The following is a 144,179-nucleotide window of genomic DNA, read 5'->3' as shown; positions in this document are numbered from 1 at the left end:
CATGCATGTTTTGTCGTTTGGTGTGTGTGTGTGTGCATGATATCAGTGTGTATTTCTAAATGTGACTATGTGAGTGTGTGTGTTCGTAAAGCATTGTGTGGCTTTCTCCAGCTCTCTCTCTCTCTATTCAGTAAGTTGGACACCAAGCCAGACTGGGCGAAGGAAGGAAAGCGATTTGACCCCCGACTGCGCGGTTGGGGAAGAGGGTCTTCAAGCATGTCAGCTCCGCTCAGGCTCCACTTCCCCTCTGTGTCCTTCCTATTTTTTCCCTTGTGCCAGGCCCAAACTTTGAAAACATCTCCCTTAATAGGACCTAGTCAGCGAGAGCTACTCTTCCATCTATCAAACTGTGATCCGAGGTGTCAGCCTGGGCCGGCTTTGACAGAATGTCTCCAAACGAACAGTACAATGGTGTTTCCCTCCCCAGCACTCGGCTACTCTACTGTAGCCCCCAGGCTGCCTGGCCTCTCCATCTCACTACACCACCTCTCCCCTAGTTCGCCTGCTTGATTTCACCTCATAGAACACCTTGCAACAGTGGGTTGACTGACAGCCACAAGCCAGCCTAATTGTCTTCTTTCCCAATTTAGAACACATTGGGATGCTTCAATCTTATTTCCCTTCTTAAGGAGATGAACTTATTCATGAAGATGAAGGAAAAATGAAGTAGTTCATAAATTAGTAGTCATAAATTAATCACATTGCATTATTAGAACATGTAGTGTAATTTTAACAGAAACTATAGTGATAAAAGCAAAGAGTGTAGCCAGCCATCTATGTTTCTAAATTATATGTGGGGTTGTTATAGAATTTAGAAGCTCAGGTTTTTTCGCCTAGAGTGATTTGACCCAAAACAAATGCCTCATATCCCAAACTCCATATTGTGTATGTACAAAAAATAAATACTGGGCTTAAATTCCCTCAACATAACAATCCCAATTCATCCATTCTTCACTCTGCCCAAAATAATACAATTCATAGCTGTCAGGCCCTATGGCATCCCAAATTTGAACAGCATCGATCCAGGATATTGACCATTCACCAGATGCAACTCCCTGTGTTTTAACACAGTGTGCTGAAATTATATTTGCCCTTCCTATTAAACAATAGGCTCCCCAGTGGTACCCATTATGGCATGATAAGATGTGAGAGGTGAAAATTAACATTAGCAAACATTAGACATGCATACATTTCTATTGCTTGCAAAGCCCAAATGGAAATTATTAAAATGTTAATGAAGGTAACTATTCCATGCAATAAAACCTCCTCCTTCTTTTTCGGATCGTCTAATACCTAATACTCCTAAACCTTTACAACACTGAACCTCTAGGCATCTTGTTCACTGTAGACATCCCCTAAAAACTGAAAGAGAAAACTGAGAGACTCAGAAATCTGACTGCTACACGGGCCTAAGTGTTGTTTGGTTTGGTGATCTGATTGTGCCGTTGAGTTTTAACTATTAATACACAGTCCGGGTTGCATTAGAGTACGCTTGAACCGCCAGAATCTCTCTGATGACTTCCACAGCTGAGGCTTTGTCCAATAAATTAAAAATAACACAGCCAGCTATGTGTGAATCAGAGCTTCTTTTGCACCCCAGACCATTTTAGGTAAGGGAAAATAAAGTCCTTTCTCAAGGCCCAGAGTCCAGGAAAGCAATTGGAGAGTAGGCATGTGGTTTCATCCAGAGTTTCACAGCACACCTGAGCTGCAGTGTATTGCTGGTCCTAGTCTCCTCTCCTCTCGTTAACCAAATACAACCCTTTGGCCCTTTAGCTGTAGTTTGTAATCTAAATTGTATGAAACTACTGTAGATTACCATGATCAGCAGGCAAACTGCATTCCAGCTATACATTATAGCCTCTTAAAGCACTACATGATGTTATTTCTTCAGAGTGTTTGTGTGTGTAGTCTGACCTGCCTACTTTCAGGGACACATTTCAGACTCAGGACCAGTTAATTGGAGATGGCTTGTCAAATTGGGGTCAAAAGCCTTAACCCCAATTGGGAAAAAGATGATTTTTGGGTTAGTGGTAAGGTTAGGATTAGATTAAAGTTAGGGCTAGGCAAGTAGTGTTTATATTTAATGTACTGTAAGTCTCCAAGAAATGAATTAAGTCTATGTCATGTCCCCAGAAGTGACCTAAGTAAACGCGTATGTGTGTGTATGTCTTTTCCCACTCGTCTGTGCTGGCGTTAAGATGGCAACACTTGCCCCTCTAACCATCACTGAGTCAACAAATGAGTCCACACTAGGCACTATTGGAGGAGCTCCCAGTGGTTTCCCAAGTTCCTGCCAGAGCCGGTGGAGACACACATACACATACTTAGACACGCACTTGCCCAGACACACACACAAACACACAAGAACCAGCTAGTCCCAAGGACACTCATGCGGTTTCACATCTAGTCAACCACCAAAACAGACCATTTTGGTCTTCCAGTTCACGTTAACATCCATATCCACAAAGAGAGCACTGGCACAATATTAATAACACTTAATCATTTCCTCTGACCTAAATGATTTCTTTATGGGACTGTGGAAACAGCAACCAGAGTCATGAATTGGGTTTTAATCTGGCTGAATGTCAGAACTCTTTAGCAAGCACGCACGCACACACAACCCACACGAACACACACATACATGGACAGTGGCACACACAGCACAGTAGTCACATAATGCAATATGCTTCTGCCGATGCATTTCAGTTTTGACTGTGTTTATCTTCCAGCCTTTTCTCAGACTCTCAAACATGTAATATGTGAACCTTGCTCATACTGTATGTATATAAATAATAAAACTATAACTTAGTGTAAATATTTCTGCATCGCCCCCTTAAGTATTTTAAGTTTTATATTTCAAATTCCATGCCATGGCTGCTTCCTTCAGTGAATTTTCAATTCATATCAGGATAAGCGGTCTGTTCTCAGGAGTACCATTAGAATAAGATAAGTATTTAGCTTCAAGGAAAAAGCCTATGAAATGAAGCCCTCGCTGTAATAGTAGAAGAGGCAACATATCTAAGAGGGAGACACTCATTATTCATTGGAGCGGGTTGTGGCTAAGAACCATATCAGGAGACTAAGGTGTTTTCCTGTGTGATCTCACGGTTTCCCATCAATCAAGTCGCTCACTTCATCCACTGCATGAAATGTCATTCTAGTCCTGTTGAGTTGATTTCTTTATTTTACATGTAAGAAGAAAAAAAAGAGCATCTATATAGCTTGACTGCAATTCGGTTGTATAACCTTGTTTTTAAGGAAGAAATAGCAGTCTGGGAAAGAATTAGGCAAGAGACTGAGTAAGGAAACTAGACAGACGGGTGTGAATGGGAAAAGAGGAAGGGGGGGCCGTATTTTAATGCCTGTTGTCACCACGTAATGTCCTCTCTACGACAAAATGCTGAAACAGAGAAACCGGAGAGGACTTTTATAAAATCCCCCTGCTGCCTCTAACATATCTCTGGGATATTCCAAGAGCAAAACGTATAAATCTGGGTCTTTTCACATCCAAGTCCCTCTCCTGCACACTGAACTCACACACACATACACACATACTGAGAAGCACTAGGTCCCTCAGGACCTATGACTGCAGTTTGAATACATACAGCACACTACCGGTTGCTTGTTGGAGCCAGCCTCAGCCGGGTTATATTGAAACTATAATAACATGCTTTCGGCAAGACAAAGTGTTGGTCCTCTCTAAACTGTCCTGCCATGTTGCTAAGTTAAATTAAGAATCTCATGTCATCTTTATTACAGTGAGACACATGAGTCACTCCTCTGAGTTATTTGCAAGAAGGTAAATCTAGACCATTCCTGTTTATTGTTTAACACAGACGAGGGAGCCAGAGAATCCCGTGGTCGTTTAGCTAGTTGTCTCCTCTATCCGCCAGTTGTATTCCATAGTCATGCCATGATTTGTTTTTAATTTACTTTCTCTTCCCACAGCTTACATTTTCTCTCCATCTCTCATCTTGTTATGTGCTTGTGGGGTGAGCACAGACTGTTTGTGAATGAATGTGTGTCCTCATGGATTTATTTATTTGTTTCAGTGAACCGCAAGCCGGCGAGCTGAGGAGGAACCGTCATTTTGCGTAAACAGTCATGAAACACGAGGGAGGGGAGAAAAGAGAACACAGAGGGAGGGGAGGAAGAAAAAAAACTGGAAGAACAAAAGGAAGACAGAGGTGTAGTATGTTTGAGAAAGACAGCGACTCTCCTGCAGGGCCTGAGGGCACAGCGACGGCAAACGTGGCCCATTTCCCTCCCGGAGCTTGTTGACAGGAATTTAATGCAGCCTCTAACGTCTGAACCGCACAGCGGGAAAAGGAGGAGGAGGGAATGGTGGGATAGGAAATATTCTCCCCACCTTCTTCATGTCAAACACAAGTCTGTGTGCGACTGTGCTGTTGCTGCCACCTGAGGGACACATTAACATCCTCCATGCTCCCCACCCGCTTCATTCCCCTCTTTGAGTCACACTCATACAGTACACTTACAGAGACACGATTACACAAATATAAACAGACTTTCTTTCACAAACTCACTGACTGTCTTTGTTGCCTGCCCCCGGGGTTGATTAGGTCGCAGGACCAGGCCTGTCCCCATATGGAGGCTTTTGGTCCCACGCCCGGTTTGATTTCCCTTCTGCCTCCCTGATTAAATCAAGCTGGACATTTCTGTGGAGGTGGGAGAGAAGGAGGGAGAGTAACAAGAGAGGGAGAGTGTAACTACTGCCAAACTTCAGGCAAGCAGCGACACACTGTTCCAGACAAGTCACACAAGCTTGTCTTCTTCTCTCTCCCATGTCTTTCCCTCCCTCGGCTCCATCCGTTCTTTCATTTTCTCAAAGCATTCCATACTGTTTGAAAAATGGATCAATGTATATACTATATGACTCTGAGAAGCAAGAATGTCATCTGTTGAAGAAGGGAATGGCAAAGTCTTTAAAAAGGACATAAATCTAAATTAGGCCAAAGGACGTGGTGAGAGGACTCAGTAGTTGCTAACACATTCATGGTCACCGAGCTGGGCGACGCAGCAGGGGTGCAGGAATGTGGGACTAAATCTGCCAGCTGGCTACAGACTGCAAAAAGTTCAGTAAACTCTACTCAGGTGTCCAGTCAGACATAGTGCCTTTAGTGGCTTGTCATTATAGGTTGATGTCAAAATATTTTCTTCATTTCAAACAAGAGCCACAGAAACCTATAATGCTACCATATAAGCACTGATGTTAGTAATCATTATCAGCAACGTCAAAAGGGATCCATCTGTCAAAGTTTGTTTCTCTGTACAGTCCATCAGAAAGGTGATTGTCTCTCACACAAGCCCGGTGCAATGTCAGTGAGTGATGAGTCAAAAAGCTGTGTTTTTTAGTAGGGATGTGGATAACAACAAGAAGCTAGGCCGGCCTAGGATTGCGAGTCTCTGGATGATGACATCATGACACAGTGAGTAGGAGGTAAAGAGCAGAACAATAATCATCCATCCCCATCAACCTCTGGCTCTGTTACACATACCCTCATTGATCTTCCTTCCCACTTTCTGACAGCCACACTGGAATAAACAACTAGATAATGCTGTTAATGAAGGCATATCTTAAAGGTGCAGTGTGTAGGAGTTAGTGGCATCTAGTGGTGAGTTTGCAGATTGCAATTTACCAAATGCCCCTCCCCCTCCTCTTTTAAGCATGGCCACAACACCAAAGTCCCTCTCTAGAGCAAGAGTTTGGTTTGTCCATACTGGGCTACTGTATAAACATGGCGGTGCAACATGCCGGCCTCTGTAGAAGAGAACCTGCTAACTATATAGATAAAAGGGGCTCATTCTAGGGTAACAAAAACACAGCGATTATACACTGATGAAAACATAACTTTTGAATATTAATTAATTATAATATACTGCACCTTTAACTCAATAAATATCACATGGTAAGGTACTGTTCTCCAAGATAAACCAATCAGGAAAAGTGCATGCAGACATCCATTATATTAGATATTTGCAAGTGCATGCATAGTTATGTATGCATATAGAGAACTATGGGTCTGTGTGTGCACTTGCATAGTTAAGAACAAAAATTCTAAACAGTCTCCATCGTCTTGTCTTTTTTTACTCTGGATGCATTAAAAAATGTACACACCAACTCCTTCCACCTCCTCACATACAGCCCCATGATGTTTAAATTAAAGAGGGAGGGAGGGAGCGTTGGAGTGGGGAGCAGTGTAAAGGAGAGAAAGAAAAAAAAGTTTCCTGAACATAGTAGAAAATTATTTTCTCTGGACAGTTTTAAGAGTCGACATCCTGTGCTGGAGTTCTCTAATCATCACCAGTGCAATTTACAATCAGAACACACAGCGAGCCAGTTCAGACCAGCTCATCTGTTGATTTTGGCCCCAGCTGAGCTCCGCGTCCTGCTCTGTGTGTGTGTCTGTGTGCGCCTGTCTGTGTGCTGTTGCCATTTGAGACTTGGGTGACTCGGCACAGGGCCCTGACAAGGGTGGGGTGAACCTCTGTGGGGCTGAAGCGACCGCACACATGCACATGTTCCCTCTCTCTTTCATATACACATTTGCACGCTTTTCTTTTTGCACACAGACGCACACCATAAAACGTCCACTGAACAAACATGGAAATGCACTTGAGCACACATGCGTGCATAAGTAAGATTTGGGCATAATTGAGCACTTGATAAACACAGATATGCACGCCACCAGGAGACTATTGCAACACACACAGCCACAGAATTTGGACAGATGTTTTACCACAAGAATTCACACACACACACACAAACAGACTAACACGCACACACACACACACACACATATAGTTCTTTACATAGATGCATGCATACACATTGCTCCCTCCCTATATCTGCACTTTAGTGTGGCCCTTGTTCACAATGCACAGCCCTGTGTGTACATGTGTGCATGTGTGTGTCACACTCAGGATGCTCTCCCACCCACAGTTCCCTTGGCTGGCCTCCACCTAGCCCAAGCCCAGTGCGGTGCTGCTGCCTTGCCGCAGGGCTGAACACAGCTCACTGTGTGTCTGCCCCCTCACAGCCCCAGACTGTCCCGACCAATGTGCTTCTGATTAGGTGGCTTAATTACAGCTGTAAAAACAATGTTGATATAAGCCTCAAAATTGCAGTGTGTCAGATACTATTAGCCAACCTTGGACTCCAGCCATTGTTATCCAACTCCTTCAGCGACCCTCCCCACCTCTCCCCCTTCCTCCCTCCATTTCGCTCCTCCCAAACTTTTCCTCACCCTTATGATTTTTCCTCTCTCCTCCACATTTTCTTTCACTCTTTCATGTCACAAGCTGCTACACAGGCGTACTCTAAGAGGCCAAATGGCCCACAAATAAGCATGTACTGGCATGCAGATTGACGTTGACATAACCAGGAAGGTCAGAGAGAGCTCTCTTGAATACCAACATGTTAGACACACATGACAATAAAAGCAAAAAAGAAAGAATTACTTTAGCTGTTTAGGTGTGAATTACACTTCATTTGTTTAATTGGCTCTTTGGCCTGCGGTGCTTGACCTTTTTTAGCGGTCTGTGGTTGTTCAAAATAAGCTCTCTGGCTCTGAGGCAGAGTAAGAGGATATTCTATTAGCAAACATTGCAAGGCGGTGAAGGCTTCCAGAGAAGGGAGGTCAGACAGTCTGGGATAGGACACAGGGCTGTGTGTTGCGCTCTTTGTGTTTCAGTGACAGTGACTAAGGAGCGGGAGTGCGAGGTGTGCCAGGAGTCTGGTCCAGGGAAAACTCGGCAACACCGTAGAGTGGAGGCAAGGAAGAAAAGCAAAGTAAAAACCTCAAGTATGCAAATCCTGGGTGGTCCCATCTTTGGACTGGTCTAAGAAAAAGTCCCCCCTTTTTTTGTCTGTCTCCATCCTTGAGACAACTTCAACCTCCGCTCTCTGGAGAACCAGGTGTTGTGGATGAACGGCGGACATTCATCAGGCTCACTTACAGCTAATCAGCTGAGTTAAGACAACAGGCGCTGCAGAGACCAATGGGAATGGGTAGAATTTGACAAAAGGGCAGCGCTGTGGACTGAGGGACATGCCAAGGGCATGTTTCCAAACCCCGCAGGCCTCCATGGTGGCCTGCCTTAGCCCTGTGGCTTCCTCAGCAGCTGGCACTTCAAGGTTTCCCAAATGCTTTACTGTCTAAAGCCAGGATCCCAAACTCACATTGGAATGAAGAAAAGACAGACCAAAACGAAAGCAAGCAAGCAAACTACCCTGGACTGTATTGATTCTTGCGGACCGGGCAGGGTGTGTCTCTGCACTTCTCAGCCTTGAAAGGCCGTCTTGTCACTAAAGGTGGAGGCAATACAGTATGCCATTGTTTGAATAATTGATGACTGATTCCTGAGTAATCAGTGTCCTCACAAGACAATGCATTCTGTCTCTCTCCCTGGTGGAGAGAAAGAGCTCGGCCTGTTTTTGTCCCGTTGCCTTTAGAAGCAAAAGGTAAAAGCTTTAATGCACTGAAGCCACTGGAAGTGCTGCCTCTGAAGGACTCCCCCTGGAATCAGCTGGGATGGTGTGTCTCTCCTTATGAGGGGGCCTATCAGAGTGGCCTTCCAGTAAAAAGACTGAGAGGAAAAGAGAGAAAGAGAGAGACAAAGTAGGAGAGGAAGATAGAGTCATTGAGTGAGTGATAGTCGGAGCGGGAAGGCGTGTGCATGCATTTAGATGTGTGAGTGCACGCTTGTGTGTGTGTGAAGTAAAATGTATACTACAGTCAGTGTAAAGTTTGTTTAGGTGCTATGCATAAAAGTATTTGTACTCATGTACAAGAATGTTTTCATAAGTGCCCAAGTGTAAGTGTGAGTGTGTGTGTGTCCTGGAATGTGCAGCCCCTTCCTCTAAACAGGAAAGGAGCACAGTTAATAGCATCACCACCCTTTCCCCTTGTACAGCACGGTGGCCAGACCAGCAGAGGTTTAACTGTGGGCCAATCTGATCCTGTCCTCAACACTTTTCAAAGTAAAATCCCACACAATGTCTGATTTCCTGAGACTTCCCCTAAATTTGCACTCTGCGTAGCACCTGCCGAGAGACAAGAACATATCAATCTGTTTAAATATATAAGCAAGTCAAAAGAAAAATGAAAAATCGGATAGCTGTGGGAAGGACAAGCTGATATTTAAGCAAATGCAAGTAAATAGTGAGTTGGTGCTCATTCTCATGTAGGGTCCTTGTATTACAAAGACACTTCTATCCACTCACTCACACAGACAAGGACATACAGTTCTGTTATCACCTCAAACAACAATGACAAGGGCCACATAACAAGATGTCCTGAAAAGAAATTGAGCATGAAAAAACACACAACGCTGTGACTCCTGGGAACCACACATACTATTACATGCATGGTGCAATCACTGCATTTGTCTTGTATAAGCGTACATCCACTCAAGAAATATTATTGAATTCAAGCTGTTCCAAATCCCAGCATAAGCATGCGTTCGTAAATTCACTGGACTAAGCATTTGTCGTCTATAAGCAGTGATTCACTTGTAGGGAGGTTTATCAAACCCCAAGACCAGAAAATCTGTGCACAACACCAAGTGTCAAAAATGATCTAGTACTGAAAGTTGCAATCAAATGCTGGATAATATACGAATTATTCTTCATGTTTAATTCTCAGCTTCTGTTTTAGAAATTTTGTCAAGACTCATAATTGTATTCAGGCAAAGGTCTTTCAATCAATTTTTAAAGCAAAATGACAGTAATTCGATGGTTCTAGATTCTCAAATGTGTAGGTCAGCAGCTTTTCATTGTTAACTAAATAGACTGTTGGTTAGACATATCAAGGTGTCACCTTGGTCTTCAGAAAATATGTATGGTAATATTTTTCAGTTTTCTGATGTTATAAAACCAAACGATTCATCAAGAAAGTAACTGAAAGATGTATTAATAATGATGTACCAAAACTCAGGTGTCATATCAGCAAGAGTATCAAAAAAATCTCATACACTACCCCAGTCTAGTCACTTATGTTGTGCTCATTCCAAAAGTAATATTTTGATGTGTTTGTGAATAAAGTTGTTATATTATTCCTTTTTTTAATTTGTATCTGCAGTTAGCCTTTAACAAACAAATAGTAATACTGGGTAGTAATGTAAATGTAACTTACAGTAAGAAAGTGCACACACAGTTCCACTTCGTCTGCTGAAATAGTTGTAGAAATGCAGTAAGATCATTTCAATATCAAAGGCACATGTTCGCTTAATTTGCATTAAACAGGGGAGGTTGGAAGCACATTTGGAGCTAAGAGGAGGTCCTTATCCCAATCAATCAAGACATGTTACTTGTGCAAAATCACATAATTAAAAAATGCACAAATATCATAAGATCTCAAAAATATCCAATTATGATTTCTTTTTATCCCATAGCACATGCCTCTCCTGTTTTCATTATGTTGTGACAGTTAAGTGAAACATTATTTAATATTTAGTGATGAAACAGGCAAGAAACTCTCTCCTCTAACTCTTGCTACAGAAATAAAACTGAAGAGACAGTGAGACTCTTAGAGAAATGTGCTGAAAGTGTCAATGTTGCTGCTTGAATATGGCAAAATTGCTTATTTTCAGATTCAGACACATCAAGCAGGGGTTTTTTTCCCGGATGCTTGTGGAAGAGCTTGCATATTCATGGCCCGCCTGTTTTGAGAACCTGTCACTGAGCCTGTTATATAGCTCACCCTGCCTTTCTGTTCAGGATGGCTTCAGAGGCAAAAAACACTCCATCAGGCCTAACACTGTCCAGCTGACACAGTCAGGCAGTAAAACTGACAGCCAATGGAATCTGGCCTAGCAAATGAACCGGACATAATAAAGCACTGACACAGGGGTCACCTTCTGTCACTGCCTATGTATCCACACATTCATACAAACACATAGAAAAGCCATCCTTTTGCTATTAAATACCCATACACTCACACACAGCACAAACCATCCCGTGCATGCTCCCACTTCGCTCCTTTGGCTGGGTTAAATCCAGCAAAACCCCAGCCTTGTATCTGACCTGCCTCCCACCTCAGCTGTAAAAGAGTGAGAGCAAGAAGGAGGAGCTGGTGAGCACCCGTCTGCCCACTTCTCAGACAAGAGCAACTATGGATTTATGACTTAAACTTGGCTAGTTATAAGGTCAATATAATATTGAAATGCATGGGAATAATTCCCCTTCTTTGTGGACAGCTACCTTTATAAGTCTGAAGGATTAATAAAACAACTGGGTGAGTGTTTTTGCTGCTATGAAAGTTCTCATTGACAGTGTATTCCCCCATGGCTCTGAGAAACAGAATAGATGTTCGATGGGAGATTCACCCGCATGGCTAACACTCAGATCGGGGAGCCCTTCATATTGAAACCAGCCACTGACAACACTGTGTGTGCATATGTGTTTGCGTTTCTGTGCATGTACGTATATATTTGCTTTCCACTTCAAGATAGGATTGTGTAAGTAGTGTGCGTTATCAATCCAGCTTCCTCCTCCCACGCTATATGACTGCTGTGTTCCCCCTCCTTCCAAACCATCCTTCTGCTGCATAGCCTCTGTACACGGAGCTTTCGGCACAGTCCCCGTGGAATCTCCCGTGTCAGTACATTACCTTATAAGTGGAGGCATTGACTGTGGGGACTCTTTGATACACATTCACATACAGTACAAACACAATTGATCTTCAGCAGAGCATTGAGATGGGGGGGTGATGCTGAAGAAAGATCTACACACGTATAACGGATCACAGGCCTTCTTGTGGAATAAGAACTGTGTGTACAAGAAGGAACAAAACGCTCTTTTGATAAGGATGTGACATAGAGCAATCTTTCCCTGGAGCCAGCCACTGAGCACCGAACACTATCAGCAATCTGGGAAAGGCTCAGAGCGCCACTGTAAAAATGTAATATTATCCTATCTGTGCAGCTTCACATCGGGCATAATGTGACTGGCTGTATTAATTATACATTTCTTTTTCTTTTTGCATGAGCGGATTTTCTCCTTAGGGGATGATAAAATAATGACTCCATCTTATGACAACATTTGCAGCTCAATTAAAAAGTGTTTATGTCAATCTTTGCCTGTGTGGGCGATGTCGGTTCAACATGTACGCGGTAGTAGGAGGATGTTGTCATCTACTCGCCATGAAGTGTCAGAGATCATAGGTTGTCATGACAATAAGCAGGGGTCCAACTTGAGCACTGACTTTTTCTCAAGGCAAAAATAAATATTCCATCCATTCTCTTATTGGTAAAAGGAATTATTTACTCATATTATGTTTTTTTAGAGATAGGAGAAAAACATACAAAAATCAGTGAGCGACTAATCGATTCCTCTTCCATTTATATTTAAAATTGCTGAAGAAAGGGGTGTTAGTTAGGTTCAAATAAATACTTTCTCTTAGATGTGGATGCAAGCTCAGACAGCAGTCAATTATATGTTTGAAATAAAAATAAATGAATTGGAGTGTTTTTGCTTTCAGTGAGAGGAGAGCCCTAATGAGAGTGATCACAGATGCCAAGACCAAACACTTCAAACAAAGGCAGCTTGTTCTTTCATACTTGAACAGAAAAATACTTTAAAGATATTCTCTTTAAAGAAAAACAAAAAGAAAAGAGCAGCAGAAAGCAAGATAGTGAAATTATATTGTCTGTTAAAGAAAGTCTGAACTGAACAATCACAACCTATTTGATATCTTTTTGGGAAATGGCCATAATTACATAATTTGTAAGCGTAAAAGCTGAGGAATTTAGAAAATTACTAACAATAATTTACTGTAATTATGGGTCTCCCCTCGCACTACTTTCTGTGCAGCAGCCGCACACTGCTGCATGTAATGCACACTATATTTTAAATGCTTTAGCTGTCCATATTTAGATGAGTTGTGAATATAAACAAGTGAGTGAGTGAAAAGTCCTTCTTGGTCTATTTAAACCCTCCCCCGCAGGCAACAGTATTTACAAGGAAACGGTTATCATTTAGTCTCTGTTGCGGATCAAAATGTCAAGCTCCACAGAGAATCTCAGCAGTGCTGTTAGGGCCAAAAGTGCAGTTTTAGAGCCCCAGGTTCTGAGAGAAAAAAATGATTTGAAAATGCCCAAATATGTCTAATTGACCTGAAATATAGCCTGTGTGCAGGAACTGTTTGAAATCAATACGAAGAGTGAAAAGAATATCCTTGAAGGAACATTTCTGAGGATCACACCGCATGTCTTTCGAAACAGCATTGTGAAGTATGCAAGAATTATGAAAACAATCAAGAAGTCATGAAAGGTCATGTGAATTAAAATTACAATGGTTGCAGCCAATTAAGAGAGAGTGAGGTACAGATGTTTTTCACCTAGCAGACCAGAATAATAGGAGTGCACTGAGAGCTACTGTAAATTATATGAAAATTCTGTGGACGTGAAAGCCATTTGTGAGTTAATTCACACATAATGTATTCCCTCTGTATTTGTTTATTGTGTGTGTTTAGTGGGGTAAATCAATAGGCTGTATTCCCAGCCTTGATTGGATTCACAATTAGCTCTAGTAAGAAACTCCCTGACAGTGGGTATGTTAGATTCAGTACAGCCTACCAACCTGATTGTCTTTCCCTCACATCAACCGCCGCTCCACGGCGTCTTCCCTCCTGGCCAGGTGCCTTGTGGGTAACAGTGAGGACTGGAAGTTCCTCCCGAGTGGCAGACGGGCCGTGACAGCTCCAAGATGCTCTTTGACCTGAGAGGAAGAGAAAACAACATCAATGGTAATTCCCCTTCAAACACATTAACTGGGATGAACTGGGTCCCACCGAGCCCCTCTGAGTGGACTCGCATTGATCGCAGAAATCCATGAATAAATTTAGCACTAATTGATTTTTTTTTCCTTCTTAGAAAATAAATCTCTAATTCTGAGTAGAGGCAGTGAATGTAGCAGATTGTGCAACCACTTTCCTTTGTAAAAAAAAACTGTAGGAAATACATTTTGAGAACTAACTTAATAAGCTACAAAATATTCAGTGTCCTCTCATATCATCTGATTCAGCAGGCCAGTTGTTTTAATTGCAGCCACAAAGTTTTATCATTTTGTGACAATATGAGTCAATATGACGTCAACCTTGAGTTCAGTTGCTAAACAAACAAAGAAAATTCATTGTGATAAGACTGCTGAAGCAACAAGCTCAGAAATTAGGTCCTCTGAATTTCAGCTACCTTTTAATTGCTTTCAGTGGGGATTGAAGTTATAGTTGGAGAGGAAAGAGGTGTCACATATGTGTGTTACACAAACTCCCTATCCCTTCACCTCTTGCCAGCTGGGAGAGTGATACTGTCAATACCATAAAAAAGCATTTACAAAAGATTTCAAGCATTAAGTGTAAATACTGCACTGGGGCTGCAAAGTGGAAAAGGCTGTTGGAAATATTCTATTATGAAGATGAACTGCAGAAAGAGTTTTATTTAAACTGATAGATGGAAAAAGGTTTGAGATCAATGAGTATTTTTTTCTGATATTAGTAAAGTATATTTAAGGTTTTATTTTTACAGTTTTTCCTTTGAAAATCTTAATCTCCAAAACAAATTTAAAAAACAACCGAGGTCTAAATTAAAATATACTTAATATCTTTCTGTATCTCATGATGCTATATTTACTTAGTAAATCAAAAGACGGGTGTGGTTTTTAACCAAGCACTAACCTTCATTAGATGATATAAAGCTGATTGGAAACACTCTGGAGCATGTCGTTCACAATTTAATCAATGGATCCTAAAATTCAGCCTGATCTTTTAGTCAGGTGCTGCAGTATTTTATTTCATATTTATGTCTTTTTCCTTTGCTTTTTAGATGTATTGCTACAGCAGAAGTTAGTGCTTAATACAATATCATATCTATAATGTGAATGCTTTAATTCTGTACTGTGATAAAAATGCCGAAAATAATAATAATGGCTAAATATACCACTTTGTATATAATAACTGTAGCAAATTTTATTGTATATTTCAAGCTGTCAATTGAAATAGTCAGGCTGCTTATTCTTAGTGATGATTGATGAGTCTTGATTTGGGAAGTTGCAGATTCAGGTATCATACTGCCACCTACTGGTTGAGATTTTTCACAAAGCTGTTCAATCAGTAAGAGTGCACTCAGATGAGTTCCTTATGATTAAAATTATTATGTGATTTCAGGAAGGACAGCATCTACTTCAATGATATCTATGGAGATGAAAAATTACATTTAGTTTTACTTCAAATAATAGATGATATCCTCAGACATCTGCATTAACGAGGAGAGGAAATGTCCCATGTGTGCCCCGACTAAACATCGTGTCCTGGGCCCTTTAAAGCACATGTAGCTGAAGATGTGGTTACGGTCTATCAAGACTGCCTTCACTGACAAACCTCAATTGCTCAGTCGTGCAAAGAAAAAAGCGTTCCTGAAATGTTCCTTTTTATTTGATGGATGAGTTGCACATATAATGGCTGGGCATTACCTCTGCAAATAAACCAGACTTGACATTGCCCTGTGCTGGAACATCTGGGACGCCCCAGAGACAGGATCAAAGGCCTTGCGCGTCCTTGGACTCTATCTGTGCCAAACATGCACGGCAAGCTCAAGAATGGCTATCCAGCGTATTTCAGTCATCATCCTCTGCACTAGCTGAGTTTGTTAGTCATCAGCTATTTCTGTTTAATTTCGTACAGTCATATTCCTCAGTGTTTTTGTCATGGTAACAGCAAAGCTGAGAGCGGTGCAGCTCGACAGTACAGTAAATCAATGTATGAGTTTATTATGCCACAACAAAATTATGTCTTTAGTTAAGTGGAAACACGGATGTTGATGTTGAAAATCAAGCACTAGACTGATTGATCTTTCCAGCACTTTTCCGACTGACACGTCAGACGGAACAGCATATCAGCTCCGCTCTCATCTGTACTATACTATGGGGGCTATGCTACAACACAATCCACATTACTTGGGCTTTGTTTGGAGAAAGCCAGCCAACTGCATAACCTTAATTAGTCAAGCTGTATTCATTCAAGTGATTACAATGCCCCGCACAGTAGTGAAGAGAAGCATCTGTCACTTAAATGATTTCTCAATCTTTCCGTTCAGTGGAATTAATTTATCATGGGCCCGGACTCTAACATGGCTTTTCTTAAAGTACACTGAAGAAAACACACAGTGAATACTGAGTACAGGTCTATAGTAAAACAGTATACGGTGCCTTTTGATGATCACTTTGTCCTAAAAATAAAAAATAATGTTGTGCACTGTATTCTGATGTTAAGTACATTCAAAATGCAAAAAAACGTATAACAATGTTAACTCTACCATGGAAGAAAAGGACAGAGTGAATTTTCCCTGGGATTGCTTTTTCCCCAGGTTCTTGAGTTTCATTATGTTTGCCATTTCTAAATCTCCCCAAGGCTATGCATCTGCTGCTCTCCAGCGTGCACAATCGTGGAAAGAAGCAGGATGTCACTTTTGTGAACTAGCCATGGTGGAGAAGGGAAAATGACGCAATCATCAGAAAAGTGGTTTGGGTGGTGAAGCTGGGGCCTTGTGAGGGGCAGGTTGCAGGGATCGCCTGCACCTCGGCAGATGTGCCTCGGTGTCACTCCACATCCGCAGCCGAATGAATCACCCAACAGATGTTTAACGTCAAGGCCATGCTGTCACGCCAGCCAAACACACACATTACACACATACACACATCCCAGCCATGCAAAGACATGCTTAACCACAGTGCAATTTATTAAAGAGAGTGGCTCCACAAGGGGTCAGCTCAAGGCACTGATGTTCACCTTGATGTAACTTTGACCAAAAAAATGTTTTAAAAAATGGAGATTTCACTCAACCTTTCAAGTTTTCATAGGAAGAAAGAAATCAGTGATACTGTATACACTAAATACACACAAACACTCTGAAGTGTAATCTGGTCAAATTCGCTGAGTCTCACTGAAATGTTTCTACACTACAGTATAAAGTATTTTCAGACACTCTTTTTGATCTCTGGCTTGTACCATCACTCCAACACTGAAAGATAGAAGGCACTTTAAATAACTCCACACCAGCATCAGCACTCTCCTCTCAACTCCTTTTGGTGGGACCTTTCATGGCAGAATAATGATATTATCTCAAAACTTGTTCCCTGCAATAAAGTGTTATGTTTCTATACCACAGATGTAATTTGTATAGAGCTGCAACAATTAGTTGATTAATTGTGGACAGAAAACTAATGTTTGACTATTCAGATATCAAAATATTGTTTTTTTAAAGCAAATATGCCAAAAACAAGCTGGTTTCAGCTTCTAAAATGTGATGATTTAATGCTTTTCTTTTGTTACTTATTAGAGTAAACTGATTTATTATAATTTATTATTAAACTTTTATTTAACCAGGTGAACTCCATTGAGATTACAAGATCCTGGCAAGATAGCAGCAATAAAGTGTTTCACATAACATATAAGCACACATTTAAAACCACATAAAATGAAACATACAGTAGCAGCTCACAGAGTCATATGCCTAAAAATACAGGCAGGAGGAAATGGATCTAGCTTAGGAAGCAATTACAAATTCCAGCTGACTTTGCCTCTAAACCCTTTTTTTTTTTTTAAATGCTCTAATCGGGTTCAGCTCATCTATATGTAATTTTGTCTGCATGTGGTTTCAGGATGCAGAGGCAAAGACCATAAAGGCATGTTTGCTAAGCTCAGTGTGAACCTTACGGACAGACAGTAAGAGGGTGTCATTTGAGCGCCAACAATAATTACTAGTTTTGACTGAGATATACCCACACAGGTGATTAGCTTTGAGTTATAATGCTTGAAGACGTCACCTTTAACTCTAAATAATAATTAGTTGCAGACTTTATTTTTATCACCTCTTTGTGTCAGAGTTTTTTTGTGGGGTGGAGATGATGAAATGCTATGCTATTACCATTAACTACGAACGCTATATAGCAGATGTTCTCAACTATGTCATGCTGTACATGCCATGGTTTAATTTTTTTTCCTTTTTTTGACAAAAGGACAATTATCAACAGAATTACTGAACTTATTTACTTTACAATTATATTTTCTTTCCTGTACCCTATGTCATTTAAGGTGCGCAATCACGCAAAGATTTGATATCTCTCCTCTCCTCCCCTCTCACAGAATCAATCATTTTGTGTGCTGTGGATATTTTTTCAAGTGTGCCTTGGTACCGAGCACATTGAGAATCACTGAGTTAGAAAAGAGCAATTGAAGGTAAGGAGCTTTTAAGAAAGAGTTGCTGGATCTTTGAGAACATTCTTGAGGCCCTTTTCCCCTCTTTTGGAGAAACCCAGGCAGATAAAAGGAAACACTCGGGTGGATTAAAGTGTTCAGAATGTATCAGCATCAAACCACTAGAGTTTTGCCCTCTACATTTTTCAAACACAGTCAATAGATCTAAATATTTTACTGTGCCCTGGCCGATTTATTGTTTGATGTTTAAAAACTTGTGTGGAATGAAAGAAAATTCATTAAAGAAGAAGGCCCCAGAACGAGGCCCTACGATCAGCTTTGAAAGTCTAGTTTAACTGGGATATTGATCATTCTCTTTCTTCTGTGACAAAGGCCACCAGGGACGCTGGAGGTGTCGGTGGATGAAGGCGCGCTGCCAATAACACCAGACGTGTGTGTATACACTGTAGGTGAGGCTGGGAATTAAACTACTGACACAGAAAAATCCAATAACTCAAAAATGACCAAACAAACATAACATTCTGGATTTCTTGCTGGTCAAAAGAAGATTCAGTGCACACTCTGGTTTGAAAGCAGCAAAATGAACTTGAGGGGGTTTGATTTTTGAAATTCATGACATTCATCCAAGACCAAAACATTTGTGGACTTAATTATACAGCTCTGTGTGGCCACTGGAAAGGGTTAGGGTTAGATTTAAAGTCTCTTTTGCACTGAGCATCCCTAAACAACACAGGAACAGGAACTGTTTCCTGTCCTGTCGTAGTGTAGAAGGAGCAGTTTCATTACTGACAATAAAGCATCTCCCAGATTTGTCTTTAGATGACAATCTTACTGCAATCTATCTCTCTGCTTGAGAAGAAACTAATTCACTTCACTTCTAATTCACAAATCAGAACAAGTATCAAAGTAACAAACTGTATGTGAGGGGAAGAATTATCCTTTTAAGTCCACCAATCATTGTAAGTCAGAGGGTAAACTTTAAAGCATTCAAACTGGCATTAGTGCAGATGAAGAAACCCAAGAGGGCTTTAAGATTCTCTGCACTTTATAAACTATACACTAACAAAAAATAAAAAAATACACTGTGATGAAAGTGATGTTGTCTCATCTCGGGGCACCAACAAAAGGCTTCTGCACAAACTGCAGACACAAGCGATTTATTTTTTTTGATAGAGAAGGTAGCTGCAGACACGAGAGAAATCTCATTCTAGAGATATTCAGCACGAAAAAGCAAAACTTAATCTGCATGAGTTATTCAAGCTTAGATTGCCATCAAAGATAACTCCTCAAGTTCTGGCAACTTCCTTGACATCAGGAGACAGACTAACCACAGCATAATTAATTAAATCTTTGGAATATGCCGGGCAAAGAGTTCTTTTCCCTGAGCAGCAAAATATTAGACAAGCAGGACTTGAAAACTGTCAGCAGTACTTTAGAGATGGCCAGACTATTAAGATTGATTACATTAAGGACAAATGTAAGTGGACATCACCAACGCAGCAGTGCCCATTGGAAAGAAAAACTGCAAGTCATGGCACTGGCAGAATCTCCTAGCATTTTTTTAGGATTAAGCTAGCACACTTAAATGTTTAGCGTACAGATGGAAATCAAGTACAGTAAATAACAAGTTCAGTTGTTGCATTCAGCATATATCCTACATCGCTGCATACTGGGGTGCAGCATCCCATAGAATTATAAACAACATTCAAGAGTGATCTTTAATAATGATCACTTATTTGACCCCCTCATAAGACAAATATAGCTGCCTTTGGAAATATTTGCTTAATTTGATAAGGCCACTTGCCCAATATGTGCCCCATACCAAATAATCTGGGCTATAACATTCTCTAATTATTTAAATGTCATGTATGTCAATGTACATTGCAAGATACAATAAAGAATGAAGGGGGCTGTTTTTCACATTCATTCATGCAAAATTATTAAACTTCAAAGGAGACGTGCAGAATGGTCATACACTGTCTAAAATTGTCATAAACTAATTGTTTCATAGTATAGATAAATGTATATTTTATTAATGAATTGCTACCATAGAAACACAATGAACAAATGTATTTATAGTTCTGATAAAATGCTTTATCATTTGCTTCTATACAGTATAATACAACACAACACATGTTTGCTTTTGTGATTAGGCATATGAAAAGCAGGTTTGTTTGCCCCTCCTTCTGCAAAACATTACTGCCTTTAAAAAATTTGAGAGCTCTGAATCAGCTTTTGGCACAGCTGTGACTATGCAACATGGCCAGTCTAAACACTAAATGTACCTCTTCTCTTTCCAAGTATCGGTTAGAAACATCTGATCTCTTTTCCTGCTCCAACCATAGCTTTGATTACAATGTCTTTGTGTTTCAGTGTGGCACTAAAACTTCATATACCAAAGCCTAATGGACTTAAAGGACATATTTCTTATCCAGTTTACTGACCGCTAAGTTCAGCAAGGTTCACCTGAATCTCTTTGTCTCTCTTGTCCACCATCCCTACTTTTTCTTACTGTCTCCCCTGAATATCTGTCCCTTCTTCTGCCAAAGAAATCAAATGGAATTACCAGTCTGCTACAAATGAGCGAGTGAGTAAACACATTGACCAGAGGTGAATCAGATCCTTACATTCGAATGCAGGAGAGCAGCCTGCGCAGGCAGATCTGCTGGGCCATTAACTCCCAGGACCAAACGGCTCACGCACTGGGGAAGCTGGTTTTCCTCTATAACACGTGTAGTAGCTAAATCATGAGACAAGTTTGAAGCATGTCAATATGTCTGTGAGTGAGAACATATTTGTCTCAGCAAAATGAAATATGGCACAGACTCTTAATGACATTATGAAGTACTGTGCTGCTGGCAAATTTGCTGTAGCCTACAGGTAAACAAATTCTGATTTCATTAAACTGAATTATCTGACCACACTTCGGCTACTGAGCATTTTTACCTTAAATAAAGAAATATCTGCAAAAGTTCACCAGAAACTCCAAACTGTGTTTTTTTAGGTAATATCTGTTTTAAACTAAATACTTTTTTTCTTCATTCTTTCTATGACTGATCTGTGAGAGGATGCAACCTGCACCAGACATACTGTAGCATTTGACTGAAACTTGACTTAAATCAATCAAGAAGGCTTGGGTTGCAAAACTAGGCGCTCGTTTCCAAGGCAACACTTACACCAAGTGGTATTAGTTCATCATCAGTAGATTTCAGCACTGCTTGTGTAATGCCACCTTCACAAGTTTCTGATATCAATCGACAACACTGGTATACACCTACACACTCACATGTTCAACTTATATACTCATATATCACAAACTGAGGTTTGCTTTAAGGTCATTGATCAGAGAACCTATCTGTTTGTTTGTTTTTTGCTTTGTGTAACGTTTGAGGATGTGACAATGAATACTATCAATCAATCAAACTCTATTCAGGACACAGTGAAGGTCCATAGTAAAAAAAACAGACTGACATACAATAGATACATAAATATAATACATACAAAGGTCCACAATACAGTGTTTTCTACATAAATTAAGAGAAACAATCCATAGCAAATTGTTTTTTATGTATTGTTGTAACCTGATTTCTTAATAATTTAAATCACATAAAGTGCCAAATACATAGCCTATTTTCAACTATAACTAGTAAATCTGGTTGTTATTGAATATATTTTTATTTCCTCATTGCATCAGTGAAAATGTCTACCAGCACACTGTCCTCCTTTCAAAGTGTGCAACTCTCCTTTGAAAAGACACACAGGACACAGCAGGAGGGGAGGTGTGATGTTCTCTCTTTTTATTGACTGACACGGTTGATGAGGGCCCATCCTGCACTTTGGCAGGAGGGTAGGGAAGCATGCGGAGGTGGCGCCCACCAGGGTGCGAGGAGGGGACGACATGGTCGTCCTTCATAGATATTCCATGCATGGCTTTACCCTCAGCTGCCCTGTCAAGGTCTGTGCATGCCCCTCCGAGGGGGCTGAGACAGGGTCATGGATGACACCCGCCTCTATGCCAGACGTGACAGCACAGCTGGGCTGCTTAATGACAGAGGGGCCCGGCCCAGCTCACACCTGCCCAGGATGGGCAGGGCACGCGACCTCACAGGGAGAAAGAGAAGCCGCTGCCACGTTCGATGGGCAGATGTTCTGGAGAGGAGACAGAAGAGACAGCTGCACTACAGGGACCCCTCCGTTTCTCTCCTCTCTCCAGTAATTGAAAATCATGTAAAAGGTCAATTGTGTGATACTGGCTGTCCCTCTCTGCAAGTTGTTCCTTTCAGCCAGAACATGACAAAAACAACACTGACTGAATGACAGCTTTTGCCTCAATTACTGCCTATTTAGCCATGAATGTCCATGTAATGATGATATCTGTAAACATTCTCAGTGAATAAATCTGCATATACAAAGAGGTGCAGGCCATCTGCTGGAGACCATGGTTAGGGGTCCCTGAGAGAAACCTAATCATTGGGTACATAACACAGACACTGTTATGACATTTGGACTACAAATGAAGGAAGACTGTAAAAGGGCGATGAAAATAACACTAACTCCAAACTCGATCAGCATTTGGTGAATAGCAGCCCCATAGCCTCTGTGCCAATAGTCCACATTGGTACAGAGGGTCAATGTCTGTCCTGAATACCTACACAGAGTGACCCTCTCTACGGGTTTCACTATGATGAGAAGTGGCAAGGTTTTAACCTCCACAGAATTGCTCTCTGTTTGCAGTTGTCTTAAACAGTACCAGCTACAGATCTGTCACACAACATCAGCCTCTCTGGAATTCAGCAAAGATTTCTAAACCTTCATAGGCAGGGCAACGATCAAAATAGACAATGAGGACTCATCAAGTAACACCAAACAGGGAAATGAGATAAACTTTGGCCACTTTTGCGTGAAATTTGGTTGTTGACTTTCAAATACTAGAACCTTGGCAATGTGTTTGAGTAGTTTTTTTTCTTGACCTAGATTAAGGAGAGTTTTATGAGAGCTGGAAAAGATACAGAAGGTTTAGATGCTCAGACTGTGACATACAGCTTTTAGAGAGTGTGTCAGTGTTGGACAAAGAATGGCGTATATAAATGTGACATCTCATCACAAATTTATTTCAGTAATTTAAAAGTTTGAAAAAGTTGTTCCTTTTAATGAGGAACATCCTACGGCTCACCCACAAACATGTGGTTTTGAGGGAACTCTTTAAAACTTAACAAAAACAAGTGCTGTGACTTGAGTACCAGCACAAACAGGAAGGAAACAATATATTCCATAAACTCCCACAAATGAGAATGTTATCAATAACACTTGTGTCTGCAGGAAAACAAAATGAAGCTCTTCAAGATGCATGTTTCTGATTTGACTGACCGTAGCCCTTTGCCAATAACAATGTTACCCGCAATCATGATCCAAACCACACATCCTTGGCATGGCATGCTGTCGTAAATTATGTTTTGATTCTGACCAAATGCAACAGCTTCCTGTCTAGTGCTGTTTTCTCTTATCTTGAACCAAACACAAACTAAAGGATGCTGTTTTTGCTGTGGGAAGGGCATTTAGAAACATTTCAAAAGTGTTGGACACTACAGATGACAAACTTGGAGAACACGTACCATCATCATCAAGGAAACTATGACTGTAACTCGAGAATTTCAAAGAAACCCGCTATCTATGCTCATTAAATTCAATGAAAATCTGTTTTAGACATTGTTGTTGCATCCTGGACTTTACTCCTAATTGTCTCCCATGTCTACAAAACAAATATATAACAGTTATTTATAATCACGCTTAAAACTACAGGGCCTCTCAATTTAAGCTTGAGTGTTTGTGGTGTGTGTATGCCACTTGTATGGAAGTGTAACTATGCAACTGCATGTGTGTAGCACACCAGAATGCACATTTCAAAGGCAAGACAGCTCCTGGGCTTGCTGAACTTTTGCTTGTTATCAGGAGCTGAGAGTGAAATGGAGAGAATTGATCTTTTGTCTACTGGAGGTGCACTCCCTTGGGCTGGGCCGTTCGCTTGCTCACTCGCTTGGCTGCCATGCAGAGGGCTCTCTTTCTCATCCTCCTCCCGCCCCCCACCACCCCTCACCCCCACCCCTTATTCACTCACTCTCTCTCTCTCTCTCTCTCTCTCTCTCTCTCTCTCTCTCTCTCTCTCTCTCTCTCTCTGCATGGCGGCTGCCTCTCCTCCAGCTGACACTTGTCCTGCCGTTACTGGGAGAGATGTGCGCTGAGCTGCTGACACCAGGATTGATCTTCCTCCTTTTCCCCATAAGCTCCATATCAAGCTCCTGGAGACTCTGGAGGAGACAAAGGATGGGCGGAGGGGTGGGGAAAGGGGTTGGGGAGGCGGCCGGGGTGGAGGAGAGAGGAGGGAGAATATTGTCAACTCACATCCCCTCTTCAAACTAACAATGTTTGGTGCAGTGGATGAATAGAGAACACAAAGTTGACAGTTTCATTGGTGGTGGTGGTGGACTGAAGTTCATCCTTATTGCTAAATAGTTGCTCATGGCGACATCACAACACCAACAACTACATTTCGTAATGCTACCATTTTGGGGGGGTTTGTGAGCAAGTCTAAAACAGTTTACTATTTGGTAAAGGTATTTACTCTGTAACTATTATACCTCGAGCCCTGACTAAAGGACTTGTCAGGACTACCATACCGTATTTTTGTGAGAAACCCTCAGCCGTGTTTTCCACTGTGTGGAACTGATTACTGTGCCCACAAGATATTATTTGAGGTCACACTTAACACAAACAAAATCAGTGCAGGTTATGACTTAAGCCAAAAGTAGCATGACCCTCGGTACTGTGCACTTTAATCTTATTTATCCTCCAGGCAAATGTTAATTGCGCTGATGGAACAGATTTATTAGAAATACATACATAAATTCACTGTATGTTGTTGTGACTGTGGTTAGAGCAATGCATGGAGGTCTGATTTATCAGTGGTAAGACAAATAATCCTCTAATGTTTTACTAAACTGTAAATAGTTTACTCTCCAGTGCAACAGATTTAATAGCCATACGTTTGGCAATATCCCTTTACACCACAATCGAGTCACAGCTTATACACAGTCACCAGTCTTCACTGGAGCAAAGCATGGGGGAAATTTAATGGACAACACATTTTTTTAACTCTGTCCTCTTGTTTACATGTGTTGAAAAGTCTCCACTTTGAGATGCTGTAATACTTATGCATATAATTCAAAATATGCCTGCTGATGACACAGGTGATGTACACAGCAGAGAGAGACAAACAACAAAAAAACAAAAAACAAAAAAATAGCTTACAGGACCAAGCTAAAATAAAATACTATTCTACATTGGATGTTGCTAAGTCTACTTTTGAAGAGCTGTTAAATTATAGGCTAATTATATTATTATCTATAATCATCAACATAAATAAACCGTCTTTGTCAGGCATGTTATACTGCATAGTTACAATAACATTAATTCTTATGTTAGTCTAGTTACAATAACTAATTTATTTCAGGATTTCATAAAGCCTTGATAGTGTCAGTTAAGCTGCTAATGCTGTGATCCGTGGCTCACAGTATTACAGTGATATTATATAATACTATTTTCCTTTTCATCATATCAATTAGTGTGTTTTTTATTCTTTTGTGTAAAATGTTGATGTAATGAAGTGGAATATAACATTTTCTAGGGAGAAGCTACTTACAACTGTCTGTATATGTGATATAACAGCTGGCAGTTTTTATTCCCTTTTAAAGCACAGCAGTTTAGGGCTTCAACTAACAACTATTTGTATTATCGATTAATTGATTACTTGTCTGTAAAATATCAGAAAATGGTGAACCATGTCAATCACCGTTTTCCAAAGTCCAAGCTGACATCCTCAAATGTCATGTCTTGTCCTGATCAACAATCCACAACCTAAACATGTTGAGTTTATTATCACAGAAGACAAAAGATACCAGAAAAAAAATTTGGGAAGCTGGAATCAGAACATTTGGACAAATAACATCCAAACTATTGATAATCAAAATAGTTGGTGATTAATTCAATTGTTGACATTGAATAGATAATCAACTTATCATTGCAGCTCTACAACGGTTGCTGATAGAAATGGAGACAAATCTGACATTTCACTATTGAAACTAAACCTGACCTCAGTTGATCTTACTATGTAGAGAAACAACAAAGCATTCAAAAAGCACACATCTCCACCAAGGCTGCAAATAACTAAAAAAAATGTTACTCTAATTTTTAAAAGTTTTCTCTCCCTCTGGATCATACATCAGAATACACACAGTATAATAACAGGAAACCATCAGATGTGCCAAAATATATTCAATGTTAATAAATCCTTTAACAAAACTCCCAGCTCTACACCTGGATCTGAATCTCTGCCAAAATCAAATCACTTGTTCCTTGGCTCATGGCCTAACCTTCCGCCAGAATTCATTGAAACCCTTTTTCCCCAACACCCCGCTCACTTGAAACAAAGCCCCCTTGGCAGATGTAAAAATTATTATCTACGACTGAAAGGTTTAAAATTAATTAGGAGTTGTAATTAAACTGAATATAAAATCTGTACAGTCATAAATAACAAACATAACACACTTTCATCAAACACAACACACTTTTCACACAGCACTGTGTGCAGTCATACAGTAAAAGATGTATTCTCTGTGGCTCTTGAGAACTGTGATTCTAAGTCCAGGCATGTGAGTGGATTTGACTCGGGATCTTTACAGTTATTACTGTGTATTATTGCCATCACAAGGACAGCATACCTCGGAGAAGGGGTGTAGGGTGGGGGGGTGATGGGAGGGGTGGTCTAGCAGCAAACATGATAATTTGCGGGTCAGCCAATTTCAAGAGGCTGGATGGCCCAATACCTTTGGTAAGCATTGCAGAGCTGAGGAAGAAGATGAATCAAGTTTAATAACAAAGGGTTCTAATTGCCCCCCACAACCTCACACTCCCACCCCGGCGCTGAACTCTAATTACGGTGAGAACACACTGCACTGTCACCTAATATTAAGTTGTTGAGGAGCAGGCCAACATAATCGATAAACACTTTAGTTGTGGAAGGGGGGTAAGGCGAGGAACAGAGAGAAAAGAAAGAATGAAAGAAGTAAGATGCCCCTTCCGTTCAGTGGGAACTCTCAGCACCCAAAGCCCTCCTGGCTCATGAGAACGCCGTTGGGACGGTCCAAGAATGATTGCAAAGCAATAATCCTGAGCACCCTCCACCACCACCACCACCCCCATACACACACACACACGCACACGCACACACACACACACACACACACACACACACACACCCCAAACACTCACTCACACGTTCATGTGTGCGCACAACACAATGTAGAGCCCCACCTTCCCCATGGGCTGCCTGAGCACCCGTGTGTCTGAGAGGAAAGGTGAACACGGTCACCCTAATTACAGGGGCCCCAGCACTCTCACATACTAACACACACTCACCAGGCATAACTAAAGACAGGCCAATTAGGGCGAGAGGGAGATAAGGGAAGTTTTATTTGTATACTAATTAATCCCCTGATGAAATTCAAAAGGGAGGTGATGGAGGGGATTGGGGGGAGGGAGCGGACGGGTAATTGTGTGTTTGAGAAAAGGTTGCTTTAGGTGCGGTTATCTGAGAAGCACAGCCTTGAGATAGTTGCCCCCTAATCCCGTGCTGAGCCCCGGCACTGCACTGCAAGGTCTCTCATAATTTGATCTGTTACATACTGTATGAAATGGCAGACTCTGACGGCGAGATCATCAGCAGCATTTATTGTCTATTTGGTCCTCCCTCTGCTAAACATAAAAGAAGTTGTCATGCCAAAGACACTCTTTCTTTTTTTTGCTCTAGTTTGAGCACAAAGACAAAACAAAATGTCAGAATAGTAAGTATGACCTGCCAGATTATTTGTCAAAACAAATTCAGTCTTATGAATATTGTTGCTAGCACATTCAAACTTCTTACCACTAACATATAAATTAAAGTGGCTACAAAGTTAATAGTAGACCATTTTCAGAGCACACAATTTCACATGTCACAGCAGTAAAAACACAGGTGTAACTAATAACATTAATGATTGTTGTTCTATTAAATCTCCCTGTAAAATACTGTAGTGAGCCAGCATGTGCAATACCAAGATCCTGAAACTGTGTCACCTAAAAGGAACGCAGTCATAATTAAGCTAATTAATTACACCTGTGCTTTTCCTTCTACTGACAAAAACTGTATTTTGCTCAGCGTGTATTCTGATCATTAGTTTTAATATAAGCAGCCTACTAACCATTGATTCTGTACATCAACGAGTCTTTAAAGCAGTGAGTAGTTTTTAAAAGCCTGGTAAGGTAAATATATCCTCTAACTCTACAATAAAAACACACCAATTACAGAAATGTAAAAAAAAATATTATTAGGGCTGTTACAGTGAAGGAATTTACCTGGTGGTAATTTAGAGTGGCTCATTAGTGTTTTATGCCATTTTTTTGTGTGTGAAAATCAATTTATATTGAGTCTGATTATGTGTTGGCCGATGCAGCAGCAGTACCCGACAAACACAGAAAACACTTCAAACGGTGATGTGGCAGGAAACAACTTTGTCCTATAGCCACGTCCCCTTAAACCTGGGATTTAAGAATGGAGTTTGGCTGGACCCACCTTTAGATTGTAAGATTGGTTGAAAACTACTTTGCGTTGTAAAGTGTAAATGGCAGCTTGCTCGGCAGTGACCAAGGACAGTTTAAAAAACAGCCTAGAAAATATTAATACAGACATGTTTTTAACTTCCGAGCATCAGCACCAACCACTGGTCAGCTCACCCCAAGCCTGGCTCTGATATGAGAGCTGGGCCCCATGATAGCTGGCACTCAGTTTGTAAGATGCTGCTTGCAGTGAGTGAGATCCTCCGCCAGATAGGATTAGCTGTCGAACATTCAATACACATGCATTGAAAACACTAGCAGGACCAAGCCTCAAAACATGAACATAGTGCACTTGCCAAAGTCAGCATTTTTAATGTTCTTAACATGCAGACAAGAGTTCAGTCAATCTACAGAAAATGAATAGCATTCACATAATTTTAAAGTCCTCTTTTTCTTGTTCCAGCTTCTTAAATTGGATGATTTGTCGCTGTTCTTTGTCTTATGAAATAGTGAACGTAATATTTTGTGGTTTTGGACTGTTAGTTGGACAAAGCAAGACATGTTTTGATGTCACTTTGGGCTTCAGGAAATTCAGATGGGCATTTCTCAAAAATGTTTTTATGAGCAATCTATTAATTCTTCCAGTGTTTCCCATTAATTATATAGAAACACCTGCATGCTGTTTAAAAAAAAAAGCAGCAACATTATGCTGCTTTGCTTGGTTCAGTTTAAAAAAGGCTTAATGAGAGATCTTTATTCCCATCTGTTAAATAAATCAACTCTGATCCTGATCCACATCTAAGTCATCTAGAAGTCGAGTTTTTTATTGATAAGCAGACAGTTAGTTTAGTTATTAGAAGAAACACAATGTAAAAAAAGATATTTACTGAAACAGTATTTTATATGTTCAGAAGTAATTAACTAGTTAAACTTAGATAATCACCTCTGCTTTCTTTGTTTCAGAGCTGAAATATGGGCATTGGTCTTTTTGGATTGTTTGATTGGAACAATAACTGGTAAAATGTATTTTTTGTGCTTTGTGGGTGTGTCATCACCATTCATACCAGTAATTCAACCAGTAGTTAAATTACTAAAGCACACAAAAAATTCTAGATATAACCTCAGACTGCACCAGAATGATGCATTTGACTTAAAAATTGGACTGAGACCTCACCACCATATTCTCTCAAAATTCTGTCGGAAACACTGATTCATCATATATCAGATTTATAAATTGATTTCACAACATTAAATATGTTGTAAATTAAGTACAATGCCCTATTTTGTAACTGTAAAGGATGTACATAGTACCAATAAACCTTTCTTACAGGCTTCTATGGACTCATGGCCTATACATAAAAAATCTATGCTGGTATTTGGGGGAATGGTGCCCAAATAAGTACATGGTTTGTTTAGGTCAAACATAGTGAGAGCCACAGGAAACTACAACAACACCTCAAGGCAACAACACTGGTAGTTTAGATAACAGCTAATAGGCCTATGCATAAGTTATTTTTGTATAGCCAACATTACTTAAGGGCTTTTCACACTAGCCCTGGGCTACACACATTGTTAACCCAGGGTTAACCTAAGCACTGTACTAGCTCTGGGTTAAATGACCATTGAAACACTAGTGACTAATGTTTTCACATGACCACTCAAGTGTTTACTTTAGCCCAGTGGTGTCAAACATAAGGCCCACGGGCCAGAACATGGTGCAATAGGATCCAATCTGGCCAACTGGATAACTTTGCAATTGAAATTTGCAGCATTTTTAAACTATTCATATATTGAACATGCAAAATATTGTCAATCAGCAGCTTCTGTGCAAAATAATCTGAAGAAAAAGAAGAAGAATACTAATAATAAGAATAAAGAAGACATAATATTGTTAAAACAGCTCTAATTTTTCTTAAAACATCTCAGCATGTTCATCTGTTTGTAAATAAATGGTATAGTAAAGTTATAATATATGTATATTATTTGTAGGTTAATATGCAATGGTTTTACTGGTCCGGCCCACTTGAGATCAAAAAGGGCTGTATGTGGCCCTTGACCTAAAATGTGTTTGACACCCCTGCCTTAGCCTGTGGTTTAGTCAATTTTCAGAGAATAACCCCGCAAACTCCGGGCTAACCTAAGCTTAAGTCAGAGTTAGCCCACTTTAAACGTGGTAGTGTGCCGACGGCTCCCTTTGCACGGGTTAAAGGAGTTGCTAAGCAGGGTTTCCCACAGAAAGTGTTAGTTAAGGTGGTGGGGAGCAGTGAGGGGGTAGGTTTTTTTTTTTTTTTTGTCCACTTCGTTTATTACTGAGGTCGTACTAAGAGGTGGTGGTGTACTTGGGTGCATTATATTGAAAGGTGTTCCTAATATTTTGACCTCCTCATGTATGTTGATGAAATGGACAAAATATTAAGAACACCATTCAATATAATGCATCCTAATACACCACAATCACTCAATAATGAACATAAAGCAGAATTTTCACCTTCTTGTTAAAAAATGTAGTATAAGCTTCATAAATGTAGAATTTATAGCAGAGCTGCTGTATTGGATTAAATTAGATTGCACAGGTTAGGCCAGTGAGTCTATCTTATATAGTTAACTTATTCTCTGAACTATATTTTATAGTAATTACAAGTTATATGGTATTATACAGTTAAGTAGTGATATTCAGCTTCAGTAGCATCACGTTTTTGTTGAATCTGCCTCACTCTCTCTCTTCAGGACTGCTGAATGAGAAAGCCTGAAACGTGTTGCTATAGTAACGTCAGTTACCTGTCTGAGGATTAACGTTGTTAATGATGACATCACATGGCGCTGTTTTCATTAGTTTTTCTGAGCAGGTTCTGCCTCAGATGATGTAGATTTATGTTTTAACCAGCGGTCTGTGTTTGTTTCCTTAAACTTAATATCACTGTTAGAGTGTCTGTGTTATGCTAGCGGGAGGTACAGCGAGAGCTACAGGTGTGTTCAGGGTAGAAGTCAGACAGTCGGACATAGCGGTTCCGGCCAGTCGTCCTGCAGTAAACACCGCTGCAGACGTTGGTTGAACATTAATATACATCGCTGTAAATGTGTGCGGGAATATAAATGTTGGATTTGCGGGAATCAATTAAATTGTGCGCAATACCTGCAATCCCGCGCTGAAATTCAGGCCCTGATCATATATATATTTATTTTTGTTTTTTATTTTTTATTTTTTTAAGACGTTAGTTAAGGCGGCAGGCGTGTGTTGCTAAGGCGGCCGCCTTAACTGTAAAGTGCTGTGGGAAACCCTGGCTAAGGTTTTAGGGCCGCTTTTAGCCCTTGGTGAAGTACAGTGTGGAAACCCTTACATTGAAGCAAGCAGGAACCTTCTTAATTAAGTAGAAAGTGGCGCGGTGTGACAATTAGCTCCACACATGTAAACTGACACGGTTTACATGACAATACACAATGAAAGTATGTATGTGATAAATACTGTTGTAACATTTCATGAACAACACACATTAGCTTTTTCTTGCTAGTTGTAACATTAGATACATCACAGACTTATTACTCACCTGTTCAGTAATTAATGCTGTCACTACTGACGTTTTTCCAAAGTCCAACGCTGCCTCCGCTTTTCAAATGCTACACCAATTTTAAGTCCGTGTTTTTGGAGAAACTATCCCGAATTAATGAGTCCATATGAGGTGAAATATTTGTTGTCTCTGGATTAAACCGTCCCGCAATTTGAGTGTATGGCGGCGGTCAAACTGAATGGCAAGGTGTAAAGTATGGAAGACCATTACTGCCAATGTGATTGGCATGTAGCTGACAAACCTTTTCAAAATAATGACTTAGTAACCCAAAATAATTAGATACTATCCCCAAATACTATCTCAAAAGAATGACTTATTTTATGACTTAGCTATTTCATTATTTTGAGATACTATACTTATCTATACTTTGATATAATAAGTCATTATTTTCAGTTAGGCCTACTGCGTCACTATTTTGAGATAGTTAGTCATTATTTTTTAGATAATATCTCATTATTTTGAGAAAATGTGTCATTGACTTACAGTATTTCTTTTTCATCACATTGCTAGAAATGGGCTCTGATAGTAAAGTGCTGTTTTCATCTGTAGGCTATTGGTGAGAGAGAGGGTTGTATGACACACATTATTTTTTGTTTTATTCAGGGAAAACTCGTGAAGGCAACACCACCTTTTATTGCTTAGAGAGAATGGGGACCTAAAGTGATCAATATTAAGAATATAGGCCTATGTCTGATATTATGAAATAAAGTATGATAGTAATAGAAGTAGTTAGTTCATTCTGACCAAAATTATGTGGTGGAGCCCTGACTGTCTTGATTGACAGACAAAGACTATGATGAAAAGAAAAAGAAAATTGAAAACAGACTTGGAGAAAGGACATTTTGAATAAAAAACTGCTAGAATTAAATAAAAGTTAATCTGCCATGAACTAATAGAAAATAACATTTCATGTCAATGTGAGTTTAGGGACCACAAATATGTTACCCCATTTCTTCCACTTGTAAGATAAATATAAATAAATCAACAGCTTAAGAATTTTTTCGATTATTTTTTGTTTAATAATTTTCTCACATCATTTCTCAGAAAGTATATAATAATTATGAGACACCAGCAGGTCACATCTAACTTGTCATGAATAAATCAGTGTTTAGTTTAATTGGAATAATACAAGCCAAATAAATAACTGCAGTATCTCAGTGAACAGGAGTAAATCCCAGAGTGGAGGGTCCATCATTAATGCTCCCACTTCAACCATCTTAAGACATCATCATTGACAGTCAATGTTAAAGCAGTTCTGTAAAGATCAACCTAGCATTCAGCTGCTTCATCAGAAGCAGCATTTCAACCCTTATTAGGGATTAGCTTCACAGAGACCCCCTGTGACGTGCTGTCACAGTAAGCCATGTTCGGTTGGGTATCAAAGTGGGTGCCCCACCGAGCTTTAGCAGAGCTTCCTCTTTATTGTGCTCGTAAAGCAGACCACATGTGGCAAGATCTTCAAAAAATCAAGCAACCTCTGTGATCTGACAGTTAAGACGTAAGACATTATTGTCATAAACAAGCATACAGCGAAATTACATTTGGTAACTGTCAATGACCAGCGGCAACAGAGAACAAGATACAAAATAAGTTGGGTTTTTTTAAAGATAGCAAGTTTTTTTTTCAAACAAGATAAATAATAAAAAAGCTATTGCACAACAAGTTCGATGTATATGTAATAAAGTCCTAAGTCCTCAACAGCTATGGGAGGGTGTTTGGGGGTTGATGCAGGCTACAGCTCTGAGGAAAAAGCTGTTCTTAAGTCTGCTTGTTTGGCCTTTGATGGCTCTGTATCTCAGGCGGGTGTTTTCCTCATTTCTGAGACCAATTATTCGCTGATTCTTCATCATTTTGCAAAGCCCTCTGCTTCAAATTGAATTTGCCAACCAGCAGATGAAAATATTAATGATGAAATAATTCAGGCTCAAATTCTTAGTATGTTCTATATACTGTGTGATGTTGAGTGATAAAGGGAATAAGATATGACCCTTATCAGTGAACAGGAGACACATGCATTTATATAAATGCAGTATTTTTACACTTGTGGTTTATATTTCAGGTAAACACCAAGTGTAAACTAGAAAGCTTTGAGATATTGTCTCAACGCAGATTCAATTTGTATCAGTGACTGTCCTTTAAGACAGACTTTGATGAATGAAATATTCCCACTGTCATATCATACCATCAATTGGAGTATACTTTAAATTTTTAAGACATAATTTAGATGTACACCACAGTAAGAAAAACAGGGATGCAAAAATCAGTTGACTCTCAACAGCCAAATAACTTACAGAAAATTTGGAACAAGTTTCAGAAGACCAATTACGCTGAAAAAACTGAGTAATAAAGATTTAGAAGAGTGATAACATTTAGCTATGACCATTTGTGCATTGATTCACTTGCCAGAGAGAGGCATTGGGGGAAGATTTGAATAATTAATCCAAGTTAAACCCATTAAGAATATCCATGTGGACACTTTTTTGATGTGAAAGACAGTGTATGATCTCAGGGTGCTTTCAGACTATATCTGGCTTCACTTATGGTGCCTGTTTTCCCCTGAAGCGACAAAGATCAACTGGCTCATGTGTTAATTCTGCAGAAGTGTACAGTACAGAGGTCTTTGCTAGAGTTGGCAGGCTAGCTCCCCTATCAGCATTTTATAGCTCTGCATGAAGCCCGAATAAGGTCTCTCAAAAACTAGAGAATGACAAATTATTCAGTACATCTTTCAAAAAAATGTATTTAATAAGAAAAAAACGAGACATATAAGAGCTCCTACTGTCAAATGACTGAGTCATCAGTTCAAAACTTCGATTAATATCTTATTAGTATCAAAAGTTTATCAGCTTGATAAGAGTATCACTTAAAAAAAGCTCATGTGAGAATTGCCACTTCGTACTTTAGTATTAATTCATATGAAATTAATGTTGTTTACTGATTTACTGATACTGTTTCTGCAGACACATCAGTCCAATCTTCATCCATCTGATAGGTTTCCCCTCTTGAATTTCACCAAAAAAAATATTTGGAGGTGATGCAAACCCCGGCAACACCCACAGGGTCAAAAGAGGGGTTGTGAGATTTCACAGAAACATAAATCATCAAAAATCTCTCTGAGTACTCCACAGTGAGTACTAGACAAAGACCGTGAATGTGAGCATTTGAATGAAAGGTAATTCAACACAGAGCTTGTCATGGATAGCAAAGAAAAACAACATCTAGCCATTTCCTCCTACAGCATAAGAGCTGTCAAAGCCTTTTTGTTTTTGCCCAGTGGTCACTTCACTTTTCAAGACAGAGGGCTTGTCTAAGCCCCCCCCACAATGAGGGTGAGAATCAGAGAGTAGGAGGTTTGGTGTGTGAAGCAGGTGAGGCTGAGGCCCACCTTTGGGGCTTGAGTGTTTCTCCTAACCCAGACCACATGCTTTGCTCTCAGGCAGGATCTCTGCTGGCACAAGGTGTTTTCTGGAGTGTACACTTTGGCTGTCCATTTGGGTGAGCTTAAACAAACCCCAAAAAGCATGTAAGCTACAAATAACTGCTAGTCGGGCATGTTGCAAAGTGGTAGAACCACACATATTCGTGGCTGTGCAATGAAACCAACAGGGATTAAACACGACTGAGCCAGGCATTGTGACCTCGCAGTGATTCCTTCAGCAGTTATTAGCCGGGGGCCACTAAGGAAGGCTCTGGAGAGCATCCCACACAAGAGCCAGCGACAGGCCCTGCACAGAAAAACTGCCAGGGAAGCACAATAAAGATAATTAGCCCCACCCGTAGCCCCACCACCACCACCAGCCCTGTATCCCCCAGTTATCTCACCCCCTTCCTGCTCCACTGTGTTTAACTCATCCTCTCCATCTTTAACCATACAGTATCTGTCAGACCAAGCCTCTCATACAGAGAGCATGGTAACATTTACTATAATGATTGCTTTAAACTTAAATAAAATAGTGTGCAGTATTACACATTGAACATAAGCACTTAAGTTCCAGGCCTCACTGCTGAACCCTTAGCGTAGGTTTTTTAAGAAGCACTGGATAAAATCAGGGGGAAAAAAAGGAAAAAAAAGTAGAAGGTAGTCTGGTGTTTAGCAACCCATTACTGGACCCACGACACTCCACCATTATCCCAGCCCTTCAGCCATGTTCCTTCTGTCTGAAAACAAGGTGGTGTAATTTAGAATGCATTTCAGGGCAATTAAAATTTCTCAGGCACAATTACTTATTCCCCCAGTGGGGCTGCCTCAATCAGTCTATGTATGTAATGGGTTTACGGCCTTGACGCGGCAAACATGTCCTGCCTATCTGTCTTATGCTCTTCTCAAGGCTGTGGTTATTAATTGTGGCTAAAGTTGATAAATAAAATCACCAGTGCTCTTAATGCTAATTAGTGTTTGAGATAATATTTATGATTTCATAAGCACATATTTCTCCAAAGGCTCAGGCATTGTGCCCCCTATCCATCGGTCATAGGCTGTCTTGGATGTAATCTATCTTTGGGGAGAGGAGAGGCCGAAAGAGGGGCCAGAGGAAACACAGGCAGTAAATACTAATAATACTTAGTGGGTACTTTGGGAGCAGGAGTATTTCAGGGTATTTATTGAGCTGGGCTACTAAAGCAAAGATACACTTTTGTAGAGAGAAATACATGATAAACGATATATATATATATATATATAATAAAATATGGAAACATGCCACACTGTACTTTAATAGAAATAATTAATGATTAAAAGGGGTAACAGTAGATTTGTTTTAATAGTTTACAAATGACACAGTAAATGTGGCAACAAAAACAAGCTATAAACTCATCTTGTAAAGTTGATATGATATATAACTTCCTAGAAAACAGTTACACATCCAGCAGATACAACATACATTTGGAGTTGTGTTCTGGCAAACTGATCCAATATTTTACCTCCTTTTTTGCTCTTTTTAGCTGCTAAATGGTCTGCTGTATTCACCAGCTATTTGTTAATTTTGTCTGTTGTTTGGTGCTGGGTATGTAGCATATAGAAGGATTATCACATACTTTTTCCAGAAAAACGCTGACACTGACAAGAGTGGTGAAAGTGAGCAAAAACTGTAAATTTGTGGGCAGTAAAATGATAACAGTGAGCTGAATAAGGGGAGCTGTGAACTGAAAAATGAAAAAAAATGCCAGCAGAAGCTAAGGGAAACTGAAAAGTTTGGTGATAAGTCTCTATAATTATCACCCCACCCACCTTACACATAATAATGTGATCCATTGTTACTTTTAAAATACTGATAAAGCAGCTTTAAATATATTGTCAGCTGTTTAGTTCAGTTTCACCATCATTTTCAGACTTTTCCAGAGCAGCTTTGTGTAGTTTGATCCATTGTGGCTCTCCAGTACTTTGTAGCCTGCAGTGTGCTGCTGAGATGATCTTGACAGGAACCTCTCACTTGCCTGGCACACAAGCATTGAGAAGCACTTCAGCTACTTTTTAACATCACAACATGCTGGTGCCAGTGGCTCACTGGTCTGACTATTGATCCAAGTCACCACATCAAGGTGAGCAACAGTAATGCAGAGTCCATTGTGGGACCTCATCCTGAAAGAGCAGAGCTGTCCACAGCTCTAGGCGATGCACGAAAGAGTGACAAGTGCTGAAACCACTTCAAGGGGGCTAACAGTGCCCTCAGCCCTTTCTAGTCCCCGCTTCAAAGCTGAGATCAGCCTCTGGCAGTTCACCCCCTCCTCTTTCTCCCTCCCCTCTCTCCCTCTCTATGGTCCTCTGGGGTAGTTGGTCCTATTCTCCTCTCCCAGGGCCATCAATGTCAAAGCATGAGTGAGTCCAGTCAAAGCTCGTCCCCCCTTCAACACACACACTTGTTTTGTTTTTGTTTTTTTACTTTCTCCCTTTAAGTTTTTCTTTCTCCCTCTGATGCACAGGTCCTATCCCTCTGCATGACTGGCCCTCGCTGACAAGTGGAAATCATAGAGCTCCTACTGGCAAAAGAAGGAGAGTGAAGAGAGACTTCAGAAACGTGTAGCCTACAGCTATCAGTGTCCTGACCTCAAGAATGAAGACACCAAGCATATTTTCCTTGCTATATACTATAAAAACTAGTGAGAACATGTTCACAAAAAAAATGTAAAGGGGGTTAGGAAAAAGGGTTTGCTGCATGGTGATTTTTTTTAACTTTCTAAGATAAATAAGTGATAAAAAAGAGGGAAGAGAGGGAGCTTTACTTCGCCAAAAGGGACCTTGGGTTTTGCCCTGTGGGCATGGCAGCTTTCATTTTCCTCTTTCCTCCGTTCATATTCCCAACCGGTTTCCTGAGTTATGATTGAGTTTCACATATTGGAGTTATATCTGGCAGCCAGACTTGTTTATCTGCTGGGGCTGATAACTGCACTGGCCTGAGTGTGAAGCAGAAAGCGAGGGGAGGGAGATACAGAGAGACAGACCACTCATATATTCTCATCTCCTCCAGTCTTTTCTCATTGATTTAGCATGTCTTCATCAACAGTCTGACCCAGGTACAGCTTTTTTGCTTTATCTCACACTCCAGCTTAGACCTCTGGTATGGATTCGATGGGAGCACCAGCCTAGCGTGTGTCAGTCAAAGCAGCCAAATAAAGACTAAATAAGGGCAAGGACATAATTTATGTGGACATCTGGACACCATGTTAAAAATGTTTTGATATATTTTAATCAAAAAGCTGTATTTCTGATGCCCATTTCTCTGAGATGTAAAAGTTAGATTTTACTGTCTATCTCTAATATCCATGTGTTCTCAATAATAGTTACAGATTCAGTAAAAACACAGATGAGTTGAGTTGAGGAGCTTGCAGAATTTCATTGGGATGAAATCAGAAGGTTTTTAGCACGAGGGCATAACTGAAAAATCGAGATATCAGATGATGGGGGAGGGGGTGGGGGCACACAGTTTGACTCACTAATTATTTCACTAAAACTACAGTGCCACAACAACTTCAGATTCTGTCAAGGACTGGCCGTCTGTTGAGTCCAGATAAAAGGAAAATGAGACAAAGAGACTTAGGGAAGATTGAGAGAGGGGGAGAAAGGAAAAGGAGGACTGAGGGAAAGTGAAAGAGAGAGAGCAAGCAGTGCTTGCTGGACCCTGACTGCGTGCAAGGCCTCAATTATTCATGCGGCAGTGCACATGTCAAGAGCTCACAGACAAGCACAACAACAAGGCCGAGCACAAATCAAACAGTGCATCTGTGGGCAATGCCCACAATGCACCTGGAGGAACACACCTCGGCCCATTTCTCTGTTGTTCTCAGATAAACAGAGAACAAGGCTACCTGAGCACTGCCTGATTCTCCTCAAGAGCCAACAGCTGCTGGAATAGTTTTTGTTTGTGTGTTTTTTCTCGCACTTTATTTACTTGCTTCTGTTTTTTGGCAGAGAAATTGGCGCCTGCGCAGTGGGCTCCATCTTTTATGGATCATTAGCCCACTGTTTCATTCACATTATTTCTCTCAGCTGGCTATCATGCCCTTTGTGTTGTTTAAATCCACTGCCTCTCTTTGCTGGTCCCCAACATGTCTACATTAACTACACCTGAGGTTTGTCTCCTCAAGTGGTGGAGGTTTAACGGATGGCTCCAGACTTCCATTCTCATCTTGTCTAAGTTTATCGACCACTGCTGCCCCGTCTACTCTATTTCTTCTCTCCATATACTCCCAAGCCTTTTCTCAGCAGTCATGCAGACTTTTTTCAATATTATTATTGTATTGTTCAAGGCTCTGAAAAATAATATGGCACCAGAAACTGCTGTTATTCGTCCAAGAATTGTGACACAGTAGTATGCTCAGTGAGTCTTAAACTATTGAAATACAATCTAAAAAAAAGCCTTAAACCGGACTGAATTTTGTTTTCTCATCATTATTTAGTTTGACACTGTATGTAGCCATTTTTGGAAGGGGTGTCATTAAGCCTGAATCGGTCAGTACATTTTAACAAGTCATCCAAATTAAACAACAAAATATGCCACAGGAATGCCTTCCAAAACCATTACAAATCATGTTGAAAAATAAATATTATATTGTCACATCAAAATAAATATTAATGATGTGATAATACCATGGATAGAGCTTGTTTTGGTTTACAAACAACGATCTTGTTAAGTTAGCTTAACATGTTGATCAAATAAATATGATTTATTAGTTGATTCTTCGGTCAGTTATCTTCCAGCCACATGTACCGTTGCACCAATCTGATCCAAGCTTATTACCATTTTAGTGGCACTTTTTTACTGTCTCTGTCTCTGTCTCTGTCTCCAACCAGCCTAATCTTAAGATACTGTACAGTAAACAAGAACATAAATGAGAGATTTTGATTAACTAAGATAATATTTTGGATACTTGAGAGTGGAATAATTTTCTCTTCATATTGTCTGTGTGGGGTCTCAGCAACCCCAAAGCTGTGATCCACTGCCATTTTCACCCAAGGGTCAACCTCTTATTTGATTGGCTCCCCGCTGTTGCTGACAGAGAGCACTGATGGGTCACCTCAGGTCTGCCCCAGTCACACTGGATTGTGGGATAGCTGCCCCCAATCTATGGGTGGACTATGAAGATATACTGCCAGCAGTTTTTAAATGCCATGTTTACCTCTGTGTGCAGAGCTGAGTTATTTTGGACAAAAATATTTAATCTCTCAAGCAAATGGGTTTTTTTTTTCATTAAAACTTGTTTCCATAATTTTGTATAATAATAAAGAATAAAAACTCATGCTTCTGGGAAAACATATTTTTGATAATCTATTGCTCAGATTAATAGCTGTGATCTAAATTAGTTCCTGAAAAAAATCCTGTACTTTTGCAGTTGTATTTGTAAGGCCCCAGTTGCAGCTTTTCTCATCCAAAGTCAACTAGTTCTCAAGACGCTACTCACCATATTTTCCTATATTACTTCAAATGCATTATTGACCCAATCCCTCAGTGTTCACATCCTGGTCTGAATTTCACTGGCCTGACACTGACAGACATGAAATGTGTATGGCACCAATTTAACCATCGCTCTGATGTGTTCAGCTGAGCTGTGAAGTGGCTCTGGGAGACCAAAAAAAATCACTTTCTTGAGACATCATTTTACCGGTCATTGATTCCCATTTCTTCCTTAGTCGGGAATTGTAACCTGCAGGAGTGCAATAATCTAACATGTTTCCTATATGGAGCTGAACTGCTCAACATCAATTTAGAAGTATTTTCAAGGGAGGTGAATTTCACTCCAGCTCCACTCCTTGTTTGCGTGGTCATTCAACATTAACATATGTTTTTGTGTGATACGTGAATGGATTTTGGTTAGGTTTGAACAGCACAAAAGGACACTTGGAAAGAAGACTGCAGCAAGTGACCTTTTTCTTTCATATTACAAGAAAAGATTTACAGGAAATATAGCATGGTGTTCAATAAAACCACAAAGGAACACTGCCACTATGTTGTTTCCAGTGTGGATTGATAGCCTATGTTTGTTTATTGATATAGCAAACATCTGGGACTGACTGAGGAGTTTGTATTAGCTAAGGGCTTTCCTCAAGTAACAATGATGTGTTTGAGAGTCATCTTCACCCACTGTTCACCCAAGAGTAATGCCTTTGCAGGTGAGTGTTTCTATGTACACAACTACAGATATTCACTGTTTATTGAAGTCTCTTTCCATGCACTTGCAGTGTGGATAGGTCATCTCCATCAGAGTAAGGAAAGGAGAAAACAGACGCAAAATAAATACAAGCACTGATACATTTTTGGATTGGATTTCCACACTGCATGTTTTTCTTGCTCAGAGAGCAGGTTGATTCTCCCCTTACACCCTTAACAGCTAACCTTGGTATTCTCCATGTAGGCAAATAAGAAAAGTACATTGTGTGAGTTGAAAATTACATTGTGTTTATGTTTTGACATCTATTGTAAGCTCTGCACACAGGTTTGACATCTGCTCGAATAGCTGCTGGGTTAATAAAGCAAGTCAAGCAAAATGACAAGAAATGTTTGTGGAAATGTAGGAATTTTTGTTAATTTATGAAAAGCACAAGGGAAAAATGTTCCAGCAGATTATAAGAGGGGAAGAAGATGTTTTACACACCAGATTGATGTTGGCCCACATACTGACCGTATGATGTTTTTTGTTAATGTTACTATAAATGTTAGTGTTTCTGTTGGCTTTTGGTAGTTTTTATTTCCACAGTGGCCCTGGCCATATACTGTGTCTTACAGAGAATCGATCCAACGAGATCGAGGTAGCAAGGAATATACATTTTAAATTTGTGGAAAAGAGAGCAATTGTGATGGTTCAGTACATTACATCAGTACATTAATAGCTCTGATGAGTTGAGGTGTCAGAATTGGTAGGCCCTATTTGCAGAATAGAAATTGGATCAATGCACCCCTACTTTTAATATTACACGGCTAAAGAAGTGCCTTCTCAAGTTCCTAGTAACTACAGGCTGGTGTCAAACTAGTGATGTGCTAAATCAGGTGTCACCATTAGAATGATGGAAATGTCTTTGTTGGTAAATCAATAAATTAGTAAAGATTTCTGTAGCATCACAAGTTGTAGCATAACGTCCACATCATTAAACTAAGTTTTATTAAATACATATGTATGCATATTTACATATGCAAACATTATAGCCAATTTAAAATTCCCATCTACTCAAGAGTTTAATTTATTCTTGTTCCTACAGTTGGATGTTTGGACTTCACTGTGCAGAATGATGTATATGAGTTTGACACAAGAACGCTGTTTTCACATTCATCTGCTGAAGGTGGAAAAAGTTTCTCTGTGCTCACCATAATTCTAAAGGAGTTAAAGCGATGTACTATGAACAGGATTAATGACATCACAACTCATATGGAGCCAAACAACGGCCAGCACACAATGTACACAAGTGTGATGTGGAAACTTGAAGCCTCCAGAGCACACACGCTGAGAACTGACTCTTCATTGAAGTAGGAGACACCTTGTGTCCAACTGTTAAACTTTTAAAATTGAAAATAGGCATATTCATAGATTATGGATTTTACAATGAAGCAGAAGGAATAGATGTAATTTTAATGATTTTTAACTAATGATAAATTATTCTTTTAATTAAGGTAACTGAATATTGTTGTGCAAAAACATGTCAAACACCATTTATTATTCCAAGAAGAGGATTTTTATATCTTATATATATCTGGAGGGGATCTTTAAGGTTAAACTTCTGAACAGGTGGTGCAACGGGCATCTTCATAAGATATGATGTAGCTTAATTCCATACAAGGCCAGAGTATATCTTTGCAATGTTAGCATAGATTTTGTTTCCTCATAATCATTATTTTCTGATCACGATAATTTGTTATATTTTTATTGTGATATGATGAAGGCAAGTTTCAGATCATAAAATTATAAGACAGTTTTCTTGATCCAATAAACAAGCTTAGTAGTATAAATCAGAAATAACAATCCTCACCTGCCTTTAATTCATAGTAAAAATAACCATTCATTTTCTACAGTATTTCTTATTGTTTAGTAAGTATAAACACTTAAAACCCACAATGAAACCTAAAAACTATCATTAAAAATTGAATACAGAAGGATGAGCAGCTTACACTAAAATTATGAAAATGTGTGGAGCTGTAATTAGCACAGTCTCGGTGCACTGCCAGGCTATAGTTAATCACACCCTCACTGAGGTGGCATTGGCCGGATGAAGATGAGCACACACACATATACCCACACACCCACCCACACACATGCACACACACACACACTGGCAGCTATTTCCCTCATCTCTGCAAGCAAGCAAAACAGATTCACTCTTCCAAGTAAACACTGTCGGCCACGTCAGTGTGCTGTGTGGACAGTGAAAACCGGCGCAGCGGTGTGCTGCCCTGCGATGGCACCAGTGACTGCTTTATCAGCATCCCATAATTTATGTTGTGTTAATTAGGTCCCTGTGGCTGTGGCTGGCTGGTAGCAGTGGCTGGTCCCATCAAGGGGGGGAATGAATGGAGCGAGAAAGAAAAGGAAGGGGTGGTCCTCACAGGCATCGTCGCCTTAACACCCCTCCGCAATGGCACCAAACTGAGATACAGGCATGTCATAATTAATGTTAGTGAATTATTAATGTGGCTGTCCTCGATATGTTTGCACGCTGTGTGTGTACATGTGCAAACCCTTGTGATTTTGTATGTTTACCTGCAGCCTCTCTCAACTTTTCGAATAAAACATTCATTCTCACGCCACCTTTTCACATTCTTCCAGTGATGAGGACAAATGTCATCATCTGGAACCTGGAGTAAATCTCAGCTGCTGTAAGGCCTCAGCTCACCCATGCTATCTGCTCATTAGCTCAGGCCGAGGTCAGGGGGTCAGATAGGGGAGAGCTGAGGCACCGTGGTGCACAGGGGCCGACACACAGGCAGTCCAGCAGGCCCCGCTGCTGTGTTATTAGCTCGCAGTCTGCTGCCGAGGGCCTGTGCAGGTCGCACACTATGGTCCTCTCTAGCTCCTGCGAGAATACAAGAACACAAACATACACACACGCAAAGCTGTGAACAGTAGAATACAAAAAAGAATACACTCATGGAGAGTACTTCCCAGAAAGGGAGGTGGAAAAACCTGCATGCACTCACACGCACAGAGCCTACATAAAATGGAAAGGCTGAATGGTATTAAGATCCATATTGACAGAGTGGAATCCCATAAGCACTCCGGTTCTCTTCGTATGTCAAATATTCCTCTAGTTGCGGATCATTCAGTTTTATTACCTTGCTTTAAAATTCAATTGCTCTAGAGATTTAGGGTGAAATAAACACACACACACACACACACACACACACACACACACACACACACACACACACACACACACACACACACACACACACACACACACACACACACACACACACACACACATATCCACATTCTCTATAGGTATTATTACTGACAAAGTGAAATACAGATTAAAGGACCAATCCTTAATTTTTGTGACCACATAAATTTGAGTAAAGTCCATCAATATATTTGAGGGGTTAAATATATCCTTTTGTATGTCTTTTAACTGATCATAAGCCTGTTTTATTGCTATTTTTGATTTACAATAATGTAGTTCTTGTTAAGTGTTAGTTTATATATTAAAATACCTGCCAATCAATGTGGGAATGTTATTGGGGGGGTTACCTCCTGTGGAGCTTTGCTTTTGCGTACTTTCGGATCACAGATTAAAATGAGAAACTGTTTGATCTATGTTACATATTTTCATCATGTGTGTAGAGAATCTGATCTATATTGCTCGTCATTGGAAAGAAACACAATCTATTTTCATATATTTCACATTAAAACTTTTAAGACCTGAACAGAAGAGCCATGGCCACAGCTGCCGGGATCTCATGTTCCTTTAACTTATGTAATTTCAGTTGATCTTGCATCGAGTGTTGCAGCACTTGTGATGCATTTCAGAAAATAAAACAGTTTCACACCCCGTCGAATACATAATTTATGCATCTGAAGCAACGAGGGAATAAATATGCCTTTTGAACACACATTATAGAGGCATGGCCTGACAAGTAGCAGTTTTATTTTTCCTTTTTACGTACTGTATAGAATGCAAAACTCCCCCTCAAGACATTTAAATTGCTAATCACCACATAGCTTTAATATCATACAGACAATAAATAATTTAGACAAATGTCCAGTCGGCATAATTCATTAACTTTTGCTCAAATCTCTCTTTATTTGCAATCTGTCCAACCTTGAAACACTTTAATCCAGCAATGTTAAATGAGATAAAATCATAATTATGGCAGCAGTGCCTGTTATTTAAACCAGATCAAGGACAAGAAGGACTTTAGGGATGGAGGGATATAGCATGGATAGCCATGTAGTGGGAGGAGGAGTAGGGGAAGGCTGTAAATGGGCCAAATCCACCTAGACCTTTGGCACTTTGTGGAGGGTGTATTTTAAACACATAGAACACAAATGTCTTTATATACTACAAAGTAACCTTTAAATTAAGACTGGAAAAGTATAAACACGCATTAGACAAAGTAAAAATTTCAAAACAACTGCGTAACATTGTAAGAATCTCACCTATTGATATACAGTATGAGTTTATGACATCCAACAAAATCACAAGTTGCATTCATGCTGTCTGCCTGAGAGGCCTTTTGTATTTCCTGTAAGACAAACAAACGTACAAGTTGTCTGATGTCACTGCAGGAGCCAAATGCAACCCAATGCAACACTATTTACCATTTGTGCATTGCTATTTGGCACTGTCCAAGCATTGGAGCATTTTACGTCACCCTTGCATCAGTGAGCTTTGAATAAAAAAATAATGTTTGTCTTTTCTCTCCTGCATGTATCTTGAGCTTCAAGTGTAAGGAAGGAGTAAGTTGTGTTCGAGTTTTGACCAAAAACAATATGCCATTGAGAATCTATTACTCTACGGTCAGGAGTGAAGGAGTCACTGGTGGAGGGAAACTGTTAGCAAGCTAGTGTGCGTCCATTGGTGTGAAGAGGTGTGTTCCTGTGTGTGTGTGTGTGTGTTGGTGGATGGTGGCCAGAACGGCTGCCGTCTGTGTTTGTGCAGCAGCAGGCCAAGAGGAGCGTGCCTGCGTCATAGCCACAACCTTCAGTGCCCTGCACATGCCCAGCCACCTTAGCCCGGCAGCAGAAGTGCAGGAAAACCACTGCAGGAATAACAAGTCCAAGATGTTGGATAAAATCAAGTCTCTATCCACAAAAGTCAAGAATCAACATGAAGAATGTCAATGTTTGTGCAGAGAGAGAGAGAAAAAAGACATCTTAAAATATACATTTATTCAGAGCCTGTGCGAGATCAAACAGCAAAATTGATCTGCTCTTCCTTCAACCCTTGCTCTGCTCCCTCCCCTCAATTCCCCTCCTCACCATGTATCGACTTTCGGCAAGGGCCATCGCCATGACGACTCTAGCATGGCCTGCTGTCGCCTCCCTTCAGGGCAGAAGCCTCACTATTATGGGATAGGGTTCATTTGATTGCCTTGGGCAAAGATGTGTTAGGGGTAGTTCACAGAGACTCAGTCACATGCACACACACACACACACACACACACACACACACACACACACACACACACACACACACACACACACACACACACACAAACACACACAAAATCATAAACTTCTCAACTGGACGCTCTTGTCTTACAGTAGTGAGCCACTGTTTCCCATGAGCCCCTCTATGGTCTAATCAAGAGTGTGAATTTGAGCCAAACTAATGATACAGTTCTCCAGGATGCTGTTGCACTGATCCAACAGGAAATCAGATGAGTCACTGTGACCCATCAAATGTAATTAAGTATTGTTAAATGGTTGAAAGAACTCTCTGCATGAATGTCCTTGGAAAAAATTACCTATCCCATTAAGGGAAAACAAGAGCTATTTTGTTAATTACCTTGAACAAACAGACTCGAAAAGTATACCGGGTCAGCCCAGGGAATTTGGAGATGATTGGTATGTTTTACTAGAAGCAGGGTGGAAGCTTAGTGTGCCTCGCTTTATTATAACTGTATGTTGGGATGATAATGAACATTGGTGATTATTTGCTGCAGGAGAAATATATATATTTTTTATTTCTATTTATTTAATTTTAATATATCATTATTTTTTTATTTGTCTCGTTTTTGTATATTGATAAAGTTCTGTATTGTTTATGTTCCCTGAAAAATGTAATTAATCTGTTCTGTTCTGCTCTGATGTAATTGGTCTGTTTCTTTGCAGACACTTGTTTACAGTAAAGATGTCAGGTTCACTCCAAAGGCATCTTTATCTTGCAGTAATAATTCAATTCAAGTTTTCAAACATTAATGCCACATCTAAGGATGTAACATGGACAAGGAATAACAATCTAAATAATATGAACAAAAATAATGACAGAAATTAAACTTACACCAGAGGCAATAATTCTCACAAAACACAGCAAGCTAGCTGTTAAAGGATGAGACTGGCAATATATTCTTTACATTTTTATTGGCAAGAAATCCCATAAAAAGACCAAAAAACAAAAAAAATGTTGTCCATCTTTCATTCATTCCTACTGTAGATATATATCTTAAAATTTGACAAACTAACCACAAATATACTTTTTTTTCTTTTAATAATAATTTCCTTAAAACAACTGGATAAAACTGGAAGTTTATATCAAACATTACATTTGTGTGTAACCAGTTACAGTTATGCATTTGGTGCTACTGGGAGTCTGTACATCAAGACAATAAAGGTAGACTCAAAATAAACTATTACAGATAATCATCATAATGAAGGAAAATGTTGCCCAGAGAAACAATGTGGCTCATTGATGTGTTTTAATAGTTTTGACCAACAATGGAGGTCTATGATGTAGACAAATATTCTCTACCAGGCTTTGACTATTCAGGCAATTTAGGGTGATGTGATCGATTAATTTAGTTACAATAAGAACAATATAAAACAATTGTCAGCCTCATCCTTGAAAAGGCTAATTGAGTAATTGGTTGAGAATCTTTCAGTAATAATTTGAATCAATGGTATTTCTAGGTATGAAAGGTTTGACATTATTGGCAGAGTAAATTAAATATGCAACCCTAACCCTATTTCAATATACACACACACACACACACACACACACACACACACACACACACACACACACACACACACACACACACACACACACACACAGTGTTTCTTTTATGTGGATAAACATTAATACAGCATATGCCAAATAAAATCTATTCTATGATGCTGTCATATTAATGTCAGTGAGTAGGTGAGTTATCTGCATATGTGGCGCAGATTTTTAAAACATCTGGTTTTAAGATGAGCTGTGACACATCGTGTAAGAGTAACTGGTGACTTATTCTGTTGTGAAATGGGAAAAAATGAATATAAAAAGAGAAATTGTGTAAAAGAACAAAAGATTCTAAACAAGTTTAAATGTAAGAGCGAGATTTTAGACAGTGAGTCAGTGAGGTATCTGCACATGTTATCAAAAACATCTGGTTTTAAGACAAGCTGTGACATATCGTATAAGAGTAACCAGTGAGTCATTGTGAAATGTTAAAAAACAAAATGTAAAAAGAGAGATTATGTAAAAGAACAAAAGATTATGAACACATTTATCAATCTTAGAACTAGTTGAGTCTAGTTTTGAGAACTTACAAGTCTTGGATGTCCAAAGTACAATTCATGTAGCACCGTAAGTGAAGAAGTGCTGTTTTGGCTGGACGGAAGCTGGGTTTGGTCCAGTGGTGCAGATATGGATGCAACAGCTCCCGTGGAGGCAGAGCTCAAATTGGTCAGAGAGGAGGATCGATACCACCAGGAACAGATAGAGAGAATGATGGGCATCCCAGGCATCTCACTGAAGTAAATTACATTAGAAACTCAGACACTGATTCATGATGAAAAAAGTAGAGAGGAAAAAACCAGCCAGAGGGAGTTTTTTCAGCATAAGTCAGCCCTTAAATTTATAGACAGAAACATCAGGCTATCATTTATATTAAGTCAATTTTGGTGGATCTTTTGGGGATAAAGAATATTTTAAAAAACGTTATTGTAATTTCTTTGTTTGAAATAGAGAGTGATGTAAGAACTGTACTGAAAAAAGACCCTTAATCCTATGATTGGCTACATTACCCGTTCCATTCAACATGATAATGAATACATCTCTGCAGTGTCAATAACATCAAAGATAGGATGGTACATTTTAAAACAACATATTTGAATCAGGTCCTCTCATGTCTGCCAAACTGGTTTGTGTAATATGGGCCAATTCTATTTATTTTTTAAATGTAAAGACTAAAGACGGAGTGTGCTCCAATTTCTTGACCCAAAGCTCCTCCTCTGACCAGAGCTCATCAACATTTCTTTTTAAAGGCTGTCTGCTGGTGATCATGATCTGTGGCTCTCTGTAGTCTGTCATGTTGGGTATCCACCCCCAGCTTCTCATATGATGTGACAGAGTAGATGTAGGTGACCAGTGGGTGGCACCCGCGAGAGCCAGCCCGGAGGTCAGCCGGTGACTGTCCCTACGAGGCAGCCCTGCTGCGGGTCACCTGCTGCCTGCTTTCCCCTCGTTATTTATCTCTCACTGACAGTTCATTCCTCTTCCTGTCAAAGCCCCTCCTCTTCCATCTCCCCATTTTCTCCTCTCCTCTGCTGAGTTTGGCACTGGTCCTCTGATCCTTTCGCCAATACCAGCTACCAGGGCCAAGGCGTGCTGAGTCGACCCCTTTGCATCACCCCCGTCCGGGTCATATGACATCCAGCTTCAGGGGCATCCCTAACGATGGGGGCCGGGCCACGGGCCTGTAAGTGAAAGTCCACAGTGTGGGAGTTGCTCTGGCCGGCTGGCAAGGCTGCTCTCAGCGGTCCACCAGAGGGATAATTACTTCCCCAAGTTGGGCTCGGAACTGGACTTCTTGCCCCCTCGAGTCTCTGAGGACTGGCCGGGACGCAGCATCCCCTTTCATTAGGAGAGCAGCTTATGGAGGGAGAGCCTCGAAAACAGACAAAGTGAAGGCCTTCCTTTGGCCAGTGATAAATTGGTTCGCCTCGCAGACAGGGGGGGTTGGAGAATGACACTCAGAGGACATGAAGGGGATGAGGAAGTCACAAATACAGTGCAGGAGAGGAGGGATTTTGCAGATAAAAATATCTTAAGCTGAAGGTACAGAGAGATGAGACACATGAGTTCCAATTGCAGCCATAGAGTTTTGGCCTCTATTCTGGGCTTTTCAGCTAGGGAGCACACATCAAGGACAGAACCCAAAGTGTGAAAAAGTGGTGGGCATTAAGATCAATGTAGCAAATGCTAATCACAGGAAAATAATTGCTATCATCTTCACTCTGTCATTTAGACACGAATATCCCAAAGCTAGTTACAGGTTTCTGTACCTTCCACTACCTCCCAGTGATCATAGCCAGTATAAAGTGACATGGTAAGGAGAAAATGGAGCGAAGTGAACATGTAATTAGCAAGTGGTTTCATGTAAGTGCTCTTTGATTTATAATTCAGCATAGAGAGAACCCCTGCTACCCAAGGCTAGTGCTCCTCTGAATTAGCCCTGTGACTGGGAGAATCTGCAGCAAGAGGGGGGAAGAACCTGGCTAATTTGTGCTCTGTTTGAGGTGGGTTTAAAAAGGGAAGGAGACGTGAGTTCCATACCTGCACCTAGTAGCCATTAGATCATAGCGTTTGGCATGGAGAGGTGAGATAGACTGTTATATAGGCATCTCTTTTTCTCTCCCTTTCATATAAACTGATTAAATGAAATTATTTTCAGAGCTGTAACTGATCTTGCAACTGAACCTTAGACAGAAAAGTTTGATGTGATGAGAGCTGGTTCTTTGTAATGTGACTAACCTTTAAAATCAGCAGTAGGTGACATATACCATTTTCATATACAGTTTTCAAGTGTATCTTGTGCATAAAGTTATTTTCTATGGGAATTGAGCAACACGATTCCCACTTTAACAGCATCTTTGATAAGGGAAGCTTTTCTGTCAGCAGTGGCCTCGTTTTTCCTCCGCTCAGCTTGGTACATACTGGATTCCCTTTGGTTCCCCATGGGTCCAATGATCCCCTGATCATCCTATATTCTGACGCCCTTATAAAGCTAATGTGCTGATTTTACGTTTTCAACCTGCCATGATCCCCCACAATCCCCTCTGTTCCCTCCGGTTCTGCTTTCACACTCTAGTGAGGATCTGCGGCCGCTTTGATCACAGTCCCCCGTTAAAGGTTTAAAACGTCTCAATTCCTGACGATTGTTGGGGCCTCTGTGGTTTACTTTAAGCATTTCCCCATGCCCCCTGTCCAAATTCAACACTAGTAAATGAGGTACCCTCTCTCCCAGCTTCCCATCCCAGCGCTGCTTTCAAGTTCCCCCATTTGGGTGCCGCAGCTGTAAGCCCTAGATTTTGTCTCCTCCATCTTTGTCAAGCCCATTTGCCAAATACAAAAAAGACCCAATAAGCTAGGTCTTCATTGCTGCTCTCCAAAGTAATCCCCAGATCTCCCACTCTCTCAAAAATCAATGCAAAGGTTGAGATGAGGTGAAACTCCCTTCTTAACTCATCGGGCTGAGAAGTGATAAAGTCTTAGGATCATTTTTTTGGTAATCGTTGTGGCTCCATGATGAAACTAATTGTCCTATTTCATGCAGCCTCACTGCTTTTCTAAATGTCCTCCATCAACACAGAAAAACAGCAGAACCGAAGACTGTGATGGTAGTGTACTGTTTGTAAAGTAATTTTTGTAATTAGAGTGTCTCCCAAACAAAGTTACAGCAATAGACATGAGCACTAATGACCGCCATGTCAAGGTACAACTGCCCATCCCAAGCACGAGCATCCTATTGCAGTCCTCTTTCCCACCACCTGTCGAATATCAGCCCAATATTCACTCACTTTTTAGCTGATGAGAAAAATGTCTGGGTCACTTTGGCTTATAGTTAATCGACTTTCTTCACCAGCTACTCATTCACTCTGGCTGTCTGCCATTTCATGCAGAGCAGGTATCATACAGTTGGCTTGTGTGAGCTTGTTTCTTGGAAACAGGTTCCCACAATTCATGGTCCGATTAAAGTACAATATACAGACTGGAAAATACAGAACCTTTTAAGATGAAAGTGACTAAAAACTTAAAAGAGCTGAAGATTTAGTTGTTTATTTTTTTGTGGGATCAGAAATAATAAACTTTTTATTTTACCTGAGTCACCTGGTTTATTAACATCACATGTAGTACTTAATTGGAGCTTTAAACACTAAAATGTTGTTTTTAATATTTTGATATCACCTTAGACATACCAGTTAGTCAGGTGTGGTTAAGCCAAACCAAAATGCTGCCTCTGCATCTGAGGTCTGGTTGAAAAAGAGGGCTAATGCTGGGACAGCAGTAAATCTGCCAGCCAGCCTTGGCTAATGTCATCCTGATGGAGGCTCCAAACCAGTGGGGTGGGATGTTCCGCTACAACCCTCTGGCCTATGGTCTACCGTCATAATTAATATGTTGTTGTATCAAAGTTGAAGCATTTGCCTCCGAAATGTCCCGCGTTCAGCCCCCTTATTAAAGACCTGACCTCCAAGCAGCTGAAGGTTGCTCTGCAAACTTGGCACACCCCCGAGTGAAAACATCTGCTTTCCTCACAGGCAGGACCGCCACGGACCCCATGTCTCAGCTGGTTCCCACAGCCCAGCGAGAGAGCCCTTCCCCTGTCCTCGCACACTGACCCCCACATTTATAACCCCACCCCCACCGCCGCTGAGACCCTTTAAGCCTTGGGCCCAGACCTGGACTTCTCCATCACTTTCACCTTTCCCCTGTCCACATGTAGTGCTGTGCCAGTGTGGTCACTTTACTGCTGAGAGGACTGCTCCTGTCTTGTTATCCCCACATCACAGCCTGTCGAGAGGAGGGGGGGGTTGGGGGTTGGGAGGCATCTGCGCTGCTCCCACAAAGCGACGACTGTTGGAACGCTGACAGAAGCATCTGTCATCCCCTGCCTTCACACACTCACCTGCTGTCCGAGGGCCTGACTCTTTCTGTCTTCCTCCTTCGCTCCCTCTCACTTTCTCTCCTCCCACCTGCCTCCGTGAGCTTTCTTGGTGACTGTGTGAAGCTCTTGGACGCCTCCTTTAGAAATCCCATACTCTGTACCTTTTCCCACCCTTTGCTTAATGCATTAATGCCTTCAGTGTGAGTCCACAGAAGCAGATTTCTATTACTTTTATGATTATGCTGGTAAATTTGTTGGAAAATATTATTTTATGCAGCCCTTAATTGATTTTAGACATAAACATGTTGCAAAAGGTTCAAATATATATATTTCCTTTGTCATATTATAACACACCAAAATGTACTTTATAAAGATCATCTTTAAACAACACCTGTGCAGAAGAACATGAGCTTCTCCTTTGCCAAGTCTTTGGCAAATGAAGCAGTAATTATTAACAAATACTGCTACAGTGTTAATGAATGTACTGACCTGTCTTGCGACTACTTTATCATTCTCCAGTGGCAGCCCCGTCCATTCCCCCAACATGCTGAAGGGTTGCCAGCAGTAAGGGGAAAGATGCCAGTCCGTGTGTATATGACACACACATAAAACACACACGAACTGAAGGACACCATCGCTCATTCATGTCCGGAAGGTGCCCTTCAAATGATGCCACACAGGAGAGTGCAAACCCACCCCCCACCCCCAAAATCAATGAAATTTTAACTGGAAAAAACCTTTTTAGATTTTCATCAGCATTAATATTTAGACCGAGAAATAGCAAAGGAGGTTACTAAATATGAAGTTTCCCTGTTAAGGAGTTTTTTCTGGGAGTTTTTCCTTACTGGAACACATTTTGGGCTATATAAATAAATATTGACTCGGCTTGACTTAAAGGTTGTTTCTTAACAGCATATTGAAATTGCAAATTAAAATCGCAGGAGGCTACTATATTTGTCTGTGCAGCAGCTCTGACTGTTACCCTTCTGAGGAATCTCATTGCCATGATGGCCAGAGGGAAGCTGAAAAGTAGAGAGGTGATATTGAATGGCACTGGTCATATATAAAGTAGCCTCTCTCTCAGCGTGTGAGCGAGGATGCCGCAAAGAAGAGAGGCAGGTTAACAAATGAGTGAGGAAGGATAGCAGGACTTTGTGGCCCTCAGAGACAGAGTGGGTTGGGATGTTCTGCCAACACCTCGTCTGCCAGGGTGAAGGATACACACTCACTTTCATGTCCACACACACACATACACACACACACACACTGTCATCTCTCTATAGCTCCATCCATGGCCTCCGCTGGCCGTGTGTCTGAGCAGGAACCCCACTAAGCTGGCTGGGGTCCAACACAAAGGTCTCTCACCTCGCAGGCTGGGCAGGGGGCCGGGTAGCTCCTATGAGTTATTCCTGGGCATAGACCTGGGTTCCACCTCTCTCTTCTCCTTTTGTCTCATCCGTTCTCCTCTGGCCCATCCTGGCCTCCTCTTTTCCCTTATCCCCCTCTCTGGGACTCTGTGGCTGAGGAGCCTGTCCTTCAACTATTAGCATCTTTTACACACATACATTAATGTAAGCTTGCTTGTCTAGCTGTGTGGCCACAATTGTTGAGGTCATCTTCATATAAGTCCACTATCTGCAGTGTTTTTTTAGTATATTACACTTCTGAACCTGGTAGCTGACTTATGTAAAGATTTTTTTTGTCTTAAACCTCACTGACCTGCCAATAACTCATGTTGTTTCAAATTCTGGTGGAGATCCTACATTTTCAAAAAACACCAAATCTGTCACATTGCATTTTGGAACAATGTGTCTAAAATGATGCACAGGATATATATATATGAAACTTTTGGAAAGATACTAAAAGGGAAACAAAAGCAAAGAAACTTGGATGTTGATGTTCCCTCACATTTTCCCTACAATGATTTTAGATTCAATAAAGATATTTTAAATGACATGTATAGAATGGTGTTTGATCTTGACTGAAATTGAAAAATACTTTTTCTGCAGGTTAAAACAGTAGTAGGTCATATAGTTTGTGAAGATATGGACCCATAGTTAAGACAATATGGTTGATCAGCTGTGAAAAGAGATATTACATATATATTACACTGTTTGCAGAGTGCTAAATGCTAAACACTGAACTCCCCAAAACAAGTTTGTTATTTGAATGGACAAAGCAAACTCAGGCTTGCTCTTGAGTTTAAAGAGTAAATATAAAACATGACAACAAGGATAAGAACCCATTACTTGTGCAGCTTCAGTTCATTTGTAAGGCCTGATTCTGCCACTAGAGGTCCCTAAATGATAAGCAAACAGATGCACACTTCTCTTTTTCAAAATATGTCTATGATGTTTAAGTGATTAAGAAATCTTACAAGAAAGTAATGTTAACTATTAGTCATACATGCATATATTGTTTAATCAAATTTGATTATAGATCAGATAAAAAATAAAAAAATGAACAAACAATATCAGTTTCTCTGACAAAATGTTAACCCTGTTGTCTTGCAACCACAACCATAAATCCAGCCCTGCATTAGACCAGTGATAAACTGTGTTATAATCAGTGTTGGGGAGTAACTACTTACATGTAACTGTGCTACAAAATTTATTTGTAATCCATTACAGTTACTGAGGGGGAAAAATGTGTACTTAAATTACAGTTACTTAGATTTTGGTGGGCTTAATGGGTACACTTACCCTAACAGTTGAAACCATTTGTTAGAAAATTAGAAAAGTAATCAAAAAGTAATCAAATGTAATAAGTTACATTACTTTGATTAAGTAATTGAAATAGTTATATTACTTATCACATTTTAAATAGGGTAACTAGTAATCCGTAACCTATTATATTTCCAAAGTAACCTTCCCAACCCTAGTTATAATTATAAACTACCTCGCAGTGAGAGGTAGCCTCAGCATCAGTACCAAGTAGGAAGAGAGAGGCTGCTGCAGAGCTCCCACTCTGATCTTATTTTCAGTTACCAAGTTATCTCACAACCCCAACCACCCATATCACTAAACTAACATGTCATTAATCACATTTCTTTAGTAAAGACATGGTGATTCAGGTGTGCTGTTAATAAACTTCTACGGTAACGATATTGTGCATGACAGCTTATTTTTGTTAAAATATAGGGCTAGAGCGCATGCGTGGAAGTTGACGCCCACTTTTTGCGACTCATATGTCTAAATAAACGATCTTTGTAGCAGCAAGATGCTCGGGGAGTTTACTTTCACATATACTTTCCCTTATGAATAAAAACATATTTAGCGCAATAATTAATCGTCAAAAGTTGAAGTTGTAGTTTCTGCTTCACTATAAAATCACAAGTAGGAATTATCCTGGTAATTTTGTGCGACATGGGATGAAATCATTTATCATAGCTCCCCCCGTCCAACCAAATAATGGTACAGCCCACCGACGTCCTGCGCGGGAGCGGAAAACGTGCTTCAGACTGTACGGAAAAGAGGTTGTGTGTTGTCCTGGAAAATATAGCGCTACACCAACGCATTAGTGAAGAAATACCAATATATAGTCTCCATACAGACGTCTTAACACACCCGAGGTCAGTGAAGATGGTTGTTTTATCTGCTTAAGTGTTAAACAGCCGGTTAGTTTGTGTGTTTTTGTTGATGCGGGGTTGCTCAACTCTCGACTTGTTAACTTTTAGCTTTTTACGTTTTGCTGGAGTAAATGATGCGACTGTGTGCAGTGCAGGAGTCTTTTCTTTATATTGAATATGACTGTCACGTTTGAATGAACTGTGGACTCTGGAGGATGTAGGAGGTGGTTAGGGGGAGGGGCACCTGCGCAGATGCACTCCAGAAAGTGCAGTTTATGTGACTAGACGAGCAAATAGTAGTGTTACAGCTATGTGTGTGTGTATGTGTTTTTTTTAAATTGTCTTTATTTTGCAGCTTACTTACACGTTCAGGATGGCTCGAGATTGGAAACCTGGTGATCTGATCTTTGCTAAGATGAAGGGATATCCTCACTGGCCAGCAAGAGTAAGTTAAGTCTGGAGCTCAAAGGACAGGTTCACAATTTTCCAAGTCCATCTTAAAACAAGAATCAGGTGCTCAAATGGACGAAGATGCCTTCATGATGCATTTAAAAGTGATGAAGCACAAAATCCACAGTCGTCCTTCTGTGCAAAAATGTATTAAAAAGTGTTTTTGAAGCTAAAATGAAGCTTCAGCCTCCCAAATGAGTCCAATCAAGTAAATATATATCAATGTTACAGTCTTTTTAGTGCCAGAATTCCTCTTTTTGTTACTTCACTTCCACTGCAGCTCAACTGGGAAATGCAAGGGGGGATTCGATGCCAACAAATATGTAAATGTAGCAGATATCTACTTGATAAGACTGCTGAAGCCTCATGTATGCTCCAGATAAACTTTCAAAAGCATTTTTGCACCACTTTGCCCCCCATCACATACATTGTAAGTGCATTTGAATGAGATCTTTTAACAGCCTGTATGAACAGGAGGAATAATTACAGCGAGGAAAATCTCTTTCAGTGTTCATTTGGTCACTTGACTGTTGTTTCAAGACAAACTTTTAAAAATTGTGAACCTGTCCTTTAATCGTTTTAATTTAAGACAGAGAAAAGCTAAAAATATTTATACAGCAAATATCATTACAAGTGAACTCAATGTGTTTATACTCACCGATCACTTTATCAGGAACACCAATGCAATATTATGTAATCCAATACAACAGCTCCGCTATAAATTCCACTTTTATGAAGCTTATACATTCTCACTTTTTGTTGATATTATCAGGAAGGTGATAATTCTACTTTGTTTATTACTGAGGTTGGAGTGGGTGTGGTGTGCATTGAACTGAAAAGCGTTCCTAATATTTTGCCGCCCTCGTGTATAAATGGGGCGGGAAGAATGAAGTGCTCTCTAACAGTACATACAAATACCCATCCCACGCACAGAGAGCAAATAACCCACATCCACTTGATAGATATAAACCACAGAAACTCATTATAAGCATGAGAAAGTAGAGATGTTTCCTGTTTGCTCTTCAACATGGCCACTCTGTGAAACTAGAGTAAAAAAATTCTCAGTGTCCAGTGTGACATCCTCATGAAGCTTGTTTGGACAGTCCAACGGTCCAAAACCTGGACATACTCAGTTTACAATCATATAAAACAGAAGCCTGGAGCCAAAAAGTCCTTAAACAATCAATTATCAAAAAGTTGCAGACTGATTTTCTATATTGACTAATTCTGTTAGCTTTCAGTTATTAACTTTTATTGTTTTTGGCTGTAACACAAATACCTGCTTTGTCTCATCTCTCTGACAGATCGATGAAGTCCCAGATGGTGCTGTGAAGCCTTCCAACATCAAGTTCCCCATCTTCTTCTTTGGCACCCATGAAACGTTAGTTACCGTCCAGTAACAGTCTTTGATTTCTCCTTTCCATTCGAGCAAAACCAGTGAAAATATTGTAGGACAAATTTAATATTCATGGCTATATGATCATTTAAATCTGTGATACAAAAAACAAAACTGTAATGCCAGGTTTACTTACTTATTCTGTTATTTCCATAAATGATAAAATGAACATACTTTTTGTACTGTGGTCAGTAAAGTCTTTAGATTGTATGCACTGAATACACACATTTAAACTATAACTATAGTATCGAACTGTCATTCATTTGATTAGTTGGAGGTTTTCCTTTTAAATTTACATGTGGCTGAATAAAGTTACCTGTCTGCAGAGTAAACACACACTACATTTTAATGGGTCAGAAAGTATTAAATGGACAAAACATTCTTGACAATCTTCCAACAGTGCATTTCTTGGCCCAAAAGATATCTTTCCTTACCACCCCAACAAAGAGAAGTATGCCAAACCCAACAAGAGGAAAGGTTTCAACGAAGGATTGTGGGAGATTGAGAACAACCCAAAGGTTGAGCTCACTGCACCCAAGGTACATCCTCCTCCTCGCCAAAAACATTTTTTAGTATTTACTCTCAATAACTTGGCCTTAGACTTAGATTCCCTGCACCTCAGATGTTATACCTCCCTGAGTTTTATAGTTTTATATGCAAGTTAACTTGTGGTTACTTTTATTCTCATTTTACCATCCTATAGTTAAGGTGGGCTACCCAGGCTGAGTTTATGAAAACAAAATCTTAGGTTTCATTTTACTATCAAAAATGATTTCACTAGATTTGTTTTTAAAATGAACAATATTCTCCACAGTATTCGGCTGTGATGATAAAAGTTGACAGTGAAGAAATAAGTGGGAAATAATTTCTTTTCTGATTTGGTCAGAGTAAAACCATGTAGCGGTTTATGTAAAAATGGCCGTCCTCAAGCCAAAAGCTCAGGCCTCAACCTGCTCTAAATGCTTTGTTTGCAATCTTCCTCCTCTCCTTCGGCCATTCGTTCGTAGCCTTTGTTTGGTAAGATTGTTCCAAAGGGTGTTCATAATGTCCGCTCTCATTATTAGGATCAGACTCAGGCTCCAACATTTACTGATGTACTTGAGAAATTTTGCTAAAAGAATGAGAGAAAGAAGAAAAATGGACCACTGCAGTTTGTAAATGTAGCCTCTGGAGCCAGCACAAGTCTGCTGCTGGAAGCTCCTTGTGAAGGGGGGGGCCTTAAAGGAGCTAAAACGGTCTGATTCAAACAGAGGCTGAACTGATGGGCTGCAAAAGGGCAGTATAAGATAAACAAGTTTCCTGAACTGTAAATCATGTAAAGATATTCCAGTAGAGTCCCAGAATATAAATATAGATCGGGAAATATGCATGGTATATCCCCTTTGAATGTAAAAGGAAAGTCTGCATACCGTCACTTATGCAGAACTTATTTAATGTGCAAAAAAACCTGCTGGTTTCTGACATGCTTGCTGAAGAAGGACCTAAAACGTAAAATCTGATATTATTTTGTCCATAACTCACGGTGTGTAGACTTTCCAGCAGCATTTTCAGTTTTTAAATTGTTGCACCTGTTCAGTACACTTAAAAATAAATAATTGAGCACATTTCTTAACATATTTACCAGGAAAAACCTTTTCAATACTTGTCCAGCATCACTTTATGCTATTTCCCTCATTATCGTATTATTCCCAAGTTGTTTTGTTTAATCAGTTTATTTATTTGTTCATTTTTGTTTAAAGCCGATTGCCCCAGAATCTTTCACTGAAAAAGATTCAGACACCAGTCCCGAAGGTGAGGAGGATGCAGACGACAAAGAGATTAAATCCAAAGTAAGTTTTCTGCTTTTCAAATCTGTCACTTACAAGTAAATGTGCAGTGGACAGTCTGGGTGCTTCATTGCATCGACATGCTAGTGGTTTGTACCTGTGTTGTCAGCTTCTTTCTTCTTTTGCTGTCTTTCTCTAATCTCTGTCTAATGTTTGTCTGCTGCATAGTGAATTATCAATGCAGGCCATAGTTTACAAGTTAAGTGTGTTTTTTTTGTAATGATAGATGGAAGTAATATTAAAAGACTTGCATGCTGAGAGCAGTACCTCAAACAGAAGGATACTCCCTAACTTTTCTCCCTTTTTAAGACTTGTTTATCCCCACCACACTGCATCCTATGCTGTGTCTTGGGTGCATTCAGGTTCCAGGAAGTGAGGCTGAGCAGGAGACTGAGACTGAGACTGAGAATGAGGAGGAGGAGGAGGAGGAGGAGATGATGATGGAGATGGAGGAAGGGTCTCTGATCTCTGAGCAGGGTCCTCAGAACCAGGATGTACGTACTTTGCATGCTGGGTTATCACAAGCGGTGTAGGTCCTCTAATCCCCCCCTTGTGGGAAAGCATGTGACACTCAGTGGTTTTCGATTGGTGGTTTGTTTCTGTTTGAGTCAGATTTTCTGTTGGCGGCCACAAAGTTATTTTTGGTGATTGATATACTGATTGCAGTGTCTTGGTTTGCTGTGTTAATACCGCTGAGGTGATGATTTACCAAGAGAAAGCGGTCCCTGTGTCGATGATTAAGATGATCAAGTTTTATTGGGACATTAATGTGGTGTGTGATTATAACAAAGACAATTGGAAAGTGTTTTTTTGTCTGTTTTACTGCTTTGAGACCACCTCGACAACTTTCCATTTCCTGCCTCTCTCTTTCCATATACTGCATAATTCTACTGTTTACAATTAGTTGACATTATTTTGTTTTTGCATGGCTTTCTGTGTGCTTTGGAGAAAGGTAAGTTGTGACACAGTTAATGTACAGGTATGTATGCTGTATTTTGTTCAGGATGAGAAGGGCTCCTTTTCTATTTGCATTTCAACTCTCTATCTGTAGTATCTTCACTAACTCAATTGTGTTGCAAATCCCACAAAATATAAGCAGGTTTGAATAATCAGTATAAAAATCATATGTACACTGTTGTCCTGCAGTGCATTATGGAAATTGAGTAGCTATGCACAGCTGAAAAATCTAAGGTTAATTGCAAATGGTGGTGAAACAGCTCCAGAAAGATCTTGGAAAATAAGAAATAACTCTTCCACCTTTAGAAAGATATATGGCTTCTTTTTTGTGAAGTTTAATTGGGAATAGTAGCTCAATTGACAGCTGTTAATATGAAACTATAAAGTATCTGATTTCCTGTATACTAACTGCAAAATCTGTATACTATTAAAATTAATACATATACCACTTACTGTGTACAATCAGAATGTAGTCTGTATAACTGCGACTAACAGTTTTTGTTATTGATTGAACAGCCAATTATTTTCTGTTAATCGATTAATCGTTTCATCTATAAAATGTCAGCAACAAAGTGAAAATCAAAATCAAAAGTTAATATATTTTAAAGTGTCTTTTCATTTGACCAAATGGTTCAAAAACCAAAATGATTACATTTATTTTCATATATAATAAACAAAAGCATTGAGTACACATAAGACAGTAACATCTTGGCCTTTTTGCTGGAAAAAATACTGAAATGATTATTCGATTCTCAAAATAATTGCTGATTAATTTTCTGATAATCAACAAATCAATCAATTGTTTCAGCTCTAGTAATCTGGCTCTGCGACATAGGAACAGTTAATAAAACACTGGCACAGTTAGCATTGCACATGGTGTAATACCACAGTTATACACTAGATGGTGCTACTCATCCAAAAACACAACTTGTTCTTGTGAGGAGGAGGAGGATAAATTAACTATCATCCAAGAAGGACCTAAAAATGCTAAGTTGTCCACCTGTTGAAATTCTTACCCAGTTTTCTTCTTTTTTTTCTCTTGCTGACATATTAAAGAGAACCAGGAAGACTGTTAGATACGATGTTTGTAAACTGTAAAAATTAATGAAACGTTCACATTTTAGGCCTCACTCCAGAAAGAGTCCACAGATGTTACTAAACCCAAGAGAGGAAGAAAGAAAAAGGTTGGTAGTGCCTATTAATGGGGTTACTTTCAGCAAGACGGTAAAATATGCAAGTAGTTGATTGGAAACATGTTTAAGAGCTGTGATTTCATTTCCATTTCTTCAGGGCGATACTGACCAGGAAACTGAGAAAGAAGATGCTCCTGCGAGTCCTGTTAGTCCTTCAGGTAGGCTTTATTCCCTGTGATGTTCATGTAATAGATTAAAAATTGAATCTTAGAAAGTTGAAACTGTGTGTGTGTGTGTGTGCAAACAGGTGGAGAGGCTCCTAAACGAAGAGGCAGGAAACCCAAAAGTGAGAAGTTGCTTTTGCTCCAGCAGCAGGACCACCAGGGCTCAGGAAGTGAAATGTAACCACATGAACACACACACACATCAGTGTTTCAGATGCAGAAAATGTTTTTAAAAGCTTTAATGTGTTTAATGTGAAGATGCCCAGATATGTTCACCAGCTAAATTAAACCTACATCCTACAAAGCATCCAAATAAAAAGACTAAAGTCACTGAAGGTGATATTAATACAGCAATCATAATTATATTCTCACAACACAGTGGTGTACAGTTTAATTTCATTCCCTCTTATTTAGGGACTCTGTTGAGTCGGACAGAAAGAGGAAGAGGGCAGCAGAGGACAAGTCCAAGAGTGGAGAGGAGGAGAAGAGAAAGAAGAAAGAGGACGGCAAAGGAAAGGATGCAGAGGGGAAGGAGCCTGAAGCCAAGAAGAAAAAGCAGACCAAGGATGACAGCTCCTCTGGCTCTGATGATGAAGAGGCAGGTGTCTATACAAATAATTTCACATCATGTTTAATATTCTGTGTCATGTATTCATAATATTTTTCATTTCTTTTAATCTCAGAAAAACAAGGGCAGAAAGAAACAGCAAAACTCAGAAATAGACAAAGAGGTGCGGCGACGGAAGGCAGATGAATTAAGAGAGTAAGTTTTCACACAATGGCCGCAAGTTAGAAAAGCTTAAAGTGATGTCTTCATATTGTTTTTTTGGTCTGAACGACATCCAAAGGCTAGGCATTAACCAGCAAATGTTTCACTTGAGAAATGACAATTAATTGATCATCAAATTAAATAAATAGTCCACTGCATAGCGTCTGTGCCTCCTAAGCTGCAAGGAGGTGTACTCTACCACAAAAAACGTCATGATGATTGCAGAGGTGAACATGCGAAGGAGCACTTTGATGGTTTTGCAGCCCTAACTTTAAGTTTTAAGCTGAGATTCTGGCAACACAGTGCCAGCTGTTGCCAAAATGTTGGCTTGTGGAATAAAGTCAGTGCAGTGTTGCAATTTTGGATGTTTAAATGTATAAGCTCTCTTTATCAGGGGCACCACCTCCGTCTTTAGGAGGAAAGATTTTAATTAACTGGTTAATTAGTTAAGTTTAATAAATCAATACATTTTGATAAATCAGTCAAATTTCTGAATCCGTGGCGCTACGGTTCAATAGATACCCTGTCTCACTTCAAAGAATAGACACACACAATTGAGTGAATTTTATGGATTTTATTAACTACACACTACTAATAGTGGTAGTCCAGTGGTTGTCTGCCTGCAGGCTTTGTCCCTCTCAATTATGATGAGTCGTTGGGCTGACAGACGTTTAACTGCCGAAAAGCTCTCATAGGTTGATGACAAATGGAGGAAAAAGTCCAATTTAACTAGATGACTTTAATAACTTTCTGGAGGGATCTCAGTGCAGGCCACATGTCAAAACCCTCAAAAATGTCAAAAACAGGCTGAATGCAAAATTTAGTTAGGTACTTACTTTAAAGGCCTTTCCTCTGTACGTTTGCTGACGAAAAATACAAGATTACAAAAACTTAGTTAAAAATAGAAATTGGCGCGCAAGCTGAGATAAGGTAAAGAATAACTAAAGATTAAAAGAAAAAGAATAATAACGTGATAAAAGGAAGAGTGTGAGGTGAAAATAGCATGAGCAGAGCAAACCTGAAGCAAAGCAGAGCTGGTCTCAAGGGGTGCAGCTGTTTTTTCTCCCTGGGGAGGGCTTGTGTGTAAGCCAATCAGATTCATCGCAGTTACTTTGTGGATCTAATTTCCAGCTTTCTACCTCAAAACTTTTCATCATCATCATTCATTCATTATTTAATCCTGATTATAAAATGCATTCTATAATACAGTAACACAGAACACAGAATGTATTATTCTGTCATTGATATGTCATCAGCTTGATTCATCAAGCTGACATTCATTAAAACCTGAAAAGAATTAATGTTTTGTTATTCTACTTATTCTATGATAGATAATTGATTATCATCATAATGTAAGCATAACATCAATGTAACACTTTCTCACATCAAGTAAACATTCTCATACCAACATTTGTGTTTATGAAAGAAGAAAGTATACTGACAGTTAATCAAATATCCATTTATCTGTGATCACTGTAATAAATGCAATAATGGAAGTTTTCTTTAGGTAATTGATATTGTTTTTAAAACCATACTATTGACCAAGATGTATTTGTGTAATTTTTTAACTCTAATTTTCTCTTTCACACTCTGTGGTGTTGTTTCATGACACACAGAGGGAGAAAAGGACTGTGCAGTGTCTCCATACTTTATGGCTGGTGTAGTGTCTTTTAATTTATGACAGTGGTCTGTATGACTCCAATCTGATGGTAGAAAAGGGGATGGAAGTCTCTCCGATAAGTTCTGACGTCCGAAGGAGACACGAAAATCTGTCTTATGTTACTTTTATGTAGTTCTTGTCACTTTGGGTTTCTTTGTGGAATGTTAATGGATCTTTGTTGGTCCAAGAGAGAGACCGTGCCAGTCTCTATATCAAACCTGATCCAATTTACTCATCTCAGGGTCAAAGGTGAATCTGACCAGATGATGTTCCGAGCCATACTGATGCTCTGTTGGCTACAGCAGCATAACTGTTAAAATACTACTGCTTCTTACTGAGTTTGCATGCTTGGTCGCTGTGTACAGTTATAAAAATATATACTTTCATTTTTATAAATAAGCTGCATTGAAATTCAACAAACTCAGTAAGAGAGTAATGGATTTCTGACTTGGTGTCTTGCAGACCAAACAAAGATGATGGAAAGAAAAACGAAGAGAGGACAGGAGTCAAGAAAAAGGGTGAGTACTGTGTTGAAGACAGTTAACAGTCTGAGGCAATGTGAAAATCTCCAATTTGCTCTGTTTGAAGTCATTTATATGAAAGATATTGTGAAGATTAGATTTCATTGTAGGGTTGAGTTAAATGGTAAAACAGGAAACAAAAACACAGAAGTATAACCATTGTACAGGACCTAAATAAATCTGTCATTAGTTCGAAAACACGTATGTCCATTCGAATGTTTTCTTTTCTATAGAAATGTCGACTGACTCGAAACTCCAGAGACTGCACAGTGAAATCAAGATTTCACTGAAAATTGACAACCCTGTAAGTTCTACTAATTCAAGTCATGAACACATCACTCTTTCTCTACTGACAGCTTTGTAAATGTTGATCTATCTCTCTTTCTTTCATACACTGAAGTAACAAAGACTTCATCTCAGTTGTCCATAAAATGTGTGAAACTGAAAACATAATCCAGCGAATAACAGTGTCTGGTCGAATCAAACTTTTAGGACTATACTTTCCTCTTAATGATTTTCTTGCAGTGTTTTACGTTAACTATCTTTAATTTGTTTAAAACTGTGATAGTATGATAACCTCAATCACCCTGCATCTCCCAAACTTGATGTGTGGTCCTAACCTCTGCACTCAGTCACAGATCCACTTTCTTTGGATTTATTTGGGGTTCACGCATGACCTTAGCATTATAAACACAATAACACTGTCTCAACACAATTTGGACACAAGCTAGTCATGACTTGAATTTACTAAAATTGGGCCGTGGAGAGGCCTCAGCAGTGTGAGAATGAGACACTTTATCTGTGACTCAGTGTTAGTGACCCATGGACATTAGTGTTTGGGCTGTAGAAAGAAATAAAGAAAGACAGACAACTTTTTGAAAAGGAATTTCAGTTTTGAATCACAGCAAAAAAAGTTATGACATTAAGTGACAAAAACAAACAGAAAAATATCATCCATATTTCAACATTTTCCTTTTAATGTAGACTCACATGATCAAAAGCAGAAACGTGTACAGTATTCCAGTGTTAACGCTTTACTGGTAAATCTGGACTCACTTGTCCTGGAGAATAAACTTGCTTTGTACCTTAAAGATAACCTGTGGAGTTTTGTCCTCTAGTGTCCTCTTCATAAGTGGGTCCCCGTGCACATCATATATATAATACACGGTTTATGTGATACATGTTTCTGCTAATGCTAATTTATGAGGAAGGAAATAGACTTAATACTTTTGGTAGACCTCAACAATACACACAATGAGTTTGGGTCATTAACACAATGTAGAATTAATGTAAACACTATGCAAGTGCTGCAGCTAACAATTATTTTCATTAGTGATTAATCTGTTAATGATTTTTATTGTTTGAAGTAGTTGTTTGAAAATGGTGATGTTCTCAAATGTCTTCTTGTGTCCTGACCAACAGTACACCACCCAAAGATATTCAGTTTACTGTCATAAAAGACCAAAGATCCTGGAATCAGAAAATCTAGATTAAAAAAAAATAAAAAAAATTATTATGATGCATTTCTGTAGCCCTGTTTTTTATTTTTTTTTCATTTACGTTGACATCTAAATGTATTCTTGCTACCCTACCATCTAACCCACACTAGGATGTGAAGAAGTGCTTGGAGGCTTTGGATGAGATCGGCGCCCTTCAGGTCACGACCCAACACCTGCAGAAGCACAGTGAACTCATTGCCACGCTCAAAAAGGTAGACTGACTTAACAATATAAAGAATTTGGTTTCAAATCAAATAATTAAACAAAAACTAGAGTTATTTTATGTTTTGTGAAGGTATTAAGAAGTAATGGATGATTTGTGTTCTAGATTCGCAGATTCAAGGCCAGCCAGGACATCATGGATAAGGCCACCATGTTGTATAACAAGTTTAAGAGCATGTTCTTGGTTGGAGAGGGCGACTCTGTGCTCAGCCAAGTGCTAAACAAGTCTTTAGCTGAACAACGACAGCACGAGGAAGCCAAGAAAGGAGCACTAAAGAGAGTGGAGCAAGCCAAGGAGAACAACTCTGGTACTTAAGTATTTAAGTGTTTTTTAAAGCTGATTTTAATACATTTAAAAATGGAATAGTTACAACATGCACTAAATTATAGATAGGAAATGTGTTGCCTAGTACAACTGACTGGAACACATACAGGGAAGCATTTTATCTACCACAAAGTTCATCACTGTGTTCATTGATAATTTCATTTACGGCAATATGTATACAGTATATGTCTGTTGGAGCCAAACAAACACATTAATGTGCTGCTGCATGCCAAAATAATTGTTTGTCTCTTGTTGCAATGAATGGGCAGTCATGCATTGATTGAATATTGCAATAATACATCTAAGATATCAACTATTTATCTTTATTATTATTAGCAGTACTAGTAGCAGTAGTAGTGATACTGGGAGTGTGAATGATCAGTTGTTGCATAAAAATATTTAAAGTATGTTGAGAATGTGTAAATGTAAGAAATATTAGCAATGGACTGTTGATGTCAAATGTTGTAGCTGCGAGGGAACCATGGTTTGGTCAGTTGAAATTACATCATGAGGCATGTCTGCCGGTAATTGCTAAATCAATTATGATCAGCTGAGTCATTGGTCAAAACCAGCTAAAGAACGGAGACATTAAAGGTCTGTGCTTTCAGTCAGTTTTTCATTGCTCCTCTTCATAAGGACGTCATAGGATCTCTGTGGTTGGCATTCTCAGTAAGAACACTGACTAATGAGAGGTCTTCAGTCACATCCCTGATTTCCTGACTCATTTAACTGATGAACGGACTTCCACCAAAATGACTGCCTCTGTGAAAGGTCTCTTTCTAGAGCAAGGCATGCCAAATGGATGGAAAATCCTATTTATCTCAGTATGGTTTGAAGCTAGGCATGTGTCATCACATGCTCCTGTGAGTTCTCCTCTCTGCTGTGGTTTAGTTTGCATATCAATGTTATGTCTGAGTCTGTGTGTCTCTGTGAATTGCCTGCAGACAAGATGTCGAATGGAGACATTAACCCTGAGGAGAAGCAGCAGGAGGCCGAGAGTGAGAAGCTTCTTGAGGACACCCTGGCAGGAGAAAATCACAGGTAGTTTAACCAACACATACACAGACCAACACTGGTTCATGTTTAGGGTTTGTGTTGGAATAAGCCACTGTTATCATGCCAAACAATATCATTTGTGATTGAGTTTCTGTTACTGTCAGTGTCATGTTTCATAAACACACCCCTGCTTTGTGACACTCAAACTTAGCCCTAAAAAATATATGAAACTAGGTTGTGGAGTTGCAGTTTTTATGTGGGCCCCCTATATGTCACAATGTTTTTCTATACATTGTACAAGCATTATACAGGATAGGATAGGAGGATAAGTCTGATGCTATTCAATACTTAAACGAAACAACAAAAAGACCAAAATCAACAAATCATTAGTCCATCCCAGTAATTGTCTAAAATATATATATATATATATATATATATATATATATATATATATATATATGATACCAGTTTCCCTGTTAGGTTGCTGTACCACCAATTCATCTTAGAGCTGCAACGATTAAGTCAATTAATTGATTAGTTGCCAACTATTGAAATAATCGTCAACTCTTTAGATAATTGATTAATTTATTTTATTTTTTTATTCTTTTAAAGAAAAAAATTCTCTCATTCTAGCTTCTCAAATGTGAAATCGACATCTGTGGTACAAAGGAACAGGATGTAGACTGTAGCTATGGCACTTGTTAGTAGGATCAATTTATTGTTGGGTTTTGTCTTTTAATGATTATTGACAGCAAGAAGAAAACTGAATATCATTATTCTTGTACAGCCCACAAATATAGCTATTAAATATGTGTTACTGTTTATTTTGATTGCAGTCCCCCAAAAGCTCAGGAGGAGTCCACTTGAGTGTCCCACATTCCTGAAGAAAAGAGATTTGCTGCTGTACTCAAATTACCTTTGTCCTAACTAGGCTCAACAACTGGGATCTCCTGTCCTGTTGCTTTTCATGACTGATAATGATCACTGGTTTCCAGTTTACTGACCTGTTCCACCAGTGTTGCTGCTCAGATGTTTCAGTACGTCAAATTGCTCCACTCCCAAACTTAAGACTGACTTGATATTTTATTTTTTTAACTTGTGTAACCTTTACTTTTCAGGCACTTTGTGTTACATGCATTGCCACTTCTGTTGAATTTTGTGTAAAGAGTAAAGTACGTGTAAATCTGCAGCACTGTGAACTTTGATCATGATGAGCATGCATACACACAAAGGGTTAGTACCATTTGGTCCTATTTTTTTTCAATTGGAGTAGATGGTTTTGGTTGTAATCTTCTTTTTTTAATGACATTTACAAAAACAACAGTTCGATCTACTTTTTACTCAGATCTGAAGAACAGAGGATTAGCTGTAGTTAGAAGCATCTTATGTCTAATAGTGGCTGTATTAACGTTCTCTAAAACATGTTTTCTAGATGCATATTCACTTTAGATGCACAGATGGAAAGGTCTGGAGTTTGCCAAACATTTGCCAAGAAAATGCTTTATTCTCAACCATGTTCTAGTGTCTCTTTTAAAGCTGTTTCTCTTTTAAACGTGAGATGTAAATAAGAGTATTTTTGTGCCTATCTGATGACCTGTTTAAGCATCCAATAATAAAGTAGTACGTATATTACGCCATGTTGTCTTTAATCATATATTTACATTGATTGCACACAAAAATAACATATGGTAATCTCTGAATTGAAGGTGTCTGAGGAAAAGCAGAGATTGCTGCTGTATGCAATGTCACCTGAATACAAGAGTCTTAAATTCTCTATTAATACAGAATCACAGGAACCATTAACACATTAAGCTTAACATCCTGTTTTCACCACAGGATTGTTTTCCATGAAAAACCTTTCAGTATCAACAGGGTGTCTGTAGTATTCACCCAATTCATTGTAAGACTTAAGATTTTTAATCAATTTAGTACCCATGTCATGATCATACCAGTCAAACAATGACGGCAAACCAGTTGGGACTACAATTATTTTTTTATTAGCTAATAGGCTTCAGCCATCCAAATTAGTATCTTCCTTAGTAACAGCATGTTTAGAACAAATTTCCCTAATTTCATGCAGCTCAGTGAGGAAACAAAAACAGGGATTTCAGGCTCTCACTCAGGAAGATGCATACCTAACTAATTTGGACGGCTGAAGCCTTACATTGGCTTTACATGAACCTTTGTGTACTGTTTCACACAGAATGAGAATTGTAGATTTTGCCTCAATCACTTGCATTAAAAGCCCATTTAAGAAGGAGGAATGATTCCAGCAAGCGAGGCTGCTTTCAGTGTTCATGTGAGTATTGTTTAAAGACAGACTGGATACATTTGAGAGGAAATCCACGGCCAAGTGATAATGACAGTACTTTTCTCACCACACAAACTACTGGAAACAAAATTCTTTGCATTTGTGTTTCCATGTTAAACTGCATATTAGCTTTCTCATGAAAAAAATTCACAGCCCAGTAAAATTAATCTTCCAGTAAATGTAATTTATTTCAAACAGAAAAGTATAAAAATAAAGCATCCATGTGCAAAAAACTAAATATATATTCTTTCAGAAATATAAAACATTTAACTGATATACAACATTAAACTAGTGATTTTAGCAGTTCGCTAAAGAACAGCTTTAGTTGAAGGCACCTTGGTCCACATAGGGATAGGCAAGGAAGTCTCCCAGCTTGTTGCCTTCAGCGTCATAGTGCAACATTCGGAAACACTTGTCACAAAAGAGGCATGGGACACTTGGAGCGAACTGGTCGTTGACAGTGATCCATCTGGAAAAATCAGGTATGACGTCAGTTATGTGTATTCGGTTCTAAAAGGAAATGCTGTCGTAGCATTTATGTAACATTTTTACAAACCTCCCAATGAAGACGTGGCACACGGCGCACTTCTGAGTGATGATTCTGTGCTTGTGGGTGAGGAGGGGATACAGCTTCTTATCCAGGCAGTCATTCTTATGGGCAAGTCTGCAATGTAGAGAGAGGGAGGGAGGAGGTTATCCAGGCCATTACTTAGAAGCTGGGAATGGTGAGATGACCGATTTGTCACACAATCTCGACATTAAGAACTGCTTTCATGTGTGGTTACCCTGCTTACGCACAACAATGCATCAGTTCATAGTCATCGTTTATGAAAGCTGATTTTGCGATGAAATCAAATCAGCTATAAAGTCTCCGTATGCTCATTTCTCGTGAAAGCGATCGAATCCTGTCTGACAACGAGGTGCTTCATTTCAAAGGCTTAGCAGCAATAACAGAGGGCATCATATTCCAAAGGCAAAGTGTCGACAAAAATCACATATTGTGGTAATCAAACCACCATATATAATTGTAGTACAGCAGTCGAGGTTATTAAGGTAAAAGGGTATGATCTGAAGTCACATTTTCAAGAGCACATGAGCTAAGTTAAAACAAGCACCTAATTCATAATGAGTTACAACAAGCTGAAATGACCCTAGATTGTTATTCAATGTGGTAAATTTATACTTCACTGACCAAACTCAAGTTCATGAACCTGAAAACCATCACAAAAGCTATTGACACACTCGTGGGACGACATAAAATCAATGAATCTCCTGGAATTTGCTGGTTGCAGCTTCTCTAATTTGTTTTATGTTATTGTTAATTTAGGTTTTTGACTGCTAACTGGACAAAACAAGCAATCTGAAGATGTCACCTTGGGCTCTGGAAAATTTCAATGGACCTTTAAAAAATGTTCTTATATTCTGTTGGTCAAACAATCAAACATTAAATTACTAGATTCATATGAAAATTAATAATTTGCTGCAAACTTACTGAAAAGTGCATTTAAGTGGCACAGTATCCAAGTTCAGAGTCTAAGTTTGTCTCGGGTGTACAGTAGGTATGTGTCATTGCAGTAAAAGAGATATTTGAGATCTATTTTTAAGACCACTTCTTTCTTAGCACTGAATTCTGTGTCAAGCGCTTGTGTAGTTCCTGCTCTCACCAATCAGGTAATTGTGACAAACACTTTTTCAAACTGCCATCACATATTCTAGTTATCTCTCTGAGACAGTAACATTCATACTTATTGCATCTTTGAGTAAGAGGTACATTAGATTTTGAGATGAACAGCAGTAACCTGACGTCTGTGATGATGACAAGATGTTCGCAGTCTCCCTGATGACAGTAGAGATACGGGAAGCCCACTTTTACTTTCAGATCCACCAACTGTGTATCCTCCATCTTGGCTTGTGCGTAGGATGGAAAGTTACGGTCCTTTCCCCATTCAATCGTAGTCCTGTAGAAACACCCAGAAAGTACTTATCACATTAAACTGATATGAGCCATAAGTTACAGGTAGCTTCATGTTCAGCTCTTTAAAAAGGCTGAAGCACTGAAGACTGAAATGCACTTTCAATAAAAGAGCATCTGTGCGAATCAGACCCCCGTACATAATTTTTTTCAGGGAATAGATAACTGGAAGAGTGTGACTTTGGTTTGAACTTTAATGACTGATCAAACTAATGTCTGACAAGACTTGCTGTGTTGTTGTGTGGCAACACTTCATTATCAACACTCCAAATCTTTCCAGATTGTTAGATTATTTCCCATTCCCAACATTGCACAATTATTTCCCGTGTGGTTATGCATGCAGGTCAAGCACAGTGTTCTGCCTCAGATATGTCTAAACACTGTATCTGTGTTAATTATGAACATGATTATCTTCGTAAATGTGGGCATAACTCCAGATGAAAGATATCTTAATCTGAAAAGGAGTCACAAGGCGTCAATGAAGACGGATGTTAACAATAGCCCAACAGTGAAGGATTCAAGAATAATATTGTTATGTTTGTTGGTTATTATTTAAATAAGTAATCTTGAAATAAATTCTTGTCCACATATCCCCAAAACCATTGACTTCTACTACTGGCCAAAACATGATACATTTGTGTATTAGCTGTAAACCCACAGAAACTGTTGTATTATAGAGGCCTGAAAGTGATGCTCTCTGTCCACATCTGGCTTTCCCACCAAAATAGTGTCTGATAGTAAGCTTTCAATGTGTAATGCATATAGGGAAAGGAAATAAGGAAAAGCCACACAAAAAAGGAGAAACCTCTCAAAGAGCAACAGAAGAGGGATTTATCTTCCAGGACAAAAGAGGTTTAAGAGCCAAAAATAGTCATGGAAAAGAAGTATAACTAATGATATCTGTCATGTAGACAGGAGGTTAACTTTACCAGTTAATCAGTTAATCGGGGTATAAAACTTACATGCTGATGTCCTGACACTCAGGGAAGCGCATGTCATTGTAGAAAACTCCTTCGAAGAAGAAGAAAGCTGACTTGAAATGATCCTGAAACAAAACGTAAAAAAATATTACCTCCACGTTTTGCAACTTAATCTTCTTTGCAAATATTGACTGAATTGCATCACATAACATACACTCTTAGTGAGAATATAAATTAGATTAAGAAGTGCAGTCACAGTTGATGCACAGACATCATTTGATACACAGCGTGAGGAAATGGTCAAGTCCGGATCTTGCAGAGTGTCACAGGTGTATATGTGCTCACTTTGCTAATGAAGTCTGGAGCCATGTCCGGCGTGTTGCTGAACTCTCCGCAAACTTGCAAGTCGCTGACACAGCAAATGGCGTCCCGCAGGTCTGCCAAGCTGTGGGAGCCCGTCATCATCAAAGTCATGTGGGGTCTGACGTAGTTAAACTGAGCAGGACAAATAGATGGAGACATTCAGTTAAAAATGCCTGTAAAAGACTGAGATTTGGACGGTTTCTGGCACACTGAGAAACCTTGAGAAAGGCGGATGCTCACTCTCTTAATAATAGCTGGGTAGTAGACGTTAATGGTTAGAATGACTTCTCCTTCAGGGATCATATCACCCGGTGCTTCTGATTTCCTACCAGTAGTTAATCGCTCCTGGAAATCACACACAGAAACAGATACATGATGCATTACTGTTCAAATCTATTCTAGCTTTTGGTCTTATTGAGCATTTCAAGAATACTCCAGTGCACCCACCAGTTCTTCCGCGTAGAGGTCGTGTCTGTTCTTGCTGATTTTTAGTGAAGCTTTGTAATCTTGTTTCTTTTTCCTTTGTCTGTTGACAAAATCATAGAGCATTGAATTTTAATTGGTTCACAAGCTGTTAATATGATACATGGTGCTAATGGAAGCAACTGAGGAGTAAACATACACCAGTGTTTTCAATGTCGGGTCTGGAGGTACGACATCTGTATCAACCGTCTGACCCTCAGGATGACAACGCAGTGAATCTAGACTTGAAAAGACAAAAGAAGACAAAGTCATGTGTGCAAATATATAGTATTCACACTATAAATGGAGGATGTTACCACTACCATAACCATCACCATACATCCCAATCAGAAACCCTGGTTAAACGCAGAAGTATGTTTCCTACTGAGAGCGCAGGACGCAGCGTACAGGGCTGGCGACGCATCAGCACTCAGGGCAGCCTGAAGAAGCCTGTCAGCGGGCATAAAGAGGGCCAAATCCACCTACGCTCAAAAAATTCAGGGCCATTTCTCCGCAAATGACCCCCGGAGCATGTGGAAAGGCATTAAATGCATCACAGATTACAACAAAGAGGATGCACAGTGCCCTGGGGACCCATCGCTACCTGACACCCTGAACTCCTTTTATGCCCACTTTGAGGCTTCTAACAGCACTCAACCCCCAAGGTTTGCACTCTCACCCGATGATGAGCCCTCATTCAGCGTGACAACGGTAGAGGTGAGGAGGACTCTACAGAAGGTCAACCCCCAGAAGGCTGCAGGCCCCGATGGTATCCAGGGCAGAGGCTTCAAAGACTGTGCACACCAGCTCTTAGAGGTACTAAAAGACATATTTGACACCTCACTTTCCCAGGCTATTGTCCCAACATGCCTCAAGACCTCTCTTCTGTCAGAAAGGGTTAGTAAAGGATGATACAGGGCAAAGGTGCCAATATTTGCTGTTAATGGTACACTTACAATTAGAGCCCAACCGATATATCAGTCAGCCAATATTATCGGTCGATATTGGCCTGTCACAGATATATCTGTATCGGCCCATATGTTGTCCGATATGTACTGATATATTTTTGTTTTTTAACTTTATGTCTGCAGTATTTTCTGTTAAGTTTACTGTTTCAGTGCACTGTTGTAATGTTTTACAGTAAAGTAATCAGGCCTCCATTACATATCTTAGTCACAAGTGTTAACCACATTTGAGGGATCATTACAAAAAATGTATGTTTATGTATATATATGATTATCAGCCAATACATCGATATCAGAATTTTTTTACTCCCTAATATCTGTATAAGCATCAGCTCCAAAAAAACAGTATCAGACGGGCCCTACATACAATACACATCAATAAAGCACTACAACATCCATATTGGAAAAAGTGCTAATTACTCATAATCTATTTAGATGTAATTTTCCATTCTGTAAATAAATATGAAATATTTTAACAGGAACACAATTGCTGACGTGTTTGGATGTCTACTACAGACCATCTCTCTATGTTTGACCCTATTTTCCCTAAAATGCCTTAGATTCCTTAGATAATTAGAATTCATGCTGAAGTTGTACCTGATAATGTGCTACAGACCAGGGGCGATTCTAGGATCAGACCTTTAGGGGGGCTCAGCTCCTAATAAGAATGTGACATACAACGCCCTGCAAGTGTTGAAAGCCCCTGCTAAACTACTCATTTCAGTGGATGACGTAAATTACAACAAGAAATATTAATACATAGTTGAGTGGTCTACTATAACGTACAATAATAATAACAATAATAATAATAATAGTTCAGAATAAACAATCACAGATTTCTACAGAGAGGACCCTGAGATGGTTAATGAATCCTGAGGGAAATACTATGACAGAACTATAGAGTACATCAAACTTGTTAAAATAAAACAATTCGAACCTGTAGCATAATTGTGTGCCCTGTTGGAATCTGAGCTATCTCTACTTGCTAAATCTTACACTATGTGTGAGCTCAGATCCGTGTGTTCGTTTAATGAAAAAATAGGAGAAGATGATCGGTTTCAACACGCTATTTTATTTAGCAGTAAATGAATAAAGCATACAGAGCTCTGGGTCGAGAGCTTCCTTTCGCTGACAAAGCAACAGAGTGTCGGTCAGTTCACGAAGTCTGACCCCTATCTCTTCCTGACCCAGCCTTATATACAATCCAGAATGGTTATGCAATGTGAGGTGTGGTCTCCTGGTGGGCCGTTGATCTGACTCCCTCCTCCTTAAGCAACGTCCAGTGTAGTGTGATAGTTCCTGTCTCTGAAACTACAGACTCACAAGACATCCTGTATCTCTGAGTACAGAACAATAGCCCCTGAGTACATAATAGTAGCCCCTGAGTACAGAACAGTAGCCCCTGAGTACAGAACAGTAGCCCCTGAGTACAGAACAGTAGCCCTCATAGATAACTACTTCCTAATCATCCTTATTGATAGAAGCCCTGTTCTGTCTTTAAGGGTTACTCCTGCAATGTGATAATCATGTATTACCAAAAGTCAACTGTCTTCCAGCTTGGATGCATTATTATTACACAACAAACTTACTGCTTTCAAACTGTCACACATAGCACCACATTTTTATATGGAACAAACAATAAAGTAATTAATCCCATTATCTGATATTTTAGCAGTGGCCAATTCATAGCATATACAGTATCTACAGCCCCATCTCTAACAGACAGGCAAAATAATTAAAGTTGTATAAAATCATTTTTAGAACAAAACAAATACAATTATTTATTTATTTTAAGGGGTGCTGAGATCAAATTTAGGGTTGCTTAAGCACCCAAAAAAAGGTTCTAAAATCGCCACTGCTCCAGACTACTTTATACTCACTATTGTTCTTCGACTACAGATCATAGTTATATTTCTTATATGTTTAACATTTCATGTTCCTTGGTCGACTTAAATTACTTCATTGCAATTCTGTGATGAACACAGTCGGAGAATTATAGGTAGCTGCACTTCTGAACCCCTTTGTGGGCTAACACATTCACGAGATACAAATAAATGATAGCTTTCTTTACAGACTGTGTTACTAAAAGTTATCTATGAGCTAAACGTCAGTGACACGTTTGTGTGTTTACCTGCAGAGGGATCTCAGCTCAGTCATCGTCTGTGCATCGAGTCCCATCTCTTCAGCAAAGTTAGCATGAAACGTCTCCTCGTCCTCCTGCTGGAAGGAGAAGTCACACGGCTTCAGTCTGTCAAGCCACTCGTTTCTTAACGAGCCGATATGAAATGGTTTAGTGTTTACATCAGTATATTCATAATCTGGGATATTTGTGTTAGCATCTCCTGGTTGTTTAGACGCCATCTTGGTTCCCCGAAGAGCTGCGCAGTGCGTTGAGGATTGTGGGTAATGTAGTTTTTAATGACAGGTAGCAGCAAATTAAGGAGATATTGTAAGTAAACTTCAAAATTAGACATTTTGGATTAATATCGACATATATTTACTGTATACTATATATACATACATACATACTCTGAATAAACAGCTCAGACGATATAATTTTCTTGTTGACAACAACAATATGCACAGAAACAGAAACTCCTGTTATTTTTTAAATTGTTTTATTCAAGCCTTTCTACCTAATTAATTGCGCTTCAGCAAGCAACCACAATAATTAAAATAAATATATAAATATGGTACAAGTTAACATTTATAGCTGTAGGCCTACAAGATACCCAAGAAGTTTATACATTTACAGTTTTTGATAACATTCTGAAAATAAGTGATAATTTTACTTAATATTGACGTCATACTAAGTGGTGGTGGCGTACTGGGGTGCATTATATTGACTGGTGTTCCTAATATTTTGCCCCCCTCATGTATGTTAATGAAGTGTACAAAATAAACAGAGATTTCAACCACGTTGATATCTCAAAGACACTGAGTAACTTCACCCAGTATGTGACCTGTAACACCAGAGGGAATAGGACCTTGGATTTATTATATGCCAACGTTAAGGAGGCATATACCCAGATCACCAAGAGCACCCCCACCTCCTCCTCCCCTCACACACTCCCCATCCTTCCCCTTCTTCATCCACCTCCTGTGGGGACAGACTGATGTGTGCGGATCAGCTGGCATGAGTGTTCACACATCTTTTTGACCTCTCCATGAGGCTGAAAAAGATGCCCATGATCTGGAAGACATCCTGTACAGTTCCTGTGCCCAAGAAGTTACATCTCAGTGATGCAGGTGGACCAGGACATTGTGGCAGTGATAACAGACTACCTCACAGACAGGCCACAATATGTCAGGCTGCAAAGCTGCTTGTCAGACGTGGTTTAAAGCAACATTGGCACATCTCAAGGAACTGTACTGTCACCGTTTTTGTTCACTATATACCACCACTTTAACCACCTGTAGAAGTTCTCAGATGACTCCTCCATTGTTGGCTGCATTACAGACAATGAGGAGGAGGAGTATAGAGACCTAGTGGAGAACTTTGTAGGATGGTGTGACAGGAACCACCTACAGCTCAACATTCAGAAAACCAAGGAGCTGGTGGTGGACTTCCGGCGCAGAAAGTAACCCCAAAACCTGTTTTCATAAATGGGGAGGGGGTGGGGGATAGTGGGCATTTACAAGTTCCTCGGTGTGAAACTGAAAAACAAGCTAGACTGGTCAGACAACACTGAGGCCCTCTACAAGAAACATTATCATGGACAATCCCTCTCATCCCCTCTATGCCCATCAGCTGAGGCAGCTCAGGAGCACATTCAGCCACAGACTCATCCAGCCACGTGCTTCAAAGCGCTTGGGGGGGCTCTTTCATACCATCAGACTGTACAACGCAGCTCCCAGTACCTCCCGGCCACACTAATGTTTTGTATATTTATTGTAAAGAGTATTTTGAGATGGTTTATCATCTTATTTTATTTTATTTTATTTTTACTTGGAAATACTGTTATGTCAATTTTGAATTTCCCCCTAGGGGAATCAATAAAATTACCCTATACCCTATACCATTTAATATAATACACCACCATCACCTCAATAATAAATATAAAGTAGAATTATCACCTTCTTGACAATGTCAGCAAAAACTGAAAATGTATTTAAACTTCATAAATGTAGAATTTAAAGCAGAGCTGTTGTATTGGATTGAATTAGATTGCACAGGTTTAGGCCTACCTAATAAAGAGGCCAGTGAGTGTATATACTGAATAAACAGCTCACATGATACCATTTTTCTTGTTGACAAACTAAAATATACACAGAAACAGAGATTCCTGTATTATTTTTAATTGTTTTATTCATGTATTTTTTAACTAATTATACAAACTGCGCTTCAGCAAGCAACCACAATAATAAAAAAACATTGAAATATGGCATGTGTACATTAGGCTAATAGCTATACAAGAGACCCACACTTTAAGTCGAGTTTATCTGTAGAGCACAGTACCATTCAGAAGTATTTCTCAGTGCTTTACATAGTGTTAAAACAGTACAAATCTGGTTAGGACATAGATACAGGCAAACTTTATACACACACACACACACACACACACACACACACACACACACACACACACACACATAGACAAACGCAAACACACATGTACGCACACGGGCCTAGTTAAAAGCTAATGTGATCCTTATTTTTATACGCTAAAATAATTTGTAATTCTAATTTTATTGTGATTCCAATAAAATTATATCCAAAAAATATGTGTAATAGGGTTGTATTGAAACATGAGCCAGGGACAGTCTACTAACAACCTACTAACTCACAAAATGGTTTGGGCTATTTCACAGTATGGAAGCTGACTGCCATTCATTTAATTAATTGTATATGTTATCAGTCATGAACTGCTCCTTTTGTTTGTGCGGACTATTACGCTTCAGCACCTATTTCTACGAATTTGTTTTCAAAGACAAATTGGCAGAAAAAAACTATCTTGAAAGAGTAGAGTGCTGTTGAGCAGGAGAAATTACAAAACCACCAGGAATAATTAGTTATGCAGGAACATCACATGCATGCGGATAATTAGAAGTGGCAATAATCTTCAAGTAAAGCACTACTTGTGCTGGAGTGGAGTTAAACCATGGACATGGAGCAGCTGTGGCGATCCGGCCTTAGATGATCTAGTCCTTCTCTGCCCCCCTTACTCGTGTATAACCTCCTGCAGGGCTTGTTTGACACCTGTCCACTAGGTGCAATTAGTGTTGTGCTGTGCGCACCTGTCTCATCAGCTGCCTCTGCAGCTTCATCTTAATAAGCCTCCCGGTAACCTCCTGAAGGCCCCTTTCATGCAGCAGCCGGATTTTTACATTTGTCATTGTAAGGATACTTATAATTTCAAACGTGTAGTCTGTGAAATATTCCCTTTGTTTATCTCAGTCTTTACAATCGGGTAGGCCTGTTTCTTCCTCGTCGGTCACGCATTTATCTTGTGAACTGGCTCTGTGGTAAATTTGCTGCCTAATATAGCTGGATTGGACCAAAAATCTCAGACGCATATAATAAAGAAAATAATGAACCAGCAAGATTTTTTAAAAATATTTTATGAAATTGTAATATAAATAATGCGGAGCTGGATGTAATATCTCTCTTAATGGTTGCTCATAAAGTGCAGGGATTGTCAGTTTGAGAGTAGAAAATATCTTCACAAGTGATAGGAGGAGACACACATTTGTGGGCTGTCTCTGACAAATGAAGCACACCCATAGCTCTTCACCTTATATATGAGGGAAGTGAAGAGGGTGGGGTTTTTTTTCAACAGCGGCTAAGGAGACGCATCTATTCTTTTGCGACCTATAGCGCAACTTTTTTCTTATCAGAAAAGATGGAGACGAAAGAGAGTTCTGTGCAACAGGTAATGCTTGTTTTACTGCAACTTCTGTACAGATGTTTAATGTAATGACCACATTTACATTTTATAATATGATTTCATTATTCAAGTGTAAGATAATTGAAAGAAAGTTGTTCAAAGCGTTGCGTTTCTGTCAGTGCAGGATCAGCAGGTTTAACCAGCTCACTGACCCTACCATGTAGCTAAATGATCCAATGTTGCTTTAGAAATTGAGTCTAAATGAATTTCCCCAATTTTTCTTCAGATGGATCCAAACCCTCCCGACAAGGATGCGCTGTAAGTTAAATTAAAATGCAGTTATTTTTGTAATTGGATTTGTTATGTCATGTGTATGTGTGCATGTCTTTCAGTAACTGGAATATAATGCTAATAATAACCAGGCATGATTTTTTTTTCAAACAGAATCCCATAGAGATATCATTATAAATTAACTTCAACTTTATGTATATAATCCTTACAATTTAGACCAACTGTGATGAAATACTCAATGTAATGTACATACATACATACACACTAGAGGTCAGTAAAGATATTTTCGTGTTTCCCTCATCAAAAAATGCATACAAATAGTTTAACCCTCCTTCTGCACACTCAGCTCCCCAATATGTTGCACATCTTATCCAGCTTAACATGAGTCTTGGTAAAAATACTGAAGTTATCTGTGCAAGTAAATTTAAGACTTAGTTTAACCTGGTAATACAGGGCTTTACATAAGAATATGAAGGAAATCCTGAAGTTTTCCAGAGTGACCTATGTCTGAGATGTGTACTCTCAAATACTTTTTGATGCCAGATGTTCATGTGGAAGCCAAACAATAATTTGCCATTGTTTCCTCCAGACTACCTCAATTGGATTTAGAGACTGCATTGAAGGAATGCTCCTCGTCCCTCGAGCTTTTTCTGAACAATAGGTTCGCTGATGCATTGGCTCTTCTAAAACCCTGGTAAATCACTGACTCTCTCAACGATCTCCAGATTTTATGTACACACTGCAGGTTTTTCACTGTTAGTTAGAGGAATATGATTTATTTTTTTAAATATTCTTTTATTACTTTATCACTTGATATCTGAATTAGTTTAAAAAGAAATCCTTGCATTTGTCCCCTTCAGGAAGAGTCAGAGCATGTACCATGCAATGGGATACAGCAGCATTTTGGTGATGCAGGCAGGCATGACTTTTGACCCAAAGGACATGGACGCTGCCATGACATCACTGAGAGAATCCTTACAGACATGCCAGAGGTATGATTAGCAAAGTGTGACGTGTACAGTCTAGTTTCCTTTTTTATATTAACAATTCAACATTGGGACAACATGTTGTACATTTCTGGGTTAGAAAATTGTGGGTATACAGATAAATTCATTGGTTAACATGTTGACTGTTGTTGACTCTATACTGTGTGTTCCTTAACTTAGATTTAGAAAGAAAACTGGAATAATGGAGACTCTATCTAACCTGTTGTATAGACAACCAGCTGGTGGCCTGACAGAAGGTGAGTAATCTCTCACTATGTGCTGATTGTACATTGTGTTGACATACAGAAAACTCAAAGGAATCTGAATAGTTAATTGGATAATGATGTAGTTAATTGGATAATGATGTACTTGCACCTATCAACTTGAAATGACCAGAATTTAGAGATGGGTTATAGCACAAAGAAAAAGTAAAGTTAGCCCTGTACACATACATTTTTATAAATGTGCAGAGATTTTATACCACTTCTCTTTCCTTTTATTACTAATGTCCTATTTGGCTAAGTGGAATGGCATCCTATATGTTTCAATGCAAACTTTAACATCTGTTTTGTGGATGTTGGACTACCCTGGTTACTCCATTACAAACTGTTTTTAATGGGATGAAATTAATGATTATCTTCATCATTTAATCTGCACATTATTTTCTCAATTAATTCTACAATCTATGAATTTGTTTTAAAAATTCTTACAGGCAACACTGGTGTCTTCAATTTATTTGTTTTGTCCAACCAACAGTCCAAAACGTCAACATTCAATTTATTGGCATATGACAAACCAGAAAAAGCTGAAACCAATAAAAGTTTAGTATTATGGCCTCAAAAATGATTGGTTATCACAAATTGCTGATTACTTTTCTGTTGACTAACGTATTGATTAATTGTTGAAACTCAGCTATTCAAGTTCACAATTACATTAAGAGAATATTCAATTAGGTGCTGCCTACAATAAATGTCAATATGTAGGGCAAATACTTGTTTAACAATATGGCTCCTTCATCTATTTCTTGTATAACTAATTATGATTTTTCACCAAATATGTAATTTAATTCGCCTCCACAGAAGAGATGCATGCAGAGCTGTGCTACGCTGAGGTTCTGCTGCAGAAAGCAGCTCTCACATTCTTAGATGAGAGTATAATCGGCTTCATCAAAGGAGGGATGAGAATCCGGAACAGTTATCAGATTTACAAGTAAGAGGCTTACAAGGGACTTCTGTTGGGGAAATAATACATTTATAGGTCAATGAGAATGCACATTTAAGTTTTCTTTTTTTAATGGTATGTTGTTTTTTCCATCAGGGAATGCCAGGCCATGGCAAATGTCACAAATGAGGTGGATATGCTGAGGAGCACAAATATTCATTTCAGGGGCGGTGTCAACATGGGCATTGGATCATTTAATCTGGTGAGAGCTTACACAGTAGGGGAAAAAATTATACCAGATCTAAAAGCTATGTAAGCTATTTCAAATAGAAATGTAAGCCCTGTTTCGTAAAAGGTTGTATAAATATTAACTCATCAACTGGCTACTTTTTAATTTTTAAAAAAATGTTATCAGATGCTGTCTCTGCTTCCATCCAGAGTCCTCAGACTGATGGAGTTTTTGGGTTTCTCAGGAGACCAGGTGAGTGCAATCAGTCTTCATGCAAAAAAAATTTGAGCCCATGTCCAGTTTCAGTAAAACTTATAATGTACTTAACGTGTTTGGTACTGGTGCACAATGTGAAATAATTGGCCAATTACTCCGCAGGAGCTGGGTTTGTCAGAGTTGAGAGAGGGAGCAGCCGGTAACAGCCTGCGATCTATCCTCAGCACTTTGACACTGCTGATGTTTCATCTCTACATTTCTGTGATTCTCGGTAAGAACAATATTGTCAGGAAGCTGCAAATTTTCCCCCAAATTCAAAGATCTGTCTTTTTTTTATTTGCAATAAAATATTTTCTTACCATTTTGGGATTTGTAATGGCCAGAATCTTATTCTTTTCTGACCTATCTCCTGATTTGTCTCCTCAAGGTACTGGGGAAGGAAACATCACTGAGTCTGAAGCCCTGCTTGCCCCTTACATTGAAAAGTTCCCTAATGTAAGCTGAGTGTTTTTTTACTGTATGAATTACTTGAATCAATGATTTAAAAACTTTTTTTTATTGATTCTTAGTGAGGATGTCCCCAGTTTCCCTTTGTGAGATGAATTGCTTTTGAATTAATTTGTTTGCATATTGTCCACAGGGAGCGCTCATTCTTTTCTACACTGCTAGAATTGCTTTGCTCAAAGGAAACTTCACATTTGTAAGTACTGCCGCTGTGTAACTGAAAGCTCAATTTTGTTTGTTTGAAAAGAGAAAAAAAAAAAGCAATCTCAGCTCATTTGGTAGCTTTCAGTAGTGATAAACTGAAAGCTTGTCGGTTTTTCTCCAGGCCCAGGAGAAGTTCCTGGCATGTATTGATGCACAGGAAGAGTGGTGTCAGATTCACCACCTGTGTTACTGGGAGCTGATGTGGGCCTATTCTTTCGAACAAAACTGGAGGGAGGCGTATCGTTATGCTGACCGGCTCTGCAAGGAAAGCAAGTGGTCCCAGGTAACTAACTAGCCATGCCATCAAATTTCTGAGATATATATATATGAAGCTGTTTGGTTTTTTTTCACCTCTTTTGACAAGCTGATTTCTCTTTTCTTGTAGGCAGTCTATGTATTCCAGAAAGCCGCCATCTTGAGCATGCTCTCAGAGGAAGAAGTAAAACAACTGGGAGAAAATGTGGTGGAATTATTCAGGTGTGCTAGGGAGACAACAACAAAAAAATGTATCCGTAAAAACAATAACAAAATGTATCAATCTATTAACTGTGGAACATGTGGTTTGCAGGCAGGTAGACGGTCTCAGACTGAGGATTGCTGGGAAGTCGATTCCAACAGAGAAGTTTGCAGCAAAGAAGGCACAGCGATACTCTTCCTCTAACCCTGTGAAACTAGTTGTCCCTGCTTTGGTGAGGAAAATGATATTACAATGATATTTTCAACGAAACACGTGTGTTTAAAGCCATTTTTAAAGAATAGTATTCATCTTTTTTTTTTTTGTTACAGGAAATGATGTATGTGTGGAACGGCTTCACAATAGTTGGCAAAAGACCCGAGCTGACTGAAAGCATCTTGAGCACCTTAGAGAAAGCAGAGGAGCAGCTAAAAGATGATCCAAGTGAGAGGAACAGAATAACTTTAATTATGTTTAGGGTTTTATTTTTTTTGTTACCAAATGTAACTTACAGTTTGTTGTGTCATGCGTAGATCCATCAGAGTATCACCTGGATGACCAGTGTGTTGTCCAGCTGCTGAAGGGCTTGTGTCTCAGACATTTGGGGCGCCTGGTCCAGGCTGAGCTCTGCTTCAATCAAGTTATTTCCAGGTGAGTCAACATCATACCATGAATCACTTAACACCTCCTAACAGAGTAGGAGTTATAAGCTTTATTTGCTATAGAATTTGTATTTTATTAAATCTGTTACAGTAATAGCTACAGCTATCGCAATTGAAATATCTTCTGTTCTTTTTAAATAGTCAAATGAATGCACTATAAAAAAAAAAAAAATACTGTTGAGCTAGTGTTTTTTACATCATAGCATCAATCTAGGGGCTCTTGTAAGTATTCTCTTTATAGTATTTGGTCCAATAACTTACAAAACCAGTTACTTTATTTCAAATTCAGAAAAACAGTCAGTATGTATGATTACCTGACCACAAAGAACAGTACAGTTTGGTCTTTGTTTGGGCACGTAGTATCTCCCATCGGTCGAGCCATGTAATGATTAATACATGTGAAATACTCAATACTTATATATATGTGGAAAATATTGGCCTTGGTAACTAACTTTGGCTGCCCCTCTGGATTTTTACTTATTCATCAATTTTAAGGTCAGCTATTGCATTTATATTTGGATTGATCTTAATTTGCAAACTAAACCATATTTCCACATTTCTCAAATAATGGCTGTCAATCAACCTGGAGTATGACTTAAAATGTACTATACATGACACACTGAACTTATTTCTTTCAAATACTGCATATTTGTCACATTGCTTCACATTTTTAAATCTATACACAAATGTGTGATAATCTATACAAAAAAAAGTTAACCAAGTTACCAAATTAATTTGTTTTTATGGGAGTGTCTCACCAATTTGTGTATGTATTTGAATTGTATAAACTGACAGGATGAGTGGTTGAGAATATGGGACTTTTACATTACTACGACTACTATATTTTTGGGACCTAAAATAGATTGATTTCTGCTACAGTCATTGTGAATCGTTGAACCCATTAAGGTGACTTTCTTTTCTTCATTTTTTTTTTTTTTAGTGAAAATTATATTAAGTATGATGACTACCTGGTGCCATATACCATGTATGAGCTGGGCCTGTTGCACAAACAGAAAGGCAACATTGAGAAGGCCATTGCCGTTATTGAAGATGCCAAGTAAGTGTTTTGATCCAATTCAGAGTCCTTACAGTTACAGCTGGTTCCACATGATGTGAAATGTTTGCTTCTGGATGATGTGCCTCAAAATCAAACAATAAATGCAAAAGGCCCAGATAAAAATGACTACCCAAAAGCAAAGTTTGGTTCCAATTTTAATGAACATGTACAATGCTGTGTTGTGAGGCAGTTGTACTCAAAAGTCCCGCTTTAACAAAAAAAAAAAAGGGGGTTACGAAAAGAAGAGAAATCTGCGTATTTGCTTTCTTGCCAACTTAATGACAAGATCAGTTCCACTTCTGCCTGCATTAAAGCTCAAAAATATTCTTAACAGCACCTCCCTAAAGATTTTATTTCCTGCAGTTATTGTATAAAAACTATTTCATCACTAGGAGGCTCCCTGAAGGGAAGATGAGATGATGTGCTAAAGTGGAACTGAATGCACCCACACATGCAAGAGGCGACTTTTTGGTTATAGTGCTATCTTGCTACCATATTTGTAAAAAAAAGAGCTAACGATTGACTTTTTTCATTTGTAGGATGAACTTCAAAGACTACAGCATGGAGTCAAGGCTACACTTCCGTATCCATGCAGCGCTCAACACCATGGGCTCCTTTGCAGCCAAACTTCCACCTTCACGTACGCCTGCTTAAAAGACCCAATGGCAGGAGGCTAAAATGTAAAAAAACAGAGGGGATGAATTGTCTCCCAAACCCATCAGCTGCCTTTATCCCTGTGACTGTACTTGAAATCCTTGATAATAGTTTTATTCTTACAAATAGGGTTTAAAACGGCAAGAAGAGTGATGTAGCTGCTGTTAATTAAAAAAAAAAAAAAAAAATCGGTCTGTAAAATTGTCCATTGAATTTGGTTATTGAAATGGTATTTTCATCCTGCCCAGCATCCATCACTGTCAGGTAATGAGAATATGCAAGTACAAGGCATATGCAATGATACTGTGGACACTGTGGGTACTGTGTCTGTTTGGATGCACAACAACCACACAAAGTAAAATTACAGAAAAAATTTAACCAAAACCGACATGTCTTAGTCATATTACTGTTTTAACTAATGTCAATGACTTTAATATATCTCTTTTATTAGAATCAATCAAAATGACTGTCATATAGGGTCTAGGCATGGCTCTCTATCACTATAAAACTTAGACAAAATCCAGTGCTTTGTGCCCCTGGTACACCATAAAATATTTTATACTACGAATGTATTATTCATATGATTATATTTAAATAAACTGTTATAATTTACATAATGTACAGTATACTTAATATATGTATCAATTTTATTCCATACTTTTGGATTACTGTCTACATGTACTTCTAGGCCTATCCACTGTACTGTGTATGTGCTCGTGCGCTTGATTACATGCACATACATGTGTGAAGGCATGTGTAAGCTACCTATATAAATGTGTTTTAAGACCAATAAATATTGTTAATTTTGACTTGAATCTTTATACATTTGTTTTAATCTGTGTGAAAAATGGCTAAATATGAATTATTATCTTTAATGCCCCTTTTTTCTCATTTATTTTTCCATTTATCATTTTCTTTACTTTCAACTTGTTTGAAAATGATGAGTGGTTTGAAGAGTGGAAGGTTAAGGGGCAGAGAAACGTTATGGACAGCAGGGGGAGCCTGACTCCACAATAATTAAAACTGTCACAGATGATACAGACTGATATGGTGCATAGATAGTTTACCCATACTCTTGTCTTTCACTGCAGAGACCCTGGCTTGGTTAATTGAGTATATAATGAACATGAACATATCCCAGCATGTTCGTGTATGGGAGGGGCAGAGGCTTATCATTTTAGCCCATTCACTATAGTGACCTGTGGCTGGAGGTTAAACTTGTTTCACACGATTTGTCAGAGTGAAACTGAGATGTTTGATAAACGAAGTCCATTTGAAAGTTTTCAGTAAAAAAGCTTAGGCTATATGTTGAATGATTTTTTGTTGCTTTGCATGTTTTTGATGTGCACAACGCCTTCTTTTGCCATTTTCAGTCAAGGCCATTTAAATCAATTGACACTACCGCTCAAAGCTAAACAACCTGTCTGAGAAGTTACTGAATACATATATTGCTGTTTTTCATTATTTGAAAACAATATTTTTTATATTTTGTAAATAAATCATGATGCAACTTGTTTGGAGCATGCATATCTTTATTTTATATTTCCAAAATCTACATGGACTAATGAATACATTTTCAAATGAGAGATAAATCTTGATTTATAAGAAATGATCTTCCTTAAACATCATGTAAGTATCCATGAAAAACAGCTGAATTTAGATTTTGGTGGGTTAATGGGTACACTTACCCTAACAGCTGAAAACATTTGTCAGAAAATTAGAAAAGTCATCAAATATGATAAGTTACATTACTTTGATTAAGTAATTGAAATAGTAACATTACGTATTACATTTTAAATAGGGTAACCAGTAATCTGTAACCAATTACATATCCAAAGTAACCTTTCCCAACCCTATATATACACACTACAGTATATCCTATGCAATTGGGGACAAAAGGTGTGTCCCCAATAGGGAAAAAGCTGATTTTTGGGTCAGTGGTTAAGGTTAGGGTTAGGGTAGATCTCCAGGAAATGCATAAATCTATGTAATGTCCCCAAAAGTGGCCATGGCCTGTTATTGTTGTGTGTTGTGAATGTCAGTCAGGTTGTACCATGTTGGGCAGCAAGATATGCCCTGTCTCCTTCTCCACGAGGTATTTTTCATTTTTGGGATGTCATTAAGCTCTTACTAAAAAAATGTAAAAAAGACATCAGAGTGGAACTGCTGCTGTCAGTGCTGGTGACCACGTGGTGTGTGTGTGTGTATGTGTGCGTGTGTGTGTGTGTGTGTGTGTGTGTGTGTGTGTGTGTGTGTGTGTGTGTGTGTATTGGGTGATCAGCTGACCCTGCCGGGGGAGGAAGAGGAAAGAAGATGGAAGGGAACAGAGACGAAGCAGAAAAATGTATCAATATAGCGTTAAAAGCCATCGAAGCCGGAGATAAAGAGAAAGCGGTGAAATTTCTCAATAAAGCGGAGAAGCTGTTCCCGACCGTCAGAGCCAAAGGTACCAGCTTATTATCCGGAGCTAGCTCACCTAGCGGAGTTGTCAGCGGAGCTAACAGTTGTTAGCATCAGTCGCGGTTTAAGCTCACAGTGTGTCACCTGTTGACTATTGTATAACGATTACCAATATTAGTATGATAACTGGGTGAAGTGAAGGTGGTCTTAAGCAGGTAAAACCTAGTAAGAGACACATCCGAGTAAGCTAAGTTGTAGCTAGGCCTAGCGTCATGTTAGCTAACACAACTTGCGCTTTGCTCTTCTTGAATGAATGTCTTTTTTGTAAATTGAGGTTCTAAATGACGTAAGTGATTAAGTGTGAACCTGTCATTGTGAATAGCAGTCAGTGAAGTAATGTACATTATACAGTAAACCAACAACCACTACAGTCACACAGGCTAGCTAACTTCACATCCCTTTAAATACTCTAACATCCTTCACCGCTCATTATAATGTCTCAGAGATAACCATCGTCTACTGTATTTTTACTTTCACCTTAAGAAATGTCTTGCTGGCTTGGTTATTAATGCTGTTACTTAAAAAAATAAATATATATATATATATGTATATCGTATGTTGTTAGGGATGTCTGTGAAGGCAGAGCAGGCAAGTGAAGCCCGCAGAGATGTAGGGCGACGTGTTCATGTTGTCCAGGCCACACAGCCTTACAGCCAATCCTTTAATTGAATGATTTACCTGAGGGGAGCCTTAAAGTATAGGCTAATCCTGGAGCCACAACTGTCTGCGAGTAGACAGTGAGCAGGTAGTGTTAAGTAAGGACGGGATAGACTGAAGTGTTGTGGATATTATACTCTGTAATGTATTTCAGGTGTATGAGTAAAGATAGGCGTTCTTAATTTTACACGTATGTTTCAAAACAATAGTCAGGTGCCCATGTGAACTTTGAAATATGTTTTCTTGCCATAATCAATCGCACTTAATGTAAGTGATGTGGGCCAGAAATTACAAGCTAACTTCTGTGCATATCTAAAAGTTTATCTGAAGCTAATTTTTAAGCTTCAGCTGCTCAAATTAGTCGAATCAAGTAGATATCTTTCAACATTACAGTATTTTTTAAATGCCAAGTTCTCTCTTTTGATTTTATTTGATTTGATGCTATAAGAAGGTTATACATGTAGCAAATGCCTACTTGATACAACTAAATCATATAAGCCTCATGATGAACTTTTAACCCTCCAGGTGTCTTCCCGTCGACCACACATCTTTTTTCCTCCTGGTTAAAAATTGACCTGGTGTGTTTTGGCTGTTTGGCAGTTTCATTCCAACTCATCACCACAGCTTTTACAATTGTTTATGGTCAATAGGCCTCATTTAAAGGAACTACACTTCATTTTTGACACCTGGTCGAAATTGACCTGAGGACAACAGGAGGGTTAAATGTGGAAAATGTGTTAACTCTTAAGCACATTTGAGAGTGAGTGAGGTAAACCTCTTTCGGTGTTCATTTGGGCATGTGACTGTTGTTTTAAGACAGACTTGATAAACTATTCTTTAAGTTGAACGTAGTTGACAGCTGCAGTTGGTAAAATTTAATTTGTCAGTCTAAATGAAAGCTAGTGTCTGTGTCCCTCTTCTGTATTATTTTTTATTTTGACATTGTTGTGTATAGTATAAAGAGCATTAATTACCCAAGCAGCCCACAGGAGGTTGTGGTTAGATGAAGAAGATCACATATATGGCAACCAGTTTGCAGGGAACAAAATCAAATTCTACATATCTGTTTTTGTCTTTTGTGTAAATCCTAAAGTAATTTTAAATCATTTTATTAACAGGCACATGCAGACTGGACTGTAGGATGTCCAGTGAAATGTGAAGTGACAAGCATCACAAGGCTGTGCAGAACAACTAAAATATGTAGTATAAAAATGCAGCACACAGAAAGCATAAACAGTTTGCTTGTAGCTATTTTTATCATTGCAGATTCCCTAATAACACAGACTGACGTCATTACAGTGAAATAACCTCTTCGACAGGTGTAATTATTGGGTTTGATGCTGCCACGAGAGCAAAAGACTACAGATTTCTTTTTAATGTGATAATCAAATTTTGCATGTCTACCTTTGTGTTGGTCATCAGGACATCTGTGTGCCTGTTTTTCTCCAGCCTGTGTCAGTGTCCTTTGTCCAGAGTTCAAATTCAATCCATATAGATGAAAGAAAAAGGAATGATGTAACTTAATGCATACAAGTAAAACTTACTTAATATGTATTTTAATTATTCAAAAATTATCCTAGTTTGATTGATTGACATACATTTAATATTTTTGATATAGCCAAAAAAAAAGAAGAAATTTGAGCCTTTGAGTCAGGAAATAAAGAAGCAATGAAAACAATAACCTTATATGACCGCCTTTACAACCATAGCTTCTTAAAGACAGTGACTCTCACAATCTGTTTTCCTCGTGGCAACTTAGATCACAGCAGACACGTGGAGGTTGTGACTGTAACACTGATTATATCAAGATCGTATTTGTCGAACTGTCTTTGAGTTACCTGGCATCTTTAATCTGGTTAATCACTTAACCTGGGAGTTTCCATTCAGCTGTGAATGATCTCACATTAAAACAGGGAAGATTATAATAAGTTGTCAGTGTAATAATATATCATAATGTGGCATCAAAGGGAGTGTATTTGATATAATATTTAACTATAGATCACTGTTTTAAATTAGCTTCTTGCAGCTGCAATAATGCACTATTTTGTACTTGAAAAGCTACAAAGCAGAACCATAGGAATACTAAAATACTAAAATAACGATACACTGCTGACTTTATAGACACGTTAAGCAGCCTAGAGCACATTAGAAAAGAAGGATTATGGTTGTGCAAGAGGGAATAGTTGTGTGCTTCAGGTTCATGAGAAGGAAGTGTAAATGAATAATGCATCGATAAGCAATACTGAACATTATGAAAAGCATCTGTGCTGCCAAAGCTGCTACGGTTACTGGAGTGTCTGAGTCTGTATTTTTAATCACTGACCGTATTTTCTACACAGATTGTGATCTTGAAATTTGAATTTAAGACGACTGTAGGAACACTGCAAATAGAAAAAAAAAATCTAGGAACATTTCAAGTGTTGTTTTTTTTTAATGAATTGAAAGTCATCGCTACCTGGCGTATTTTGTATTTATACAATCCTCATTCGTTATGGCTGCAGGCATGAAATAGTTCAGTAATGTACATTTTAAAAGTTACTGGCAAAGAATTGTTGTGAAGTTAATATTCAACAATAGTTTTATTGATCATTTACAACTTTGTAATGGTCAACTATCAAACTGCTGGTAGGGAGTTTGCAACTAGATACAACATTTAGCGATATTATCTGTGATATTTTAAACTGGGTCTGAAAACAAAACGTTTAGTTTACAACCTTTTTATAATTCATTTTAAGTCTTTGAGTTAGGTGGTGGGACATTCAGCTTTTCCTAAGTTTCAACAAGGTTCTCTGTCCTTGGCTGTGCAGCATATAGTAGGTCAGCATGGTGAGTTACCCTGACAGTAAGTGAGCGGCCATCATGACAGTGCAGTGCTACGTTTTTATCCAGAGTTAAGTTGTTAATCCACTGAGCTCACTTCATTGGCATTCACTAGAAGTGCCCCTACTATACACTCATATTGTGTTGCTTTACATGAGGTTGATGCTTGATTTGCTACACAGTGTAGTCTCTATAACACAAAACATGTCAGTGATTTGAAAGTAAATTAAATTTGTCATGTGTACTACTGGAGGAGAGATGATAAACGCATAAAGAGATGTTTTGCTTCTGGCTTCAGTCTCTATACGTTGTGTTCAGACTGGCTCACTGAAGATGAAGTTGCCGTCCGATCTCTGTGCACCAGTACATTCACCTGGAGCTGGTCCGTAGTGCTCAGTTTTACAGGACTCTGCTTGCTTCTTGATTAGATCTGTTTACAAGTCATGTCTTCTTCTACTGTGGCTTCTCAAGCTTCCCCATTAAAGATGATCGAAGCCAGATGTAAAAGGCACTTATTAGTTCTTCATTTGGCTCTGTACACACATACCGAATAAACTGAAAATCGATTATGCTGGGCGCTCTCCTGGCTCAAATTAAACCTTATTTTTCTTTTATGCACTAAGCTTAAAGGTCTATTTAAAGAATTTGGCACTGCTCCAGCAGGGCTTTGTTGGTTAAAATCTGTTTTGGACTAAGTGAAAATGTTTGATCTTTTTTTTTGAGCTTTTTATTGTTCAGAGTAAAGCTGTGCTGTATAAATGTATTATAGAATTTAGGGCATTGAATCATGATCTTAAAATCCAGAAACGTGTATTCGTTAAAAACCGTACATTAAAATAGTTTGATCCATACATTTTAGGGATGCAGATTATTTATATATAAATAATATAAACCAACAGCATGGCATTATTGAGGGCTCACTTTCTGCTATCAGTTCGTACCTGTAAGCAGATCAGTCACTAATGGGCATTTTGGAATAGTTCGTAGCAGATTTACATTATAACATTAGATTATTTTAGATATTCAGTGGCTATTTGAGTGCTCTTCAAGCCTTTTGAACTTAATGTTAAAGCTTTTTTGTGTATAATGTTCAGACAATTCTCACTTGAAGGAATGGAAGTTGTTAAAACTGTGTACATTTACACCACTGGACAGGTAATCATTTGTCTTTTTTGTTTATCTTTTAACTCTGTCTTTTTTCAGGTTTGTTGGATGCATTAACAAAAAATGGGAGCTCAGCGGGGAATGGCGCTTATCGTAGGAGACCAGCAGACGGCTCACAAAGCAACGGTGCCCAGCCAGAAAGGGAAAGCCGGGAGTCTGGAGGAAGTGACTCTTCGAAAGGCTTCACCAAAGACCAGGTCGAAGGTGTGCAAAGGTGAGAGTTACACTGTAATGTTTTTCCACCGATTGGTAATGAAATGCATCTCTCTTCAGTTTACCATTTTGGTGTCTTCCTACAATTTGTCACGTGAGCGCAGCACTGTTTCTGTCATACATGAGTAGACCTTTATAGTTTCTGCAGTGTTGTGCACACAGCTATTACTATAGGAACCTATTGAGCTTGGTGTCTTTCCCATTAGGGGAGGAGGGGAGACAGTGAGAGATGTTTAGCATTGTGAGCTAGAAACCAGGTAACCAGCACATGCTCTAATTTTAGACCACAATATAGGAGAGAATAAAGGTAGGCACTCTGTTCCTTTTATCTACAGTATGTACCATCAAATCATAGAAATGGTGGAAGATGCAGAAGGTAGCTATAAAGTTCATTTAGAGGTTAAGCATGCTGCTGGTTGTTTTGCAATCCAGGCCGTGTATTACAATCCAACGTAGGCATTCACTCTCTCCCATGCTGTCTTGATACTAAACCCTTTGAGGAAACTTCAGTGTGTAAAAATTGCATCATGTCTTCTGAGAAAAAGGTTGCTTGTGTACTTTATGTCTCAAGTTAGACCTTCTCAGTGGGCTTACTGCAGTCATAAAACTCAACAATAGTTCAATATTATCGACTTTCATTGTATCACAACTTTCAATGTGTCATGTTATAGTTATAAAAACTAAATATGATTCCAATGTAATTGCAATTTAAAAACTAACTAAAAATCTGTCATTTGATTTTTGTTTTAAACGTGATATTTTAATTTCATGCAGTCTATTACATCAATTTAATTGAGCATCAGTTTGATTATGCTGTGATTTTTCATGAATTTGCTATTATGTGATTTTAAAATCACAAAATAACTTAAGCAATTCAGCCCAGCGATAACGACTGGTTTAATCCTCTGCACTGAATGCAATTAAGAAACATGCAGGCTTGATCTCCTTTTGATGGTTTCAAAGATATTGTTTTCATTTCTTTGAAAAAATACTGGCATGGTGTGCAGAGCTTTATTTTTTTTTCAGTGTATAGAGTCAAATTAGTCAAACCGCAGGGGATGTAAAGACACCTGCTGTGGCATCAAAAGCTTGGTAAAGTTATGAAGCTGTTTTTCTCGTCTTGTTTTTCCCTTGTGCTTGAATGTCAATCTATGCATGAAAGTGTTGTTCAGAAGGTGGAAGGGGTAGAAACCCTAAAGACAAACTCTAAGAAAGACTACAGTCATGATGTATTGACATGATATATTCCTGCTTCTAAAATATAATCCACAGTTATTTTTCACTTTGTCTCTCTCTCTCTTTTTTAGGATAAAGCGGTGTAAAGACTATTATGAAGTGCTCGGTGTCAACAAAGAAGCCAATGATGATGAGCTCAAGAAAGCATACAGAAAACTAGCACTTAAGTTCCATCCGGATAAAAACCACGCACCTGGAGCGACAGAGGCCTTTAAAAGTAAACCTACTCTATTGAAATTCTTCACTGATCTTTTCTAAGCAAACTGAAATGTAGCCTGGGTGTGATATACAAATACTGTATGTAATATCTAGGCTTTGAATTTTAATATCTTTAAAAAAAAGTGATTTTGTCGAGTGGTTTCACCTCAATTTTCCTTCTTTCTTTTATACCTCAACTGTATTTTTTCTTCCAGAGATCGGTAACGCATACGCAGTGCTGAGCAACGCAGACAAACGACGACAATATGACCTGACAGGAGGGGTGGAGCCAAGCCCCCCGGGTCACACACCTGGAGGAGGCTTTGACTTCCACAGGGGCTTCGAGGCCGACATCACTCCAGAGGACCTCTTTAACATGTTCTTTGGAGGCGGCTTCCCATCCTGTAAGTGTATCACTCTTCATTTTACTGTTTTTCTAGGTCATATTTTCTTCCTGTGCTAAATGTTTTGTATTTTATTACTGTAGTATTTAAATTCAGTAATTGATTGATCTTCCCTTTTTAACTTTGAAGGAGTTTATTTAACTATTCATTTTGTGCAAAAACAATGGCATTATATTTAACAGACTAAATATATTTAACAGAGGTATTCAAATACAAGTCTTAGAGGTCCACTTAAATATCCACGGCATCTAAGGTCCAGTAAGAGTACATGACATAATATAACATTACTTTTACATTAGTTCATTAGTAGAAAAAACAGCATTTGTGTATTGAGGGAAGCAATGTGTTCAGTCCTTAAACTTTAAAATAAAAGGTGTCAAGGCCAAGCGGAGACACTGGTGTAAGTGTTCATTAATGAGTTTTTCGCTGCATTTCTTCTTTTTTGATTTTACAGTCATTCATCCAGTTTGGTTTTGTGGTTTTTGAGATAGCTTTGTTCTAAACAGGCATGCTTGGTGTTGTAGCAGCATTTTGTATTTCCACTATTCCTAATGGCATCTGTTTCATTGTTAATCTAGCACAATGGTTTTGTACTTCCTGTGGGCAAAATCTACAGAGAAATACACGTTGTATGTCTTGTCCAGTCATCTTTCAATGCCTGTTTTTCACTCTTGACCTATTTTTTTCTGGCTATTTTCTTTTTAGTCATCTGTGGTGACTAGTGGACGGCTCAGTGATGACAGCTGAGGTTTTAAATAGTTTTTTGGTCCTGGTCTGGACTGGAGTTCGACGATTAATTATATATGGAGTAAAGAGACTTTAGGTTGTAGAAACTTTGTCTTTAAATCCACTCTTTAGAGCTTATTTTGTGACTAAGAAAAACCTGTACCTCTTTGTTGAGTTATGATAGCAAACATGCAAGGAACATTTCATGTTCAAAATCAGACCAATAGATATTTGCTTCAAACGACTGGTGCGCATTCTGTTTTCAACATCCCTTAAACAACACAGGTTGGATTTGATTATATATGGTAGAGCAGGATCAACATACATGTATAGTTTTGAGTACTGATCTATTTGTACTTTGACATATTCCATAACTTTGTGTCTGACCTTAGTCATAATATTTCTCTCTCCAGCGAGCGCACACACCTTCACCAACGGCAGGGCGAGCTACAGCCATCAGACGGATAACCAACAAGAGAGAACAGAAGAAAGGGGAGATGTATGTAGATGGTTCAGATTCTGTACCTCCTTATTTCCAAAAAAAAGTATAATCATATTGCATTTGAGATGATGCACACCAACAGGAGCCACATATTTGGACTCAACAGTGTGTGTGTGTGTGTGTGTGTGTGTGTGTGTGTGTGTGTGTGTGTGTGTGTGTGTGTGTGTGTGTGTGTGTGTGTGTGTGTGTGTGTGTGTGTGTGTGTGTGTGTGTGTGTGTGTGTGTGTGTGAAACGGAGGTACTCATTATACCATTTTTGTCTCCAGGGTGGTTTCTCAATGTTTATCCAACTGATGCCCATCGTGGTCCTGATTTTAGTGTCAATACTGAGCCAGATGATGGTTTCCCCTCCACCTTACAGCCTCTACTCTAGACCGTAAGTGCACACACAGACTCACACATTTGTCAAGTATTTTTTGGTGTCCTACTTGGGATGATGTTTTCCTATCTTTATTGGGGATGACAAAAGTTGTCATTTTTACAACAATTTGTGCCTTCTTATCCCTCCCAGGTCAACAGGTCAGACCATAAAACGACAGACAGAAAACCTGCGCGTCGACTACTACGTCACTAGAGATTTCAAGTCGGAGTACAAGGGCTCAGCGCTGCAGCAGATCGAGAAAAATGTGGAGGAAGACTACGTATCTAATGTCAGAAATAACTGTTGGAAGGAGAGACAGACCAGTGAGTAACCACATTCAGCAGACATATTCACATTTTATCTTTTCAGTAGTGTTCATTACGATGAATAGTTAATACTTTTATTTAGTTCCCAAGGTTTGTTTGCCTTGATATTTGACTCCAGTGAATCATTAAGAACGTGTTAACCTTCACCTTTTGTCGCTCACATTGTTTCTCTGCTCGTTTCACCCAGAAACAGATCTGCTGTATGCTGCTAAGGTGTACAGAGACGACCGAATGCGCAAGAAAGCTGAACTCATGACCATGGATAACTGCAAGGAGCTGGACAGACTAAATAACCTATTCAGAGGCGGATGAGTTGCTTTTAGATCCTGTAAATGTATATGAATAGATGTGTATGTTGTTTTTTTTAAAGAAAGAGTCTTTACACTAGGAGCAAAAACGTACTGAAAATAATTTAGCTCTATTGTTGAAATTTTAAAATGTCCCTCCTCATATCTCCCCCCCACCCCCGCCAACTTCTCTCCTTCCTCACTTCAGTCGCCTTGTTGCATCTTAATGGACCAATCTACACACATTGTAGAAAGCCCCAGACCTTTTCTTTTTTTTACTCTGCTTTTCTTGTGTTTTCCTGTGGAAACGAGAAGGACAAGGACACTTGATTGTAAAGCCATTTGCTTCAAGAAGTGAGAACAATAGAGCTAACCTCAAAGGTATTCTGCACAATTCAAAACGCTGTCTTGAGGTCAACAAACAGCCTTCAGCATCATCTGCTTGGCATAAAACTCAAATGGGAGACTTTATAGGTTCATCTGGAGGTGCTGTCCTCTCTCCAAATCCATTTTCTTGAAGAACACAGAAGGAAAATATGGAAATAAAATCTTACCTACTCATGTCTGAGTGTGGATGAAGATCAGTGGATCATGAAGAGTTACCTGTGATTTTGCTATTAGAGAACATTTTATGTTGTCCACTCCGAAATGTGAAGTTGGTTGGGACTAAACATGGAAGGACATTGAAATGATTATACATAAAGAGTTGTACATTTTCATTTTTGAATGTTGGAAGTTTATGCAGTTATTTAAGTAACAATAGAAGAAACTGATTTTCTTCAATGCTCGCCTAATCATTTAAATAAAGTAAAATTATTACCATAAACTGGATACATTTGTTTCTCTGATTTAGATATTAAATGGTCAGTTCATCCAAATGACCAAAAAGCAAACATATTTTTCTTATTTGCAGTGATGTAGTGCAGTGATGTAGCCATGCAGATAGTTTTGGTTTTATTTGGCCAAGTTTTGTAATGCTTGGGAAATGGGGACTATTACTTAGGTCCAAAGTAGTTTGTGTGAGAATTTGACAGTGAAATTCCTGTTCAATTTGATTTTGTTAGTGCTGGGAGAACTACAAACACATATCCATTCAGCTCCGTGGCAGAAATATCAAACAGATACTTCAGATCCAGGACAAATACACAAACTCTCTGCATGGCTATAAAATCTCTTTCTTGTAATGTGGGTAAACTCCATCCAGATGTTGACTGTTGTATAGAGACAAATCATGAAATCACTATCAGATGACAACCAACTTGAAGTTATTTGAAAAGTTAAAAACCGTAAAATGAAGAAAATATGCACAATAGCAGTTATGAGAATCAACCAAAAATCCAATATTAGTACATTTATAAGAGCAGTGACATGCCTGCAGTACATATAATTATCTTTGAAACATGTTCATAGCCAATGTTCAGATCAGAATATTAATATTATTTTGTCTGGCTATTTTTTTAATCCTAACTTGTGAATCCTGTGTCTTGGCATCATCATTTTAAAAGGTGAACCACACGGGGACACTTAATATTTTTGTGAGTTGGGGTCATGGCCTGAAGCTTCCAGTCTAGGGCCAAAATGAACTGTGTGGTCCACAGTGATGAGCTCTTCTTTGTATGTGCAAGTACTACTAGCCATACAGTGTGCTCTACTGGTGTCAGAAGTACTAAGATCCAAAGTAAAAGCAGAAACATCACAGTATACACTCCAATACATGTTAGTAAACAAGTAAAGAAGTATTATTTGCTGGACTAAGTGTACCTAAAAAAAAACTTAAAAATACTAAATTATGCAGAATAGCTCCTTCCATAATGTATTTATATTATTACTTTATAATATATATATTTATATATAATATAATTACTTGGGCCTTAACATAGTTAAATGTTACAGTAGGTCAGGATGGAGGGATTTTAAGCTCTGAACATTTTGCTACTTAGTTTAATTTATAACAAATCATACATTTTAAAGTAATACTGTTTCTTTTGTATGGTCTTGACCCTTAGATTAAAAACAGCAACTACAGCTGTGGAATCAGACACAGGGAGAAGTACTGTGAAACTTACGCACTTATTTTAATCATTCAAATGGAAGCAAATGTATTTCGTTGCAGTTTCTGTTCTGAAAGAGATTGATTAATTTTGACTTCAACTGCATGCAGAGTAGAAAGATTTAAAAAAAATATTGTGCCACCGGCCCTGCTCTACAGACAAAGTATGTAGGTGAGCTGTGGAATGATGACCTACAATAAAATAAAAACTTCATAGCTGTAGAAACACATCTGTGTTATTGCTTTTTTACACACTATGTTCAGTTTTGTGTTAGATATTATATTTTGAATTTGACATCAGAGATACTATTGGGGAGAACAAAGTATTAATTTTAGATTAATTTCTGTCTATTTTTTTATTTTTTTTATTTTTAGAAATTATTTATTCTTTGTTGAGCAGAATATACAATAGAATAAACAAAGAATATACAAATCAGTTCATAAATAAAAGATAAACAAAAAAAGGCAAAAGTATGAGTACCAGACCTCTTCAATTTGTATTGTAGAGACTACAATATTTTATTTCAATTAAAAATAAAAGGTGGGGTCATAACTTAATGTTGGAACTTGTGACATCATCTTTATGATCATTGGTTTATCAGGAGTCACATGACTGCGACAAACCCGGAAACGAAATCCACAGCTGCGCCAGGTACTCTCTCTACACATCCATGGGCAGGTAAACAGCTCGTCACATCTCTCGTCTCGGCAGTGAAATGAAACCAAGAGGTGACACTTGAAATGCCATCAAGACGACGTTTTGGAGCAATAAATCCGCCTCAGTGATACAACAGTTCCGAGAGACGCTGGTGTCTGGCTCCGTCGTCGGGTGGACTATGCACTGTAGCGGCTACATCTGTGTTTTCCTCCTGGCTTTGTACACCTGTGGATGTCTCCCACATGTGTCCGCCTGCAAACGGGAGCCCGAGAGTCCAGACTGGAGGATGACTCTGAAAACTATCCGTAACGGGATACACAAGATCGACAAGTATATCAATGCAGCTCTGGACCTGTTTGGGGGCGATGACGGACTGTGTTATTACAGGTGTAGTGATGGTATGTTTTCTTCATTTCTTTCTTATTTCCTTCATTAAACACCTCCAAAGTGAACATTTTTTCATATGGAATATCAATAATAGCTATGTTTCCTTCAGGACTGCTGAGCCTTGGTATTGTGCAATGCATGCTGGCCTATTGACACACCGAAACATCATGTTATTGTACACACCTCTGCTTTCCTAAGTGCTATACCAAGTCCAAATGATACAACTATAGTTTATGTAACAGTTAGGAGAAAGTAGATATGCATTATCGCCCCACTGTAGCACAGCAAGCCATTAAAACGTCTGTACTGTATAGATAACACTGTATAGACAGTGTCAGGACAGTAAACATCCTCACCTTTGCTCTTCTCTAGCAGGGTACAAGCCGGTGCCTCGTCCTGGATATAAGCACCCCCCACCCAATGGCTGTGGTTCCCCACTGTTCGGATTTCAGGTAGTCTGACAGAGCTTCAGCGATTGGAGGTTTCTTTTGTGTATGTGGCACACAAAGTGGGTCACCATGTACACAGCATGCTAAGCTAAGCCACTCTTGTACAGTGTGTGTGTGTTTGTATAATATCCTTGTATAGTTTTTATTTCTGCAAACGACAGTATGTGTTCACAGTACACACTCTACAACATGTTAGTGTGGAGCCAAACCAATGCATCTGTTAGGCTGATATTAGTGGTAGGTATTAGCTTCAGTTATACAGAAGGGTGATAAATTAAAGTAAAATCTGATACAGGTCCGAGTGTTTGACCCCTACAGTGAGGGGATCTGGTGGCTCTTTTTTGTTGTTGGAGGGTGTTGTGGTGGCATGGTTTGGGTCCACTTGTCCCCTTAGAGCAAAGAGTCACTTCAAATCAATACAAAGCTGTTCTGAGTGACCACCTTTATCCTATGTTGAAACATTTCTCTCCTGATGGGTGTGATCTTTTCCGGAATGACAATGCCCCCATCTAAAGGACACAACACAATTTGGACACTTGTGAGAGACCAACATGTTAGACCGTGCTCTCCACCAACATCATCAAAACACTAAATGAGGGAAGAATGGTGTTTATCCCTCCAGGAAAGTTCGGACTTGTAGAATCAATGACATGGTGCATTGAAGCTGTTATGGCAGCACATGGTGGCCCACCTTAGTAAGACACTTTATGTTGGGTTTTCCTTTAATTTGTCACCTGCCTGTATCTGCATCAGCATACAGTACTGTGCAAATGTCTAGGCACTCAAAGTAAAGTGGGGTTGCCCCTTAAGATAATGCCATGAATATTTTTTTTATTCATCAATTAACTTTATACAAAGTTCATTAAACAGAAGAAACCTAAATGACATTAGTAGTTGGTGTGACCACATTTTACCTTTTTAAATAAGCACCAATTTTCCTCAGTACACCCACACACAGTTTTTCAAGGTACTTGGCAGGTAGGTTATTCCTTTCTGCATCTTGGAGAAGTTGCCACAGTCCTTCTGTGGATTTAGACATCTTAGTTACTTCTGTCTCTTCATTTAATACCAACTGATGTTGACTGATGTTGAAGTTTATGATGTTGAAACATGGGGCTCTGTTTGGACCATACCATCTGTTGTAGGACTCCTTGTGCTTGTTGTCGCTGAAGATAGTTCTTTGTGACTCTGGCTGTATGTTTAGGGTCTTTGTCATCCTGCAGAATACATTTGGGACCAATCAGACACCTCCATGGTGGCATCTAAACATCTTAATAGCTAAAGTATGCGTTTAGCTATTTCAGAAATAGTGTCTCTCCATTTCATAATGTCCACCAGTGAGCAATGACAACTTTTTCAACTATAACATCTACTCATGGCATCTCTTGGTCACAATTCTTTAAAAAATAAATAGTAGGAATTCCTAATAAAAATATTTGTTTATGTTTGATGCACGAAGAAATACATATTTCTTAAACTCTCAAATATCAATCTGATCATCAACAAACATCCAGTATCAGGCAGGCTACAGTAAAAAATACTAACAAATAAACAAACAAATACCTTTTTATATTTTTAATTTATTCATAAATTTTTTGTGACATGAGATAGAAGAAAAAGGGTTGCGTTGTTTTATTTACAGTAGAAGTTCAAAAATAAATCTACTGGAAATAAAATCACAGTGTACAATACCTTCTGTCAGCTCTGAAATGTACATTTTACAACTAACTAATCGCTGAATCTTAATAATATATTCTGCATTTGGAGAGATGTCTTGCACGAGCAGTATCATTCTTGTGTCAGTCTAAACACATTAATTACAGTCAAAGAATAACTGAGCTGTTGTCTCCAGTTTGACATAGGTATCCCATCCATGACAAAATGCTGTAACCAACATGACCGCTGCTATGACACCTGCAACCGGGAGAAGCACGAGTGTGATGACCAGTTCCAGGACTGTCTCGAGACCATCTGCAGGAATGTGCAAAAGACTCTGGGACTGGCCCACAGTGTCCAAGGTGAGGAACTGAGCTGCAGTGTTCAGGCCAGATGCAGAATGAGACGGGGTTACAACTCATCTAATCTTTTAACTGTAAAATATCCTGCCCCTAACATAGCAAAAACGTTTTTAAAAATTACCAAAAAAACCTGTTTTTTATGGAAATAACTTTTATGTTGTTGATCATCTCATTCAACAACATACTTGTCAGTCAGTCATTATCCTTGAGAGAAAATGTGCAGCTGGGCCATTTCACACAGCAAATTCCTCATATTTAATGAGTGTTGAATATATAAATTATTACTTAAGCTGTGTATGATATGATTATGAGAGGATCGGAGTGGTTTAGCACGTCAGCTAGACAGTGCAACGGTTGATGCATATCACATATTTAAAGAAACATACCAATATTTACTTACTTATATCTTTTAAAATGAAATAATTCCTTTTTTTGGCATGGGTCAGATGTGTTTGTGCTGCCAGCTGCATAAGTGTAAAAGCTGATATATCCAGCAGAGGGTGCAATAGACCTTTATTTTAAACACTGCAAAACTGCACACTTCAGTCTGTGGTAATCTTGATCAGATTGATTAATTATTGATAAAGTATTTTAAAACATAGACTCAAATAAAAGAAAATTTTGTTCACGTAAGGGATGGGAACAAATGCTTAGGTTGCATCCTGATTAAGGTAATTGAAAAAACACCAGGACATTTATTTAACAGTCGACATTTGAAGTTAGAAGTGCATTACTAAACATATCTTGCTACCTGCCTTTTTATCCTGCTGTTGTTGTGGATGTTGCTGTGTGAGTTTTCTCTCATTTTACTCTGAAAAACAAAACTAGACACTTATTAAGCAATCCTATTCTATATTAAAGTAGATATTTGATCAAAACTGTATGCTGTATGTTATAGCACACAACATATGTTAGATTCACTTTCAGTTATGTGACAGCAGGAACTTGTTTTTACTTGAACCAGCTCACCTTTCCCTTGCGGCGTATTGACTCATATTCTTCCTCTTGTTCTTTGTTTCCATCTTGTCAGCATGTGAGTCAGCAGTGACTCTGCTGTTTGACGCTGTCATGCACCTGGGATGTAAGCCGTACCTGGACAGCCAGCGAGACTCCTGCGTGTGTCAGTTTGAAATTAAGAAGGAACTGTGACACCATCGATACAAACCCGAATTGTGGACTGCACTAATTCAAAAGCACAACATGAACGTCAGCAATAAACTCTTGCGTTCCGACGGATTTCCTCAGGAATAGAACTTGACATTTATCTGTGCTGCTCATCTACCATGTATTGAAGTTGAATGTGAAAATATCTAGTTTATAGAGTGCACAGTTCTATGCGGTTAATTATTTATATTTTTGTTAATACTGTTTGATATGTTTGTCCTGTGGAGGAGAGGTAACAGGGTGTTCAACTTTTGCATACCCAGATAAGATCGAGTCTGTGATTATTAGATTTATGAGTCCGCCCTTTATAATTTCCTAGTAAATAACTTTGTACTTTGCCCTGCAGGTCAACTGAAAGAAAGAGAAAGGGAAACATTTCCAGTAAGACAATTACTAATACAGACATAAATCTAGGTGGAAATGGGGTAGCTCTCCTCTGAAAATCATCACCTGTTTTTAAACTGAACACATTTAACAAAAGGACATTTGCCTTTATTTTCCCTTTGTGCCAAATTACAGTCTTTCTAGGAAATTATTAGAAAAAAAAAAATCACCATCCTGTGCCTCCTTCCATGAACCTAAAAGCAATATGTGACATATCAGTAAGCAAGTATACAGAGTCTGTTTCTACGGCGCCTAATGCAGTCCTTGGTTTTGTAAATCCCTAGTTTTAAAAAATGTATTGGTATACTCAACTGATGCAAATGTGATAACACTGTGGAGACTGGACAGAACACTGGTATTGTAAAACTTTCATTAAAATAAAGAAATAATAGACTTATTGATAGATCTTGGAGTGTTGTTATTGGACATTTTTGGACAAATTTTGTTATTTTTGTGAATGGTATCTATAAACACAAACGCTGCTAGAGTGGGCTTTGAAGTTATTTGGACTTTTAATTGATTTTTCATCTAAAATAAGCCTATAAAACATATTTCTCCATCACGTATTTTGAAGCTGATGACGCAAAAAAAAGGCCTATAAAATAAGTCCGGAATAGACTACATATGTGCCCTTTGATCACCTGTATCTCGGTTGTATCGCTATTATTGCTATTTATTATCTAAATCACAGAAATACAATGTATTACGAGGAGCTGTTGCAATATGGCAAACACGGAAGTCCAGGTCGTTAACTACACATTGTCAGGTGTGACGTGTCAGCCAATCATGTGCGCCTCTTTTGACATTCAACCAATGAGATCAAGGAGGGGGCGGGTCTTACGCCACTGTTTATAAAGTGGTGGTTTGACAAAGCAGATTCATTTTTTCAGTGGTGTCGGTCTGTCAAGTAACAACCTGTGGACATGTCTAACACGACAGAAGACAGCTGTGCAGGTAACAGGTTCACACATTTGTTTTAATTTAAACAGACTTGTAAATCACGGCATTTTAGATAAAAAATAGCATTTTTTGTTTGTTTAAGTACTGTTGTTTACTATGTTCTGAGATGAATGCTGTCACGCCTTTTTCCTCAACTTTTCTGCCTCCTCAGTCTCCGTCTGTCACCAAATTACATGACATATGAGTCAGCTTTGTAGTGTTGTTAAACTTTTTTCATTGACTTAAAGTGCTTTTTCTCTTACTTTCACAGCAAGTGTTGCTAAAGGCAACAAGACAGCCACAGTCAAGGCGGGTGAGTGCTTTACATTGAGTATAACACTGTTTTTTTGTTGTTTAAAAAAGCTTGTTTACTATTATTAACGTTGTTGCTGAAAATTGGGGCCAAAATATGAGTTATATGAACAAAAACAAAAAGTGAAACAATGGTGATTTATTGGCAGGTTTTATTGAGGTTTTATTGGTAGCTGTGATTCAGGTAGACTGAGATTAATCATCTACTCAAAATGGCCTAGCTGTATATCATGCATTGTAGACATTATCATATAGTATCTCATGAACTTTGAACTACTGTATAATGGTACTTTCCAAGTGGAGTAAAAACTCTGAGGTACTGAACATGTTTTTGTCTTGTTTGTCAGTTTATGAGATAAACCTGGTTAAAACAAATAAGGTCGGATAACTTCAACCCTGCAATTACCCTGCAATAAACCTTCATGAAGATTAAAATGTTCCGTTTTTTGAGGTGGTGATTGAACTTTATGGTCATTTAGGAGTAGTAGTATACTGAGACGTGTTTCCATTAATGTGTTCATCCAACGGAAAAGTATTGAAAGTACCTCACAAACTGAAACTAACAGCTGTCTAAAACAGTTTCAACAAAAACTGAACCCTTTAACCTTCATAAAGCTGTTGCAGGGCTGTTGTCAACTGAGTTTAAAAAAAACAAACATCCGCCACAAGTTACATATGTGCCCACTGATTTACAGTTTTTAAAAATTCAAATAAAACCTTCCAAACCAAAAAACACCCCCGAGCTGTTACGGTGTTACCTTAGCACAGAGAGTCTAACATACATATCTGTAGGGTGAGGCATTGAGGTGTCACTTTTGCCCTCTGTTCTTTTAGCAGCCTTTGCCATCTTTCTCCAGCTGTCAACCAGCTATTGACGGCTATGAGGACTCTAAGCTGAGGGAACAATGGCTGCTTGACCCCTTTCCAGCAGTAGTTACCAACCTGTAGTTGTACTGCTTAACAAAGAAGCAAAAGCCTGGAAAGCTCAATCCTTTTTATATACTATTGTTAGTTTGTGATCTTAAAAAAAAAGCCACTTGTCAATTTATTATCATTCAGTAATTATACTATACAGTTTTCATGGGTTATTCAAATACATGTATGTGTGTTTTTTCTCCATTAGAATGCAGTGAGAACCGAACAGAGGTTGATGCCTTCATTGGGTAAACTTTGTTGCTGTTTGTGTGATTATCAGATTGAAATGCTCATGCCCTTCCTGCTACCTTATTGGCTCATATTCTCTGTGTTTCTGTGCTCTTTTCCACGGAACAGGCAGTTATCTTTGGATCCTGCAGAGGAGTACAAGACGAACAACAAACGTCGAGGTCTCGCTCTTATCTTTAATCAGGAGCGCTTCTTCTGGCGTCTTGGGATGTCAGACAGGCATGGGACCAACGCTGACCGCTACAACTTGGAGAGAAGGTATCGCTCTTCAGCCATAAATTATTAAATAACTAAACTAAGCTCAAGAACACGTTCAATGACAGTGGTAGCCTTTTCTAAGAATTTCCAGTGGTGCACTCCTTTATTTGTATTTTATAACATACTCAACTCATTTCACCTGTTTTTTTAGATTAAAGGAGCTAAACTTTGATGTGAATGTTTATGAAAACTACAAACAGGAGGAAGTCTGGAATAAAATCTATGAAGGTATGCACATTCATGATCACCGAAATCACTAAATGTATATTTAGGATATATAGGATAGAGCACTACAAAACCATTAATATAGTTTAAACTCTAATGTATTTTCTTTATCCTGCATATGCAAATATAACTCCAAAAGATCCAACATATGATATGCAGTTGCCAGATCCAACATGTGATATGTTGTAGTACAGTTCAGTTTGACTCACTGAACAAATATCTGATGTCCCTCCAGCCTCAGAAGCCGACCATTCAGATGCAGACTGCTTTTTACTCATCTTCTTGAGCCACGGCGAACAAGACCATGTTTTCGCCTATGATGGCAAGATCTCCATCCCAGATATCACGTCTATGTTCAAAGGAGACAAGTGTAAGAGCCTTGTAGGAAAGCCAAAGATCTTTGTATTACAGGTATGTGCAAAAAACCCCAGACCTGGTCAAATGCTTTACTTGGAAATGTGTAGTTCTTAAAGATTTAGTTGTGGACCTTTCTGTTTCAAGGCATGCCGCGGAGACAAGCATGATGACCCAGTGACGCCCGCCTGTGATGATGTTGACAGTGAGTTGAAGACAAATGAGGTGGTGGTGGATGCCAGTGCCATCCATACCCTCCCTGCTGGAGCTGATTTCATCATGTGCTATTCAGTGGCTGAAGGTGAGCCACCATGATGTTTAAACTATTTTATTAAGTCTCTGTTATTGTCCTTTTTGCTGCAGGTTTCACATTTGTATTAACTGTTTTGTCCTTTCTTGTGTCGTCTCTTAAGGCTACTATTCCCACCGGGAGACCATCAATGGCTCCTGGTACATTCAGGATCTGTGTGACGTGCTTCATAAGTTTGGGAGTTCCCTTGAATTTACAGAATTGCTCACACTGGTCAACAGGAAAGTGTCAATGAGGAGTGTTGGCAATTGTAACGACCGGAGTGCAATTGGAAAGAAGCAAGTACCTTGCTTTGCTTCAATGCTTACAAAGAAACTTTACTTCAGACAAAAAAAGTAACTCTTTCAGACCTCAGTCCTTAGATGAGCTGGTTTTATGTACTTGGGAAACAGGGACTCCTAAAGGGAGATTTTGAAAAATAGTTTCTTTTTTTCCTAGTCCTCAAATGTGTGTTACTCATGAACACTATAATTTTACATATGCATTGAATAATCATCAAAACGGCAGCCTTAATATTTGCAATAAATCTGTGGTTATAAAATAAAAGGGACAACCTGTATTCACATGTAATGAAGAAATGTGACTGTTCCTGGCTTCAGGCAGTTACTCTCTAAAACCTCATGTAATCCAAAACCCTGTTTCCATTTGTCATGTTAAATTTATTTTGGAGAAACCAGATTTTTTTTTGGCCAAGCAATACCTTAATGATCTTTAATGAGTCTTTTTTTTCCTCAAGTTTAGGCATTTTTTGCATGACAGATAATACGATCAGGGAAATTAACTGAAGTAGTTAAAGGTATCTATTTATTTGAGCTGCCTCAACCTGATTTTTCATAGTCATACTGTTTCTTGTGTGAATGTAATCAGACGTTATAATGCAATTCAATACAACAGCCCAGAAGTAACTCAAAGTTAGACAAGTAAATAGGATGGTCAGTATCAGCTCATTACAGCTATATGTATGTATTTACTTCTGTTATGTGAAAAATGGTACAAATCATTTGAGGTACTTTAGAAACAGTGTCATTATAATTTGCCTTGTTTATAATAGTCAGTACTGTTCATAGAGAACCATATGTGATGACATAGTCTATCAAAACAACTCAACTAATCTTTACAATGTAAAATATACTGCCCCTAACATAGCAAAAACATTTTTAAAAAATACAAAAAAAGGTTGTTGATCATCTCATTCAACAACATAAAAGTTACTTTACTTGACAGTCAGCCATTATCCTTGAGGGAAAATGTGCAGCGGGGCCATTTCACACAGCAAATTCTTTATATTTAATGAGTGTTAAATATATAAACTATTACTTAAGCAATCTACTGACTAAATTGATCATGAGTGGTTTAGCATTCCAGCTAAACAATGCAACAATTAATGCATATCACAAACACACAGGCCAATATTTGTTTTTGTTTTAAAAGTTTGCATATAGGCATAATTGACTGCCAAAAAAATGAAATAATATGATTGACAGATGTTGACTATAATTTACATCATTGTATTGGATTGCAGTGTGTGATAAGATGTTTTTGTTATTGTGTCCCACCACTGCAGATCACTACGCATTTTGCACTTTCATGCAATTGCTTTTTAACCAAAGGATTATCATGGACCTCATTCTGTGTTTGCTACCTTTCATGACTTTATCTTTTTTTTCTTTTCTTGTTTAATCCAGTTAAAACTACTGTTGTACCACGCAAATCACAAATGTTTTCTTGTTTTGCCATTGACTTTTTCTTCTTTGCAATCTAAGACGACACTTGACATTTCCTGGTGACCTTGTCAGGCGAGTCTGTCTTGGTTGTAAAATCAGATGTAGATGTGTCTACAAGCCAGACAAATATTTTCCAATGTATTTTGCGAGGCGGGTGACATAACAGCACGACAACCAGGTCACAGCACCTCTAATGATTTTGTTTCTATCAGGGTTTAATACTCTTTCTTTCTATATAAACACTAACGATCAAGTATCTCTCACAACAGATAATTCAGGCACATGCTGTTTGTCTTCAGGCTCGCTCCATCAAAAAGGGAATTCATGTTTGTGCTGTTCTTTGTGTTGTAGCAGTTTACAGTACTAAATTTAAAAATGCATATTTGCACCCAAAACGGCAACAAACACCAGTGTGGAAAGTACCTCAGGGAGGGGGGGGGGTGTCTTTTTTAAACATGTACTGTAGACCTAAAACACTTATAAGCTGTGTCACATGATTCATGACTCAGGAAAAAGAAAAGCTACCAGCATACACTGATCCTGTATTTTTGTGATCATACTGTTGTCTTTGTACAATAAAATCTTTGTGATATTTTATTGTCTGTTTTGCTTTGATAAAAAAAAAAAAAGGGAACCGTTATTCTCTTTCTGCTAAACATATTTATACAAACTTCACCTGTACTTTGAAACTAAATACAAACCTCAATCATATTATTGAACAATCAAAACACCTTTTGAAATGTCTATAATAAGACAACAGCAGACAGTCTCCCAATGTTCAGGAAATACTTTTTTATTTCAACAGTCCTCAGTGTTAGATACACCTGTCGACATTATCAAGATTGTAAACAAAACACAAAATGATATGGATGCCTGTTTAAAAATGCGCCATTATTAAAATAACGCAGAAAAAGTGTTTTTGCTCTGGGGTCTAAGTGTGAATGATGATCGTTCATGGCTTGGCTTTGTTCAGGTCTTCGGCTGGATCTGTTCCACTGGTAGCTGAAGTTGAGTCGGGTACCTCAGGCGTTTCAGGTCCTGCTCCACCTGACAGACAGTCACACAAGAGTTCTTACTAACAAGATAGACTTGCACTCTCAAGTGCCCGTAACTATAGCTAATGGCTCAGCTAGTGCAGGAGTGTAAGAAGGGAACAAACCTGATCCAGTTCATCCTTCAGTTCATTGTATTTATTAATGCTGAATTTCTTCCTGCTGGCCCCCTTATGAAAGTAATGCAGGAACTGTCTGTCCTTAGCATCTGGATAAACATAGTCCTAACAGAAAGAAAAAATAGGATTGCTTTAAATCTGGGAAGACATAAAAAAAATATATACAAACATATTCATGATTTTTAGCTCAAAGATTAGCAAACTGTGAAGTTTGTTCAATTTAAATTTGTATACCACTATAGAACAAAGCTGAAGGTAGTCTCATGACCCTAACACTTGCCTGCTTTGTAAGGACATAATAGCCAAAAACTCCCATGCTTGTGGCGTAGGTGATGAAGTAAGTGACGGGCTCCATGACGTCCCATGAATAGACCCACCAGGTGAACCAGGCCAGAGCACCGCCTTGCACAGATAACAGGGCCAGGCCAGTCCACACAGCCCTGGATGACTGGAACTCTGCTGTTTGGGACAGCTGTGCCTTCAGCTGTACAGTAATAATATAAGGAGGGTCAGGTTACCAGCCAGTTAGTAGAAGCCTATCCAGTAAAAATGCTGACACACACCTTTTCCAGAGGTGACAGCTCTTGTTTGAGTTTGTCCATTTTCTCTAGCAGTTGCCTCTCTTGCAGTAGCTGGTGTTCAGGCAGGTGGAGCGCTGTGTGCAGCAGATGCACCACGTGCTTCATGTCCTCCATCTCCATGGCATGCTCACTGGATGTGCACACTGCAATAGATGATCAGAAAGTGAGAGGAGTCATGCCTGGAGAGATAATGACTCTTATTTATCAGCTGGACTACATGTTATTGCAAAGCACACAAAATGAGGATGAATTTTTGGCTGGAGAGCAATGTGTTTGTACCCTTTTCAGGAGAAGAGATATTATAAACTGCATCATTGATGACAAGCTGGAAGTCCTTGTCCAGCAGAGCGTCTATCAGCGTGTTGTTGGCAATACGTTCTCCATCTGTGAGAAGAGGACAAATGACCAACCCAGTATTTAGCCTGTTAATTTGGGCACCTTGCTGTTGTTTTAAAACTGACTTGAACAATTGTGTCATTGGGTCATAAGTAGACACCATTTAATTAAAAAAAGACTGACCCATTTTACTAAAAATGTCCTTAGTCATTTACAATAAAGGCACACTTCCAATAACTGCTCTGTACAAAAAAAGTACAACAAATTACATTAGGCAGATAACTGCTCTTGCATTGCGCCATCTGTTATTCACGGTTGGTTAAATTTTAAAAGCCTTTAGGGGTAAATTTTTAAGCAAGTTAGCTACACTTGTGAAAATGAGTTAATGATTTGTGAAATGATATTCTACAGGCATCAGGTCGAAATACTCAACTTTCCCTACTTACACATAACCTGCCAAACCAGGTTGCCACAAAAAAGCTTAAACGAGACTGACTCCACCTAAAGAATGTGATCAAACTGGTTTGTTCACTGTATAGATGTATGATAAGAGCTGTATATAGCGCTGCTGCTCAGCCTTGCAGCCATTTTTCCCCAGTGGCCACCTACAGTATTGCATATTGTAGTATGAGGAATATACCCATGGACCATGGACATGATTGTAAAAGAGACATTTGTAAAACTGTTGACAGGACACATTCAACTAAAAACAAGATCAGTGATGACTCTTTTTATTATACATTTTTGATCCACGGAGAAAAGCTATTTCAAATTCTATGACATCATCACAATGTAAAGTCTATGGGCTGATCTGGAACTCGTGGGCAGGGCCAGCAAGGGAAACACTACTGCACATATTCAGTGGACTGCAAAAGCAAACCTGGAAGCTATAAACTTTTTTTGTCATATGTGACAGCTGAGCAAATCTTATAGGACTGAATGGGCGCCATTTTTGGTCCGGTATCCAACTATTGTATTACAGCCATGGTTCACAGGGAGCATGTGTCCTACCCTTAGAGAGCACGGAGGCTGCAGCTCCAGGGTCTTCTCTTTGCAGATCATCAATCAGGTCTCCCACGCTCATCAGCATGGGCCTGAGGAAGAACAGACAGTTCTCGCTCCTGGATGGCAACGGGACCTCCAGAACCAAACGGCCATGTTTGTACTTCAAAGACACATCTGAAACAAACAAATCAGTTGAACCTGCATATATATGTCTCATGTCATATGTACATATCATTCAATTTGTACCCAGCAGTAGGGGATGAAAAGTCAATAAAGAGTGTAGTCATATGACATGCAGAAGTTTAATTTTCAGGTGGATGTAGTGATGGTATATTACCACTGGATGGGGCGAGTGTACTGTAGAAAAGAGCCTGACAATTTCCAAACAGAGGCTGCGACTGTTGAACCTAGAAAGAAAGACAGACAAAAAGATAAAGGGAAAGAGAGAGAGAGAAAGAGAAAGAGAAAGTAGTAGAGATATAAAGAAAGCTTGTCAGTTATCAGTTCAAACATACGCCCCTCCCTTGGTAAACTGACATAGTAGCAGACATCAGAGGGTAAACAAAACAGAGCCCAAACATCCTTAGAAGAAGGATATGACAAAGGATCACTTACAACAGTCTGCAAACAGGCAGCATCAATTGAGTTTTCTGGGCTTTGGCTCGGCTCTGAGAGAGCTTTTATGCTAATATGAAATGAATCTATTACACTCACTGGCTTTTGAAATGCATTTCACTCTCCTGCTTAAACCCTATGTAATCTGACCGGCCTGTAGCACGGATTCTGCTGATTAAACCGGCTTCTTTTTGCAGCTGTACGACTTTTCATTCAAATTTTAGGGTGTGCCATGTAATGCTTAATGAAATGTCAGTGTGCCTCTCTATAAAAAGTACTCTCACTGTGCAAGACCACAAGTCACAACCACACTCCTGATAACGGATAAACACATCCATACATATGTATAGACTACACCTACTGGGATGTGCATGAAGCCACAAACACAAGGAATAAAAAAATATATATGGCCACGGTAATCATAATATCAGTAATAATGATATTTATGATGTACACACTATGGAGTGCTTTGGTTAGACATAACTAAAGCTGAAACTATTGGTTGATTAACAGGAAATTTGACTATTTTGGTATTCAATTAATAGATTGTCTTTTTTCAAGGGTCCCAACATCTCAAATATGAATTTCTCCCGCTTTTGTTTTTCACATATGAATATAAACGGTATATCTTTGCATTTCTGAACCCATTTGCTTTGTTGTGGGAATTTAAAATAGCCATTTTTCACTATTTTCTGATGATTCACAGAATAAACACTATTAATCTGAAAAATATCCAGATGGATAAACTGCTAATCAAAATAATCAAAAAGAAGTGTAAGGATTCAGAATATCAATCCTCCTGTTAATCATGTCCTGTTAGAATTTTCCTACTAAAAGCTCTGAATACACGCTGCATCTCTGTGTTGTGACACGTTTTAACCACCAAGAACAGATTTCACTCTGGTATTTCTTATTTATCTGAGTCAAAACAGTCCCAGTTGATCACATCTTTCTCCTGCTGACATCTTGTGGTGTGGCAGCCTCTCTCTTTCCCGCCCCTTTGTCCTCTAGCTAGGAGTTCCTTCAGTCAATATCACATTAAAAGAAGGCACAAGGGAGTCGTATATCTTCATGGGTGGATAAAGCAGACAAGCCTTGAGGCTGAGTAGTGGAGAAGAATCCACATGTGCAGTCCTTCACACTGTACCAGTCTGGAGATGGGGCTTTATCAGGTAAAATAACACTGACATACAACAATGAGTGACTGTCAACAGGAATGGAGGCTTTTGTCTGAGTAGTAACCTAAACCATGAACAACTATAGCTAAAACCAGGAGGTGAAACAGAAACATGCATTTTTACCTCAGGATAAAATACTAATTTGGACTTCAAGTGTTTGTTTGATGTGCTATTTCATTAGTAATCCGACTGTGAAGGACAACGTGGCTTTATAAATCCTGTACATCCCAAATAGAGCCAAACATGGGGATCCCAAAGAGACAAATTTGAGCTGCTCAGCTTGCATGACATCTCCAGTTGTTATTATACAGGAGGAAAGCTGTCACACAGCCTTACCACCAACGCATCAGTACACCAGCTCTCCATGGAGAAGAGGAGAATAGGAAGTTTTAGGGGAAATAAATGAGAACATTGGCACAGATATGAAACCATAAAAGTTAAATAAAAAACACTTTGAGTCAGGAGGCTAACTTTACACTCGTTACCTTGGCTGTGGACAATTGGGAAAAGCAAACTTTAGAAAAAAATATATGGTATATCAGGGCAAACAGTGGGAGCCTCCAAATAAACTCAACTTCACATAAATAATTTCTTGTCTCAGAGTCAAGACCAAATCCAAACAGAGAAATTAGGTGGTGATACATGCAGTACAGATCCACACTGTCCCTAAAACCTGAAATATTCTTGTTATTCTGTCACTGTTCATAGTTGAACCCTGACAGTAAACACATTACCAACGTGTTAAACGGCCTGGAACTGCATTATATATGCAACCCCTACAGCTGCAACCTCAGCGCTTCATTAAACACAGTGGTGTAAGCGCTGACTGCCAACATATACACTGTTGGAGGGGAATAAAATGCTCCTGCCATGTCACTCTCATTAACACACAATTCATGTCGGAAGCGGTTTAACAGGAGTGAGTTGAGCAACATTTGCACTCTGCTCGTTGGTGCCCTGCTATTAGCAAAACAGCAGATCTGGAGCTCAGCATCAAGAGAGAGGCCAGGTCATTTGTCTCTTTACTGTGTGTGTGTGTGTGTGTGTGTGTGTGTGTGTGTGTGTGTGTGTGTGTGTGTGTGTGTGTGTGTGTGTGTGTGTGTATATGAGATTACTGACAGAGTCAATTCAACAGCTGACTGAGTCCAGGCCATTTAGTCATATGTTATGTGCACATATACCAGTACTGTTGTAAATCAGCAGCACCTGGCTACTGCAGCACATAATGCAGCTTGAGACCTGTGTGATAAATAACAGTCCATTTACTGGCCATACTCCTGGTCCCGAGTTATTACTGTCTGTGAAACGATTCATTATAAATACTGACCCTTTTAGGTTTCTCCACCACCAGCACATACAGCAGTTAAATGTGCTATTACACATGCAAGAGAGAGCAAAGCAATAACATTACAGAACAATTTTGCAGCAATATTTTCTACAATAATAGTGAACACAATCTATACATATTTAAGAGGAGGAATGTTATGCTGAAGAGTTAAGTTTCAAGCATTGAAAAGCAGAGGACAAGCATAATTTTACTGAATGATGGACACATAAGGAACAAATGCAATCATGCTTTCTATGATTCTAGTGGGGATACAGGGAGACTGATGAAGGCACATTGAACCCAGTGGATGCAAATGATATGGAGAATGCCTTCGATTTAAGTAAATCGTTAACAAGACTAAGACTCTACAGCCATGCTAGCAGCTGTAAAAAAAAATGTTCCAAGTAACATTTATTAACTAAGTAATGGCTGACTTCTCTGCAGTTTATTGCTCTTACTGTCTTTGCCCATTGTCAGCAACCACACGCTGCTGTTTTTGCTGTGCTGTGTGCTCTGTCAAACAGACTTAAATTTAAAATACACCGAGCCTGATGCAAGACCAGTATTCTGAGAGGACAACAAATGTATCCGCGAGAGAACTGAACTATTACTCACCTTTTTGTGTTGGACCACTTACAAGAAATGCATTCATTCATTATGAACAGTCCTCATTGTGTGTGTTTAAACTAGAGCTGCAGTTGATTAATGATAAGGCGATCAAACGATGCTCTCCGAAACTAGAATGAAGAACCTTGTGCAGATATAAATGGATGGACCTAATTTAAACTGGAGTGGTTTCGTTGTACTTCAATCCAAACTTGTCCAATTCAACAAATCTTAGCTGAACATCAGGTTATATGAACTACACACTCTCCATGATGCATTATGGGATGGATGCAGGGCAAGCACGAGGGAGGTGAACCATACATACGCTCTCCATGCTTAATTGGCTCTTTAAAAACAGCCCAGCACACAGAAAAGACTTCATGAAAGTCACAGGCTGTAACACACCCATGCTTAAATTCTGCTGGCCCCAATGGGTTGTAAATGTGAAGGTTTAAAACAGATGACCGATGCTGTGGCCTCATGTGATGAACTATGTTGATGCAATCTCAAGAGGAGAAGTACTAGAGCCAAAGATTAAATCTTTTGAGGAGAAAAAAGGCCTGTGCAGATCCACTTTTTCCAGTGACAACATCAATATTCCAGAGAAGAGCCAAGTAAGTCACAGCCCTCCTTGTCCAAAAACAAATTGATAAGCTACCACTGATGAATGAGGATATGTCCAAGCTCATCAAAGGTAATACTGTCAAATCAAAAGGTGAAACTAATCAAATGATACCAATCACAAAGATCTTTAAACATCATTTTATTATTGCCAGTTCACTAAAAATGAAAATGAAATGGCTAACAGTTTAGTTCACGCACACACAAAGTGCAGTAATTCTATTTACTCACATAATTATTCGATTTGGTCTTTTTGTATATATATTATTATGTTTTTGTAAGGGAGCCTCCCAGCCAGTGTATTTCTCGTGATTGTATAGGTATAACCAAACTGACAATAAGCAGCACCCCCCCCCCCCCCCCCTCCAAAAAAAGGGAACCTAAATGGTTACTTCCTCATCTGAAAGACTATTAAAACTTAATAAAGTTAACAAATTAACAGTCCAACAGTTCAAACGGGCTCATAACCTCTACCATCAGCATTTTTTTCGGGGCAGTAGTACTTCTTCATTTTCTCATGTTGTACTGTACTGAGTGATAACTGGATCCTACAGTAAAAAGTAGTTTTATAAGACAGGACGAGACAGGACTAGCTGGTTAGCATGCTAACTTCAGTTATTTTTTCAGATTCTGTTGATAATGTTTGTTAATTTTCAACTATTTTAATGTGAAATTCTGGCCAAATATTACATAGTGCACCTTTAAAATGTAATCCTATTAAGAAAAATCTTTGGCAATAATATCCATCTTTTGATCCATGATTATAAACAATGCACACTAAAAAATCAGTTTAAACTTATCACGTATTGTCAGTTCCTGCATCAATATGTACCTAACATTTTCCGATGAGAAAAATTAAGTAATAACATGACTGCAATAATGTTGCTTCTGCACTATTCTGTCTGCAGGGCTTATGAACCATTTCATCAAAGAGAAGACAATGAAAGAGGCTACCTCACTATACAAAATCCTTCAGGTGCCTTTTTATCAAGCAAGTACACATAGGGATGCTTCTAGGGTGGACATTGGAGGCGGCACTCAGCAAACTCAAAAGTCAGAAAATCTCAGAAAGACACGTGCTTAAAATAAAATGTTCCTCATTTCACTCCTGCTCAAGCTTGTTACCCCCTTGTTAGAAACATGCAATGCCGACATCTGAGATGAATGCTTTCAAACAAAGTGTGTGCAGTAAATGAAGATAACCCTGCAAATCCTTGTCACTGCATGTCAATTGCAACAGTACAGGGTGTTCTGTGATTTCTGTTTTAAACTACTTAAATAAAGTCATGAAAACAGGGTAAAATATTATGGAAAAGTTGTGACAATTTATTGTTCAGTTCGGCTAGTTTTAACTGAACTTTTGTGCATGAGTTAATATTTGCACCTGATGTGAAGTAGACAGAGATTACAAAACTTGGACATAAAAGAAAGAAAAGCTAAACTCTGTCACCAATATAGGACTATCCATTACTGGAATAGCACAGAACAAAATTAGTCAAGTATCCAACCTCAGAGCTCCACATAATCTAATGTTCCAAGAGGGTTACTCCCATACAGGGAGACTGACACACCCATAGATTACTAAACACATAACACAATATCGTATCAGACGGGTTAAAGACTGAACAGCCTGGACAAGCCCATACATGACAAATGCACCAGTAATATGAAATCTGGCCCATGCCGTGCCCTGTCACAGGAAACTCATACAGCCTGCAGACAGGAGCGGGCCCTATCACATGATGACCTGACCAACATCACTACAGCTTCTCAACCAAACAACTGTCTGCTTATCAAAGCAAAACACACTTCCCAATTACACAACTAATTAATAATAAGAGCGGTCGCTGTCTATCTGTTGCCCTTCACACATTTTGGGACATAATTTTGGAGCTGCAGGGACAATGCAGCACACCTGCTTCTCAACACAAAAAAAACTATGCTAGACTATATATTTACCCCATAAGCTATGCAGAGAGAGAGAGAGAGAGAGAGAGAGAGAGAGAGAGAGAGAGAGAGAGAGAGAGAGAGAGAGAGAGAGAGAGAGAGAGAGAGAGAGAGAGAGAGAGAGAGAGAGAGAGAGAGAGAGAGAGAGAGAGAGAGAGAGAGAGAGAGAGAGAGAGAGAGCAAGCGGTAAGGTGACAAACTGCCATCCCCTCCTCCGCAGTATAGCAGGCTGGGTTTCCTGCTCGAGCACTGATCAGGGTTATCACGGTGACAAGCAGCCTCATTTTCTTTGTGGGTTGCTCCATCATGAATCCTGTCAAAACTGAGCTATGGCCTGTTGCATCTGCACTTCCTAAATGTTTCCGCTGCTACCTTTGTCAAGGGTTTGATACCAGTAAACAAAGAGAGGGCGACTTTTCCATAAATGAATGGCTTTCCAGTATCTTGTTGGCATGACTCAAAGGAAGAAGAATGGGAAATGTGCAAGTTTGATAAATGGCCTAAAGGCTAAAGGCGAAAAACGAAGGCTGCCAAGGAGAGAAAATGAATTACTTCCCATTGCCATCATGAATAAGAACAGCCAGAAGTCTACCATGAAAATGACACGCTTTGAAGGATTTGTCTCCAGTTAAGGTCGGGAGGACAAAGAGAAAATAAAGGGGGGTGAGGATGACTGCAGGACAACAGCATGGAGGTATTGGGAAGACAGGGTTTGCATGTGTAGGCCACAGCATCATGTAAATTCAGGAAGACAGGAAATAAAACACAGGGGGAAAAAATGCCTAGATAGAGATGTGAGGATAAAAACCATGGATACATTACTCTAAAATATGAGGCAGATTTAATTTATTTAATGCATGCTCGGAATGTGAAGATGGCCTTTTGTCATGCACATCTGACAGGCAGAGCCTTTGAGTTCCTGAAAGCTTTCTAAATACTTATAATGCCACGAGGCGAGGATAATTGTCTGTTTGAAAGAAGTTGTGATGTGTGACTTTACTGCTGCCAGGATGGATGGTGCAGGGTGGACTTTTATTTATTTATACTGCACTTATGAGAGTACAACTCTTGTTCTCACAATAAATCATTGTTCACACATCGCCATTTTTATTACTAACTCGTGACACACTGAGACAATTCAGTCTTCAGTCAGCAGGAAATGCTTTACTCTGCAGCAGAGCATGATACAATATAGGAGATGAATACTTTAAAGAGGAAAGAAAAAGGGGGAAAACTGATTGAGGAATTCATGTGGTGCAAAGGTCCAAAACAGGCAGACTTAAAAAGGAGCAAATTCCAAGGCAAAAACCAACTTCCCTTCCTGATTAAAATGCAAATATTCCACAAAAACTTGTCCTCTGCCAACTTGGATGAATCATATTTTCCAGTCACAGTCAAGCAATGCATCTTTCCAAGGTCAGGCCAGGAAGTGCACTCAATGGATAACTAGCTTGTTGGATTTAGATCTTGAATTTACTTGTCGGGCTGTTTTTTTTTTTTTTCCACATTAAGCTTTATACTTTCACTACTTTAACCTTAACAGGGTTGTTATGGGATTATCATCACTAAAATCTGTTTCAGTAGAGTCATCATTATCATGCATATTAATTATTCCTTTGCCAGAAGGCTTTATGTCTTGTGGCTATATGGTTGTAATAGTTGTTTTACTTTAAGAATTCAACAACACGTTGTTGGTCTAACCTGTATTAAACATGTGTCGTGGACAACAAGCATTTGACTTAATTATGTATCTATCTCAACCAAAGGGGTAATAATGTCTTTGCGTATATGTTCATGGGATCAATGATGGCTTTACTCAAGCACACTGCAACATAATTAAATATCTGGTGACTGGTGATGCAGAAGGAACAGGTAACTTTTAAAATATAATTTATATGTTTAAGGGTCCATTAACACCTAGTTTTAACATGTGACCTCAATCTGGATATGTATACCAAATTATTGTTATCTGTACATGCAAATTAGGTGGGTGGAGATGGTGTAGGTGTCAAAAGACATGAAAAGGGAAGGCAATGCTGCTGTGGTTTCTTGTAAGTCAACAGATGATATAGGTATAGACTCATTCATCTCACAGGGTGCTTAGCTAGAAATATATATAAATGAATAATGTGGAAAAATAGTTATACAGAAGTTGGGCACACACCAGGGATGTCTGGTTCTTCTTCATTTATTAGTTTAGTGTTACACTTAAATCTGTGAGTGTGAGCAAACAAGTTTTTCATTATGGCTTCCTCTGCCTCACTGCTTTCACTTTGTCTTAATAGCCAGCGGTCAATTGCAGATCACGTGACATAAACATTTACATTTCTCTGCTGTGAGGATTGCGTAAATTTCAATTGCTGGGGAGGAGCTGTCTGTAACTTTGGTTTGAAATAGCAGGAAGAATGCAGACTTCCAGTTATTGACCTTGTTGGGCCACTTTATTTTTTACAAATAAGGCTAAAGTGTACAGATTGCATTCACACCAGTTTCAGATGTGATCAAAGTGCAAATCAGACCACTATCAGATGGCCGATCCCACAACTTTCTGATTACAATGTGTTGAGTGCATTTATACTTTGTGACTTCAGACTGCATGCTCTGTGGAGTATTGTTATCTTTCTATCTTATTAAGCAGCACTGGTACACAGTTCAAGACCTTGATATCAAATGAGTGAAGCACAAGTCTGAAAGACTCCCTGTGGGTTACAACCACGTGTTTCTTCTGGGAGTTCAGTCTATTCTATTTCTGGGGATGCTGTCAATTACCTGGCATGGTTAGGATTGACTCTGGGAAATAGGCAGGCCTTGCTTGAACAAAACCTCTTCAATCTTACGGTATAATGCCAGTCCAGATGATGAAAGATGTAAGAGAGCAGATGGAGCCAGTTGTCAGACAAATATATCAACCATTTCAATGACAAAGTGATTCTTGTCTCAGCATTGTGGGGTTTACGGTTGCTCTGGAATAGCACATATTTGTCTCCATTTCAGGCATACAATGTTCTTATTATTTCTGCTCACTCACAGTACCAACTATAATTGACAAAGATGGTCAATAACAGCAAAACTATGTCCTTCTCCCATTTTCTGCTTAAAGCAATAGTTATATGTTTGGGAGATAAGCATGTTTACCATCAAACACAGACAAATTAAATGATCCGTATCAGCTGTCTCTGTGCATCCAGTACAAAAAGGTACAATATGTATGGAACATATTTAACCTGCTTCAAAAACAACATGTGTTTCATTGCCTTAACTAACACACACTGACTTGCATCTGTGTTTAAAATGCGGTACATAAATAAAACTGCCTTGCCTTGTCTAAGCATGAAAACCGGAAGCAGGAAGAACTGCTATCCTATCTCTGTCTCAACTCTGAAGCCTTCTTAATCACATGCTGTGTCTTGTTTGCTGCTGACATATTCACTAATCTTGCAACCCCACAATGAGAGCAGAACTATTACTATCATGAGTGCAGTCATTGGGCCAAGCAGTCTGCAGAGAGAGCCCAAAGTTTGAACTGCTCTTGAAACTATGACATCTAATTTTAAGACATATTGTGTATAAGCCAACTTATGACATGCATATTCAAGTGTAGTTTCCCTGCCTTCATCCTGTCTAGCCTCATTCATTCATTTAGTACTGAAATGTAGGCTTTTCATCAAAATTACATGCTTTTTCTTTACAATGTGAATACAGCATCCTCTGTTTACTTTGATCCACTACAGGTCAGTCAAATTTCTTTTAGCACTCTTACCCTGCTTCATATTTCAAGCTTCCTCATATTATGTTTAACTGTACATCATTACAGCATTGACTGTACAAAAGAAACAAATTATCTGACAGCATGATCACTTACTGGCATTAAATCAAAACCCCATCTACCTTTTGTGGTTAAAGTGTTATTTTGCTTAAGGCAGTACAAAAATTTCAGCAGATGTTAGAGTGCTATATCTCCTGTGGACTCAGTGGGCGTAATGGCTCATTTTATAATTTTATAAAAAAAATGTGACATGGGAGAATTGCCTAGGCTACCGACACAAGAGCATATCTCTTCCCTAACCAGCTGCTCACACAGCAACAATACTGCTCACATTGAATTATAGGCAAGGATCAGCAAGTTAATCACATCTTTGAAGGCAATATTCACACCAGTCAAAACTGATTATGGACTCTGCACTTAATCTTAATCTTCTGTCCAATATCTAAAACTTACATTTGTGTGCAGAGGGGGTCATTGAGAAGACTATACCAGCTTCTATCTGGATTCAGGGAATTAAAAAGCATTGAATCAGCCGTTTTAAGATCTGTCTCTGTTTTCAATTTCAAAGAGAGTGGTAGCACATCATAAAAGCAGCATCTTTAGCTATGTTTTAGTGGGAACATGACAACATGTGTGAAATATGTTGAGCATATAGATTTTTTCATGTTTGTTTTGTTTTTTATGTGTCTAAATAGGTTCTAATGCTCAGAGGATACATATAGGTTTTCAATTTCATCTGAAAGGAGGGGGGGAAACAGCAGCTCCTATTATATATATGGTCCAGTCTAAAAATAGATATCATCTTAGTCATTCTTCCATGCAGGAGTGAGTCATGACAGCTTGGCCATCTAGATTTTTTTCCCACAATCCCTCACACACTATGCCAATGTCCACTTGGTATATGGACATTGGATTGGACAGTGTTCTCTCTGCACGGGCTGAGATTCACCATTGGGGATCTGCCTTCTCAAGACTTAGCTGACCACTGCAATTTCTTGCACTGGATGATAAAATGGATAACAAAAATTGATAGGCAATTTAAACTGACCCATTTCACTAATAAAAGTCAAGCCACACCACAACAACTGCGTGATGATGCTCTGATGAAATTTGGGAGTCACTTAATGCAGATTTTCCCACCTGCAAAACATTCGCAATGTTACTGACATAGGATACAATGAGATATGCTGAATGTAATGAAGGTTGCACAGCGCAGCAATGTTGCTGATGTGTGCTCGGATTGTGTAAGGGCAAGGCCAGTCTCTACTTAAAGTTTAGAGGTATAATTAGTAACTTAATCATGGTGTTACCCTCCAAATGGCTGGCTGAACAGCTTTTCCACAGGAGTAATTGAATGAGCATTGCTTTAGTGATAAGATAATATAATGATCAATTATGTAGACGTATTTAGCCCTAAATCACAGTAGAGCTAGGTAATGCATTTGTATAATTAATTTGTTGTTCTGCTGATCCTGAATGAAAATTACAGGACACAAACATAGAGAGAGAGTGACATGAACAGATACCCTTCTCCACACCCATGAATACCTCTTACAGACAGAGGGGGTGTGGAAATGTTTTTTTCCATATTCAAACATTTCCCCAACGTTTATCTACGAGTAAAAACTGCAATATAAGGTTTATGTCCGGACTAAGAAACTCGAGTCAGAAAGCCCAACTGCTGTTACATAAAATAGGTAGATCCCCTCGTTGTGCAGTGCGAATAAATGTCTGAAGTTAGCTTTTCAAACCGACGAAATACACCAAAGTACAATGCGTTGTGCTCAAAAAGAGGCAGGAAACCAGGCAAAGCCAAACCAAAACAGTTTGCATTGTAGGATTGTTACAATAGTTACCAAACGACTAATTGGCCAACATGTTAAATGTACCTTCTGAAGAAATGTAGCCGGACGAGTAGTTTTAAGAGCGTAATGAAGAGGTTGAAGACTTCCCAAAAGTCTCGACGCAACTTTGCCGACCATCTGCACCGAAGCCATCGTCAGCCTTTAAACCGTGTTAGCTGTGTTGTTGGAGCATTCCGGGTAAAGGTACTTCCAGTATGTGTGTGCCTTGGAGCCCGGTGTCCAAGGCGCAAACTGGCTGCTGTCTGTGTAAATATCAACACACAAGACTGCGGCTGCGGGACAGAGGGAGGTGGAAGCAGCCCAGCCCGAGCTGCATACCATTTCCTCCTGACAACACTCACGCACTTCGCTCCTTTTGTCTCCCTTTTAATCTCGTTGGTCTGCTTTGCATGAACCAGCCAGCAGGGAACCTCAAACGACTGACATGTACTGTCCAGACCAGTGAAAGTAGAAGTAGTAGATCTACAGCTAAGGTGCTCACACAGAAGAGCTATAACATGGTAAAATGCTTACTAAGGTGCCAGCAAAGGAACATAGTAAAGTTCTGTAATGACTGTCTTAATTATGGGTTAATCAGGATGAAATGCCCTTTAGAGTGCCTCTATAGGACAATTTGAAAGGAAGTGCCCTCCTTGGTGCCCTTTCAGTGGAACAAAGGGTAATAGTGACCTGTGAAGTACCCATATAAGAAAAAAAAAACATAATTACCTTTTAAAGGTGCAGTATGTAGGATTTAGTGGCATGTAGTAGTGACGTTGTAGATCGCTAGACTCACACCTTCGACGACAAGGAGGTACTTTTTTCCGGCAGTGTAGACTACTACTGTTCTTCTTCTGCTGGGTTTTTAAAAATTACGCTTATTTTAGCGCTTTCTGTTGACGCCACATCCCGCTTTGAGTATACCAATATCAGTAAACCTCAAGCCCCACCCTGGGGTTTTTCAGGGCCGAACAGAGTACCTACCCCAAGGCAGGGACTCGTTTAGCCCCCGTAAAGGAGATTGTCCTTGGGGGAGCTTCCTGCTATGGAGACATGCACCAACGGCCCCGGCCCATTAAAATTACCCTGAAGTTCCTGCAGTGGAAACGGGGCTATTCTCACTAATGTTCAAGCAACTACCATGCATTTAGAAATCCCCAGACTTCTGTAGGAAAAGATCTCTGATTGTCTGGTATTGCGAGACTTGTACATTGCAACCAACTGAATAGCTTTCAGGAAATTTTTACTTCCAAAGTCATGAATACCACAAGGGGGGGGGGGGGGGGGGGGGGGCATTCATATGGCAGTGAACATGGTAAACATGACCATATGCTACTAGATATGACTAAATTCTACACATTGTACCTTTAAATAAAGAGGATGCAATGTGTTGCCATATGAGTTGCTGTTGTAATGAGGTGATGTCCTGTATGGATGCTGGTCGAGTAAGAAAAAATAAATAAAAAAGAGAGAGGTGCCATTTAGGGGCCCTTGTGCAGAATTGGGTGCCTTTTCAATGAAGAAAAAAAAATTAAGTGCCCTCTAGGTGTCCCAAAGTGTGACAAAACATGATGCCACAATGAATCCCCTTTTAATGAACAAAAACAAAGGTGCCTTATAGGATGCAATGTATGGGAGAAAAACATTGTGAAGTGAAGAGTATACTGAATCAGCCTATACAGTGCTTATGAAAGGCCATTGAATGTATCAGGTGCCCTTTATATTTTGTCGCCCCAGTCCCTCAGACAGCAGAGCCCCAACACTGATACCACTCCCTGGTTCAGTGATTAGCTGACCAAAGGCATGGAACATTTTTAAAATAGTAGCTATGAAACCTGTTATATTTTATATGGTAATATAACTCACTTGGTATGTGAATAAGCAGTCGCCCAATAAAGACCCATTATTCTCTCTACGTGTCTTTTTCATGACCTCTCCCCAGGTGTCAAGATGGAATTTGACACCTGCCGTTTTCCTTTGGGAGATTGAGTATTAGATATTATTTGTGTAACCATTTCTGTTATGAATTTGAATAATTAAAGTAACGTAACTGATTTGTTGGTTGAGTGTATTTCTGCTTATACCTCTCTCACTGTCTCAGAGGCTGCCTTCTTGATATTTGCTGACAGTGGACGGCTGGAGGGTCATCAGTGTAGTATGGTTCACCTGAGCCTGCCAAGTTATAAATGCTTTCCCATGTGGTCACTCTCTCTTCCTCCTGCTGACATCCACTGCATCATGTTCCTTTCGCTTCACAGACATACATTTATTCCCACACACAGGAACCTTAGAAACTGCTGAAAAGCCTGATATCTATTTAGACTGCTTTTCTCCAATCAATCTGTCTCTTATACACCATCTCAATTATCATCCATCCACCATCCCAAAGCACTTTTTTGATAGATATAATCAGTCTGTCTTTATTGAAAGACTATGTAACACAATCCTTTAAAGTAGCTATAATTAAACCTCTCCTTAAAAGGCCCACTCTTGATTCAGATGTTTAAGCAAACTATAGAACTATATCTAATCTTCCCTTTCTTTCTAAGATCCTTGAGAAGGCAGACGGCAATGAGTCCACAAGGTTCCATAAGCTTTATATATGCTTATTTTAGGTAATATTATGAGGAATCACTTCATACATTTTAATTTTTTATACAGATGATACCTAATTACAAATGAAGCCAGATCAAACTAATCAGTTAACCAAACTCCAAACATGCTTTAAGGACATAAAAACCTGGATGATCTGCAATTTTCTGCTACTAAACTCAACAAAATTGAAGTTATTATGCCTGGCTCTAAATACCTTAGAAACACTTTATCAAGTGACATGTAGTAGCTAGTCTGGATGGCATTACACTGTCCTGCAGCACCAGCGTAGGGAATCTGGGAGCTATCTTTGATCAGAATATGTCTTTTTACTCCCACATACAACACATTTCAAGGACTGCTTTTTCACCTATGTAATATTGCAAAAAAACAGGCACACTCTGTCTGAAAAAGAAGCAGAAAACTTAGTCTGTGCATTTGTTACTTCTTGGCTGGATTTTTGCAATTGCAATTAGGCTGGCCTACCAAGGCTCTAAAGACTCTCCACCTGGACCAGAATGCAGCTGCACATGTGCTGACAAGAACTAAGAGATCATATTTCTTCCATTTTAGCTTTTCTGCACTGGCTTCCTGTAAAATTCAGAACAGAACTTTAAATCCTTCTCCTCACCTACAAAGCCCTTAATGGTCAAGCTCCATTATATTTTAAAGAGCTCATAATGCCTTATTACCCTACTAGAACATGGTGGAGCACAAAATGCAGGCTCCTCTACTGTGGAACCATCTTCCAAATTTGGTCTGGGGCGCAGACACCCTCTTTATGTTTAAGAGTAGACTAAAAGCTTTCCTTTTTTTTCAAGCTTATAGTTAGGGCTGACCCAGGCTTGCCTTGGCCCAGCCCCCAGTTATGCTGCTATAGGTCTAGACTGCTGGGGGACTTTCCGAGATGCCCTGAGCTCATCTTTGCCGAGCTCCACACTGACTGCTGTCCAGCTTGATTTCACCATTATTGTTATTATTTGTGTTGTTGTCTGTGTCTCTCACTCCCCTCTCCCCATTCCCCAATCCCTCCCTCGTTTACTCTACCCAGCTGGTCATGGTAGATGGCTGCCCACCTAGAACCTGGTTGCACTTCCTGTTAAAGGGGAATTTTTCACCGCAAGTGCTTGGTCATGGGGGAATGTTCGGTGAATTAAAGAGTACAGTCTAGACCTGTGTGAAAAGTGCCCTGAGATAACTTCTGTTTTGATTTGGTGTTATATAAATAAAACTTGACTTCAATTTTGGTTATGCACTTTGTTCTAAACACCTTGTTTTGTTAGCTTTAGTTGTAATAAACTCTATTTGTTTTATACTCTTGCATGGACTCCCCGCTTGTTACTTTCCTGAGACAGTTTGTCACAATTTAAAAAATGCGTTCTCTTGAAATGACAGGTTCGAAAAGTCAATCCATATTTCCCTAAGAAGCAATTAATTACATTAAACCTATAGGATGATACAATTGTAATCATTTATAGGCAACCCTTTAGAATTATAAATTATCAAAATCCTTTAGAAGTATGACATCTTGGAATTATAGGTCCTTTTGGACTTTTATAAGACTTAATCTTATGGATCAATCTTTTAGGATTTTTGTAGCATTAATCATAAATCTGTTCGGATGAAGTCCTATTGGGCTTTATCTTATAGGATTGGTTCCAAAATCAAGTAGAATTTGTTTATGACCAATTTTTTTATTTCATTATTTAATTTCCAAGTGGAGGCTACAACACAAGGCAAGCAGACAGCACACTTTACAACAAGCATAAATAATAGTCAATAAAGTAAAAATGTATGTATAAATGAATACATGTTTTGATATTGTCTGGTATACATCAATATACATCAACACTCCCTTCCAAAAGAAAAGGGGGAAACAAAACTGAACAACAACAAAAAAAAAACAACAACCCAAAAAACAAACTTTGTCATAATATTGAATCAGTATTGAATTGGAAATGTGTTATATAATTACAAGGGTAATAAAGTAGGTTGAAATTAGTATTACTTTGGAAATCCTGTAGGACTTTTTGACTTGGCAAGTAGAATATAAAATATGAGTCTAGAGGAACTCAGAGGTCATCCTGTATTTAAAAAAAGCCAAGACCTTTTTGTATGTCATTAACAAAATGAAATTGTTCATAAACAAAATAATTTATCATATATGACAAGACAGGTTAAGTTAGCTGTCTGAGACTGTGTTAAACTGGAGAAGATGAGCATTGTGTCACACAAAATACATGATTAAAACATTTAAAAAATAAAAAAATTAGCACATACTATTGCAGTACATCCACCAGCCACCAGGGGAAGCAAGTCTAGGTGCAACATTAGAAACAGAGATGATTTACCTGCATGCATTCAAAGTAAGTTGTCTTTTGTTACAGAAAGTAGCCCACGTTAACTTTAATATTTATAAACCTTTGCTGAGAAAATTAGCAAATGCGCTAATTTTTTAGTCTAAAATGCCAAAGAAACGTAGAAAAATCTGGTAAGACAGACTCCACTGTTTCCACTTCATGATGAAACTAGTTGAAATGAGAGGCTTGTGAGGCCTAATGGGTTTTTTGGCCAACTAGAGTATCAATATCACCTCGTTAAGTTGTTATGTCGGACATGTTAGCAAACAACTACACATCCAGCAGACACAGAGAAACACAGTATTCATTTTGAGTGTTTATGGAAACTTGATGAATGTCAGTAGAAAATGTATTCTCCTTTTAGCTATGTTGTGATCTCTACCAACTTTGCATATTGAATATTTTTAGCTGCTAAATGCTTCAACAAAGTAGATCTCCACCAACTAGTCACTCACTTTGTTGTTTGGTGCAGGGTAGTTAGTTGTTCATCAGAGGGGTTTTTCTGCCTGTTGCAGGATATAAGGTTGATGAGACTATTAAAGCTGTGCACTGTAAACCCAAAAGAATGAGCTGAAACAACATAAAACACTAGTGAGACAGAGCTATGGTGAACTGTTGAGTCAGTACCGACCTCTTCCAGTCTAAACATCTCCTTTCATCCATTTTTAGGTACAAATATTGATCGGTTCAGCATTTGGTGTCCTAGAAGCATCTCAGTAGAACATAAAAAACACACAGCTGAAGTAAAGGCTTGCTTTTATTTGCTTCTTTTTTAACAAGTTTATTTTATCGTCACACTCCCCAGTCCCCTCTCTGGTAACTGCTGTTCACAAGTACTAAACCAAAACCTGTCAGACAGTAACATCGCATACTATGTTTTGGGGGTCTTTTAAAATTAACAACTTGCAAGACACAACAAAGTATACTATCTCAAAAAAAAAGATTGCCTGTGTGACCTAAATCTAAGGATGCTGATATGATTTAGATGGAGGATTACTTTACCAGATGGGAAAAGTGAACCCTGTGATCATAACATTCATGAGTCACTGTTTTATGGTCCTACTGTAGATTACTGTAGATTATGTTAAGAAAAAGGTAATAGTCCTCCTTCAAAGACTGCTGTAGGTCCCTGGACCTCGCCTAGGGGGAACTACACTTATCTTACCATACTTAACATAAAGAATGATGAGTTCATAGGGTAACATTTATCTCTAAGTGTGGGTGAAAAGGAGCTGAACTGATTGTTATGATGTTACACAAAGTCCAAAAAATTGTCTGGATACCAATAGTGTTCTTTTGTAAATTAATATGTGATTGAGTAAACATTTGATTGTGCCAGTATATAATTATCTGTATATGTGTTTATGTGTGTGAAAGATGGAGAAAAAGTATTTTCTAATTGTTTGATTGATTACAGCACACAAACAACCCTTTAAATGTACAGAGAATGTATGAGTCATTACATTTAATCAGCCTGATTGACCCTTCTCCTATTCCTGGGTATGGACTTATTTGTTCTCTCTCTCTCTACACTAATCAATTAACCTTCAGTTGTGTGATCAATAAAGGAATAATTTCTAAATGTCTTACTTCAACATTTGACCAGTCATCATATGGTGGACAATTAAGCTAATATTGGTTGTGGTGACTGCAGTCTGTTCATGATTATTCATCTAATAGATTTGCTGCCATACATACTACACGTGACAAGCTGAGCCTGTTTAATAACATTTGTATTAACTGAGTTCAACAAACCACATATAATCTGACTTTCATTTTAACTATCACACACTGAGTAAGTCAAGCCCGACAAAAATGAACAGGGACTTGAAAATCTTCTTTTGGCAAATTCTTCTACACATAACTATGTATACTTTTGTGAAAGTATTGTAAGTTATGTAAACTTTTCATCATACATACAATATATGGCAATATGATGTATGTTGTGAAAGGAAGACATTATTTGTAAACCTGTGTTTCCGTAAACCCTCATAAGGGTAAGGGTTGAAAGGAATATTTGTACCACAATGCACTGGTGCAAAAGACATGATTTCTTCTGAGTTTACCTAAGCTAGAAAAATACCTCTCTAAAACAGAAAGGAGTCATCAGAAAGGAGTGGGTGATAATTCATAAGAGCTGCTGTTCTTTGGTCTGACTCCTGTCTTTATGCCATACTCTACAGACCAGTGCACCGAGTCCTGTAAAGCTGCTGAAAGTCATCAATATTCCCAGAGAGACGAAGACAGAGAGGTTGGATGCAATCAATACTTGCTGGCAGGGAGGTAAGATTTTTTGTCTTTTTGGAAACTAACCAATTCTCTTTCAGTTTTTTTAATTTAAAGGGTAAAGTTAGTGTATAACAAAACATGTCTAAACAACAGCATCTTAACAGTAATAATGAGCATCATTCATCACATCACAAGCTAGCCGTGATAGAGACAAACTAATGAAACAGCTGCCCAGAGAAGTTGTGCCCAGTTACTGTGCTTTTTCCTGGTCAGCCATCATCCATCACCCCCCATGCCAGATTTATCCTCACACATTGGCCACAGGCGGACTGACTAAGACTGCGTTCAGTGGTCCACCCAAATGAAGTTATTTATGGGAAATGGGCCACGTTTCTTTTTCTAATGAGTTGGCTAGTGTGCTTTAGGCCATTGAGAGAAGCTGCAATTCCATAACAAAAATTGCTTGCACAGAGATTTGTGTGCAAGTTAATTATTAAATAGCAAGGAGATGCATGCAGTGATTCTATACCTGTGATGACAAAACTCTTTCACTTATTTCACTGCATATGTTTTTTCTGTACAGTTTAGTCACTCAAATTATAACTCTAAATGGATTGTATAGATTAAGATTATAAACACACAGATAATTATATATAGTGTATTAGTACACAATAGGTACTAAAGGTTTTTAAAGTGTATTTTTTGTTCCTCTGGTCTATATTGCAGGTTGGATGTCTCTTTACAGCTGTATGGACTTCCTGGGTTGCTGGCATTGGCGGCAGACTGAGACAAACATCTTGATTGGTGAGTTTGTCATGTCCACTTCATCACGTGGTTTATTGTTTAGCAGACAATCCTTAATCTGCTAAATTAATAAATACATTATTTTTAATGGCACAAGCCCCATGAACTTGTGATTAGACTGCCACCTTGTGCCCTTCAATCAGCATTACAAAATCATATTTATGCACATTGAAAAATATCACAGAAATAAGCACTCTGTACACCTACTATAGAGGTAATGAACACATATAAAAGATAAACCCAACATACAGCATCAAGCCACATTTTTGAAGTTTTGCAGTTTAAATAAGTGGAAAGGTTGAAAGAGCAGCCCCACGGTGCTCTCAATATATGGCTCACACCTTGTGGATATTTGGCACCATCTTGTGGTATCTAACCGTCAAACGCTCTGGAAATTATTTTAGTGCCATTGAAATGATGTAACAATGCCTGTAATACCAGGTTGACCAAGTGTGTAGTAACAGTCGGGCTTTATTGACACACATAAACACAGCTCATTGTCAAAACACTTTTCTTTACATCCTCAGGAGCTTCAAATGTATTAAAAGCTAAAAAGGATGATGTATTTTAAACTGATTGAAGTTTCAAGTTTTATTCATAATATTTCCAACAAATTGTAATTTTCACAAAGGTTTCAAGCAATTTTATTTGCATATCAGTAGGGCTGCAACTAACAGTTATTGTCATTATTGATTATTCTGCTGGCTATTCTCTCAATTCGTTGATTAACCATCAAAGGTGAAGAAGTCAAAGGTGAAGTATTCAGATATTTTGTTTTGTCCATCAGTCCTTAGCCAAACGATATTCAATTTACTATCAAGTATCAAAAAGAAAAGCATTAAATCATCACATCTGAGAAGTTGAAACAAGGCAATTTTCTGCATTTTTGCTTTAAAAAAATGACTTAAAATTGTTCCTTATCAAAGTTGTTGCTGATGAAGCTCCTGTCGATCGACTAATCGATTACTAATCGTTTCAGTTCTACCAATCACATTAAATCACATTAAATCCAATCCTCTGGATTTAATGTTACGAGACTGTCCTACACACACAGACACACACAGGCTCAGAGACAAGTAAACCAGGAATTTTTTTATATCTTTAGGCTGAATATCAAAGGCATGTGAAAAATTATAAATGAACCATGAGTCAAATCCATTTTAAACAGGATGAAAACAGAGAAAAATACAAAATGCTATAACACTCATATGCATATTCACCTACAGTATGCCGTACCTACATAATGTTACCGGTTTGTTCAAAGTCACCTCATCACATGTCTCAAAAAAATTAGAAGATGTCTCCTGTGGATCTCCTAACTTTTGCGTAAACAGCAGGTGAACATTTTTAGCTTTTAGTGAAATGTCTTGACACCTATATAACACTTATCATGTGAAATATCACGACATCTTCATGATGGATCAGCACAACATTTTGGCAGAAACATTCATGGTTGCTTGATGATAAGTCATTCTGGGTTTGTTGATCCCTGATGTTTTCTCTGGCGCCATCATGTGGTTGACATTTGTGGCTTTGAGTGAAATGGGACAGACAATTCATCACGTCAAAATTTGTTTTGTTTGTGTTGATTTGAACTTTTGTGAGGTATCCTACAGTTACCTGCCTATTATAAATTTGTATATTTTTGTGTTCATGTTACAACATGTGATTAACATCCAAGCATGTGGTATAGCTGAGAATCTGTATTGTGTGTGTGTGTGTGTTGGCTGAGCAGAGGCAGCGGAAAGTGTAGAGCTGTTGTTTGAAGTGCTTGAGAGTGCGGAGCTGAGGTAATTGTGTCTGACGGGTGGTGATAATGATGAGGCGCAGATCAGATCAGCTGCAGATCCCCTGCCTCCAACCCCCCGCTGCTCGTCTTCACTTTTCCCTTCTCTCCTAATTGACCGGGCCGCGTCTCCCTCGAGCCCCTTTGTTATTATTTATTAATAATTCATCGCTAAATAATTCACACCCTTGGACTCGCAGTGTTAATTGAGCTGGGTGGGTTGGCAGTGCGGTGGGTGTGGGTGTGTGCTGGGGGGGGGGACTTTAAAACTACGGAGGAAAAGGGCCTTCCTCAACTTGTAGGGCAGCAAAAAAGGGAAAAGATTTGTTTTGTTGTGAAAAGAGATGGAGGTTTGGGGCAAATGGACATTACAGTTGTGTGTGTATGTGTGTGTGTTATAGTGAGAGTGAAGGGGAGAGGGGAGTGAATAACTACCTGTTTTGTGTGTAAATGGTATGAAGGGAGGTAAATACATTTTGACATTGCATTGAAATGAGAAAGCTCTCAGACTTAGTTTTCATCAACTCATACATGAATCCTTGATGGTTTTAAATTGACTGGAAAATACGGCTGAAACGATTAATTAATTGATTGAAAATAATCAGATAGTTTTTTGATAACCGATTAACTGATTTAGTTTTTAAAGAATTTTTTTTCAAGAAATAATACAAAACATTTGCTGATTCTAGCTTCTCAGATGTGAGAAGTTGCTGCTTATATCTGCTGTGAATTGAAAATCTTTGGTTCTTGCACTGTTGGTCCAACAAAACAAGACATTTGAAGATTGCAATTTGGCTATTTTTCTTTTTTTCTTAGTTATTTTATTTTTAAAATATATATTTTACAATTGTGTAATTGATAGTTGTTGCTCCACCAAAAAGCACAAGTAGCATAAAATTGTAGACAATGACCCTGTAAAGGCTGATAAGTGAATACAACTGTGAATATAAAGTAGAGCTGTGTGCCAATATTAACTAATTGGAGATAAATTGTAGTGGAATATGTCATCCTCTAAGAAACAAGTAACTGCAGCACAGGAATGCAAAATAAATGTTTGGGATAAAATAGAAACAGTAGAAAGATGGTCCACAAAAAAATACCAAAAAGTAAATTTTTTAACTATAATTATACTCATTATAATTTCCCTCTCAGTAATATCCTTGGTCATAGTTAATTGATAAAAAAGAGGAGGACTGTTCACAGACTTTCATCTTTCATCTCAATCATACATTTCAGTTTACGCCTTCATCAGGGGGCGAGAGGCATAATAGACTGAAAACGACTTTATGTACATTTTCAAACATCATTCAAGGCATCCAATTCAATAATTACATCATCTTATCATCATAAGAAAAGCATTCATTTTATGGATGGCTATTTTTACATGTACAATTCTGACACAAGTGTAATCAATTGTCATAACATAAATACCAATAAAACACTGACTAAAATGTAATCACAAAATTAGATTTTCTACATTTATAGTAACTAGTAAGAACAGTATGTGGTGGTTACTGTGAGGCTGTTCTGGTATTAATCAGACATTCAGAAACCGAGGCGTCCAGTAGAGGTCAGCATCAGATCACCAGAATCTCTGCCACATGCAGTGCTGTTGCTTCATGTGTTTGCAGAGCTGCAGTTAATTTGGAATCACATGCTTTGTTTATGTTAAATTATTCATGCAACCTTTCATTAACACCCTAAACAAATACAAATTGCACGGCATAGAGGGAATCATAGCAGTCACACTGTGCCAAGGAATGTTTTCTTAAGAAAATGCCTGCTTGCTGATTTGTAAACCTGCTTACTGTGTATTATAACGGAGAATCACACCATCGCTACACATCCACTGGCCGGCTATTTTCGCTTTTTGCTTACTAACTAGTTTGCAATTGATGAGAATACATAAAATATGAAAAGGTTAGATTTTAGACGTTTTGTAGCCTCTGGCTGAATAGCTCATCACACTGAAACCAATGTTTAAAATTTAAGATAAATCTTTGAATTGAAAATGCAGACTGTTTCATAACAAGTTACAAAATCATTCTGTCTCTTTTTTCCCTCCTGCTCTGTCTTCCTCTGACTCAAGCATTGGCACTGTGTCGAGTCGCTTGGGCAATGCTCGTCTTCTGAGCATTGCCTAGTTGCTAAATCTCTTTTAAGCAGAGCGATATATCAAAAATCAAAGCAACTCTGAACTCAGTCTTTTAAAAGTTTAGATTTTTTTTGTTGGGGGAAATTTCTGGGTTGGGAAAAAAACAAGTTGGTGTAAAAAAAAAAAAGAAAGAAAAAAAAGAAAGAAAATAAATTCTCCCCAGTTTGTGTTTCTGTGGGGAATTGTTCATCTGAAGCTGTCGACAAGGTCCATACAAGTCTCCTGCTACCATGGAGCATACAGTCTGTCTTTCATGCTGCAGTGGTTTGGGACCAGAGAGGAAGGGCCAGCAGAGAGGAATCTGTCTAGCGGTGCTCAGTGTGTACGCAGCATGTATTTTTGTAGACATCGCCGTAGACTTCACTTAATCTAAGAGTACATCAAAGCATCCTCTGCTCCTCTTCTCCAGCTAAATCCTTCTCTGGTCCTTATTACCAAAGTGCTCATAAATGCCTTTGGGGAGTTGAGAAGACGAAAAAACACAAACAAAAAACAAACATGTTTGCTTTTATCTTTCAAATAACTATTTATGCTGGTACAAATGAGCATTCTGAGAGGGGATCATATTGTATCATATTGGGTGAAGATGTAAAGATTCATGCTGACTGAAAAGAACAAAAGGAAAATGGGAGCAAAGTGGGGTGAATTTTTGCTGTGACGTTAGCCAGGACGTCATCATCGCTGGTAGATTTAAGTGGGCTACCAATCTCAAAAATGTCGCTTTTCGATTCATCAAGTGGTTTCAAAGAGCGCCAGCGAACACGAGATTAACAAATGGCTTGCACCAGTCTGTTTTTGATTTATATTTGATGGCTCTGATGTGAGCATGGAAGTGAAGGGACTGGTTGTATACTCCAGTGGGCCGTGAGGCCGGGGCCGGGGAGTAAACAGGCTCTCAGCGGCACAGGAGTCTTTCCATCAGGATAGAGAGTGTAACCCCATGGAGATCCTGGAGAGTTCTGAAGCCAGAGATGGTGAATAATAGAACAAAGTGAGGATGAGTCTTCAGAGGTTCCAGTGCTCTTCAACATCCCTCCATTGCAGGGAGAAGGGGTGTGTGTGTACGAGAGAGAAAGCTGGAGAGAGCACTGATAGTTGCAACTTCTCTGTGTATCCTCACTAAACTATGAAGAAAACTAAAGTTACCTGACATGTTTTTCTCTCATCAAGTAAAACGCACCACTTCATCACCAAAACTTTGCTTGAAAAACAATTGTATTAGTAAACTGGCTCAGTGACAACTACACAGAATGATGAAGTCTGCATTCATATGACAGCATCCAAACCTCCCATGGGACTGTGGGGGCCCTTCTCTTTTTCTTTCTTTTCGCTTATGAAAAATTCACCACAGCCACCCCCCTACGTCTCTCCTCTGTGCGTCTCCAACACCGAGAACTGACATGCGGTAAACGGAGAAATATTCAAAGGCAGGCTGGGGCTGCCTGTCTCCCACAGGGGTCTCCTTTTTACCCCCTCATCACTGCTGAGAAATCAAAACTCTTTGGACGTCACATAGGCCGATTGAAGTTCGGTGCCTGCTCTGGAGCGGTCCCTTGCCCGATGATGGCAAGCTTCATTAGAGCTGTCACTCAGGCCCTGGCGACGGGGCAGAGCCTCAGGGCACCCTCAGGGCCCAATCAATGTTGGGGTCCCCAGGAAAGCGCCATCAAACGGCCCTATAAGACGATGCTGTAACCCTGCATCGCAGAGTTTCACGCTCATCCCCCACTGATCACATGATTAATAGCACAGCTTCACACTTTCGCCTCTATTTTTTTGAACTCTGATGCAAAGCTGCGATCTTGTATTTTTAATCATTGACTTCCCATTGGCTCGGGAATGGAAATGTGCACCCTGGAAGTCTATGTAGGCACAGTCTTATTGCAACTCTAATGATGAAGGAGAATGAAACTTCTCTCACAAACAGCACCCCAGTAGTGGCAGTGGGAAGCAGGAGCCAGTTGTTATTTTTGCCTCATTTCAGCCTCCATTCCCAGTGTGTTGCAATTACAATGAGTCACATGATGCAATGAAAATAAATGAGCCAGTGGGTGCTTCTCTGTCCAACAATCTCAAATCCTGGAACAATGAGATATCCACGAAATCATGGTACACGATTCAAATACAGGAGCAAACAAAACCCAAACAAAACAAAGCAAATGTCTTTGAAGAGCGAAAAACTCAGACTGTCTAAGTTCCTTTCAACAATATACAGAGTGCAATATTCTCAGTACCAGTATGTTATTCAGAGCGTTCCTCCAAATATTTGGAGAGAAGGAGGAGAGATGAAACGGGTATAGAACAATGGGACTTTGGCTCTGTTATGGCGTTCGTGCACCTCGCCCCGCCAGCCCTTTGTAGTGTGTGTTGTGTAGTGTCCGCGCCCCCCAGTTGGTCCCCCGCTTGTTCTGAGTCCAGGTGGGGTCTCAGTCCCCTCCTGCCTCCCCCTCCCCCCCTATCTGCCTATCTCGTACACACCTGCTCCATCACTCACACACACAATCTCACACACACACACACACACACACACACACACACACACACACACACACACACACACACACACACACACACACACACACACACACACACACACACACACACACACACATACCTTTTTGTTTCCAGGCTTCTAGGCACTGATTAAAGAGCCAGTAAGGGATAATTTGCTGTTAAATTGCACCTATTTAATATTTTTCATTTAAAACATTTTCAAAATTAGTCAAGCATCATTCTAGGGTCAGGACTGGTTAGTCTAATCCAAATTTGCCCATAAAATAATTTACCATTACATAACGTTATTAACGCTGACATATTCTGTTTGATCAGCTTTGTTCAATTTAATGACATATCAGAAAGTATTTTGAGGATAAAAAGTGTCTTTACAAAGACTATTAATAAAAACTCAGCTGTATTTAATATATACATATTATATACATATTAATTAAATCCATATATTATTGATCATAAACAACATCAGTCCTGTCAAGTGCTGTAGCTAGATGAAGAAGGATAAAGGATGTTGCTAATTTATTCAGGCTCTCTTCTAATGGAAATTGTTAAAACATTCTCTCTGGACTGCATTGAACAACTTCCTCAAGTTTGGCAGAAAGTTTCCCTCATTATAAATTCATTTCAAATGTAAAAAGTTGCCCTTAAAATGCCCAAAAGCAACACATTTGAAAGTGGTGAGATATCAGCTTCAGTTTATCTCACTCTTAAATCAAATCCATGAGATAAACCCTTCACTGCATGTTTCCCCCTTTCCTCTTCCAGAGTGTTGTAGTACCGAAACAGCCCACTGGGTGATGCTGAGATGTATGCCGCACGAAAATGAAGTTGTTGAGTCTGGAACAAAGACAATAAAGTAATGATTTCTCTGTCAGATATTTTGCTTTGGGTACTGAGCGCTGCTTGTGTTCTTAGTAAAGGGTGATCATTAAAAAGTAACAGGGACTGTAGACACCTTTTATCCAGTAATCAAAGGCAAATAACAACAGAAAACGAGGCCTGACCTATATTCACTCTGCAACAGCATCCCAAAGGAACGACAGGTACAGGGGCATCATGCACCCTCCTAGCAGTGCGTTAACTCCTTACTGGATGTGAAGAGTGCACAGACTTGTGACTAAAGCGAATTATGATCATCCTCTGAGATATTTTTTGCTTTTGTAAACACTGAAAAGTAGCACCTTCCAACACATGATCAATAAATTTAACTATTCAATATTAAATTTAAATCTGGCTCCCTCCCTCCCCCAATAGGGGAGTAGAGGGGGTGTCTATGGTCAGCGTGTAGAGGCTGTGTCTGGTGGAGGTAATCCTTGGTGATCTGCCCTAATCTGTCACAGATACGCAGCTGAAGCGCAGAGAAGCTGTTAGGAGAGCGGAGAAGGGGGGATGAGAGTCAGAAGGAGGGGGGGGGGGGGGAACTGGATTATGGCAGTACGTCTGTATTAACTCACTGGCCTTATCTCTTAAATGCTGTGCAAAAACAGCTTTGGCTCATACACAGTGAGTGGTGCTGTGTACGAGCCTGGATGTACAGTATGTTTGTGTATATGCAGGCGTGTGTGTGTCATGTGAGTTGAGCTTATTTCATGCCAGCCATACAGGCCTAAGAAATAAGTGTCCCTATTAAAGAGACGAGAACGCCAAGTGCCACCTTGTGTGAGTTCATATCCCGGCCCTCCCAGCTACCTGAAACCTGACAGCCATTCTCAGGTGATTCTGTTTACATTTCTCCCTCTTTGGTTGGGCACAGCGACCAGTTTGCTCCTCTAAATATGGTTTTCTCGATTGCCAGACACATATATTAAATCTCTCTTTGTCCCCATATCTGAGAATTGTGTGCTTTTGACATAATTTTCCCTGTTGAAACCACATACAATTATGGTTTACACGGTTATTGTGGAAAATTTACCAATTGTCGGTTGTTGGGGATGAAGCTGTCTCACATGTCAAGTCGCGCCCTGGTTTGGAGCCTGATTTACCCAGCAGCACGGGAACACACGCATCCTTCAAACTCATAAACACAAACACACACACGTATACTCTTGCTCACACGCTGACAAACTCAAAATGGGATCACAAACAACTGTTATAAAACTGATGTTGATTGATACAGTCGATGCGACTCTCCCTAACACAAACAGTCAGACAGCCTGAAGCAAGCACAGTCCCTCAACTCCAGTCATGGGAGGGTCACCCCGTGGCCCTCAGAGAGAGAGAGAGACTGTGTGGATGTTCTCATGTTTATG

General features: G+C 39.0%; 7 protein-coding genes across 9 annotated transcripts; 5 read left to right on the top strand and 2 right to left on the bottom strand.

The window, feature by feature from the left end:
• The first annotated feature begins 57,396 nt into the window (after positions 1–57,396).
• On the top strand, positions 57,397–71,136 carry psip1a (PC4 and SFRS1 interacting protein 1a). Of its 2 annotated transcripts, XM_062440041.1 has the most exons (17): positions 57,397–57,532; positions 57,885–57,974; positions 59,284–59,360; positions 59,776–59,914; positions 61,115–61,204; positions 61,564–61,695; positions 63,283–63,342; positions 63,449–63,509; positions 63,599–63,692; positions 63,930–64,113; positions 64,199–64,278; positions 66,407–66,462; positions 66,699–66,769; positions 68,075–68,176; positions 68,293–68,494; positions 69,456–69,552; positions 70,344–71,136. In XM_062440041.1, the coding sequence occupies exons 2-17, from the start codon at positions 57,903–57,905 to the stop codon at positions 70,372–70,374; spliced, it is 1,548 nt and encodes a 515-aa protein (XP_062296025.1). In that variant the 5' UTR covers positions 57,397–57,532; positions 57,885–57,902; the 3' UTR covers positions 70,375–71,136. The 2 variants fall into 2 exon arrangements, with proteins under 2 accessions (XP_062296025.1, XP_062296033.1); XM_062440049.1 differs by lacking the exon at positions 61,564–61,695.
• Positions 71,137–71,987: 851 nt separating this feature from the next.
• Positions 71,988–78,866, bottom strand: snapc3 (small nuclear RNA activating complex, polypeptide 3). Its single transcript, XM_062431406.1, has 9 exons — positions 78,632–78,866; positions 75,696–75,779; positions 75,521–75,599; positions 75,314–75,418; positions 75,056–75,205; positions 74,753–74,835; positions 73,618–73,776; positions 72,375–72,482; positions 71,988–72,287 (listed from the first exon to the last, which is right to left on the bottom strand). Exons 1-9 carry the CDS (start codon positions 78,859–78,861, stop codon positions 72,140–72,142), a joined length of 1,146 nt encoding a protein of 381 aa, XP_062287390.1. The 5' UTR covers positions 78,862–78,866; the 3' UTR covers positions 71,988–72,139.
• A 4,613-nt stretch (positions 78,867–83,479) lies between these two features.
• Positions 83,480–88,746, top strand: LOC133992694 (tetratricopeptide repeat protein 39B-like). Its single transcript, XM_062431394.1, has 15 exons — positions 83,480–83,611; positions 83,786–83,862; positions 84,685–84,814; positions 84,923–85,028; positions 85,182–85,247; positions 85,374–85,482; positions 85,639–85,706; positions 85,852–85,911; positions 86,041–86,202; positions 86,305–86,396; positions 86,488–86,608; positions 86,706–86,817; positions 86,907–87,024; positions 87,976–88,092; positions 88,632–88,746. Exons 1-15 carry the CDS (start codon positions 83,493–83,495, stop codon positions 88,744–88,746), a joined length of 1,572 nt encoding a protein of 523 aa, XP_062287378.1. The 5' UTR covers positions 83,480–83,492.
• A 2,265-nt stretch (positions 88,747–91,011) lies between these two features.
• On the top strand, positions 91,012–100,960 carry dnajb14 (DnaJ heat shock protein family (Hsp40) member B14). Its single transcript, XM_062431361.1, has 8 exons — positions 91,012–91,192; positions 95,887–96,061; positions 97,368–97,513; positions 97,710–97,898; positions 99,038–99,123; positions 99,393–99,502; positions 99,638–99,810; positions 100,001–100,960. The coding sequence occupies exons 1-8, from the start codon at positions 91,060–91,062 to the stop codon at positions 100,123–100,125; spliced, it is 1,137 nt and encodes a 378-aa protein (XP_062287345.1). The 5' UTR covers positions 91,012–91,059; the 3' UTR covers positions 100,126–100,960.
• A 1,812-nt stretch (positions 100,961–102,772) lies between these two features.
• Positions 102,773–107,607, top strand: pla2g12a (phospholipase A2, group XIIA). 2 transcript variants are annotated; one of them, XM_062431381.1, is made up of 4 exons: positions 102,773–103,206; positions 103,571–103,647; positions 105,497–105,662; positions 106,693–107,607. In XM_062431381.1, exons 1-4 carry the CDS (start codon positions 102,987–102,989, stop codon positions 106,809–106,811), a joined length of 582 nt encoding a protein of 193 aa, XP_062287365.1. In that variant the 5' UTR covers positions 102,773–102,986; the 3' UTR covers positions 106,812–107,607. The 2 variants fall into 2 exon arrangements, with proteins under 2 accessions (XP_062287365.1, XP_062287356.1); XM_062431372.1 differs by having other exon boundaries at positions 103,568–103,647.
• Positions 107,608–108,076: 469 nt separating this feature from the next.
• Positions 108,077–113,091, top strand: LOC133991033 (caspase-6-like). The gene is made up of 8 exons (XM_062429484.1): positions 108,077–108,164; positions 108,421–108,462; positions 109,585–109,624; positions 109,734–109,883; positions 110,035–110,111; positions 110,344–110,519; positions 110,610–110,763; positions 110,876–113,091. Exons 1-8 carry the CDS (start codon positions 108,134–108,136, stop codon positions 111,109–111,111), a joined length of 906 nt encoding a protein of 301 aa, XP_062285468.1. The 5' UTR covers positions 108,077–108,133; the 3' UTR covers positions 111,112–113,091.
• A 182-nt stretch (positions 113,092–113,273) lies between these two features.
• Positions 113,274–127,840, bottom strand: LOC133993453 (calcium uniporter regulatory subunit MCUb, mitochondrial-like). Its single transcript, XM_062432439.1, has 8 exons — positions 127,539–127,840; positions 115,927–115,996; positions 115,596–115,763; positions 114,528–114,632; positions 114,231–114,391; positions 113,948–114,151; positions 113,656–113,772; positions 113,274–113,543 (listed from the first exon to the last, which is right to left on the bottom strand). The coding sequence occupies exons 1-8, from the start codon at positions 127,644–127,646 to the stop codon at positions 113,466–113,468; spliced, it is 1,011 nt and encodes a 336-aa protein (XP_062288423.1). The 5' UTR covers positions 127,647–127,840; the 3' UTR covers positions 113,274–113,465.
• Positions 127,841–144,179: the final 16,339 nt, after the last annotated feature.

This window comes from Scomber scombrus, chromosome 2 (assembly GCF_963691925.1).
Source record: "Scomber scombrus chromosome 2, fScoSco1.1, whole genome shotgun sequence".
Taxonomy (NCBI): domain Eukaryota; kingdom Metazoa; phylum Chordata; class Actinopteri; order Scombriformes; family Scombridae; genus Scomber; species Scomber scombrus.
The sequence above is the reverse complement of the archived record's forward strand: the minus strand, read 5'-3'. Positions and strand labels throughout refer to the sequence as shown.

Bases quoted from the DNA above. Each gene is read 5' to 3' on its own strand.
- LOC133992694 (XM_062431394.1), top strand. From the start codon at position 83,493: ATGTACCATGCAATGGGATACAGCAGCATTTTGGTGATGCAGGCAGGC. The intron at 85,483-85,638 runs GTAAGAACAATA...TGTCTCCTCAAG, and splicing joins CTACATTTCTGTGATTCTCG to GTACTGGGGAAGGAAACATC. The intron at 88,093-88,631 runs GTAAGTGTTTTG...TTTCATTTGTAG, and splicing joins GCCGTTATTGAAGATGCCAA to GATGAACTTCAAAGACTACA.
- psip1a (XM_062440041.1), top strand. From the start codon at position 57,903: ATGGCTCGAGATTGGAAACCTGGTGATCTGATCTTTGCTAAGATGAAG. The intron at 63,343-63,448 runs GTTGGTAGTGCC...CCATTTCTTCAG, and splicing joins AGAGAGGAAGAAAGAAAAAG to GGCGATACTGACCAGGAAAC. The intron at 64,279-66,406 runs GTAAGTTTTCAC...GGTGTCTTGCAG, and splicing joins AAGGCAGATGAATTAAGAGA to ACCAAACAAAGATGATGGAA.
- pla2g12a (XM_062431372.1), top strand. From the start codon at position 102,987: ATGCACTGTAGCGGCTACATCTGTGTTTTCCTCCTGGCTTTGTACACC. The intron at 103,207-103,567 runs GTATGTTTTCTT...GCTCTTCTCTAG, and splicing joins TTATTACAGGTGTAGTGATG to CAGGGTACAAGCCGGTGCCT. The intron at 105,663-106,692 runs GTGAGGAACTGA...CCATCTTGTCAG, and splicing joins ACTGGCCCACAGTGTCCAAG to CATGTGAGTCAGCAGTGACT.
- dnajb14 (XM_062431361.1), top strand. From the start codon at position 91,060: ATGGAAGGGAACAGAGACGAAGCAGAAAAATGTATCAATATAGCGTTA. The intron at 91,193-95,886 runs GTACCAGCTTAT...GTCTTTTTTCAG, and splicing joins CCCGACCGTCAGAGCCAAAG to GTTTGTTGGATGCATTAACA. The intron at 99,124-99,392 runs GTATGTAGATGG...TTTTGTCTCCAG, and splicing joins GAACAGAAGAAAGGGGAGAT to GGTGGTTTCTCAATGTTTAT.
- LOC133991033 (XM_062429484.1), top strand. From the start codon at position 108,134: ATGTCTAACACGACAGAAGACAGCTGTGCAG. The intron at 109,884-110,034 runs GTATCGCTCTTC...CTGTTTTTTTAG, and splicing joins CGCTACAACTTGGAGAGAAG to ATTAAAGGAGCTAAACTTTG. The intron at 110,112-110,343 runs GTATGCACATTC...ATGTCCCTCCAG, and splicing joins CTGGAATAAAATCTATGAAG to CCTCAGAAGCCGACCATTCA.
- snapc3 (XM_062431406.1), bottom strand. From the start codon at position 78,861: ATGGCGTCTAAACAACCAGGAGATGCTAACACAAATATCCCAGATTAT. The intron at 75,780-78,631 runs GTAAACACACAA...TGTCTTTTCAAG, and splicing joins GAGCTGAGATCCCTCTGCAG to TCTAGATTCACTGCGTTGTC. The intron at 72,483-73,617 runs GTTACTGCTGTT...TCTACATTGCAG, and splicing joins GTCATCATCACAGACGTCAG to ACTTGCCCATAAGAATGACT.
- LOC133993453 (XM_062432439.1), bottom strand. From the start codon at position 127,646: ATGGCTTCGGTGCAGATGGTCGGCAAAGTTGCGTCGAGACTTTTGGGA. The intron at 113,773-113,947 runs GCAAGTGTTAGG...TCTTTCTGTTAG, and splicing joins ATTATGTCCTTACAAAGCAG to GACTATGTTTATCCAGATGC. The intron at 113,544-113,655 runs GTTTGTTCCCTT...ACTGTCTGTCAG, and splicing joins TGAAGGATGAACTGGATCAG to GTGGAGCAGGACCTGAAACG.